The 144,179-nt window shown below is 35.5% G+C and overlaps 1 long non-coding RNA gene across 1 annotated transcript; it reads right to left on the bottom strand.

Moving 5' to 3' along the window:
* Nucleotides 1-92,412: 92,412 nt before the first annotated feature.
* LOC149201587 (uncharacterized) lies at nucleotides 92,413-94,535 on the bottom strand. The gene is made up of 2 exons (XR_016253449.1): nucleotides 94,370-94,535; nucleotides 92,413-93,209 (listed from the first exon to the last, which is right to left on the bottom strand). It is a non-coding gene; the product is annotated as an uncharacterized LOC149201587 (long non-coding RNA).
* Nucleotides 94,536-144,179: the final 49,644 nt, after the last annotated feature.

Genomic DNA, 144,179 nt, shown 5'->3' with positions numbered 1-144,179 from the left:
CGCAGATATTCATGAGATCTCGCCTATACCCATTAGTAGGTAGTTGGTGTACCCTTCGTTTTGTTATGAGCTCAACTCTTACAACCCTGCATTAGCTGCCGATTCACTTTGCAATCCGCCCCCTCCACCCCCCTTTGCATGAAAGGACAAGGATTCATATAAACCAGATTCCCCACATAGACCACTACTCTCCACCATGTCACTGCTGCTATGGTTGAATACGTGGTTGATTCAGTTGGGTATGGTTTCAATTGTTCCCTCCTCTAAACGAAATCTAGCTATTAGTTCCTCATTCAATTTTTACAAATAACAAGAATTAGTTTTTGAAACTAATTCGTAACCTTTTAAAAAATTACTATTTCATAAAAAATTTTACCTTTAAGTTATTTTAGAGATGTTACATACTCCCCTCCTTAACAAGAACACCATCCTCAGTGTTCATATCTCATTGGAACCTTAGATTTTACTCATGATATAACCATCTAACCACACAAAAAGTGATCCTTTCTCTTTAAAATCAAAGATTTCATTCCAAGAAATGACAATAATCAAAATATCCATAATCATTTATAACTGCAAAATATGCAAGTTCTAATTGCCACCACTTGGCCGTTATTCAAATTCAAAAACCAAACTCTATATCAACTTACCATTACTTACCATCTACTATTGAAAATCATGAGCACTTTCATGTAAGCATTTTAATAGTGGTTGGACAACCCATCAACCCCCCATGGTAAGTAATCCTGTAATGTTTAACAAACAAATTCAATCGCATTAGTCACAATATTCTGAGTCAAATGAAATACCTTTAACTATACATCAATCGTGCAATGTTAGATGCTATTTAATTCACAATACTTTTACAAGTACTTAAGAGCTCATCACTGCTCCACATGCACACTGAATTAGCTCTCACTAAAGACATCCACAAAGTACTTCTAAAAGTACCAAAAGAGCACCTAGCTCTCTAATCATCAAAATAATCAATCACTGCATCAAGTAAAAATTGTCTTAGCCCCTACTAAGACATTCACAATATTAATAATACGATAAAGGAATTTAAAATTTCCAATAACTCCTTATTGAGCACTAAGATCATTTCTTGTTAAATGTGCATAACATATTTTACACAACTATATATAGAATTTTTAACATAACATATAGCTAATTAGTTAATTTCTTTAGCTATGAGAACCAAAATAGGCTAAAGAATTCCCAACCCATGGGAACTGGTTTCCACAACCCAATCGAGTCATTTTCACATCCAGATAGTTTCTTTGATAGAGACCTTACCAGGTTCGACATGGAATTCCACTGGCCAACCAACTCAAGAATTCCAATGACCACCTAGGGTCCAATATAGGATTCCTCTTGGCAGCGTCCAGCCTATTCCTCTGACAGCGTCCCATCTATGAGGAATTTTCGGCCTCCTCCATAGGCTCCAAATCAATAGAATTGCCTCAGGCTTTCTACCCTCTTCACCATCTTGGCCAACTCTTTTCCCTTATTGATATAATTTATCTCTAGGGAGAGGAAATCCGGGAAGACAAGTACCATCAACCCCTCTGGGCAAGTAACTGCCATCAACCCAAGGCATTCTAGCCTTTCACAATTATCTGCAACTGTCTCGCACATTAAATTTCTCTTTTATCACTATTTGCCAAAGTAATTTACATAATGAATGATATGAACATTATCATTAACAAATTAAACATGCATGTACACCATCTTTAAAAAAAAAATAGCTTTTAAAGAATGGACAATTTTTTGCTTAGATTAAGATGATCTAAATGACTAATTATAATTAATCGAAACAACTTTAAAAAAATTACCGAATGGATAAATTTTGGCTGAGATTAAAATTATATAAATGGCCCATTATAATTAATAGAAACAAACTTAAAAAAACAAAATACTTCGGAGAAAAAATAAAGAATAATTCGTTTTGAAGAAATAGTAGTTATGCATTTATATTATTTTTTGAAATTTATATAAAAAATGCTAAAAAAATATTATTTTAAGAAATTTATACAAATTTTAATATTTTACATATAAAATAAACTATACTTTAATAAAATTAATACATTATAATTTTTATAAAAATATAATATAAAATTTAAAAATCTATTTATGCAAAAAAAAAACTTAAGATATGTGTTTTTAAACTACTCTTATTCTTTGTTATATAACTATAAAAATTTTGCTTAAATTTATTTTATATTAATAATTTTTTTATAAATTATTGATAAAAATTTGAAAACCTTATTTTATCATATTTTATGAACCTATATTTTTATATAGATATTTATTATGTGAGCTAATACTCTTATATATATATATATATATTAAGTAATTCTATATGGCAATCCATTCTTAAAAATAAATATGATTTTTTCATAGGTAGAAAAACCGATACCATTTATACAACATCTATCAAAAAATTCATAAACACTAAATTTATATTTTTAAAATGATATGAAAAAAAATATCTACAAAATAAAATAACTCAACCTAAATCAAAGCATAATTATTAATTACACCTCAATAACCCTGATGGGTGAGCAATAAATCGCCTTTTGTTGAGCAAGCAATAAATTCCCCTCAAACCCACTCATTTAAGGTAATTTAAAAAAGCTCATTTATATATGCATGAAACATCTCTCCATACACAAAAGAATTATCAATCCTTAAAAATTAATTTAATATGACAGATTATCATTCCTTGAAATTTAATTTATTATGATAGATTTAATGCATGTTAGATTTCAAAATCAATTTATCAAGTCAATATAGAAGATTCTTTGGTGTCAAAATCGATTTTATCACCAAACTAGAAAAATAACAAATGGAAATGACTTGTCTATAGATAGAATAAATAGCCCAAATCTTTACATTTAAAATGAAAAACTTCATAAAAAAAAATACCAACGATTTTTCTATGGATAGAATAACTAGCCTAGATCTTTATACACATAAAATGACATATTTCATTAAAAAGAAAATTTTAATAGAGATGAAAAAAGAAATTAAATTATCTAACAATGGGTTATATTAGAATATTAGAAGAAATTTTAAAGAGTATATATGGTTCAATAATTAGAGGTCGGCAATCTATGTGGCCACAAAAATAGATATATCATCCAATATTCCCATTATAGTTTCTTACAAACGAATCATGGTATAGAAACTTCTAATTCTAAGGCCACTTCCATGAATTATGTAATTTTTCTGATATGAATTTTCATTCATTATAAAAATTGCATTTCTAATGAATTATGTTCTTTTTTATGATATTTCATGAATTATAAGACTTTCCCATCCCCGAGGATTATTGGAAAAACCTATGTTTGGATGGGGGCATCCCAAGGACATCCAAAAACTCAACCTAAGAATTTTTATCTCTAGAAACTGAATGTGAGCATAGAAAAATTTCTCTCTGGAAGCTTGGTATCCGAAAAGAGGCAGACAAACACAGTGGCAAATCAAGATGGCAGAAATATTTTGACCATGCCTCACTGGGTTGAGTGGGATGTATTTAGAGAGAATATACAGGAAGTGTGGGAAGTTTTTGGTGTTAAGATAGATGGTTTTTATAGGATGAAAGTCCATGGAAGTAGGGTTCAATTAGTCCAACATTTGGGAAAGCAATGTTTGAATGGTCCTTTGATTTGGAACTCTGAACAAAGATGTTTTAAGAGCATATTAAATAGAGGAAGTGCACAAAATGATTTTTGAAAGTACTAAATCTTGTATAGTTTAATGGTAAATTTCAATGGTTAGGTCAGCTAACCTTCGTTTGGGTTCACTGAGCTATCATTGAACCATGGTATTTTTGGCAAAGTCTTGCCCATTTTGGTCCATGCTCAGAAGGTTCTTTCCACCATCATTTGTGGAGGCTATGTAAGCGACCCGTGCGGTTGACCAAACATGGGTTTCTTTATTTTTTATTTACCTAATTTTCTAGGAATGTCTGTTGTTTCTACCACCCAGGGAATCATGAATATGAAGGAACATTAATACTAAAAAAAGCTATTAAAAAGAAAAACTCTATAGAGCTAACAAAATTAACCAAGCATTAAAAAAATACTTATCACTCTAAAATATTTATAATTAAGTGAAAGAATTAAAAAACCACAATTACTTGAAATTAATCAAGAATTTAAAAAAATTACCTATTACTCTAAAATATTGATAATAAATTGTAAGAATCAACAAACCACAATCACGATCGCTTAGAAGATTGGATAACGTTCTTGAGATTTTTTTTGGGTAACAAGGAAATATCTAAAGAACATGTTAAAATAGCTTTTGCAATAACAACATTTCTTTTTTATCTTTTTAATTTTTCTTGATCGTTTTTCCAACCAAGGCTTCGAGGACTAGTAACTGAACCCACAAAGGACTTTCAAAGCATTTTTTGAACTAAGGCTTCTAGGACTAGTAACTCAACCAAAGTTCTTACATGGATTTGAGAGTGTTTTTCCAACCAAGGCTTCCACGAACTAATAACTCAACCCATAGCCAACGACAAATGAAAACCAACCAGAAAAAAAGTGAAACCCACAACACCATGGACATCTAGGATATGGCAAGGCTAGGCAAAACCACTGTCAATCTAGGCAATCCTCCATGTCAATGATGTATCATGACCAAGTAACCAAACACATATGCCAAACATGCCAAAAATAGTAAGGAAATCATACATGCAACTCAATATCTGCAAGTAAAACCTATTGTAGTTTCTGATCTCAATGTCCTCCAAGAGTTCCCCAAGAAAAACTCTAAGTGTCTAAGAGTATGAGAGAGAGAGAGAAAATGAGAGCTCCAAAACTGAACTGATCAAAATCCATGAGCTGATCCTCATAAGACTTTTTATTAATGAGGCCTCTATTTTCATCAAATTTTTATTATTTTCCTTCATTTTCCTCCTCACATGCAACCAATTACATGTCACCTCCCTTTTCTCCTATTTTCCACTATTTCCATAAATAAAATGTCAATTAATGCCACTTTGCCTTCCCAAAGGCATTGCCTTTGCCACTTTCCATAGCCATTAATAAACTGAATGAACACCCACTAGGATGTTTTTCCCAACATTCAACTCGGAATACATGTCCCATGACCAAGGTCTTATTTTACCTTTATTAAATTTTACATGGATTTTTTACTAGGGCTGTTATAATATTATTTTGGTGATTTTTGTTTTGATCAAAGGTTGTCAATTTGACAGATGAATTGGATCCAATAGAACACTATTGAACATAATGATACATTCAACTCATATTTTTTCCTTAGAATATCCACTGTTGGATGAGAAGTTGATTTGAGAATGATTTTATAGTTAATTTGTGTGTGTATCTTTGAGATTTTTCATGCATATATAGTACATGGTGCCTCACAAATATACTAACTTGGATTAACAATAAACATACCAAATTACTATTGTATAATTTTGCTGGAATTTTTTCCATCTATCACAATGTCCTAGCATACCACTGTCTCCACCTTGTTTGGCTTACCTCACATGCACTTTCACCATTTTCTTCACTTTCCTTCACCGCTTCTAGGATGAGCCTCAAAGGAAACCACTTCCATTGACGACATCACATATGATGTTGGAGCTTCATGGAATATAGGAGAGGAGTAATTTTCTGAAGAGATAGTTAGGGAGAAACCATCATGAGTGGAATTAGAAATAAAATATGCATTAATCACAACATCTCCGATTGAGACATTTATAACTGTGTTCACATTAGTACCATTAAATGCATTGCTTTCCTCAGTAGAGCCAAAATCCTAAGGTCCATAATGGACATTTCTAACATAGAACTCCTTCTGCACCTAAAAAGCCCAACCTTTATGAGGACCATGTCATAATCAATGAGCTCGAAATTTGAATCCTTCATCACCACATGCTACAATTTTTAGGGTAGGAAAAGGCATCCAGAAAATGAATGACACACCATCTCTATGTTTCACTAACCACCTACTCACATGAGAACTACCCCTAAAAAAGGCCTTCTTAAAAATAAGTGAGCTTAAACCATAGAAGGAAAACCAAAATTATGCTTGTATGGTCCTTTAATCATGTTATACGTATTAATCCATGATTAATTACATTTAATAAATTGTATTAATATAATATTTATTACTGTGTGGAGTGGTACTCTACAATCTATAATAGCCACAATGCTTTCAAAACCAGCATAGATCCATCTTAAGTACCGATCTAACATGAGCCGAGAGGGATAAAATTTCTACACATGCAAACTTCTTTAGAGTGAAAAATACAATGTGTAATTTTTCATTATTTAAATTGTATTTTTGAATAGGACCAAATAAACATTTTACAAAAAAAAATATTTTTTCATGATATATATATAATTCTTTTTAAATGATACAATGTATACATAATTGGCATTAAAATATTTTACATAACTTATACAAAGAGACATTTTATTAGCGCAAGTTAGTTAACATATATCTATTAAATCTCCTATTGAAATATTTTTGAAAAGTATAACATTTAAACATCTTACTCACATTATTTGAGCATATTTCATTATCACTATTATTATTATAGACCACATTACTTATTTTTTTCATGATATATATATATATATATATATATATATATATATATATATATATATATATATATATATATATATATATATATATATATATATTAAAGCATATTCAATGTGTACATAATTGACATTAAAATATTTTACATAACATATACAAAGAAACATTTTATCAGCAAAAATTAGTTAACATAGATCTATTAAATCTCCTATTAAAATATTTTTGAAAAGTATAACATTTAAAAATATTACTCACATTTTTTTATCATATTTTTTATTATTATTATTATAGACCAAATTATTTTTCTATTTAGAGCACGTGTCAATTCTATAGACGGACGAACAAACTTACACATCCCCTCATACTAGACTGTAGAATGAGCCTCTCGGCTCAATAACTTGAAATAGTATAAATTTAAGTTTTAAATAATAAAGTGCATTAAAAATTAAAAAATAAAAGTAAAATTAAAAAACTAAACATCTTAGCTTTAAATTTTTACTATTAGAATTGAAAAAAAAAGTTTATTATTATTATATGTCACTAATAACACAAACAATATTTACTTTAAAGAAAATATAAGCCTACTTTAAAAAAAAATATTGGATTTAACGCAAATATAAATTTAAAGGCAATATCTTAAGTGGTAGCTAGTAGGTTTAATTCCCCCTCCACCCAGTTCTATTCTTGCAAAGAAGTTTAAAACCATGGTAAGCCCAAAGGGGAAGTAATATTTAAAAATCAAGCATATAACAACCATATAAACAAGTATATTTACCCATAAAATACCAAGGAGAAAGAGCCCTTATTCATGATTGCATAGATCGACCAGGTATGAGACTTCCACGAACCACCCGACCATAGATTGGGCTGAACCAAATCTCTATTTCAGCAAATCACCCCCGTGCCATATTCCAAGCATGAATGTGGGATCTCATAAAACAAATCAATCAAAACCAAACTAGAGCTTCCATAGGCCAAACCACATAAATCCTCAACTAGTGAGACCACCTCACAATCATACATCACTCACCATCAATAGATTTTTCTCTACCCAAGTTTTCAAGGGCTCCAAAGCATGTCAACTTGGCTTCCAGGATTAGTAACTCAACCCACAGTTGTTGTTGAGCTTCCAGAGCATTTTTCCAACCAGGGCATCGAGAACTAGTAACTGAACACACCAAGGGCTTCCAAAGCATTTTTTGAACTAAGTTTCTAGGACTAGTAACTCAATCCAAGTTGTTACAGGGCTTCGAGAGTGTTTTTCAAACCAAGGCTTCCAGGAACTAATAACTCAACCCATAGCCAATGACAAATGAAAACCAACCAGAAAACAAAAGTGAAACCCACAACACCATGGCTATCTAGGATATGGCAAGGCTACGAAAAACCATTGTCAATCTAGGTAATCCTCCATGTCAATGACGGATCATGACCAAATAACCACACGCATATGCCATGCATGCCAAAACTAGTAAGGAAATCATATATGCAACTCAGTATCTACAAGCAAAACCTATTGTAGCTTCTGATCTCGATGTCCTCTTATGATTTCTTGCCTATCGTTTTCCTTCTTACTCCAATTCCAAAGTATGCCACACTCCCCCAAGAGTTCTCCAAGAAAAACTCTAAGTGTCTAAGAGTATGACACAGAGAGAGAAAACGAGAGCTCCAAAACTGAACTCATCAAAATCCATGAACTGATCCTCATAAGCCTTTTTATTAATGAGGCCTCTATTTTCGTCAATTTTTTATTATTTTCCTTCATTTTCCTCCTCACATGCAACCAATTACCTATCACCTTCCTTTTCTACTATTTTCCATTATTTCAGTAAATAAAATGCCAATTAATGCCACTTGGTCTTTCCAAAGGCATTGCCTTTGCCAATTTCCATAGCCATTAATAAACTGAATGAACACCCACTAGGATGTTTTGGCCAACATTCAACTTGGAATACATGTCCCATTACCAAGGTCTTATTTTACCTTTATTAAATTTGACATGGATTTTTTACCAGAGCTGTTACAATATTATTTTGGTAATTTTTGCTTTGATAAAGGTTGTCAAATGACAGATGAATTGGATCCAATAAAACACTATTGAACATAATGACACATTCAACTCATATTTTTCCTTATAATATCCACTATTGGATGAGAAGTTGATTTGAGAATGATTTTATAGTTAATTTGTGTGTGTATCTTTGAGATTTGTCATGCATATATAATACATGGTGCCTCAAAAATATACTAACTTGGAGTAACAATAAATGAAACAAAATACTATTGTATAACCTTTTTGAATTTTTTTTCTTCTATCATAATGTCCTGGCATACCACTGTATATATTGAAAATTTTATTAAAATTAAATTTATTTTATTAGAAAGAAAATCTCAACAAAATATTAAAATATATTAAATTTATACTAAAACAAAAACTAATTCAAATTAATAAATATGATAATTATTAATTAATTTTCCATAAACTTTGTCATTTTCCCATATTAGTTTTCATAACGTCAAATTGCATGACTTAGTAGGCCAGTAATTTAAAATCTCAACTCATTTCCTTTAAGCTCAGATGTCTGAATAATAAGTTGAGAAGATAATTAGTAAGCATGAACGCTTCACAGGTGAATTTCTTAGTATACAGGAACTTTATGAATCTCGAAAATTTAATAATAGGATCATTACTAAGAATAAATGTTTGATGGGTAAACTAAAGAAATATTTCCAATATATTGCAAGAATATCGTTAGTTAAAATAAAATAACATGACAGATTATAGGAGGATAAAATGTCAAAATCAATTGCATGGCTATGAAATGTTAATATACAATAAATTGTGCCAACTTGTAAACTTAAAAGGAAAATTTCATTAAAAAAACAAATTTCAACACACATGGAGAAAAGAAATTATCTTTTCTTTATGTTAATAGAAAAACTTCTTTGAATTATTTTTTTTGTTAGGCTGTGAATTTCCACTGGCTATCCTTAATATTTAGGATTAAATTAGCAGTACTTTAAGAAATTCATCTCTAAGATCAGTGTAAGCATCAATGTTGACATATGGAATAGAAAAACATGTAATCCTCATAACTCTTCTAAAACTTTTCTCATGTAATCTTGCATATTACCACATACATCAGTTAATTATCTAAAAAAACCTATATCCAGCATGATTCGCATCACTACAAAATAAAAGTTCATTTTTCACCAACGTGCATATATTCCTACTTACATCAAAATCTATGCAACAAATTATTTGAAACTACACATGGCAAGAGAATGGTTTATCTTACCATGAGCAACCTATCTCGTTGATATTTTCTGGTCATGCTATAATCATGCTTTTGAAACTCATCAATATACCAAAAAAACCGGAAAACAAAAAACGGTAAACAGAAAAACACAAAAATAAGTAATGGAACCATAGTTTTACAAACCAAAAGTAAGAAATCACAATACAGAAAAGAAGCCAGAAGAATGAAGAAGTATGAAAATAACAAATATTCATGGAAGCAAAAACGATAAAATTGTTGCAGCCAGACATGGTGCATGAAAATAAGGAAATCAATGTGATAAAGATCTATCGAAGCATGGTTTTAAATATAGAGGTGAATGACCGTTGGAGCATGGAAAGCTGCTTTTTTCTTTCTTGTAAAATCGAAATGGCAGGTAGATTTTTGCTTTCTTGTAAATCGAAATGGCAGATGACCTTTTGCGGTGAGATTTAAAAAGTCACACGCAGTGGGTGGGTGATGGTCAAGGGAACCATTTTCTCCACTACATCGCATCCCTATCGTGTCTCTTTTTAAAATAGATAATTGCCCATCGCATCACATCATTGTTAATAGATAATTGCCCATTTTAATTTAATTTGTTTTTTCACATTCTTCTTTATATTAATAAAATATATAGTAAATTTGGATAGTATTTTAGTTTTTCTCTTATAACATTATATTGTATTTTGGATAAAAGAATTATAGTTTAATTTTTATTATTCATCATATAATAACTACACTTGCAGTAAAGGGAAAAATTATTTTATTAATAAAAATACAAAAAATGGCAGAGTTTTCTTTCACATGATTTATTGACAAATTTTCATATTTTCCTTACATTTTCCCCAAAATATGATACAGTTTTTCAACAAATGAAACTCCTATGAGTACTTAATGGTGTCAGCATTGATCATGACTCCTTGTTCATATGAAAAAAAATAGAACTTACATGTATCCTTGTCAATTCCTCTCTTTGATAATAAATTTGTTGTCTAGTTCTACTCCCTATAAATTTGATTGAAATTGATATGATGAAAAGTGCTTATCAACGTCCTGATGTGCTTCATCAAGTTCTTTAGAATGGGTGGAATGAAACAATTGAAACCCTTCACTCAATCTATGATTCCCTTTGTGCCTCCATATACCTTAATGTGTTCCATGCCTAGCCATTTTGTTGCAATCAAGATTCCCCACAGGGTTATGATCTACGCTTTACTATTTGTATTCTATTCCCCTTCCCATCAAAAGTGGAAAAATAAATTTGGTTCAATGACAATAAAGGTGTCACACTCACATTTTCTCCTAGAGCACACACCATAAAAAAATCCTACTGGAAATACTTATCATATGTCTCTGAATTTGAAATCCTTGTATCTGTTGCTCTTCTTTGGTGGTCCTAATTTGTTGAAATATGAAATTGCCTTAATGACATCCTCCCAAACCACTGGTCTTTGATTTTCGAAAATGAGTGCATTGTGGTTGTGCCAAATGGACCATATTAAGTATAATGGGAGAACTTTGTAGAATTTATGGAATTTGAACTAGTAATGCAGGCAACAAATCAATGATTGACAATGACAAAGTGGTGAATTTTGAAATATTCCATAACCCCATCCCAAAGATCCCTTGCAAATGGACAATGGAGAAACAAATGAACATTGTCTTTTGTACATATTTTGAACAGAAGAAAAATTCTCAGATGCGAGTATCCTCATCACTGAACATTGTTCCATGTTAATATTTTGTCATGAATTGCCAACCAACTGAAACATTCAATTTTATTAGGCAGATTCCACTTCCATATGACCTAAACCCAGCATGACCTAAGCCCAGAATGGAAAATGGTTTCCCTTCTCTTTCCTATACAAAATGTAGTATATGTATTTGACCATCGGGAGACCTTGTTGAGAATTTCCCCCTATGTCATGTTGTTCCTGATCGTTCAGGGCGATACCTGCATTTCGGAGTTTTTATGTATATTTTTCCCATTCACAAATGTTTTCATTTGGCATCTGTAATTCCCCTACTCTCGACCATGCTTGATGGTGAATGTAATGAGAATTTTGTTGGAATATATGTTTAAGGAAGAGTATATGTTTTCCATGAAGGAAATTAAGGATATATATATATATTAAAGCATATTCAATGTGTACATAATTGACATTAAAATATTTTACATAACATATACAAAGAAACATTTTATCAGCAAAAATTAGTTAACATAGATCTATTAAATCTCCTATTGATATATTTTTGAAAAGTGTAATGTTTAAAAATCTTACTCACATTTTTTTAGCATATTTATAATTATTATTATTATCTACCACATTATTTTTCTATTTAGAGGAGGTGTCAATTCGATAGACGGACGAACAATCTTACACATCCCCTCATACTAGGCTGTAGAATGAGCCTCTTGGCTCAATAACTTGAAATAGTATAAATTTAAGTTTTAAATAATAAAGTGCATTAAAAAATAAAAAATAAAACTGAAATTAAAAAACAAAACATGTTAGCTTTAAATTTTTACTATTAGAATTGAAAAAAATATTATTATATGTCACTAATAACACTAACAATATTTACTTTAAAGAAAATATAAGTCTACTTTTAAAAAAAAAAATGGATTTCAAATATAAATTTAAAGGCAATATCTTAAGTGGTAGCTAGTAGGTTTAATTCCCCCTCCACCCAGTTCTATTCTTGCAAAGAAGTTTAAAACCATGGTAAGCCCAAAGGGGAAGTAATATTTAAAAATCAAGCATATAACAACCATATAAAAAAGTATATTTACCCATAAAATACCATGGAGAAAGAGCCCTTGTTCATGATTGCATAAGTCGACCAGGTATGAGACTTCCACAAACCACCCGACTACAGATTGGGCTGAACCAAATCTCTCTTTCAACCAATCACCCGCGTGCCATATTCCAAGCATGAATGTGAGATCTCATAAAAAAAATCAATCAAAACCAAACTAGAGCTTCCATAGGCCAAACAACATAAATCCTCAACTAGAGAGTCCACCTCACAATCATACATCACTCACCATCACTAGATTTTTCTCTACCCAAGTTGTCAAGGGCTCCAAAGCATGCCAACTTGGCTTCTAGGACTAGTAACTCAACCCATAGTTGTTGTTGAGCTTCTAGAGCGCTTTTCCAACCAGGGCATCGAGAACTAGTAACTGAACACACCAAGGGCTTCCAAAGCATTTTTTGAACTAAGTTTCTAGGACTAGTAACTCAATCCAAGTTGTTACAGGGCTTCGAGAGTGTTTTTCAAACCAAGGCTTCCAGGAACTAATAACTCAACCCATAGCCAACAACAAATGAAAACCAACCAGAAAACAAAAGTGAAACCCACAACACCATGGCTATCTAGGATATGGAAAGGCTAGGAAAAACCATTGTCAATCTAGGCAATCCTTCATGTCAATGATGGATCATGACCAAATAACCACACGCATATGCCATGCATGCCAAAACTAGTAAGGAAATCATATATGCAACTCAGTATCTACAAGAAAAACCTATTGTAGCTTCTGATCTCGATGTCCTCTTATGATTTCTTGCCTGTCGTTTTCCTTCTTACTCCAATTCCAAAGTATGCCACACTCCAAGAGTTCTCCAAGAAAAACTCTAAGTGTCTAAGAGTATGAGAGAGAGAGAGAAAATGAGAGCTTCAAAACTGAACTGATCAAAATCCATGAACTGATCCTCATAAGCCTTTTTATTAATGAGGCCTCTATTTTAGTCAATTTTTTATTATTTTCCTTCATTTTCCTCCTCACATGCAACCAATAACCTATCACCTCCATTTTCTGCTATTTTCCATTATTTTAATAAATAAAATTCCAATTAATGCCACTTTGTCTTTCCAAAGGCATTGCCTTTGCCAATTTCCATAGCCATTAATAAAATGAATGAACACCCACTAGGATGTTTTACCCACATTCAACTTGGAATACATGTCCCATGACCAAGGTCTTATTTTACCTTTATTAAATTTTACATGGATTTTTTACTAGGGCTGTTATAATATTATTTTGGTGATTTTTGTTTTGATCAAAGGTTGTCAATATGACAGATGAATTGGATCCAATAGAACACTATTGAACATAATGATACATTCAACTCATATTTTTTCCTTAGAATATCCACTATTGGATGAGAAGTTGATTTGAGAATGATTTTATAGTTAATTTGTGTGTGTATCTTTGAGATTTGTCATGCATATATAGTACATGGTGCCTCACAAATATACTAACTTGGATTAACAATAAACGTACCAAATTACTATTGTATAATTTTTCTGAATTTTTTTTCTTCTATCACAATGTCCTGGCATACCACTGTCTCCACCTTGTTTGGCTTACCTCACATGCACTTTTGCCATTTTCTTCACTTTCCTTCACCGCTTCTAGGATGAGCCTCAAAGGAAACCACTTCCTTTGATGACATCACATATGAGACTGGAGCTTCATGGAATATAGGAGAGGAATTGTTTGCCGAAGACATAGATAGGGAGAAACCATCATGAGTGGAATTAGAAATAAAATATGCATTAATCGCAACATCTCCGATTAAGAAATTTATAACTATGTTCACATTATGAGCATTAAATGCATTTCTTTCCTCAGTAGAGCCAAAATCCTAAGGTCCATAATGGAAATTTCTAACATAGAACTCCTCCTGCACCCAAAAAGACCAACCTTTATGAGGATGGTGTCATAATCAATGAGCTCGAAATTTGAATCCTTCATCACCACATGCTACGATTTTTAGGACAGGAAAAGGCATCCAGAAAATGAATGACACACCGTCTCTAAGTTTCACTAACCACCTACTCGCCTGAGAACTACCCCTGAAAAAAGCCTTCTTAAAAAGAAGCGAGCTTAAACCATAGAAGAAAAACCAAAATTATGCTCTTATGGTCCTTTAATCATGTTATATATATTAATGCATGATTAATTACATTTATAAAAATAAATTGTATTAATATAATATTTATTACTGTGTGGAGTGGTACTCTACAACTTATAATAGCAGCAATGTTGTTAAACCAACATAGATCCATCTTAAGTATGGATCTAACATGAGTCGAGAGGGATCAAATTTCTTCACAATACAATGTGTAATTTTTCATTGTTTAAATTGTATTTTTGAATAAGACCAAATATTTTTTTTTTTTTTTTATGATCTATATATATATATATATATATATATATATATATATATATATATATACAATGTGTGCATGATTGACATTAAAATATTTTACATAACATATACAAAGAGACACTTTATCAGCAACAATTAGTTAACATAGATCTAATTAAAGCAAATATAAATTTAAAGGCAATATCTTAAGTTATATAACTTCATTAAAAGCTATAATGAATGGACAATTTTTTGCTGAAATTAGGATCATATAAATGGTGAAGTATAATTAATCGAAACAACCTTAAAAAAAAAAATAGCTTTTAAAGAATGGACAATTTTTTGCTTAGATTAAGATGATCTAAATGGCTAATTATAATTAATTGAAACAACTTTAAAAAAATTACCGAATGGATAAATTTTGGCTGAGATTAAAATTATATAAATGGCCCATTATAATTAATAGAAACAAACTAAAAAACAAAAAAAGCAAAATCCTTCTGAGGAAAAAATAAAGAATAATTGGCTTTGAAAAATAGTAGTTATATTTACATTATTCTTATAAATTAATATAAAAAAATGCTAAACAAATATTATTTTAATAAATTTAGACAAATTTTAATAATTTACATATAAAATAAACTATATTTTAATAAAATTAATACTTTATATTTTTATAAAAATATAATATTAAATTTAAAAATCTACTTATGCAAAAAAAATAAGATATGTGTTTTTAAACTACTCTTATTCTTTGTTATATAACTATAAAAATCTTGCTTAAACTTATTTTATATTAATAAGAAATTTATAAATTATTGATAAAAATTAGAAAACTTTATTTTAACATATTTTATAAGCCAATATTTTTATATAAATTTTTATTCTGTGAGCTAATACTCTTATTTATATAGATTTTAAAGTAATTCTATATGGCAATCCATTCTTAAAGATAAATATTATTTTTTCATAGGTAGAAAAGCCAATACCATTTATACAGCATCTATAAAAAAATTCATAAACACTAAATTTATATTTTAAAAATGATATGAAAAAAAATATGTACAAAATAAAATAACTCAACCTAAATCAAAGCATAATTATTAATTACACCTCAGTAACCTGATGGGTTAGCAATAAATCACCTTTTGTCCAGCAAGCAATAAATTCCTTTCAAGCCCACTCATTTAAAGTAATTTAAAAAAACTCATTTATATATGCATGAAACATCTCTCCATACACAAAAGAATTGTCATTCCTTAAAATTTAATTTAATATGATAGATTATCATTGCTCGAAATTTAATTTATTATGACAGTTTTAATGGAGGTTAGATTTCAAAATCAATTTATCAAGACAATATAGAAGATTCTTTGGCATCAAAATCAATTTTATCACCAAACTAGAAAAATGGCAAATGGCAATGATTTGTCTATAGATAGAATAAATAGCTCGAATATTTACGTTTAAAATGAAAAACTTCATTAAAAACAAAATGGCAATGATTTGTCTATAGATAGAATAAATAGCCCAAATCTTTACACTTAAAATGACAGATTTCATTAAAAAGAGAATTTTAATAGAGATGAAAAAAGAAATTAGGTTATCTAACAACAGGTTATATTAGAATATTAGAAGAAAGTTTTATGAATATATACGGTTCAATCATGAGAGACTGACATTCTATCTGTCCACAAAAATAGATATATCTTCCAATATTCCCATTATAGTTTCTTACAAACCAGTCATGGTGTAGAAACTTCTAATTCTAAGGTAACTTCCATGAATTATGTAATTGTTCTAATATGAACTTTCATTCATTATAAAACTTCATTTCTAATTAATTATGTTCTTTTTTTTGAAGTTCCATGAATTATAAAACTTTCCATCCCCAAGGATTTCTAGGAAAACCTCTATTTGGAAAGGGGCATCCCAAGGATATGGGAAAAATCAACCTAAGAAATTTTATCTCTGGAAACTCAATGTGAGCATAGAAAAATTCTCTCTAGAAGCTTGGTGTTAGAAAAGAGGCAGACAAACACAGTGGAAAATCAAGATGGCAGAAATATTTTGACCATGCCTCACTAGGTTAAGTGGGATGTATTTAGAGAGAATATGCGGGAAGTGTGGGAAGTTTTCAGTGTTAAGATAAATGGTTTCTCCAGCATGAAAGTCCATGGAAGTAGGGTTCAGTCAGTCCAACGTTTGGGGAAGCAATGTTTGAATGGTCCTTTTATTTGGAACTCTCAATAGAGATGTCTTAAGAGCCTATTAAACAAAAGCAAAACATAAGACAATTTTTGAAACTACTAAATCCTGTATAGTTTAATGGTAAATTTCAATAGTTAGGTCAGCTAACCTTAGTTTGGGCTCACTAAGCTGTCACTAAACTATGGTATATTTAGCAATGTCTTCCTTCTTTTGGTTCATTCCACCATTATTTGGAGAGGATATGTAACTAGCCCTTGGGTTGACCAAGCATGGGTTTCTTTATTATTTATTTACCTAAATTTTTGGGAACGTGTGTTGTTTCTGGTCGACCAAGCATGGGTTTCTTTATTATTTATTTATCTAAATTTTTGGGAATGTGTGTTGTTTATACCACCGACAAAATCAGGAAAATAAGTAAGGAACATTAATATTAAAAAATTTATTACATACCGAGTGCTCATTGAGGTGTCACTGAACCATGGTATTTTTAGCAACGTCTTCCCCCTTTTGATCCATTCCACCATCATTTGGGGAGGCTATGTAACCAGCCCCTAGGGTCAACCAAACATGGGTTTCTTTATTATTTATTTACTTAAATTTTTGGGAATGTGTGTTCATTTCGGGACGCTATGTAACCAGCCCTGGACCAAGCATGGGTTTCTTTATTATTTATTTACCTAAATTTTTGAGAATGTGTGTTCATTTCGAGAGGCTATGTAACCAGCCCTTGGGGTCGACCAAGCATGGGTTTCTTTATTATTTATTTATCTAAATTTCTTGGAATGTGTGTTGTTTCTACCACCAAGGGAATTAGGAAAATGAGTAAGGAACATTAATACTAAAAAAAGCTATTAAAAAGAAAAACTCTATAGAGCTAACAAAATTAATGAAGCATTAAAAAAATACTTATCACTCTAAAATATTTATAATTAATTGAAAGAATTAAAAAACAACAACTACTCCAAATTGATTAAGAATTAAAAAAAATACCTCTTACTCTAAAATATTGATATTGAAAGAATTGAGAAACCACAATCACTATGGGTTAGAAGATTAGATAACTTTCTTGAGTTTTTTTTGGGTAAGAAGGAAATATATCTAATGAACATGTTAAAATAGCTATTGCAATAGCAACATTTTTATCTTTTTAGATTGCATTTTTTTCACACACTTGCCACGTTTTTAGATTGAAAGAAAATAAATAAATAAAATTGAATATATATATATATATATATATTCTAAATAATTTTTTTTATTGTATTATGGAAAAGTGTAAAGGTAAACAATATATGTGGAGCTATTTTTTCATTAATGGGTGGGTAGTATATTACAGGGGCCGCCCATTAATGAACCAATAGCTCCACATATATTGTTTTCCAAGTGCAAGCACCACTACACTATATTACAAAATTAATACAGAACTTACTATCTTGCATTCTCAGCAAATTTTATGTAACTTCTAATTTGACCAAATACATTATCAAATAGGGCCCCTCCCATTAATCAACCAATAGCTCCACATATATTGTTTTCTAAGTGCATATAAAATAAATCATATTTACTAATAATAATATGGAAATCATATTTATTTATAATATTACGTAAATCATATTTATTTATAATAATACGTAATATTTACTTATTATATTAATATTAAAAAATTTATAAATAAATATATAAAATTAAAGTAAATTAGTATGTTCAATTTATAGAAATTTGGTTTGGTGGATGGCGATTAAGTGCTCGGTACTTTTTGATATAAAATTACTAGTTCAATTCCCCGTCTTTACTTGTTATATTAATATTAAAAGTTTTATTATTAAATATATAAAATTAAATTAAATTAATATGTTAAGTTTATAGAATTTTGGTTTGGTGGATGGTGATTAACTGCTCTCTACTTTTTGATGTAAAGCTACTAGTTCAATTCCCTCTCTAAACAAAGTAATATATATTAGACGTGATGTAAAATATCTCAAAAAAAAGTTATTTTTTTCTTTAAAAAATTATACAAAATTTAAAACTCACATGGACTATTACATCACTATGATCTATATATCCATAGAAAAAACACAATATTAACTAAAAATAAAACAAAATAAAAATAATACATATATATAGATATATATTAAAATATTAAAATCCAATTTATTTATTAATATTAAAAAATTTCTAAATATTTTAGAGCCTAATTTTATTATATTTTTTCTGCACTTATTTTGTTTTGGATATGGATACTTAACTAGCTCTAATTACCCACCAATTTGGAAGAAAAATGTAGAATTGAAAGATAAATATGATTTTTTTTGGAAAACCAACCTATATTTTTACCATATATATCGAAAATTTTATTAAAATTAAATTTATTTTATTAGAAAGAAAATCTCAACAAAATATTAAAATATATTAAATTTATACTAAAACAAAAACTAATTCAAATTAATAAATGTGATAATTATTAATTAATTTTCCATAAACCTTGTCATGTTCCCATGTTAGTTTTCATAACCTCAAACTGCATCACTTAGTAGACCCAGTAATTTAAAATCTCAACTCATTTCCTTAAAGCGCAGATGCTTGAATAATAAGTTGAGAAGATAATTAGTAAGCATGAATGATTCACAGTGAATCTCTCAGTATACAGGAACTTTATGAATCCCTAAAATTTAATAATAGGATCATTACTAAGAATAAATGTTTGACGGGCAAATTAAAGAAATATTTCCAATGTATTGCAAGAATATCATTAGTTAAAATAACATGATAGATTATAGGAGGATAAAATGTCAAAATCAATTGCATGGCTATGAAATGTTTATATAGAATAAATTGTGCCAACTTGTAAACTTAAAAGGAAAATTTCATTAAAAAAACAAATTTCAACTGACATGGAGAAAAGAAATTATCTTTTATTTATGCTAATAGAAAAACTTCTTTGAATTATTTTCTTGTTAGGCTATGAATTTCCATTGGCTATCCTTAATATTTAGGATTAAATTAGCAGTACTTTAAGAAATTCATCTCTAAGATCAGTGTAAGCATCGATGTTGACATATGGAGTAGAAAAACATGTAATCCTCATAACTCTTCTAAAACTTTTCTCCTGTAATCTTGCACAGTACCACATACATCAGTTAATTATCTAAAAAAACCTATATCCAGCATGATTCGCATCACTACAAAATAAAAGTTCATTTTTCACCAACGTGCATATATTCCTACTTACATCAAAATCTATGCAACAAATTATTTGAAACTACACATGGCAAGAGAATGGTTTATCTTACCATGAGCAACCTATCTCGTTGATATTTTCTGGTCATGCTATAATCATGGCTTTGAAACTCATAAATATACCAAAAAAACTGGAAAACAAAAATTGGTACACTGAAAAACACAAAAATAAACAATGGAACCATAATTTTACAAACCAAAAGTAAGAAATCACAATACAGAAAAGAAGCCAAAAGAATGAAAACGAAAAAAAAAAATAACAAATATTCATGGAAGCAAAAACGATAAAATTGTTGCAGCCACACATGGTGCATGAAAATAAGGAAATCAATGTGATAAAGATCTATCGAAGCATGGTTTTAAATATAGAGGTGAATGACCGTTGGAGCATGGAAAGCTGCTTTTTTCTTTCTTGTAAAATCGAAATGGCAGGTAGATTTTTGCTTTCTTGTAAATCGAAATGGCAGATGACCTTTTGCGGTGAGATTTAAAATGTGACACGCAGTGGGTGGGTGATGGTCAAGGGAACCATTTTCTCCACTACATCGCATCCCTATCGTGTCTCTTTTTAAAATAGATAATTGCCCATCGCATCACATCATTGTTAATAGATAATTGCCCATTTTAATTTAATTTGTTTTTTCACATTCTTCTTTATATTAATAAAATATATAGTAAATTTGGATAGTATTTTAGTTTTTCTCTTATAACATTATATTGTATTTTGGATAAAAAAATTATATCACATATAGAGTTTAATTTTTATTATTCATCGTATAATCTACACTTGCAGTCAAGGAAAAAATTATTTTATTAATAAAAATATAAAAAATGGCAGAGTTTTCTTTCACATGATTTATTGACAAATTTTTTTATCTTGCTTACATTTTCCCCAAAATATGATACAGTTTTTCAAAAAATGAAACTCCTATGAGTACTTAATGGTGTCAGCATTGATCATGATTCCTTGTTCATATGCAGAAAAATAGAACTTACATGTATCCTTGTCAATTCCTCTTTGAAAATAAATTTGTTGTCTAGTTCTGCTCCTTATAAATTTGATAGAAATTGATATGATGAAAAGTGCTTATCAACATCCTGATGCACTTCATCAAGTTCTTTAGAATGGGTGGAATGAAACAATTGAAACCCTTCACTCAATCTATGATTCCCTTTGTGCCTCCATATACCTTAATGTGTTCCATGCCTAGCCATTTTGTTGCAATCAAGATTCCCCACAGGGTTATGATCTCTGCTTTATTGTTTGTACCCTATCCCCCTTCCCATCAAAAGTGGAAAAAGAAATTTGGTTCAATGACAATAAAGGCGTCACACTCACATTTTCTCATGGAGCATGCACCATCAAAAAATCCTACTAGAAATACTTATCATATGTCTCTGAATTTGAAATCCTTGTATCTATTGCTCTTCTTGGGTGGTCCTAATTCATTGAAATATGCACTTGCCTTAATGACATCCTCCCAAACCACTGGTCTTTGACTTTCAAAAATGAGTGCGTTGTGGTTGTGCCAAATGAACCATATTAAGTATAATGGGAGAAATTTGTAGCATTTATGGGATTTGAACTAGTAATGCAGGCAACAAATCAATGATTGATAATGACAAAGTGGTGAATTTTGAAATATTCCATGACCCCATCCCAAAGAGCCCTCACAAGTGGACAATGGAGAAACAAATGAACATTTTATTTTCTACATCTCTTGAATAGAGGAAAAATTCTCAGATGCAAGTATCCTCATCACTGAAGGTTGTTCCACGTTAATATTTTGTCATGAATTGCCAACCAACTGAAACATTCAATTTTATTAGGCAGATTCCACTTCCATATGACCTAAGCCTAGCATGGAAAATGGTTTCCCTTCTCTTTCCTATACAAAATGTAGTATATGTATTTGACCATCGGGAGACCTTCTTGAGAATTCCCCCCTATGTCATGTTGTTCCTAATCGTTCAGGGTGATACCTGCATTTCTAAGTTTTTATGTATATTTTTCCCATTCACAAATGTATTCATTTGGCATCTGTAATTCCCCTACTCTCGACCATGATTGATGGTGAATGTAATGAGCATCTTGTCAGAATATATGTTTAAGGAAGAGTATATTTTCCCATGAAGGAAATTAAGGATATGAATAGATAAAGAGTGGTTCCCCACCATACCTTTGATAACATCTAAGCCAATCTTGATCTTTGATCCATCCCCAACCTCCCATCGTACAAACCCCAAGAGCCACTATATAATTCTCATCATACTCTTATAGATGTACGATGCATTTGATTTCTTCTTTTCCCCATTGCTTACCCATGTAGTGAAAGTTTGTTCAAACATATACTTGTCCATTATAATATGAGACCATATACCAGTGTCGGACACAGAACTCCACATACTTTTAATGATAATGCCACATAGTAGGGTCAATGATTCCCCATCCACCTTCTTCAATTGGTCTAGCTATATGGGACCACTATACCAAATGATATTTCTGTGAGAGTTGTGGCCCTACCCAAAAAAAGCATCGCAACATTGTTTGAATCCTTTTAATTACTTCATGAGGTAGAAGGAATATGTTCATCCAGTATACCGTGATATTTTGAAGTATTGTTTTTAACATTGTCATTCTACCTCCCATAGTCAACTTTCTATGCTTCCACCAGTCTATCTTCTTATGGAACCTCTCAACCATCCAATCCCAATCCTTGTTACAGTATCCATTTGGCTTCAACTTGAATCCCAGGTATGTGATACATTTATCAATGTGACTATAACCTACACAAAAGAGCATGTTGGTGTCCTTTATCTTCGGCCCCACATTGACATTGTGTATCAGGATAGATTAGTGTCATTCATTCATAAACATGAAGCTTCTCCAAAGGTCTTTATGATGTTATTAATACATGTCCATTCAAAAATTGTAGCCTAACCTCCAAATAGTAGGTCATCGACAAACATTAAGTGAGTCACATCTATCTGTCTAGATACTCTTAACCCAACAATTAATCCTTGGATCCTAGCATTTGACATTTTTCTGCTCAAACTGTCAATCACCAAGAGAAAAATCATTTGTGACAGTGTGCAACCCTATCTCAGACCTCTGTTAGCAAAGAATAATTGGGAAGGAACCCTGTTTATGATGACAAAAAAATCAGACATGATGGAAGGATTGGGTAGGTCTATCAAGCATGCTAAAGAAATAGGTTAGATTAAAGGTCTCCTCTCTGATGATGGACAGGCCTTGACTCACCAACAATTTTTGGATGATACCATGTTGCAAGGAATACCCACAGTCAAAGAAGCTCTCGCATACAAACAAATCCTATGTGACTTTGCTATGGCTTCAGGTATGGAAGTTAATCTTTCCAAATCAATTTTTTTTTTCTTTAATACTAATATAGCCATTCAGAGGAATATTTCCAGAATTTTGGGTTTTCAAAGAGATATCCTTCCTTCAAAATATTTGGGAGTGCCGCTAACAGCTAAACCTTTGTACAAGAGCATTTGGGAGCCAGTGATTAATAAAATGTAGGACAAAATCAAGAAATGGAATATAAGATCTTTAAATTTGGCTAGAAGGTTGGTCGTCACTAAAGCTATTCTTCAAGCAATCCCAGTGTTCATGCTATCATCCATCCAACACCAAAAGGAGTCCTGCAACATTTTAGATCCATTCAAAGAGACTTTCTTTAGGGTAAGGGGGAGGAAAGAAATAAATGGGCCTTGGTGGCCTGGGATAGAATCATCAAACCTAAAAACTATGGGTGACTTGGACTGCATGATTCGGAGATACTTAGGAAGGTTTTAGGGGCAAAATTATGGTGGCGATGGGTCAAATATCCAAAGGCACAATGGGCTAGTATTTGAAAAGTAAAATATGCCAGCTCTTGGAAAAATAGTGATCACATAAGAATGTTTGGAAATATAAAAGGCTCTCATATCTAGAACAAGGCGTGGGAGAATAGAGAATTAATACAAAAAAATAGCATCTGGGAAATCAGAGAAGGAAATCTAGCCTTATTTTGGGAAGATAAATGGCAACAAGAACCTATACTATTAACAGAGGACTTTATGGAGCTCAAGAATGAGACAGATACTAAAGGATTAATCATGGTAAAAGATTTCTCGGATCAAACCAACAGTGCAGGAAAATGGAGAACCTAGAGGCACATGGATTATAGGGATGGCAGCCCTTTGAAAGAAAAGGAAAATGAGCTTAGGAATTTGGTGGAACAAAGGAGGATATTAGTTACAGGTGGGCATGACCAACTTATATGGGGCAACAACAATGAGGGTTCCTTTAATCTTAAGGAGGCAAAACACTTACTCCTTGAGCTAGACTCCCAGGTTCCAGACAGGATTTGGTTGAATCTATGGAGGAATCAAGGATGGATGAAGATCAAAATTTCCATGTGGCTGGTTTATCATAAGAAAATTTTGACCGGGGACAACATCAGGAAGAGGGGTGTTCTGGGGCCTTCCAGATGGCATCTATGTGGTGAACAAGACGAACTATGGAGCATCTTCTTAATAAATGCAGTTTCACCTCCTGGTTGTGGAACACATTTGCTGCTATTTTCCAACAGACAGACAAAGACCAAGGGTGTATTATAAACACCCTAACCAAGTGGAGAGGTAACTTTTCATATTACGAATTTCTAAACATTGCTTGGGCTCTTATGCCGGGCTTTATTATATGGAATGTCTGGAAAGAAAGAAGCAAAAGAATATTCAAGAATGAGAAAAGCCCCACCCATCGACTTTTTGAGCAGATCTTAAACCAGATTAAGGAAACGGTTGGCACCTCTATGTGGAACCCCCCTAAGAACCCTCCTTTAGCTACAGAATTGAGGATTCTTAGTCAGTCGGGCATGCAGCGCCTCATCCCTCAGTTCTTGGAAAGGAAGGTTGTGAAGATGGACACCGAACAGGATATCTAGCACCCTCACCCACAGGGGTTTTTGAAATTCAATATTGACAGGGCTTCAAAAGGCAACCCGAGAACTGTGGGATTTGGAGGGGTGTTAAGGGATGAAAATGGAAACATTCTTGTCATCTTTCATTGCCATTTAGGAAGGGCCACTAACAATATGGTGGAGCTCATGGCTGTGGAACAATGTCTTGATTTTATGAAGCAGGATAACCACCAAAATGTGGCTATTGAAGCTGACTCTGAGCTAACTGTTAACTCGGTCAAGAGAATCAGCTGTGGTACAACACCTGAAAATGTCTCTAAGCCCTGGAGGCTGATCCAGGTCTTTCAAAGGATTCAGATTCATCTCCAGAGCCTTCGCACATAAATTTTTAATCATGTGCAAAGATCGGCCAGTAAATTGGCGGATATTCTGGCTAATCAAGGAGTAATTTGTATTGAGGGTAAGGTCAAAATGGAGTGGCAAGATATGCCTCAGGGTAGATTAAAGGCGTATTGTGACGCCCAAGCTGGGGAAGATTGGAGGGTGGTTCAACTCAGAGCCATGGAGGTTGAATCCATATGACTAGGCTTCTTTTGGTTTTACGGCCTTTTTCTCAGTCTAGTCTCTGTGGAAGGTAGATCACTATCGGCATCGCCATCCCAAATATTTTTAGAAACAGATGCTCCACAGGGAAAATGCGCGAAGGAATTGAGTGAGCGGAGTGTTGGTGGAAGGATTGGCATGGGTGGATTAATGCGAGGGGCAAGATTCGGGGTTTTTTGGCAGTCGTAATACCTTGGATTCTCACGAAATGGACAGTATATTGTGCTCAGAGTGGTTTATGGTATATCACAAGTGTTCTAAGTGGGAAGTGATTTTGAAGTTTTTGGAGCGATCCCATTCAGCTAGTGACATGTGGCCAAGGAGAGGGACCAAATACTACCCTCATCGCGTGCTATTGTTCGGTCCACTTGACCCGTGTGATATGAGCCTTGACCGTTGGATTAATCAAGGTGGATCGACGGTTGGGAACGATTGTGCTTGTCGGTGGGTCTGGGGGTTAAGATCCGCACAGTTTGGTACCACGATTTCTTCCGATGCCATTGGATCTAGAAAGCAGATCGGACGGTTTAGATTAAAAAGGCAAGTCGGGATAAGTAATAGTTCCCAGGTGGGATTGATGTCGTGAGCACGATCAATAGGTGGACCCATTATCCTGTCTGAATAGGTTTCCTTTTCTCAATGGACCCATCAGTTAATGTTTTGAGGGTGCTTGGTGATAGCTAGATTTGATCTGCATCCATTGGTCTTTGATGGGAGGATCGAAAGGTCTTAATATTTTTTGTCTTTTGTAAGTCCTAAAGTTTTGTTGGTAGGGTTTGAAGTCTCAACGTGCAGTGTGCTGCCCAGGGGCCATAGTTCCTCGTGAGATTTGTACTTTATGTAATTTATTTTCATTATTAATGATATAGAAGGCTCGTCTCCTACTTCAGCCAAAAAAAAAGATGACAAAAAATCAGTGGTCTTGATGCAGGACATAATTTAGTAAATATTCGGTGTAGACATACCTTCTTCGATCAATACTAGTTTAAGAAGTTTCCAATCAATATAATCATATGCCTTGCTTAAATATACCTTGAGAAGGTATGAATTCTACTTTCGGGTTCTAATAGAGTGAAGAATCTCCTATGTAATACCTATGGAATCCTGAATCTGCCTAGCATCAATAAACCCAAACTGCTCTTCAGTGATATGATTAGACAATATCAGTTTGAGTCTACAAGTGATCAACTTAGATATAATTTTATATACATAGTTGCTCAGGGAAATCAGCCTGTAATCCACAAATGAATGGGTATTTTCCTTTTTAGGAATGAGAGCTATAAATGTGGCATTGCTAGCCCCTGGAATAAAACTTGTAATATGTGATTCCTCAGCTGTCACCAGAAGGTGTAACACCCCCTCCCAGGTCTACCCAAAGTAACCATGCCAACTGGGGTAAACATACCATAGAAATCCTAGGAGTTAAAAAATGTCTAATAATAAGAAAGAATCAATAAAATTGATTCAATTTTTTTGTAAATGTTAGTTTCATTTATTTTATTATTTATCTCAAAATTAATTACAATCAACTTTGGCCAATTCTCCCTATATGGGATGTTAGGAGGGAAGATGTCAAATCAATCATTGTGAGAGGTAACATAGTAAAAATATGACAATCCTTGGTAACACACATGTATTACATTCATGTATGTAGAGGAGGAGGTGATACAGGGGAGAATATCACTCTACACCAATGAGATTTTACATCCAAATGAAACCTAACTAGGTAGGGATGAAGCAAATACATTCAGATGAAATGTAGGGGTTATGGGAGATTATGGTTGTTTGCTTCCAAGCTAGTGCCATTATTATAGTCACCCCCACAATGCATAACATGGAATTCCTTATTGCAGTTTATCTCCATAACATGCACTAGAGGAACAAGGCAATTTTGAGGGGCTATGTGGAAGCAATAATTAAAGGGGCTAAGGGCTCAAAGGACATAAAAAACATAGGGAACCTGTCTTGGTCTTTGAATCAAAAGACTTAAGAAAGGATGAGGGGAAAGAGAAGCAAAGGTGGATCACCAAAAGGAAAATAATGAAAAGGTCAACCTCGACCTACTCAAATACAAAAGAAGGGGGAGGTTCCCAAGCTGCTTGTGGAAACAATTCACCCAAAATACTAACATGAGGGGTCATAATCATTCTGCGGATCATAAGGCTTTGTAGGTAGGTACAAGGCCACCATAGTTCAAAACTTGGAAATAGTGAAGGAATTGGCACCCATTGTCCCAGAAATAAGGTTATCATGGAGCATAACCACTAGATATTCACTTACGCTAGACCTTTACTAGAACAAAGAGGTATTGATAGATTTTTGTATGGGTTTGGTCTCAAAGCAAAACAACCCTCTCCTAAGCACTATCGTGAAAGAGCTACATCAACTCATTGACAGATATTAGTGCCAGAAAATTCCATCGAGGGTTTAGAGCAAGGACTTGAAGACTGTGAAGAACTAGGAGACAAAAGTGACACTGAAGATAAGGCACATGAAAGAATTCATAGTGATCCATCTCCCTTGCAGATGATGAAGATTAGCTCAAAGACTAGGTTCACTTCTAATTTTGAGGCTATAGTCTATATGTTTCTCTCTGAAATTATAATAACATAACATATGACCAGAGGCCAAGTTATCTCCATTACTCCAAAGATGTCTAGGATTTTATTTTTTATAGGCATATACCCAAACATATTCAATTCTAATATATGCTTTTGCTCAATTGACAGAATATTATCTAGGAATCAACTAGAAGATTTCTTGGTTGAATTCTCAGTGTGTGTATAATTTTTTTACTGTGCATATGAACAGATAATTTGTATCATACAAAACTAAAAAAACCATCAGCTTAATTAAATTTATCGATTCCTAGTACACCTGTGCTCTTATTGTCTGACAAAACTCATTGCAAAGTGTGAAATGTTCTGTAGTAATGTTTATGTGGTTGTCTAAGGACATTTCTTATGGACAAAGTTTTACTTTTCTCAAGGGAAATTTGGAAAGGCATTCCATTTCTTTTGTTGAAGTCTTACAAACAATTTGTATTATGTCAGATGTTCTGTAATGCATAAAATGTGTGGTTTTTTTTATTTGAGGACCTTTGTTTTACCATTTTTATCTCTATTTGGTTATTCAATGTTGTCCCCTTAATTGATTTTTTAATTAAACATTGATAAATTTGGGTCAGATTAAACAATATTTTGGTTGTTTATCATTATTTTAATTGATTTGTTAATTAAACATTGATAAATTTGGGCTAGATAAAACTATATTTAGCCTAGTATCACTATCGAGAGGAAGTAAAGAAAGGAAAGGGAAATCTCTAAATAAAGAAAGGAAAGGGAAAACTTCCACTGGATGCGCACCTTGCCCCGACCCTTGTTTCTTTAATTGGAATTTATATATTGTTTCCACTTTGAAAATACTCCTCCCTTATAATTATGTTTTTCAGTTATTTATAAAAATCGACTAGGTATGTGTAGGACATCACCCTCTACTTTCCTTCTGCAAGCTAGCCCAAAGAAAGAGAGATGTTAGTTAGTAGTCATAAATAATGAATATTTCCTGAGAATATCAAACTTTAATGGAATTCCCCATTATTTCATTCATTCAGGTGTTTTGGGTCTTACAGAGTGGAGTGAGAACTAAAAGAAAGTAGGAAAACTCTTATTGGGATGGATTGGGTGGGCATACTTTATTTATAGTATATACCAGTGTTCTTGTTGTGTATAACCTTGCCTTTGCCTTAGTTATCTCTACTGCTAAGCATAGATCTCTAGGAAAAATTCCTAGAAGGATAGCGAAGGATAAGTAAATCTTCTTTTTTTTGCTACATAAGCTTAATAAATGTCAACGGTTTCTTTTGCTACTCTTGATTATGCTACCGTGCACAAGAAATGAGGTTAAAAGTATTTACAGGAAAACATGGATACTAAGATTGATATAAATAGCATACAGGTATATTAACCAATTCTATAAAACCCTTAAAAAATATCAACTGTTTCTTTTGCTCTTGATTATGCTACCTGCATAGGAATTGAGTTTAAACTTATTTACAGAAAAACGTGGATAGCAAGATTGATATAAATAACATACAGGTATATTTTCCAACTCTTTAAAACCCTTATCTAAAAAATGGATTAAATATAATTGAAAATCAATTCTTATGTGTGTCTTATAATAGAATATAAATTGATATGGCACATAAATCCCTTCCCACACTTAACATATCCTCTACAATTTCCCAACCCTGAGGATTGTAGGGGAATGCCTTCCCACACTCAACATATCCCCTGCATGCTCTGATTGCTGAGGATTCCAGGGCAAAGCCTCTGTTTGGAAGATGGCATCCTAAGGACATGGGGAATCTTAACCTAAGAATTTTTATACCTCGAAACTGAATGTCGACGTTGAAAATTTTATCTATAGAAGCTCAATATTGGAAAAGGGGTGGGACACGTGGGAAGTTTTCAGTGTTAAGATAGACAATTTTGAAAGGAGGCTGCAGTAAAAACCATGCGGAAGTAAAGTTTAGTTGGTCAAACTTTTGGTAAAGCAGCACTTGAATTGCTCTTTGAATTGGAACACCAAACAAATATGTTTTAATAGTGTATTGAAGAGGGCCAGGCCAATAATTAGTATAAAAAAGGACAAATTTTGCAAAAATGATGAATTCTTATAGTTGAATGGTAAATTTCAATGGTTACATCCCCTAACCTCACCTGGGGCACATTGAACTATGTTGAACCATAGTATTTTGATAAAGACTTCATATTCTTTGGCCGACTTCATCTGTTTTGGCCAACGTAATCAAAGCTTGTTTTCCACCATCATCTGGTGATGCTATGGAGACAGTCTCTGCAACAAACGAGGGTGGATTCTCTTTATTATTCATTTATTTACCTACATTTCTAGGAATGCCTAGTGTTTCACATAACTTCAGGGAATGCATAGCCAACCATTAATAATAATAAAATGCTCTGCAAATTAGACAAACAAGAAGTTCACTAATTATGACATAACCTTTAATATATAAAAACATAACCATTAATGTTGTAGACTTCTTAATATTTACATCATTTATTTTTAGGTTGAGTTATATAACTTCATTAAAAGCTATAATGAATGGACAATTTTTTTTTCTGAAATTAGGATGATATAAATACAGAATTATAATTAATCAAAACAACCTTAAAGATACATAATAGCTTTTAAAGAATGGATAATTTTTTTCTTAGATTAGGATGATTATAATGGCTAATTATAATTAATCGAAACAACTTAAAAAAAATACCGAATGGATAAATTTTGGCTGAGATTAAAATGATATAAATGGCCCATTATAATTAATTGAAACAACCTTAAAAAACAAAATACTTTGGAGAAAAAAATAAGAATAATTGGTTTTGAAGAAATAGTAGCTATACATTTACATTATTTTTTGAAATTTATATAAGAAAATGGTAAACGAATATTATTTTAAGAGATTTATTCAAATTTTAATATTTTACATACAAAATAAAATATACTTTTATAAAATTAATACATTATAATTTTTATAAAAATATAATATAAAATTTAAAAAATATGTGTTTTTAAACTATTCTTATTCTTTGTTAAATAACTATAAAAAGATTTCTTAAAGTTATTTTATATTAATAATGTTTTTATACATTATTTAAAAAAAATTGAAAACCTTATTTTATCATATTCTATGAGCGAATATTTTTATATAGATTGTTATTCTATGAGCTAATACTCTTATTTATATAGAATTTTAAGTAATTCTAAATGGCAATCCATTCTTAAAGATAAATATGATTTTTTCATAGGTAGAAAAACCAATACCATTTATAGAGCATCTATCAAAAATTTCATAAACACTAAATTTATATTTTTAAAATGATATGAAAAAAATTATATGTACAAAATAAAATAACTCAACCTAAATCAAAGCATAATTATTAATTACACCTCAATAACCCTGATGGGTCAGCAATAAATCACCTTTTGTCGAGCAAGCAATAAATTCCTCTCAAGCCCAGTAATTTAAAGTAATTTAAACAAGCTCATTTATATATGCATGAAACATCTCTCCATACACAAAAGCATTATCATTCCTTAACATTTAATTTAATATGATAGATTATCATTCCATGAAATTTAATTTGTTATGACAGATTTAATCCAATCAATTTATCAAGTCAATATAAAAGATTCTTTGGCGTCAAAATCTTCAAAATCCATTTTATCACCAAACTAGAAAAATAGCAAATAGCAATGATCTTTACATTTAAAATGAAAGATTTCATTTTAAAACAAATGGCAATGATTTTTCTATAGATAAAATAAATAGCCCAGATTTTTTTCATTAAAAGAAAATGCCAATAATTTTTCTATAGATAGAATAAATAGCCCAAATCTTTACACTTAAAATGACATATTTCATTAAAAAGAAAATTTTAATAGAGATGAAAAAAGAAATTAGGTTATCTAACAACGAATTATATTAGTATAGTAGAAAAAGCTTTTATGAGTATATATGGTTCAAACATGAGACAATGACAATCTATCCATCCACAAAAATAGATATATCATCCAATATTCCCATTATAGTTGCTTACAAACCAGTCATGGTATAGAAACTTCTAACTGTAAGGTTATCTTTATGGTAACATAAAGTGAGAAGAAATGAAACTTCCATGAATTATGTAATTTTTCTGATATGAATTTTCATTCGTTATAAAACTTTCATTTCTACTTAATTATGTTATTTTTTCTGACATTTAATGAATTATAAAACTTTCTTATTCTCGAGGATTGCTGGGATAACCTCTCTTTGGAAGGGGGCATCCCAAGGATGTGGGCAAACTAAACCTAAGAATTTTTATCTCTGGAAACTCATGTCAAGATAGAAAAATTTCTCTCTAGAAGCTTAGTGTCCCAAAAGAGGCAGACAAACACAGTGGCAAATCAAGATGGCACAAACATTTTGACCATGCCTCACTGGATTGAGTGGGATGTATTTAGAGAGAATATACGGGAAGTGTGGGAAGTTTTAGGTTTTAAGGTAGATGGTTTTGATAGGATGCTACAGTAAAACTCCATGGAAGTAGGATTCAGTGAGTCCCACATCTGGGAAAGCAATGTTTGAATGGTCTTTTTATTTGGAACTCTGAACAAAGATGTTTTAAGAGAGTATTGAACAGAATGTCATCTAAAAATAAAAGAAAATAATAATAATACATATATATTTATTAAAAGATTTAAATCCAATTTATCTATTAATATTAAAAAATTTGTAAAATATTCTGGAAATATTTTAGAACCTAATTTTATTATTTTTTCCAAAGGAAAAAATCGAAATTTTTTATTAAGTAGATAAAAAATTTACATTGCACATGCAAAAGCATCACTGTTTGCTCAAAGAGACTGTCAAATACGGGTTCAAAAATAGCTGACTGCCGGTTTTATATGTCCCTGTTTTGGAAACTGTAGCTGTCTGCCTGTTTTATCTGTCCCTGAATTGGAAACTGTAGCTGTCAAAGGAAGAGAAGCTGACGTTGAGGTCTAAAGCCAAACTATGACAAAAGAAAAGCACATGCGGCTGTCCAAAACGGGTCTCCTCATGAGTGAGGAAAACAAACCGAGACTGATAAAAGAGTTAAAGAGCCATTTGTTTTGTGATATATATACACAGAAAAAAACGAGATAGCAGCAAAAAGAAACAAAAAACCCCTGCCATAAGTCAAGGCGGATGATAATATGGATGCTGATCTGATCTGCTAATTTGGCCCTGATCTTCTTCTTCTATTTGCCAACTGCCCAAAACCTGTTGAAGGCCGTCTTTTGATATAACCTAATTTTATTATATTTTATCAGCACGTATTTTTTCTGGATATGGAAACCTAACTAGCTCCAATTACCAGCCAATTCTTAAGAAAACATATTATTAAAAGATAAGTATGATTTTTTGGAAAATCAAACTATATTTTTACCATATATATCTAAAATATTATTAAAATTAAATTTCCTCTATTAAAAATTAAATATTAACAAAAATATTAAAATATGTTAAATTTATATTAAAACAAAAATTAAATCAAATAAATAAATGTGATAATTATTAATTAATTTTCCATAGACTTTATCATGCTCTGAGGTTAGTTTTCATAACCTCAAACTGCATGACTTAGTAGGCACAGTAATTTAAGATCTCAACTCATCTCCCTAAAGTGCAGATGCGTGAATAAGTTGAGAAGATAATTAGTAAGCAAGAATGTTTGACGGGTGAATTAAAGAAATATCTCCATTATGTTGCAAGAATAGCATTCTCTAAAATAACATGATAGATTTTAGGAGAATAAAATGTCAAAATCAATTGCATGCTATGAAATGTTTATATATAGAATAAATTGTGCCAACTTATAAACTTAAAAGGGAAATTTCATTAAAAAGCAAATTTCAACCCACAGAAACGAAATTAGGTTTTCTTTATTTTATTAGAAACACTTCCTTGAATTATGTTCTTGTTCAGCTATGAATTTCCATCGGTTATCTTTAATATTTATAATTAAATTAGCAGTACTTTAAGAAACTCACCTCTATAAGATACCCGTGTAGCCACCAGTTAGAAGATCAGTGTAAGTATCAATGTTGGCATATGGAATAAAAAACATCTCCAATCCTCATGACTCCTCACCTCTATAAAATACCCGTGTAGCCACCAGTTAGAAGATCAGTGTAAGTATCAATGTTGGCATATGGAATAAAAAACATCTCCAATCCTCATGACTCTTTGAAACTTTTCTCATGTATTCCTGCAGAGTACCACACATCAAGTAATTGTCGAACAAAACCTATATAATTCCAATGACTTTCAAATCCCACAATTCCCATCACTCCAAAATAAAATTTCATTTTTCACCAACCTGCATGTATTCCTACGTACATCAAAATCTATGCAACAAATTATTTGAAACTACACATAGCAAGAGAATGATTTATCTTACCGTGAACATCATGTCAATTTAGTAAAATCCCATTGATATTTTCTGATCATGCTATAATCACGTCTTTGAAACTCATCAATATAGCCCCAAAAAAAAGACTGGAAAACAAAAATCGGTGCAACGAGAAACACAGAAATAGACTATGGAACCATAATTTTACAAACCAAAACTAAGAGATCGCGTATTGTCGTGAAGCCCAAAAAATGAAAGAAAAAAAATGAAAATAACAAATATTCATTGAAGCAAAAAAATAAAATTGTTACAGCCAGGGATGGTGCATGAAAATAAAGAAATCAACGCGATAAAGATCTATCGAAGCATGGTTTTAAATATAGAGGTGAATGACCGTTGGAGCATCGAGAGGCTGCTTTTTGCTTTCTGGTAAAATCGAAATGGCAGGTGGCTTTTTGCTTTCTTTTAAATCGAAATGGTATGTGGCTTTTTGCAGTGAGTTTTAAAAAGTGACACGTAGAGGTGGAGCGGGGGTCTTCACACGAATGTTGTGCTGGGTTTGTTTTATTTAGTAGGTGATGGTGAAGGGAAGCCGTTTTCTCCAGTACATCGCATCCCCATCATTTGATTGAATGAAGGACATCATTATTAACATATACTTGCGGATGTGAATTTAATTTGTTTTTTCCTATTTTTTTTTATATTAATAAAATAGATAGTAAATTTGCATAGTATTTTAGTTTTGTATTTTTGATAAAAAAATTATAGTAAATATTTAGTTTAAATTTTACTATTCATTATATAGTTTCTCCATTTACAGTCAAGGAAAAAACTATTTTATTAATAAAAATATAAAAAAATAGTAGAGTTTTTTTCACATGATCTATTAATAATTTTTCTGATTTTCCTTACATTTTCTTCAAAATATGACACATTCTTCAAAAAATGAAACTCCCATGGGTATTTAATGGTGCTATCATTGATCATGACTCCAGGTATGTGATACCTTTATCAATGTGACTATAACCTACACCAAAGAACGTGTTGGAGTTCTTTATCGCCAGCTCCACATTGCCATTGTGTATCTGGATAGATTTAGCGCCATTCATACATAAACCTAAAGCTTCTCGAAAAGTCTTTATAATGTTATTAATACATGTCCATTCAGAAATGGTAGCCTAACCTCCAAATTGTAGGTCATCAACAAACATTAAGTGAGTCACATCTATCTATCTAGATACTCTTAACCCAACAATTAATCCTTGGATCCGACACTTTTCTACTCAAAATGTCAATCACCGAAAAAGCATGAGTGACAGTGTGAAGCCATGTCTCAGACCTCTGTGAGCAGAGAATAATTGGGAAGGAAGCCCGTTTATGATGACAGAAAAATTAGTGGTCTTGATGTAGGCCATAATCTAGAAAATATTCGGTGTAGACATACCTTCTTTGATCAATACTAGTTTAAGAAATTTCCAATCAATGTAATCGTATGCCTTGGTTAAATAACCTTAAGAAGGCATCAATTCTACTTTCAGGTTCTAATGGAGTGAAGAATCTCCTATGTAGTACCTATGGCATCCTGGATCTACCTACCCTCAATAAACCCAAATTGCTCTTCAGTGATATGCTTAGACCATATTGGTTTGAGTCTATGAGCGATCAACTTAGATATCATTTTATATACATAGTTGCGGAGGGAAATAAACATGTAATCCAAAAATGAATTGTGATTTTCCTTTTTAGGAATGAGAGCTATAAAAGTGACATTAATAGCTCCTAGAACAAAACCTGTAATATGTCATTCCTCAACTGCCGCCAAAAGGTGTAACACCCCCTCCCAAGTCTATCCAAACTAACCATGCCAATCGGAGTAAACATGAGGATAGATGCCACTATAATAAAATTCGACCTCCTATGCCACTTTAAGGAATTGGAGTCAATGAAACATCACATACAGTCATCCAACATGATCAGCAGACCCCTCAAGAGACAAGTTAGCCACTCAGACAACCTCTCCCTAGGTCCCATTGTTATTCTGCAGCTCTTAGGCCTCAATCACTCTGATGCTATGGGAAAGGGAGCAACCAACAACCCAAAGTTGCTCTCATAGGCCTACCTACCAGTGACTGTGGTCTAGAATTGCCAATTATGTGCCAGTGACTCCGAGATTTGAGCCACTTTTCTAGCCCAGAATCCTGGCCTCTACTCAGAACTTGTTGTAACTTTTAGAAATAATTAAAAACATGATAACCATGTTGATCAATCAAAAATCACCCTCAGAAATAGGTCTGGGCATCCCCAACTAGGACTGAAATTCTATCAAACACTTGGCATCAATGCAACTAACAGGTCTAGGATACAAGATGGATAATAAATGATTGAAACAACTTATGAAAAATCATCAGAAGGATCACCTCCTTCTCCATTGAACTACTAGATCATAAATTAAGTCTTACATCCATCCATTTAACAGTTACAAGTAAATGCATGAAATAACCATGAGATGAGCCAATCATTCAACCATGCTTATAACCAGCATAAAACCATACAAATATCATAGATATGACAACCATTAAATCCACATATGAATCAATGCAAAAGTAAGAAAACTTAGCTTTTATTAATCATAGGAAAATCCGACCAAGTTCGGGACTTCCACGTACCACCCCACCATAGACATGGCTGAACCAAGTCTCTCTTTTAGCTATTCACACCTATGCCATATTCCAAGCATGAATGTGGGATCTCATATAACAAATAATCCAAGAACAACCAAGGGAATACAGAGGTTAAACAACTTCCACCCTCACAAAACCGTGATTACACCAAAACCAATTCTCCAATCACAATAGAACAGAACTTGGAATGCCATCTGGAATTCGTCACTATCCTTGAGGAATTTTTCATCTCCTCGTATCTCGATGTTTACGCAATCCAAACCTAGATCACTATGCTCTAAACTGAGATTTCAACATTAGGCTTTATCGTGTATCCCACCAAAACTGGTTAAGTGATTCCTAGGCCTTTGGTAATGAACCTTGAGACCACCTCTGCCCTAGATTTTGAAATCCGTCCAACAACTCCAAAGCTCCAAAATCAAGTTAAACTTCCCAACATAACATGGCATCTAGAAAAAGGCTAGTCTTGGCTGAAATCCATTGTCATAACCTGGCAAAACCAGGCCACCAATAGTAACATAACCATACACCAACATGCAAAACCATGCATATCCAAACCATCTAGGGAATCATACATGAAAAATGTTACCTGTAAGTATTCTTGCTGAAGTTGCTTGATCCTACTTTCCTTCCCTTGTTCCTTGCTTGCTTTTCCTTTCCTTTCCTTTCCTTTTCTTGCCTTCCCTTTCCTTCTCTCCAAACTAGAGTGCTCCAAAAATATTCTAAGTGACCAAGAGAGTGTGAGAGAGAGAGAATAATGAGAGAGCTCCAAACTTGAACTTGAAAGAAGCCATGAACTAATCCTCAAAATCCTTTTTATGCATGAGGCTTATAATTTCTCCATTTTCCATTATTTCCCTTCAATTTCCTCCTCACATGCAACCTGTGGCCTATTGCCTTCCTTTTCTCCTAATTTCCTTTATTTTCGTAAATAAATGTGTCAAAAATGTATTTTTCCCTTTTAATGCCTTTTCCTTAGCCAAAACACACATCCAGTGATGCCCACTAGGATATATTTTCCCAACATTCAGCTTGGAATAAGTGCCCCTTAATCGTGGTCTCATTTTTCCTTTATTAACTTTTATTACATGAAATTTTCACCAAGGTTGTTACAAAACCCTCCCCCTTGGGGAACACCATCCTTGGTGTTAAACCACACCAAGACCTCAGAAAAACCGCAAAAAAGAAAACATACTACCTATGGATCTTTATAACTTAGCTCGTTGCAATATTTACAATGAAAGACCTCCTCAAAAGTGAAACATCATGATAACATGACAATATAATAACCATATCGCTTATTGGAGCTTTATAACTTAGCTCATTGAGGTATTTACATCCATATAAATACACATCTACAAACATCAAAACATTAACAAAACATATGCCAAACATAAACCAACAACAAACCAAAACTGCTTTTTCCTCAACCGACAAACAATGAAGGACAGAGGTCTTATTTTTTAGTAGCATCAGAAGTTTTCTAGCCTTGAAATTTGGTGGAGAGGTTAAGGCACATGAGTTGTAAAGAACCCAGAAACTGTTTGGTAAAATTTCACCCAGATTATATTTTATTAAAATAATTAATATTTTTTATGGTGTTCCTAATTCTAACCTTGTGGAAATTAAAATATTAATGGGTATTAAGTAAAATATGGGTGAGAATGATCTTGAAGGTGGATCAAGTCATGTTTTAATCATAGCCTTTGATTAGAGACTTAATCTTATCCATTGAAGACTCAACAGGAAAATTATAAAATGGAGGTTTGGGGTTCACTTGAAGATACACAGAGAGTTGATCAGTCAGTTCAATTTTCCTAGGGCAGGGTTTACTAAGGAATTCGAACCAGTGATCTAGAAGAGAGGATTGGAGGATCAGTGATTTCCAATTCTAGTGAATACGCAGAGAGGGATACTAGAGTTAGAGTTTTTCCAAGAAGCGATAGCCCAACAGCTGAAGGAGATTAACGAAGAGGGTCAGCATAGTAGCCAAAGGAAGTTGACATAAAAGTGTTGGGGATGAGTATATTTCAGTGTTGGAAATCATAGTAGATGATTCGCAGGAGAAATCTTGATTTCTCAGTGGCAGAAGCAGAAGCAGTCCTGGTTGACCCAGTCAGAGGGAGCCTCCATGCAGAAATCATGCAGAGCCTGCGTAGGCTCATGTAGGGACTATGCAATGGGCTGGGGACAGAGAAAATCTCCAGAATTAGTGTGATATAATTCTTGGTTACCTTCTCTGAGTGGATTGTTGTTTTTCTCTAGGGAATCCAAATTGTATTCAAATATTTAGTGCCAATAACAAGAATCCTCATATCTGTTGCACCAGCTTTCCCACATTGGATTTTTCCGGGGACGATTGTCCAAAAACAAGTGTGTTAATGTGATTGTTCATATGTTGATGTTTCTCTTTCCTCTTAATTTTCAGTTCTTAATTTGTGAAGTCTGCAACTGAATTTATTTTTGTATTTACTAAAGCTTTGTTGAATAACTTATTATAAATAAGTAGGAGAAATAAATCAATTATTGCAGCAAATTTTCACATGGTATCAGAGCAACGTCCAGGAAAGATGGAAGCAAAGAAAAAGGGCATGGAGAATAGTAGGGATCAAAATATTTCCAAATTAGCTTCCAGGCTAGAAGAAGAGTTTTCTGCTTATCAAGTTCTGCATTAGCTGAGGATTGGTACATCGATAGCAGGGCTTCAGCTCATATGACTAGAGAACAATAATATTTCTCGAGTTATCAGGAGGAAAAGATGAACTTCCAAATCACAATGGGTAACAAGACAAAATGCACCCCAGTAGGAAAAGGAACCGTTATATTCCAGATAGCAGCAGGAGATAGTCTTCGAGCCATGAATGTACTACATGTACCAGGTTGGGAATGAATTTTATTTTTGCCTCTCAATTACAATATAAGGGATATGATGTATACTTCGTTAATAATAGAATATATCTAAAGCATCAAAACTGGAAAAAGAGGGCCCAAATTGGAACACAAAGCAACATATTATACAAGTTGCAACTCGAGTCTCCTATGGCACTAATATGCAATAATGTTGGTAATATGGATCCTCAAAGAAACTATTACGTGGGTTCCAATACTTAGTACCAAGCATGATGATACATGGAGAGGTTGCATCCTAGGAAAGAATGTGAAAGCAGCATATTCCAGAAGAAACAAAAGAGTTAAGAGCATGTTGGGGTTAATACACTCATACATTTGTGGTCCAATGTCTACAAGGGCCATCAGTGGCAGTGAGTATTTTTTTACCTTCATAGATGACCTTTCTAGGAAATCTTGGATCTATTTTTTAAGAACCAAGGATGAAGTCTTTGATCGGTTTAAAAGGTTTAAGGCTCTAGTGGAAAAATCAACAGGAAGGAAGATTAAGATATTGCACTCAGACAATCGTGGAGAATACACAGATAAGGACTTCATTCATTTCTGTGCAAAAGATTGGATCCGAAAAGAATGGAAAACACCGTATAATCTAGAACATAATGGTGTCACAAAAAGGAAGAATATAACTATTGTTGGAGAAGCAAAGGCGATGCTATAAGATCATAATCTACCCAAGGTTTTATGGGAAAAATCATGCAAAATGGTTGTACACATTTAGAATAGGACTCCGCACAGGGATTTACGAACGAAGACGACAGAGGGAGTTTTCATGGGAAAGAAGCCAAAAGTAAGCCACCTCAAGATATTCAGAAGTGTAGCTTATTTCCATATTCCAAAAGAGAAGTGGAGCAAGTTAGAGGAGACTAACAAAGTTGGGTATCTATTAGGTTACAGCGAGACTTCAAAGGTGTATCCAATCTACATTCGGAGAAGCAGGAAGACCGTAGTAAGATGGGATGCAAAGTTCATGGAATATAGAGCCTTCAAGAAAGCTCATGAGATGACATTTGAAGAACAGGATGAGGATGCTCCTCTAGTCTAGCAACAGGGGTCAAATCTGGTAGGAAGACAAGGGTCTGGTTCAAGCACAGTAACCAGTACTAGGATCTCCTCAAGAAAAACAGCTCTAGAAGTGTCGCAGCAAGTACAATAACAGGAAGAGGAACAAATGGAACCTCCCACCACCAGTGGAAGAACTAGCCGAGAAGTACAACAGACCCTGAGGGACGTAGAGGAATTTGTTGGAGCTCTTATAGCTGAGAAAAGGCAGCGTAGGCAACCTAATAGGTACCAAGCACTGGTAGCTCAGGTCAAAGAACCCTCTAGTTTTCAAGAAGTCATACAACACCACATATGGGTGTATGTCATTGTACAAGAGTATGGTACTATCATTGTACCAAGACCAGAGAACAAATCAGTTGTAGGTTCGAGATGGATCTACAAGATCAAGTATGCTGCAAATGGCAGTGTAGAAAAGTACAAGACAAGGTTGGGTTTCTCACAAAAGGATATGCAAAAAAGGAAGCAATAGACTATGAGGAAACCTTTGTCCAAGTAGCTTGATATACCTCTATCAGATCCATTATATCCCTTGTAGCTCAAATGGGATGCGAGATTCACCAAATGGATGTTAAGGAAACGTTCTTGAATGGGGTCATAGAAGAAGACGTATGTTATGAAACTAGCTCAAGAAAAGATAGAAAAGATATATCAACACCTTAGAATTCAGCCTCTTCGAGGGGGCAACCTCCTTTACATTACATAAATGAACAATTATTAGATGATACAAATGAAAATACCTCCTTTCTATATATAAGAGTCTAAGGGGTTATAACATAATCAGAGCCGACATAACAATAATAATGTAAGGTCACAATAATAACAATAGTGGGCTTCTATGGGGCACAATAGTAACAATATGGGCACTACATGGGTACATCAATATAATAAGTGGGTTATACTAATAACAATAAGGGGTTACACTAGTAGTATAGGGGTCTAACATGCCCCTCTCCTTCAAAAAGCGTTGTCCTCAACGCTTGAGTAGTTCTTGATGATTATGTATAAAATTCTTGTCCTCCCATGTGGAATATTCAGCGGGTAATTTCTTCCACTTGATGAGATACTCTGAAATTGATTGATTTCATAGCTGTCAGGTTCTTGTTTCTGTGACTACTCTAGGTTCCAATATGATTTTTCCTTCCTCTTTAATTTCTGACAATATTGTTTGAATTGGGATCTCTTGCACTTTTGAATAAGTGGCCATACTTCTTCATCCTTCTTCCATCCATCCCTTGCTTCGTTTATCCAATCTGGTTGGATAATATAAATAACACAAAACAATGCTTCCAGATCCTCATCCTTGAAGAGTCTTCCCATTCGTTAAGGTCGCCATTTTTTAAGTGCATGTAGTATTGCCAACATTTCCTTCTCATAAATAGCTTGCTTGAGTTGTAGCAGTAAAAATACCCAGTCACCTACATCAAAACGTTTTTCACTATGATGTTGATCTACCTGTTGTTTCATTTGATTTTGCACCGAAGTGGCGTTATCCTTTAAAAGTTGGAGAACTTGTTATTGATGCTCGATGTGATCTTTCACTGCTTGAACCTTTTTCTTCTTGATATGTCCTTATATCTCTAGAGTTTGAGGAGTGGTAATTTCTTCCAATCCTTTACAAGATATGGTCAGATTCATTTCTTGATGCTCGATGTGATCTTTCACTTCTTGAACATTTTTCTTCTTTATATGTCCTTCTTTCTTGATAGTTTGAGGAGTGGTAATTTCGAACAATGAATTACAAGATATGGTTGGATTCATTTCTTCTTTCTCGATGTGATCTTTCACTTCTTGCACCTTATTCTTCTTGATATGTCCTTTTATCTTGAGAGTTTGAGGAGTGGTAATTCTTGCCAATGCTTTACAAGATATGGTCCGATTCATTTCTTCTTTCTTTGGGGTGGGGTCCTCGCATATATCTTCTTCTTTTGTTGTTTCTTGATCATTTTCCTCCTCCTCTTCATATTCTATGTAAAATAATTTCTACTCAGCACACTGATGACCTTTAGTGCATTTGCTATCACAATTGTAACAAAGCCCTTTTTCTCTTTTTTCTTCCAATTGTTGTGGTGTAACCCTTGTAGGATGTGGAAGGCTAGGAGAAACAACACTTCCATATTTATAGTTGTGAGGGGTACGCTTCCTGGTTTCCATAATTTTTCTTTCCACTATGTCACAAAGCCCTTTACCCCTTTCCAATTGTTGTGGTGTTGCTCTAAAGAAGGTGTTGCTCTTTGTATCCTCATAATGTGCTATCATTTCCTCCATGAAAATTGACCACGTAACAAGTTTTTTACGAGAACAAAGCCCTTTGTACTATAAAAATTGATCTGGTTCTAAATATGAAGATGCAATACATACCTTTTGTAACAGTTGTACACCATGTAGATCAAAATATTGCTCCATCTGAAGTATCCAATTTATCGGATCCTTGCCATCAAACTTCCTTATCTTGCTTTTTCTTGATTTTAGGACCTTGACCTTGAAACGACTGTAACTCTGTACTTTCGGATCTTTAAGTTCTAAAATTGTGACCTGTAGTAGCCCTCTACATCCTCTTTCCAAGGCCACTAGTCTGATCCAAATTGGGTTCTCCAAGAAAGAGCTATGCACAATCTCCCAAGATGACCTGATTATAGACTAGTTCAGTAGTGCAAACTTGTATGACGTGCAATGAGTCGGTGTTTCGACCTTTGGATCTGAAAAATGCATACAAGAAACTACAGTCTGTCCTCTTTATGTACCTTCTTACGAAATTCCAATCCGATCCCCATAGAGAAAGTTATGACGATTTTCCCCCGGTCACCTGTTTGGAATGTAATTCAGGAGTCTGATAAAAGACCAACTTCCTCAGATCATATCTCCGCAAATATAGCGCGAAAAGCTCTGAAGTTCAGACCCAAGGTTCCACACAATTTCTTCTCAAATGGGTTTTTCTGTGACTTTTGAAACGTCACAGAAAAAAGGTTATAGCAAAAATGCCACGATGACCTGTTTGGAGCAGCAAAACCCTAGAATCCAAAGCTCTGATACCAAATGTTATGAAACCAGCTCAAGAAAAGATAGAAAAGATATATCAACACCTCAGAATTCAGCCTCTTCAAGGGGGCATCTTCCTTTACATTACATAAATGAACAATTCTTAGATGATACAAATGAAAAGACCTCCTTTCTATATAAAGGAGTCTCAGGGGTCATAACATAATCAGATCCGACATAACAATAATAATGTAAGGGCACAATAATAACAATAGTGGGCTTCTATGGGGCACAACAGTAACAATATGGGCACTACATGGGTACATCAATATAATAAGTGGGTTATAATAATAACAATAAGGGGTTACACTAGTAGTATAGGGGCCTAACAACGTATATATCGAACAGCCAGAAGGTTTTGAAACACATGAAAAGAGAACTAATGTGTGTAGGTTGAAGAAAGCCTTGTATGGGTTGAAACAAGCACCCAAAGCTTTGTATGGTCGAATTGATAGCTACTTACAGTAGTTTGGATTCATCAAGAGCGATGTTGATCCCAATCTTTATTAGATGTTGGTAGAAGGTGAGTTGTTAATTCTGGTATTGTATGTGGATGATCTATTTTTGATGCGATCATCTAGACTCATAGAGGATTGTAAGAAGAACCTAGAAAATGAGTTTGATATGAAGGATTTGGGGCTAATTAACTATTTTCTGGGATTGGATGTTTGACATCAGGATGGTGAGATCTTCCTTGGCCAGGGAAGATATGCATCAGAAATTATGAAAAGATTCAGAGTGTAGGATGTTAACCTATGGCTATTCATATGATTACCAATTGGAAGAAAATATATGCTTTGGGAGACAAGGAAGTGGACCCTACCTTATATAGACAACTCATTGGGTCACTTATGTATCTGGTCAACACCAAGCCAGAGTTGTGTTATGATGTCAACACCAATAGTTAGTTCATAGTGGAACCAAAAAGGGCGTATTGGGTAGTAGCAAAGCACATTTTCAGATATGTGTGGGGAACAATCAATTTTAAATTAAGGTACATAAAGTGAAATGATATCAAATTGAGTGGATTCACTGTTGTAGATTGGGCAAGAAGTTAAGTAGATAGGAAAAGTACCACTGGGTATTGCTTGGGTATTGTATCTGGCATGACCTCTTGGTGTAGTAAGAGGAATAACTTTGTAGCTCTAAGCTCTGTTGAAGTTGAGTACATGGCAGAAGTGAAAGTAATTACATATCTAAAATATAAAACATATTATAAGTTCAAGGAATAGTTCACTTGTTAAATGGTAGGTCACAAGGATTAAATTGACGTTTTTGGGACCAGGCCTTAATTACTGTTCACTAGTGGAAAAAATAGATTTGAACTTCGAATCTCATGCTTTACACATTACTCATAACAAGTTTATCACTAATTGAGATACACCCCTTCGGGTAGTTTAAAATAATTTTTAATTTCACTCACTCTTACCCTTTTTTTTTAAGAAGAAAAAATGTTCCTTCTATTATGAAATAAAAGTACTACATATACTCAGTCCATAGATTCATTCATCTAGTCAAACGAAGTGTTGGATAAGAAAATTCTAGAGTGATATCAAATAAATAATCTTAACTATCCAACCAAAAAACTAAGATAATGTCTGAAATCATCACAAAGCCAAGCATAATCTGAGTACTGTGGAACAAAATTGCAGCAAAATGTAAATGCTAAAAGCCACAAAACATCAGAATAACTGTAGAAAAATATAGAGGCCCGTATTTGGGGAGACGAGATGTTCAGGGCAGGCAAAGCCAACCATCCTCCAGGATTTTGTTTTCAACCAAATATCTATATTGTATTTTACTAGAATTGCTACCTAGGCCAGCCTTGGAGAGGCTATCAGCCTTTTTATTACCTTCTTGATATATATGTGTGATTGTGTATGAGAGAAGCAAGCTTCGGATGTACTTGATCCTCCTAATCCACCATAGGAGGAGGGCGGGATAGAAATTAGTAGTCCCCATGATGTCGTCTATCAGTGCCTTTGAGTCACCATAGATATTCAAAGAGTTAATGTTCTTTTGGGTAGCAAACCAGAGAAACCTCCATAAAGCCATAGCCTCCGCCTTGGTATTGGATCTAGCGCATCCATGCCACCACAAGTGATATTCAGTAACCCAGTCAATGCATAACATCACATTGCACCCATAGTCTCCCAATTGGGCAACACCATCAAAGAAACTAGCAGAGGGCATATATGCCATGGGTCTCATCCTGTAGGATCGTTCAACAAATCTTTCAGTATCGGAGGAGATGGCCTTCATCCAAGTTAAAATTTTATGTATTATTCAGGAATAATCAGCTTTACATCCCTCAAATATGAACCCATTCCGAGCTCTCCAAATTTCCAAGATGATGAATAGAGGGAGGGTCCTATTATCCTTCTGACCTTTCACCCATTCTATCATGAACACTTCAAAGTTACACATCCTCCTGAAAGTGAACTGAGAAACATTAGCAAAAAATTTCCAAATGCAAATAGATAATGTACACCGAAAGAACAAATGTAGTGTTGTCTCAGAGTCTTCCATACAAAAAATACATATACCTAGCCCCATATGTCCCCTTTTTCCTAGATTATGCCAAGTGAGCATATTGTTTCTCTAAACCATCCAGGAAAATAGGATAATATTTGTGGGGATCTTCCATTTCCATATCTTGGAAAACCATGATCTCTCCAATGGGGTTTTATTTGAAGTCTTCAATCACTAGTATCTATCAACCACAATAGGAGCCCCTTTTTCTAGCCTCTCGAACCAGTGTAAACTGTCATGCCCGCAGTGAAAACAAGGCCCTGCATTGTTCAAATTATTGATGTATGTATTACATTCCATAGTGCAGCTACCCACCAGATGTAAATCAACAATATTTTTCCAAATTGGGAATCCTATCTCCCACCTTTGTATGGTTTGTGATAGGTAGAAATAACATCCACGATATATCATAGACAAATTATGCTCACCCAAACTATTTCCAGAGGCAACCCCCATAATTGGATCCAAGCATATCATGATTTTCTAGCCATTTCCAAAACACCAGACCATCCCAATGTGCCAACATTCCCAGATTTTTTGGAATGATCTCCACATCAACGATCCTTGGAAAAATGAATGTTGATGTCTCTATATACATGTTCCAAGTCATGAGCTTTCAATTAGTCATGTTTAAATATCTACTGCCAGATCCCACTACCCCACATTGCTCACCACAAAGATTTAATTAGCAGTGCCTTCCCAAATATCCACTGGTCAAGTAAACCCCATCCCTCCTAGTCCTTAGGAATCATCAGAGCACCCCATTTGCAAAGGTGGTATTTAAAACTTGAGATATTCCCATCTGAAAGGAACTGTGCAGTGATAGAATGGAGCCGGTTTTGAATGGAGACTGGGATGTGATATAAATGTACCTAGTAGATAGCAAGTTGTTGTAAGACAACAAGGTTGAGGATATATCTGCCTCCCAATGAGAGGAAGTGATTTTTCTAGGAGCACATTTTCTTATTATATTTTTCAACCAACCACATCCAATCCTTTGGACAATAGCAATCAGGATTGAGCCAAAATCCAAGTTAAGTGGAGCCCATTCGAATAGGAGCCTTCTAAACATCAAATAGTTCAGCAATAAATTCATTGTCTTTCATGTCCACATTAGAATGATATAAGTTGGATTTACTTCCATTTGTAATCAACCCTATTGCATCACTGAATCTGCCAAGTATCTGATAAAGGGAAATCCACTAGAATCTGGAAATAATAGCAAATTTCAAACCAATGTACCATCAGTGAAGCTGAAAGGAAACATTGACTGTGTAGCTAGGGGATCTTAATAATTTATTCTATGTCATCGTTAGGGAGGAAATGAAAATTGAACCAAAAATTCATTAGTAAACTCACCTTAGGCGAATAACCCAACCTTGTTGCCCAAGTTTTTTTCACCCAATATTAGATATCCTGCTCAGTCGGCTCAACAAATATCCACCTCCCCACCAGAGTTCGCTTTTGAAGGATAGTGGCTTGATGCCACAAAACATCATAGCCAAAACTCAATAGCTTAGTCTCATCACACAACTTAATGGGTCGAATGTATCATCACCTGGTCTTTCAGAGGGAAGGTGAACTCGATAGTGAAGAGAAAAGTGGAGACCCAAGAAGTGGCCCATCGTGTTTGTCTGCATGTACTTCTCAAGGCTAGTGACCCGACCCCACAAAATGTCATAGCCAAAACTCAACAGCTTAGTCTCATAACACAACTTAATGGGCCAAGTGTATCGTCGCATAGTCTTTGGGAGTGAAGGTGTAGTTGATAGTGAAGCGAAAAGTGGATACCTAGGAACTAGACTGTCCTGTTTGTCTGCATGTATCGAGTATTCCCCATGTAGTATGTCACCCATGCCCCGTAGGTGACCCTTTGACATGTCATTCACTCGTCAGGCATGAGGTTTCCCACCCCATGCATGCTCAACATCCAGCGTGGCCTAAATGAATGCCTCCTATGCCTCCACATTCGAGTCTAGGCAGGCAAGAAACCCATCGAGACGGAAGTCATCACCCATCCTACCCACCGCCACTGACGAGTATGAACACCTTGTCTAGTACAAAATAGGATAATGTGCACACACTAAATCCCGTTCAGGGGCAAAGGGAATTTCATGGGGGTGTAAAACGGGAATATAAACGGGTCAACAACATTAGGATATTATCCCAACATCAATGACACAAAATGCCACATACCGAAAATGGTAATAGTCGCCCCCCAGGACCTTACGAACCTATAACCACCCTGGTGTAAAGGCCAAGAATCGATACACCCACCCACTAAGAGAATGTGCCATAATCAATGATGACACCCAAATCCCAAAGACTCCATAAATGGCATAATCTCAACAAATATAGGAAGTACAAGGATCGAGGCTTGTAAAATATCCAAAAATGGAATTTGTTAGAACATCGATAGGATGATAATAAATGCACCTCAAGAGAGTAATCCTAGACACCCCCCCGGAAAAATCGATGACCAGAAAGTTCAAGCAGACAAATCGAGATATATCCCAGAAAACCAACAAAGCATTGAAAAATATGGATGTGACCAAGAGAGACCACACCACCCCAATAGCAGAGAGAGCCCTCGAAACTATCACACACGAGTTCGACACCCCAACCCCGACACCACCACCCGTGCCACTCTAGAAACATTGGGATTCAAATTCTATTTTATGGAAACTATGAAGATCTTAATTGGAAGATATTGAGTGTTTATAGTAATTAATTTGAAAGCCATAGATTATGTTTAATGGTTAGGATTTAGTTTGAATCTAATATTTATTTGTATGACCTACCATTATGGTGAACGCATGCACTAACCATGATGGACTCTATTTTAGATTGAAATCTAAAATCAAAATAGAGAAAGCATAAGAATGTTTGAGAATGGTGGTCGACTAGGGTTAATGTTAATGAAATTTAAATTCAAAATAGAGGAAAAAACATTTAATGATGGTGACTGAAAATATGTTGATGAAATTTTGAATTAAAACAAAAACAAAAGCATAAATAAACAGAAAAACGTCATAATGATGGTATTTGAAAAGCATTGCAAATGTGACAATCGATATCTAAAAAAAGAAAAAACAAGAGCATCCAGTGATGTTGACTCAAAAGAATCCATTAACTGAAGCATTTATGGACCAAAGAGTTTAATGATAAAAACATTATAAATGTAACTGTTGATAAAATATGAAGGCATCTAGTGATCACCACTGAAACCATTAACTGAAGCATTGATCGATAGTACTTCCAACTTTTTTAAACTTTAAAAACTAAAGAGAAAAATGACGAGAGAGATGGTAACTGAAAAGCACATACAAAGTGAACCGTTGAGAATATATATTAAACATAATGAATCGATGGTCAATATCAACCATTCATCCAACCCTAAATATAATAAAAATTTGAAATCAAAATAACACAAATGTTGAAGCCTCAAAGGGGTGGTGCCCAAAAACAGATAGATAAATAGAACTTTTTAGATAATATATGCTAAAAATGATGTTAATAGACCTAAAAAAAAAAAAAAAAACAAAAAAAAAAAAAAAAAAAAACTTTTGAGAATGATAACTAAGCAGTGATGTTAATCAAATTTAAAATAAAAATAGTAAAAACTATCATAAAATCATTTAACTTTCAATAAAATAAATCACCATAATAATATTTAAAAATAAAATAGTAAAAACTTGGAAACTTAAAAAAATTGTGCCAAAAAAATAAAAAAATATAATGAAATTAAAATAAAATATATAATGAAATATAAAATAAAAATAAAAATAGAAAAAACACAATATGATTTTGAGGTGACAGTGAATAAAATTTAAAATCAAAACATTAAAACATTGACTAAAAATCATTGATATTAATGAAATTTTAATTTAACTAAAACAATAACAATAAGTTAAGACAACTTACTAAATTAAAAAACTAAAACAATAATAATAAGTTAACACAATCTACTAAACTAAAAAACTAAAACAACAATAATAAGTTAAGACATGCTGCATACAAAAAAGCATTATAAATTTGACCGTTCAGAAGAAACAAGATCATGTAGTGATGTGATTCAAGAGTATCCACTCACTGAAGTATTGATGGAGAAAAGCGTTTAATGATTCTGACATAAAAGAAAAGCATTATAAACTCGACCATTCAGAGAAAACAAGATCATGTAGTGTTGGTGACTCAAGAGCATCCACTCACAGAACCATTGATGCAGAAAAGCGTTTAATGATTCTGACATAAAAGCTAACTGTTGATAAAAAATCAATCCATTAACTGAAGCATTGATGGACCGTTCTCTCGATTATCTTGAAATTTAACAAGAAAATAGAAAAATCACGAGATGGTGAATTAAAAGCATATACATAATGAAATGTTGAGAATATATAATCTCCTTAGATGTCGATGTGTGGTAGAGTAGAATGCTCAACTCTTAGAGAAAACAGCTTTAGTAGAAGAGTCCAAGCTAGGTTACGCTAGGTTGACCTAGGCTAGTCTAGGTTAGGTTAGCCTAGGCTAGGTTAACCTAGAATAGGTTACGCTAGGCTAGGATAGGATAGGCTAGCCTGTGGTAGTTTAGGTTAGTCTAGGCTTGGTCTGTCTAGGTTAGATTAAGCTATGATAGATTAGGCTAGGTTAGGCTAGTTTAGGATAGGCTATGTTAGGCTATGCTAGGTTAGGCTAGTTTACGATAGGCTAGGGTAGGCTAGGCTAGGCTAAGATAGCTTAAGCTAAGGTAAGCCATGCTATGTTAGTCTTCGCAAGGATAGGTTATGCTAGGCTAGGCTAGGTTAGGTTAAGCTAGGCTAGGCTAGGATAAACTAGGCTAAGCTAGGCTAAAATATGCTAGGTTAGGCTAGGCTAGGCTAGCCTAAGGTAGGATAGGTTAGTTTAGGCTAGGTTAGGCTAGGCTAGGCTAGGTTAGTCTAGGCTAGCTTAGGCAAGGCTCGGTTAGGCTAGTTTAGGATATGTTAGGTTGGGTTGGGCTACGCTAGGTTAGCTTGAGCTAAGTTAGGCTAGTCTATGTTAGTCCAGGCAAGGCTAAGTTAGGCTAAGCAAGGCCTTGGTAGGCTAGGCTAGGTAAGGGAAGGTTAGCCTAGTTTAGGCTAGGCTAGGCTAGGCTAGGTTAGGTTAGGTTAGGTTTGGCTAGCCTAGGCTATGTTAGGCTAGATTAGGTTATGTTAGGATAAGTTAGGTTAGGTAGGCTAGGTACATCTAGTAGGCTAGGAAGGCTAGGTAGATACACCAGGCTAGTAGGTTCGCTAGGCTAGGTAGGCTTGGTTACGTTAAGTTAGGTAGGCTCAACTAGGCTAGGATACGCTATGCTAGCCTAGCCTAGGCTAGGTTATCTTAGGCTATGTTAGGCTAGCCTAAGGTAGGCTTGGTTAGGTTAGGCTAGGCTAGGTTTTCCTAGGATAGGTTAGGGTAGGCTAGGCTACGCTAGGTTAGGTAAGGTTGGGCGAAGTTAGGTTAGGTTTCGCTAGTATATTTAAGGTCAGGCTAGGCTACACTAAGCTAGGTTACCCCATGCTAAGTAACACTAGGTTAGCCTAGGCAACACTAGTCTACCTTAAGCCAGGCTATTCAATCTTAGGCTAAGTAAGGCTAGGCTAGGCTAGGCTATGCTACGCTAGACTAGTCTAGGAAAGGTTAGGCTTGGTTACACTAGGCTAGGTTAGGTTATGTTAGGCTAGGCTATGTTGGGCTATGCTAGGTTCAGCTAGGCAAGGTTAGGCTAGTTTAGGTTAGTCTAGGTTAGGCTAGGTCAGGTTGGGCTAGACTATGTTATGTTGGGCTAGGTTAGGAGAGCCTAGGTTCAACTAGGCTAGGCTAGCTTAGTCTAGATTAGGCTAGGTTAGGTTAGGTTAGACTAGGCTAGGCAAGGTTAGGGTAGGCTAGGCTAGGGTAGGCCAAGTAGGGTAGTCTAGGTAAGGTATACTATGTTAGGATAGGCTAGGTAGGTTAGGCAAGCTAGTTAAATCAAGTAGGCCAGGTAGGCTAGGTTAGATTAGGCTAGGTTAGGTTAGGCTAGGTTAAGGGAGGTTAGGCAGGCTAGGCTATGCTAGGTTATAATAGGTTAGGGGAGGTTATGCTAACCTAGGCTAGGCTAGGTTAGGCTAGCCTAGTATAGGTTAGGTTAGGTTGTGTTAGGATAAGTTAGGTTAGTTAGGCTAGGTAGGTCCCATAAGCTAGGTAGGCCTGGTTAGGTTAGATTAGGTAGGTTAGGTAATTTAGTATACTAGGTTAGGTTAGGTTAGGATAGGTTAGGTTCAGTAGCCTAGGTAGGATAGGATAAGCTTGGATAGGTTAGGTTTGGCTAGGTTAGTTTAGACTAGGATAAACTAGGATGGACTAGGCTAATGTAGGTTAGGCTAGGCTAGGCTAGGTTAGGCTAGGTAAGGCTAAGCTAGGCTATGTTAGTTTAGGCTTGGTTTGGTTATGGCGGGCTATTTTATGTTAAGCTAGGTTGAGCTAGGCTGGGGTAGACTATGTCACGTTATGCTATGCCAGGCTAGGTAGGCTAGGTTCGTCCAGGTTGTGGTAAGATTAGCTAAGCTATGCTAGAGTAGGCTAGGCTACTCTAGGTTAATGTAGGATAGAATAATCTAGGTTAGGTTAGATAGATAAGGATAGGCTAGTTTAGAGTAGCTTATGTTAGGTTACGCTAAGAGAGGTTAGGCTAGGCTATGCTAGGCTAAGCCAGGCCATGCTAGGTTAGGCTAGGCTAGGTTAGGCAGGGCTCGGATAGGCTAGGCAATGCTAGACTAGGTTAGGAAAGGCTAGGATAGGCTAGCCCAAGGTAGGATAGGTTAGTATAGGCTAGGATAGGTTAGGCTAGGTTAGGTTAGGTTAGGTTAGGTTATGCTAGAGTAGATTAGGCTAGGGTAGATTAGGCTTGGTTAGGCTATGCTAGGTTAAGCTAGTTTAGGATAGGCTAGGTTAGGCTAGGTTAGGCTAGGTTAAGGGAGGCTAGGCTAGGCTAGGCTAGGCTAGGCAAGGCTAGGCTATGAAGGGCTAGGTAGGAAATTCTAGGCTTGGCAAGCCTAGGCTAGGCTAGGTTAAGATAGGTTAGGCTTGTCTAGTGTAAGTAAGGCTAGGCTAGGCTAGGTTAGGTTAGGTAGGCTAGGAAAGGCTATATTAGGCTAAGCTAGGCTAGGTTAGAGTATGTTAGGATAAGTTAGGTTAGGTATGCTAGGTAGGTCTGGTAGGTCCTGTAGGCTAAGTAGGGTAGGTAAGGATAGGCTAAGGCTAGGTTAGGCTAGGCTAGGTTAGGTTCGGCTAGGCTGAGTTAGGTTAGGCTAGGTAAGGGTATGCTAGGCTAGGCTAGGTCTGGTAGGTCCGTTAGCCTAGGCTAGTCTAGGTAGGCTAGGTAAGGTTAGGGTAAGACTAGGTTAGGTTAGGCTAGGTAAGGCTAGGCTAAGTTAAGTTAGCTTAGGCTACACTATTTTAGGTTAGGCTTGGCTATCCTAGGTTATGCTAGGCAAGGTGGCTACCCTAGGTTACCTTAGGCTAGGATAGGCTAGTTAAATCTAAGTGAGGCTAGGAAAGGCTATGCTAGGCTAGGCTAGCCTAGGTTTGGTTAGGCTCAGTTAGGCTAGGGTAGGTTATGTTAGGCTAGGTTAGGGTGGGCTTGGTTATGTTAAGTTAGGTAGGCTATGTTAGGGTTTGTTATGTTAGTCTAGGTTAGGCTTGGTAAGGTTAAGTTAGGTAGGCTAGGTAGGAAAGGTTAGGCCGATCTTAGTTATGTTAGGATAGGTTAGGCTTGGTTAGGTTAAGTTAGGTAGGCTAGGTAAGCTAGGTAGACGAGGTTAGGTTAGGTTAGGATAGGTTAGGTTAGGTAGCCTACGTAGGTTAGGCTAAGCAAGGCTAGGCTAGGATAGGATAGGTTAGGTTAGGCTAGGCTAAACTAGGATAGATTAGGCTAACGTAGGTTAGGCTAGGCTAGGCAAGGCTAGGTTAGGCTTGGCGAGGTTAGTTTGGGCTAGGTTATTTTAGGCTAGGCTTGGCTAGTTTAGGTTAAGCTAGGTTAAGCTAGGTTAGGCTAGTGTAGGCTATGCCATGCTACGTTACGCTATGCTATGCTAAGCTAGGTAGCATGTACTATGTTAGGATATGGTAATACTGCTTAAGCTATGCTAGGGTATGCTAGCGTAGGCTACATTAATGTAGGATAGACTAAGCTAGGATAGGTTTAGAAAGGTCAGGGTAGTCTAGTTTAGGGTAGGTTATGTTTGGCTAATCTAAGCTAGGTTTAGATAGGCTAGATTAGGTTAGGGTAGGCTAAGTTATGCTAGCCTAAACCTTGCAAGGCTAGTCAAGGCTAGGCTAAACCATGCTAACCTATGCTAGGCAAGGCTAGGTTAGGCTAGACTAGGTTAGGCTAGGTTAAGCTAGGCTAGGCAAAGCTACATGAGGCTAGGTAAGGCTAACCTAAGCTTGGTTAGGCTATGTTAGGCTAGGGTAGGCTAGGCTAGGATACGTTAGGCTATGTTAGCTTAAGCTATGCTAGATTGGGGTAGGTTAGGCTAGGTTAGTTTAGGTTAGTTTAGGCTAGGCTAGTTTGGGTAAGGCTAGGCTATGCTCCTTTATTCACTATAATTTATTTAAAAATTTTAATCCAATTTTATCCATTACCTTTATAAAAATATATATATGAATCCATTTATTTTTTGCAAATATAAAGTATGTATTGGGAATGCATCTTTCTTCTAATATGTTCTACCAATCTAACTCTTAGTTACATATAATCAGTTAATCCACACACATAATATTTTAAATACCTATCAATTTTTCCTTATACTAACACAAATTTCAAGTAAAATATGATAGAAAACCTTTCATCATTTATTTTCTTATCATTCTCTTATCTGATGAATGTTTGTAACAAATTTAGCCCCCTATTTCTATCATTCCATTCAATTGTTTAGTCATTAAAATTTTCCATATGTATCATTCTTTATAAACTAGTGATCTCTCTTGCATGGTTATATATGTTTTTTTCTTTTCTTTTTTATGAATCTAAGAAGTTCCATTATATCATAATATTACATCCGTTTATAAAATTTTCCAAAATTCTACCATCCTCACTCATACCATATTTGTTTTCCACTAGGTAATTACCAAAAAATATAGCCAATTTCCTTGGGAGGAACTAAGTCCTCGATTCCAAGTGTGTGGGCTAGATTGAGGTCTAGGGCCTCACCATGGCCTGAATCTCCCACAAGGTGTCTTTCCTGTTGACCCCTCTCTCGAATTCTACTTCTAGATCTACCTCGTTGATGAGCCATTGCACTCCAAACTATATGAAAATACTTCCTGCAAACCGAAAAACTATTTCCATAACAATAAACATCAATACACCCAGATAGAATACCCCCAGAACGCAAATATGTACCTCCTAGACATATACAGGGGGTGAGGGCTAACATTCACAAGCTGAGAGGTTAATCATGTCACCTCTCTCTATAGCAGCACACCCAACCCTCCATAAAACCACCAAAAACTTGTGGCCCTTCCAAGACAACGAGAACCCAATGTCGCTCGACCAACCTATGCATTCTAGTCCACCAACAAAATAAATTGGCCCCATCACTAGAAAATATACGCAGAAATAAACCAGAACCTTGTAAATAACCAAAATATCACTTAAGAAAATGAAAGAGCCAATTTCTATGGTTAATTAAGAATAAGGCCAAGACTGGCGAACTATGGTAGTTCCTAGTCCCCATAAAGACTAACATAGAGTTGATGACAACAATACATAAATAGTGAACTTAGCTTAGTGATGTATAAAGCAACGACATTCCCATCTATGCAAAAGTCACCCTAACACATTTCATTGTTTCTCTAGTGTGTATCAAGTGACCAGGAGCACTATTTTTTCTACCACCTAGTGTTGTAAATCCACAAGGAAATTTCTTGTAAAAGTGTTGAAGGGGTGCTTTTACTGGAAAATCTTGGAATCATCCTAGACTCACCTTGTACCAGGGAAACTTGACCATCATAAAACCTACTTGAAGCCATTACAGTAGGTAATATTTCCCATATTAATGCTTAGTTGATACCTAGTTCGAGCACGTAAAGCGATAGGCACCATGCTTGAACCAACATCTCTACTACCACCCCCATCATCATGTTGCAAGTAATAAAAATTCCTCTCGTTAATTAGCATAAATTTGCATTTTCTTGCATGGTGGAGAATGAGGAAAGTGTCATGTGAGCATATGGTGGAGATTCATAACACATTTGACATTTTTTTTGTTGGAGTTAATGCTTACATTCCATATTTAAGAAGTTGTTTTGTGATGGTTGAGAAATTCTCTCAACCTCTCTATCTAATTTAGGAATAAGTTGGATGTCAAAAACTCTATTTAAAAGAGTAATCTGAATGTAATCATGTGTGAGTGTGTTTACACATACACTAGTTGTGCATAATATGATTGTGTTTCTGTAATTGTGTATGATTTAACGATTTCTATCTTGGTATCAGAGCTAGTATGGACTTGAACCTGGTCTTCCTTATGAAATAGAGAAACTGATTATCAAATGCATGTACCCTAGGGCGAGAGGGGATGACAAGAACACGTCTGATCTCGAACAGTTTGTAGAAGGTCAAGACGGCTATTAGCGTAGCCGACTGCTGATCAAGGGTAACATTCGTCACCATTCCACTCAGGCCACGGATGCCATTCCGCTCAGGCTGGGATTTGCCATCGAGGAATGCAAGAAAAAGCCGTTCAATCCGTCAGTAGTTGATTTTGTTTGAAGCCCTCAACTTTCCGTCTCTTGACATACTCTCGTATGCTGTAATCGGGGAACCTGCTACCAGTGCGTAATAGCAAGCGAAAGAGGGATCGAACCTGTGGCATCAAGGGTGGGCGTCCAACCATCGTCGCTGTGTCTGATAGTTTTCCTGTCAAAAAAATGTTGCTTATTTAAACTGTTGATGAAGCTATGTGCCAATGTTGTCTTTCGACAGCCAATTCCAAACACCTAGTTATAATTGAATCCGATCGAAAGAGGTGAGGAACACACGGTTTTTTCCCAAGCCTGTAAGATCATTTTTTTTTCCGCAACAAGATTTTTCTCGCCATTTCAGAAAAAGGTATTTTATTTTGTCTTCTCTTTTATCATGGAGTTTATGGTGTTAGACAAATTAAGTGGTTTGAATTTTCCCTCATGGAAAGTAAAAATACAACTGCAATTAATGAATAAAAACTTGTGGGGAATAGGGAATGGTTCAGAAGCAACACCCACAGATGCCAAAGAATTACTTGAATGGAAAATTAGAGATGACAAAGCTAAGTCTATTATTGGACTTGCTTTTTTCGATTGACAATTACATCATGTAGATCTTACTAAAACATCAAAGGAAATATGGGAACATTTGGCTCAATTGTTTGGTGTAAAATCTACAAATGCAAAATTTTCCATAAAGCTGCAATCATTTAGTCTGAAAATGAATGAGGAGACATCCATGTCCAGTCATATAAATAATTTAATGTCTCTTTTAAGACGATTAAGTGAATCTGGGACTAAGGTGGAGGATGAAGATGCTAAATTTGTATTATTAAATAGTCTTCCTTCAAGTTATAGTAATGTTGTTTTCACTTTGAGTCAAATGTCTACACAAACATTGCAAGAGACAATTGCAACACTTCTAGGGGAGGAAAAGCAACTGAAACCAGAGGATGCCGAAGAGAACTCTCATGTAGAAAATTCCTTGTGGACAAAGTCAAGGATGAGAAAGAAAAATGCGAACAAAGGTGACATTAAATGCTACTATTGCAGGAAAATTGGGCATACAGCGTGGAATTGCAGAATTCACGCTAGTGATGTGTTAAAAGGGAAAGAATCAGCGAATATAACCACAGATGAATACCAATTGAATTTCAATGATCAATTCAATGAAGAGAGTGAACCTATTAAACTCTTTTAAAAATAGCCAGCAATTCAACTATGTGTTTGATGCCAGTACTTAAAGATCAAGTAGCAATAAGGCTCAATATGGATGGTTGTCCAGATAGTATGGCAGTTGCGGATCTAGGGAAGGATCCCTCATTAGTGGTAGACATGGAAGTGGTTTCCTAATGAGGTTATGCGACAGATTGGGATGCTGTCCAGTAATTGACTTTGGGAGGTCCTTGATTCGGGAGTTGAGGGAACTCAGGAATCCAACTTGCCAACTACACCTTTCCGAGGGTTATGAGGCAACTTGATGGAGCATCTACTGATAAGCTTGATTATTTTTTTATTTTCATGTAATGTAATCATTAAGGGGGGATGTTGGAGTTAATGCTTACATTCCATATTTAAGAAGTTGGTTTGTGATGGTTGAGAAATTCTCTCAACCTCTCTATCTAATTTAGGAATAAGTTGGATCTCAGAAACTCTATTTAAAAGAGTAATCTGAATGTAATTGTGTGTGAGTGTGTTTACACATACACCAGTTGTGCATAATATGATTGTGTTTCTATAATTGTGTATGATTTAACGATTTCTATCTTTTTTATCTACATCGTACTTATTGAATTTTCAGGCTTCCAACATAATCCTTTATTATGAAGGTATACTTTGGTAACTAATCATATGTGAATTTTTTTCTTTTAATATATTTGGATGAGAGTGGGATGCATTACATTTATACATTGCAAACAACATTGATTGGATGATGTTATGGATTGAACGATGGAAAAAATCAATTGATGGTAACTTATCATGGCATGGTGTGGTTACATTGGTCAATGAAGTTGAACGTGAGAGAGATACCAATAATACAAAGAGGAAAATTGATTTAGAAAATTGCTAAAAAGATTTAGAAAATTTATTTATATGTCGTGTATTTTTCTTAATTTGAATAATTTCTAGGTATAAATATTATTATCAATTGAGAATGCATTTTTTACATGTGACATTACACAATTGAAACACTACGAGGCTATGTGGTGTAATGGCCACAAATTTCACATCAAAAAGATGGATGAAAAGATGAAAACTTCTAATAGTAGGATTTTCAAAGTATTTCAAGTCATTAATGTTTCCTCTAGAAGTGACAGACATCCAAAAGTCTCTAAAAATTGATACAGGTATTTGGAAGATATAATTGAGTGTGACTTTAAATCCTTCAAAACAATTTTGTTGGATGTCAAATGGTAAAAGCTACAAATGAATGAATGTGATCTTGGCAGAACTGTTGTTGAACATGCTAATGGATTTACCATGGTTAATACAAGGAATATTGAGATTCCATGTGATTTTGGAAGCTCATATGGTGGCTTCAACTGACCCCCCCCCCGGCTCACATCACTCTCAATTCCCAAATACCTAATTTGTCTATTATAAATCAAAATGTAGGTGAAATCCTTAGAAATACATCACACAATTTTAGACAACAAGGGTACAGTTCATATTACAACATAAATGAAGATAAAATACAATTCCTTAGACATTCTATGTTATACAACATTTCTTTCTAGTGCGCCCTAGCAAAGACAATATAGCTCCTTCTAAATCCTAGCTAGAGCATTTACCATCTACAATTTTTGGCCAACAATATTGTAGGCTATCAAGGCATCTCACCAAGCTCTCCTAGATACATCAAAGGTTCCACTACAAGCTAGAATCACACCAACAATCTCACAGTTGGAATCTTTTCACTCATAAAAAAAGTCCTCAATGAGATTTATCTAAACTTGCATGACATAAGCTCCATTAGCATTAAGTGCTCCAGTTATTTTCTAAGGTTTCATCTCACAAGCCTTAGGTCATGCAACATGTTAATGCTTGTGCTGAGATACTTCTCTTAATTTTATCTCACACAAACCCTAGTTCCCAATAATCCACCCAAGCTTTAACCCTTGCATTACAAAAAAAAGGGCTACAATATGATTACATCAAGAAGATATGGATGATCTAGTGACTAAGTTGTGAGAATGAGGACACTCTCCCCCTTTATAAGATAGGTCAGTTAGGAAAATAATAAAAAATGGATCAAGTGCACATGAAAGAAAGGAAAGGGAAAACTTCCACTGGATGCACACCTCACCCCGACCCTTGTTTCTTAAATTGGAATTTAGAGATTGCTTCCACTTTGAAAATACTCCTCCATTATAATTATGTTTTTGGTTATTTATAAAAACCGAGTACGTATGTGTACGACATAACTCTCTACTTTCCTTTGCAAGCTAGCCCAAAGAAAGAGAGATGTTAGTTAGTAGTGATGAAGTGAACTATTTCTAACAAATTCTTTTATTTCATAAAAAATGAAGCTTTCTTGAGAAAATCAAACATTAATGGAAGTCCCCATTATTTCATTCATTTAGGTTTTGTGGGTCTTACAGAGTGGAGTGAGAACTAAAATAAAGTACAAAAAATCTTATTGGGATGGACTGGGTGGGCATAATTTATTTATTGTATATACCAGTGTTCTTGTTGTGTGTTCCCTTGCCTTTTCCTTGGTTATCTCTACTACTCGGCATAGATCTTTGGGAATAAGTCCTAAATGGATAGGGAACGATAAGTAAACCTTCTTTTTTTTTCTAGGTAAACATAATAAATATCAACGATTTCTTTTGCTACTCTTAATTATGCTACCGTACAGAGGAAATGAGGTTAAACTTATTTACAAGAAAACATGGATACTAAGATTGATATTAATAGCATACAGGTATATTCAACAATTCTATAAAACCCTTAATAAATAAATGGTTTGTCTTGTTGCTCTTAATTACGGTACCTACATAGGAATTGAGTTTAAACTTATTTAAGAAAAAAATCGATAGTAATATTGATATAAATAACATACAGGTATATTTTCCAATTCTTTAAAACCCCTATCTAAAACATGGATTAAATCTAATTGAAAATCAGTTGTTAAGTGTGTTTAATAACAGAATATCAATTGATATGGCACCTAAATCCCTTCCCATACTTAACATATCCTCTACAATTTCCCAACCCTGAGGATTGCAGGGGAATGCCTTGTCACACTTAGCATATCCCCTGCATGTTCCAATCGCTGAGGATTCTAGGGGAAAGCTTTCGTTTGGAGGATGGCATCCTAAGGACATGGGGAATATTAACCTAAGAATTTTTATACCTCAAAACTCAATGTTAACATTGAAAATTTTATCTCTAGAAGCTCAATATTCGAAACGGGGTGGATAAACATAGTGGCAAGTCAGGATGGGAACAACGTCATGACCATGCTCCACAAGGTTGAATGGGATGTATTTAGAGAAATTATATACGAAACGTGGGATTTTTTCAGTGTTAGGATAGAAAATTTTGATAGGACGTTGCAGTAAAAACCACACGGAATTAAAGTTCAGTTGGTTGAACATTTAGTAAAGTAGCACTTGAATGGCTATTTGATTTGGAACACCAAAAAAATATGTTTCAATAGCATATTGATGAGGGGCAGGCCAATAACTACCATAAAAAGGAAAAATTCTGCAAAATTTATAAATTCTTATAGTTGAATGGCAAATTTCAATGGTTGCGTCCCCTAACGTCACCTAGGGCTCACTAAGCTATCATTGAACCATAGTATTTCGACAAATCCTTCATCTGTTCTGGCCGGTGCAATCAAAATCTATTTTCCACCATCATCTACAGATGTTATGGAGACAACCTCTACAACTAAAGAGGGTGGGTTCTCTTTATTATTTATTTATTTACCTACATTCTGGGAATGCGTAGTGTTTCACATAACTTCAGGGAATGCATACCCCACCATTCATAATAATAAAATTCTCTACAAATTAGACAAACAAGAATTTCACTGATTATGACACAACCTTTAGTATATAAAAACATAACGATTAATGTTGTAGACTTCTTAATATTTACATCATTTATTTTTATGTTGAGTTATATAACTTCATTAAAAGCTATAATCAATGGACAATTTTTTTTTGAAATTAGGATGATATAAATGGCAAATTATAACTAGCATTTGCACCTAATGTTGCAAAGGAAACGCGTAAGGCATAGTGTGTGGAAGAATATTGAAATGTGAATAGGCTTATGCGGGCTTTTTGTGAAAGCAAGGGTCGATGATTTCGAATTTTAATTTGAGGAAGCCATGCTGAAAACTGTTGAAATGGAATGCAAGTAGCCATAAATATGCATTGAACATGTTTAGAGACCTTTGTTTGTAGTTGGTAAAAATTGTGGAGTTAAAGGTGAAGATAAATGAATGAATCCATGCGAACAACAACCTGGAAATCATATTGATTTGGAAAGGGCTATTTAAGAAATCATTATTGAAATGGGAAATTAAATTAGTATGAAGATATATTGAAAACATGTATTATATTAATTAAAATCAATTGATTTTGTCAACAGAATATGTTGAAACACATTGACAATGGACTGGTTGTGAGGACATAAACTATCAAAATGGTATTGATCTTGAAACATCCCTTTTTAAGTTTGAAATGGAAAACACAAATAGTTGTGAGGACATAAAATATCAAAATGGTATTTGATGATGAAACATCCTTTTTTAAGTGTGAAGTGGAAAATACAAATAGTGTATTGTAACATCCTTTTTAAAGTTTGAAATGAAAAACACAAATAGTTGTGATGACACAAACCATGAAAATGGTATTTGATCTTGAAACATCCTTTTTTAAGTTTGAAATGGAAAATACAAACAATGAATTGTAACAAAAGAGGTTCGAGAAGGAATATAATAGTGTAAAGTACATTGTTCTTGTCATTCCATATTTGAAGCTGTATGAAAACATGGTTGTTGTTGGGAAAAGTATCCAATACGGAATGACCCTATCCCACTCTAAGGGTGATAGTACCTCAGCAACAACTGAATGCAAAGCTCTTCAAGATTACTTCTTTATGAGATGAGAGAGAGAAGAGAAAGGGGATCCACTAACTGTTATCTTCCGCTAATGGTTGATCCAATCTTCCCTCTTCACTGCTTGCTCCTAACTCCTTGCTCTTTCACCAGCCCAGCTACACAAAGATCCTGTAAAAGCACAAGAAAAGGAAACTACAAGAAGCATACATCCATAATCGATTCAGGGATTAGCATAAATCAAATATACAAGCATCAATTCACCATTGAGACACATGCATATAGAAGAACCTCAAATACTTTATTAATGGAAGAAGTAAAGTTCTGAGAGTGTTACAACCATAATAGGCCCAATCCAGCAACACCTCCCAACAGAAAGAAATCTCCTCTTCACCTCCTTCAAGCAAATCACCCAATAGTTCTATACTCAAACCAACAGCACTTCCTTACTTGCACAAAATTCCAGCCTCCTTTAGACCTCATGAGAGAGCTCTATATATAGGAGTTTTGGAGAAAGGATGAGTCAGCTTGTAGCTGGCATGAAGCTGACTAGTGTCCTCTCCCACTTCAGTTATTCTTCAGTTCTTGAGTCCACTTGGAGGTTCTTTCTTCCACTTGGAGATCTAGACCCTCTTACTCATCACCAGTCGAATTCCCTAATCCAAGTGTCACTTTGGAAGCTTCCTGGGCTCTGACACCTTGAGAAATGAGTCTGCCACATGTCCAAACTCGTTCAGCGTAGGTAGCTAGTGTTGGAGTTGACATTCAGCGCAGGTAGCCAGTGTAGCAGTTGACATTCAGTGCAGGTAGCCAGTGTAGCAGTTGACATGATCCAGAATTAGCTTGTTTTTGAGTGTTTTCAGGTGGAGAACTGATATTTAGTGTTGTGGTTTGCTGACCTTGTTCCTCTAGGGGTAGGAACAACATGTTTAGGGACTTTGGATCCCTTAGATTATTGACATTTCATGCTTCATGCTGTAAGGCACAAAAATGTCTATAACAGTTGCCCCCTAAAGTATGAGGTCATTTATCGGGTGAAATGCTTTATCAGGAGGATCCGAAGTTCATTCAATCGCTGAGAGGTGCCCTGTAATAAATACAATACAATACATTATTTTTCATTATGCTTTCATGATCTAGCTGAGGCGGGTATTCCCATGCTCAGCTTTATAAATTCATTTTGGTACATATAACAGACGACTGTCTGATGGTAGACTGATAATTCTCTGCTAAAATTATCATCCTTTGAGTAGGATGATCATCTGCTGCAATAATGTACATATCAAATGTCTTTATATTTCCTGAATATATATCGCATCCCGGATGGATGAAACTAGATCCGGGGTCTTCAAACTCGTTCGATCTTCACTCTAAGTACAAGTCGATCCATGTGAGAATTGCGCTGAAGTCGAACATGGAAAGACATCGCTTGATTACCGGTCAATAGTGTAAACCGTTAACAAGCGCGAGAGGAATCATCGATAATGATAATGACCCTCAAGGTACTGCAGTACAATTCACGTGGTGTGAATAAACGACTTGGTGTCGAACACCACGCAAAATCTTCTGGTCGAAGGTCATTGATGTATACCTGTCGCCGGAAGTGAGAAACTTGCCATTGAGGCATGCAAGCTTCAAAGTACTGGGGGGGGTGTTCCTAGATCAACTTCTTGGATAATGAGCTGAAGTCGACAAGAAGCGATCTGTCAAAGGAGGGCCTTAATGAATCCCACATCAGTGACACGGAACGGAGCTAATGATTTTAGTGGAGGTGAAAACAATCTGTGAGATATGATTCAGGGTGGCGATCATGGGTGGATGAAGGATAATGTATGACAGTGGATGGGACACGGTTGACTCTTTCTGAACAACATCTCTTGAACATATAACGACACTGATGTGATGGATCGGTAGCATTACCCCAAATGTGGATGGTTTGGCGAAGACCATGGTGATGAGACCGGTGAATGAAACAACCCAACTCGATGTGATACGGAGGACAAAGTGTCATGTTCAAGAGCGACTTGCTACCATTAAAGCTTTGAGGTTCTCCCAATTTTTCCCCAGTCATTTCTGACCAGTACCTCTTTATTTTTGTCAAGCTTGAGGAGGATAACATATGTTTGTTCTATAACCTGCCCTTCGGGAAAGCCCATCGCTATGTTTTAACGAGCCTAGCGATAGGGAAACTCGTTCTCATCTAAAGACAAGTTTGTCGCTATTTAATTATTTTAACGGGTCTAGCAACAAAGACAACTCGGTCCTTTTCATTTTTAGAGAGTCTGAAAAGGTACAGAAAGTTAACTCCGAAATTCCTTTTTCGTCATCTAATCCCTTAAGTCCGAAAAAGTGTAAAACAATACAGAAGGGATGAGTTTTCGATAACTTTAACGAGCCAAATAAAACAAGCGCTCGACCTTTTTGTGTAATAATCCCTCAGGTCCAAAAAGATTAAAATCTAGAGGAGGGATAGCTCTTCCGGTCACTTTAACGAGCTGGAAGGCCAAAACTCGGCAAAATTTTCATATTTTACGAGTCAGTTGAAAAGAGCTCAAAGAAGACTCGTCTTTTGAGGAACGAGTGATAAACAGGGATAGCAGCAGATTCCAGGTACAGGTTGGAATTTTCCAATCACGGCAGTGTCACAAGGATGGCTAGGTGAAATCACTCTTCGCAGCTGTTCCTCAAAATGGGTAAACAATCATATGGAGGTGAACGATCGACCAAATGAAAGTGGAGGTGGCAGGTGAAAAAGACGACCAAGGCTTTTATGGTTGATCAGGTTACATACTTAATGGTTATTTACCAAGATGGGTTCATTTTTTAACGAGCTTGAATGCGCCAAAACACTGCTCAATCTTATGTTTATTTTTTAACGAGCATGAACTATGTGCTAAAACTGCTCGGTGATAAGTTTGCATGCCCGCAGCATAATAACGCAAATCGAGGTGCATGCCCCCAAGCTTTATTGCATTCAACTCGGTGGTTGGAATGAAGGTTTACCTTTGGAAAGGGGGTTTGTTTCATTTTTTAATGAGGTTGACACAAGATAAGAACCATCCTCTTAACTCTTCATTTTTTAACGAGGTTGACCTGAGATAGGAACTATCCTCGACTCTTCATTTTTTAACGAGGTTGACTTGAGATAGGAACTATCCTCGACTCCTTGTTTCATTTTTTAATGAGGTTGACACGAGATAGGAACCGTCCTCGAAGTCCAAATCCATTAGATATAGAAGGTTTCATATTCCACTGTGGCCATTTCCGCCAGATTACTTGGAGGCGGTAGGGCAAAAGTACCCATTAAGGCAAGGTCTTTTAGGAGACCTACTCCGATATTTTGGAGCGAATAATTGCTTCCATGGATCTTTGGAATGCTTCCTGTAACTTGTGAACTGTTGGGGAGAAAAGTTTATTGGTCGACGATTGTAATTCCTCCTTGGAAGGGAAATGCAATCTTCCTGAAGTAGGTTGACACAACCGCGGCCATGGCATAGATCCAGGGCCTTCCCAGTAGGATGTTGTAATCGAGGTTTCCATCAATTACTTCAACATCAATTCCTACTGTTTTGCCCCCCAGTTCAACTTTCAAGTTACTTAAAATCCCGTATGGAGTGTATGATCGTCCATCAAATGATTTTAACGTCGTTGACGATTTCGACAAGGGTGGTGAGCCTAAATCTTTCCAGCAACTCATCGACATAAGACATGTAGATGCCCCCTCATCAATAATTGTTCGATGAACAGTTTTGTTGAGGGATTTCACTTGAATAAGGAAAGCTAGTTGAGCTGGTAACTGAGGGTCATATCCTTTATGATCAAAGGCCACAAGATTGGAATCCATTGGGCCAATCCCACCTATTGCTGATAATAAAGCTTGCTCTTGGGAGGGGCAATTTTGCGGTACCTCAAGTGTCGACATAACGGACGGCGATTGGGCCAGGTCCTCTATCTGTGCTATTCTCACATAAGGATTAAATGTCGATTTGTGTACTGCTCCCTTTTGCGACTTTATTATTGGCTCAGGGACGATGGGTGGCACAACTTCGGTCAAAGTTGTTGTCAAACTACTAGGTTGTTCATTAGCCTTGTTGTTCGACAGCTTTGAATTCCTGTAATCCTTATTCCTCGTCAAAGCATTATTTTGCCGCTTTGAGGTAGACAACATAAGCACTTGGGATCGGGAAGCATTTTGATTAGCAACCAGATTTTGACCTGGATTAGGAAAAGGATCAGTCAATACTGCTGGGGTTTTTGAACTCTTAAAGAGTTTCTTAACTTCAGCTATATGTGGACAATCTTTCGTCCAATGATCCTCATCGCATATATGACACCCTGCTGGGGGTTTCCTTTTTCTCCCTTTCTTTTTCTTCTTGCCCCCTGGTTGCTTCAGTTGTTTGCCCTTGTCGGTCGACATGGCATTTACTTCTGAGGCAAGAAGTTCTTCATTTGCATTTTGACTATAAATTTTGTGCTTGCCAATCACGCCATCGCTGGCATGAGAGTCATTGTTTGATTTAGGAGGAGGAGGAATTGAAAATTCCGGTCTAGGAGCGTTGGGTATTTTGTCGTAGAGTGTGCCGGACTGAGTATAAACTAAGTCCAAATATTGTGCACGAGCGATAACTTGCTCTTCTATTACAACTCCCCCCTTGGCCACATCTTTCGTTATAGCAGGAAGTAACGACTTTATAAACCATTCAGCTAACAGCTGATCGGGAACATATGTTTTCACCATCCTACGACGACGACGCCACTCATGTATATGATCAGATATGTGGGTGGAAATCGTCTGTTTGAAGTTGGTAAGGAGTTCTGTTCCCGTTTCATACCTTATCGGTAATTGAAAATGGGTTAAAAAGGTTGTGGCTAAGGTACTGAAGTTGTCGAACGAAGCTCTAGGCAATTCAATGTACCATTTTGCCGCTGGACCTGTTAACGTCCTTTGAAAGAGGCGAAGTCTTATCGAATCATCATTCAGAGTGTTCGATGAACACCATAGATGGAATGTCATCACATGATTCGATGGATCTTCACCCGGATTTCCATTAAATTTAGGAATATCTGACGGAAGTTTATGCGGAATCGCTGGCCACCAAGAGGCATAAGCAATTGGATCATTCGTCAGCCGGTTTAGATCTGGTAATTCTAGAGTTGCTACAAAGGGCAACTGTTGGTTCAGGTTAGGCGAAGCATATCTAGGATAAGATGGTATCGTTTGAGCAATGGGTCTTTGCAGACCAGCATAATGCTGGCAACTTTGACAAGGTTGATGGGCATAACCATTATAGCATGGTTTCCCATTACTTACAAAGACTTGTTGCTCAGGTCCTTGATATGATTGTTGGAATGGCGGTTGTTGAGATTGAACCAGCTCTGGTTGTTGGACCATTTGCTGTTGACCAATACTGGATGATTGACCAAGATGAGGAGTCACAGTACTTGTTTGAGCCTGAGTCACTCCAGATAAGGAGGCACTACCCTGAGATTGTGATTGAGTCGTTGAGACAAGAGGCTGTTGTATTGCAACCTGAGAAACTTGGGGTTGACATACAACAGGTAGCGCTTGTGCTAGCGACGCATTCACCATAGCAGGTGTGGTGGGAATATTTGACACAGGGTGCACTGGTTGCATCGAATATACAACCCCTGGTTGTCGAGGCAGTATTGGTACCCAACCACTGGATGTAATTCCAGTTTGACCTGAACTTTGTTGTAAACTCCCATATGGTTGTTCTCTGGGAGGGAACAATGAAAGAGCATACTGCCCTCCATACGGTGGAAATCCAGTACTTAAAGGGTAAATTGGCCTTTGAAGACACATTGGATCAATTTGTTGAGTTTCAACATAAGAAATACCAGATGATAATCCGGATGAAGAAATAGGAACTAACCATGTCGTCGTCCCTGATGGGACTCCGGCTTGTTGTTGAGGACAATTTGCCGGGACAGATGGTATACCAGCGAACATCGTTGGAGTAGCAGCAGGAGGCTCTGCCGCTGCTATGTCGGATGACACAGTCCTGGATGTCGACGGTTGTTCAGACATATTGAGTCTATCCAATAGATCGCCTAGCGATTCTACAGGAACTTCACTGGTGATAGACTAACTTCGAAGATCAACTAGGGAAAGGTGATGATTATTCTATTTAAAATAAATTTTATAACGACGCTTTAGACACAACTTGCTTTTTCACTTTTTAAGAGTCGAGAAAAAGCTAAAGATGACTCTAGTCTCCTTCGATGTTTTAACGAGCCCGAAGTGACAAATGCTCGGTTGGACTTTTTCAATTATAGAGTTTGAAAAAGGCCAAAAGAAACTACTCTGGAGTTCTAGGCAGAGGGTGTGCCAAACTTTTCGCAAAACCACAGAATACGTTTTACGGTACGAGTGGTCGATCTTCGTGAATGCTGTGTTCAATGCATTGCGATCAGTAGGGCAGCCGACACGGCTTCCTATGGATAAAGGCTTTGTTCCTATAGGGGTCTCCCAATATATACGCGACGGTACGTGGGAGCACAAGTCTGTATTGATACTTATCGCTTCACCGTGGAGGAATCACCCAACCACTCAATGCTAAGATATCACGTTTAACGACGCCGGAACATGTCTCTAGCTTAGACCTCTATGTGTTTGCGTTATGTTTCAATGCGTTGTTATGTAAATTCAATTTATTTTAAGGTTGATCTTGTTTAGCAGTTTTCCTTTATGGATCACCACGAGATGTATATTAACACTCCTAAATGCACTCTAAGATGATAAGCAAGCTTTTCAATCTTTCAACTTTGAAAATCTTAACTACTGAGGGAAAAGAAAAACATCATCTTTTCACACAGATCATAGAGCACACACTAATGCACTTTTTCCTAAATCAACATGCAAACTATCGTAATGCACATGCACAATGCAAGTATTTCTTTTCTCTTTCTTAATGTTGGTGCAATACAAAAAGAAAGCTGTTGTATAACTTTGAATTCAATTTCAAGCAAAAGCAAACAAGCTTGTCCAAAATCAAAAGACACCTTAAGATTTACTTGTTTCGACACTAGAAATGTATGAATTCAAACCATATGACGAAAGCAAAAGATCAATCAACTATGAACAGCAAATAAACTAACTCTTAAGATCAAAACGACACTTTATCACAGGTCTAGATCTAAGAGGCCACAGCCAGACTAGTTCACTTTCGTTATGGGAAACTGCAAATGATACAAGAAATACACAAAGAACAAACACAGTTTCTTTATACAACCGAGGCGGAATAGTGGCAAGGAAAGTTGGTTTCAGATAGGTACATTGACTGGTAATAGGCTGCAAAAACAAGAGTGAAAACAGGGCAATAAACAGGAGGGAACCCCAGTAGCACTAGGCAAAACTGGTTCAGCGCAGGTAGTACACTGTCAGTTTGACATTCAGCGCAGGTAGCCTTCACGGGACCTGCGCTGAAATGCAGAATGCCTTCACAGCACCTGCACTGAAGATTCAAACTTTCGTTTTTCTCAGTTTCCGGGTCACAGATTGCTCAAAAATTCACAGTTTTTGGCCAAATCAGAAGCTATCAGTCAAGTACACACTAAGGGATGAAAAGGAGGATGAAAAGCTATCACTAAGAGCTATTTAGAGTCCTTGTGGATGAGCTCTTCAAATCATAAACTTACCCAGAAACTGAGCTAGAGTAGCTGCCCTCTACTTTGCATTTGAAAGATCCAAATGCAGTTCGATTCGGTACTCCCTTTGTTTATGAAATGAATAGCAAAAACACAAACAACCAACAAGATACGTTCCCCAGCGGAGTCGCCAATTTGTTGTTGGGAAAAGTATCCAATACGGAATGACCCTATCCCACTCTAAGGGTGATAGTACCTCAGCAACAACTGAATGCAAAGCTATTCAAGATTACTTCTTTATGAGATGAGAGAGAGAAGAGAAAGGGGATCCACTAACCGTTATCTTCCGCTAATGGTTGATCCAATCTTCCCTCTTCACTGCTTGCTCCTAGCTCCTTGCTCTTTCACCGACCCAGCTACACAAAGATCCTGTAAAAGCACAAGAAAAGGAAACTACAAGAAGCATACATCCATAATCGATTCAGGGATTAGCATAAATCAAATATACAAGCATCAATTCACCATTGAGACACATGCATATAGAAGAACCTCAAATACTTTATTAATGGAAGAAGTAAAGTTCTGAGAGTGTTACAACCATAATAGACCCAATCCAGCAACACCTCCCAGCAGAAAGAAATCTCCTCTTCACCTCCTTCAAGCAAATCACCCAATAGTTCTATACTCAAACCAACAGCACTTCCTTACTTGCACAAAATTCCAGCCTCCTTTAGACCTCATGAGAGAGCTCTATATATAGGAGTTTTGGAGAAAGGATGAGTCAACTTGTAGCTGGCATGAAGCTGACTAGTGTCCTCTCCCACTTCAGTTATTCTTCAGTTCTTGAGTCCACTTGGAGGTTCTTGCTTCCACTTGGAGATCTAGACCCTATTACTCATCACCAGTCGAATTCCCTGATCCAAGTGTCACTTTGGAAGCTTCCTGGGCTCTGACACCTTGAGAAATGAGTCTGCCACATGTCCAAACTCGTTCAGTGCAGGTAGCTAGTGGTGGAGTTGACATTCAGCGCAGGTAGCCAGTGTAGCAGTTGACATTCAGTGCAGGTAGACAGTGTAGCAGTTGACATGATCCAGAATTAGCTTTTTTTTTGAGTGTTTTCAGGTGGAGAACTGATATTTAGTGCTGTGGTTTGCTGACCTTGTTCCTCTAGGGGTAGGAACAACATGTTTAGGGACTTTGGATCCCTTAGATTATTGACATTTCATGCTTCATGCTGTAAGGCACAAAAATGTCTATAACAATGGTGGAGGTAGTGAAGACGTGAAGAAGCAGTAATGGACCTACAAAATGTATATTTTGTTAGAATTAGCAATATGTAAACCAGCTGCGGAAATTTATTAGTAGTACTTTGTAGGTGAGTTGTGTTAAAATGAATCTGGAATGAATGGAAATGAAGCTACCTTTGCTATGGGGATTTATATATTTTTAGTGGAAGATGCATGGTGAATAATGGCAGAACGAACACCTTTGGAGGTTAATGCGTAGCTGGAGATGCAGTTTTTTTGCTTGCCAGGCTACTTGTAGCTGTGAAGGTATGTTATTTCTGAGTCCATGTGGCCTGTTGCAAAAGAAAGAAAAGGTTAGCATGAGATGTATAGAATATAAAGACATTCTAATATTTTCTTATTTACTAATATTGATTAGAGTTGGTTGTTGTTGAAAGATATGAAAAGTATGTTATGAAATAGAATGAGGTAAATAAATGGAGGAAACCTTTTGTTGATGTCAAAGTATGGGTTGGAGTAGATTATCTGGAGGCGGCATTGAATGGAGAATGTCTTCTGCATGTTTTCTGCGAGCAATGCTTTTGTTGTCCTTGATTTTACTGTAACAATCGAAACTGAATGCGGGGTTAATCCGAAGATCTTGTAGAAAAGGCACTCTTGAAATAGCTGTGAATGTGAGACCTTGATGTTCTATTTTTGTAATGTCAATTGTTGCTTTTGGAAGTGTCATACCTTGAGATTTATGTATGGTTAAAGCCCAATCCATCTTCAGTGGAATTTGTACACGTCCATTTCTTTTTATTGCTGGAATAGGCAAGTGAGTGGGGTTTCTTTCATCCCAAGGAGGCCCAATGTATTTGGGAAAATATACGACAACAAATGTTCGAATTTGTGGTGGTGCAGTTGATTCTTTGTAAAAGATGGTTACAATTTCTCCGAGGGAACAATTAACAAGTCCGGCTGAAACCCAAAGGTTTGAAGTCAACATAACTTTTTCGCGATTGCATAGTAATACAATTAGCTCAAGTTTCTCGTCTTTAGAGGAAGTATTAGAATATGTGTTGTCATCTTTAGCAATGGATCTTGCGATAGGAGTGTTTAGAGATTTCATCATTTGCTTATTATGGACCATTGTTTGAGCTTTTTTTCTGAAATAGATGCATGGAATCCTCGAATGAACATATTTCTTCTTCTGATAAAAAGGAATCTGTGCGCGACATGAGTACGTTGTAGTTGTCGATTTTTGGATTTTAATCTCTAATGTTCTGGAGAATGTTCCTGAAAGTAACCTATGTGATGTCGTCGCCTTGTTGATGAAATATTGTGTCTAATGTGATGACTGTGGTGAAGGTGTTCCACAGTACACTTTCGTGGCTCGTCCCTGCATATAGAGGTATGTCTTTGATGGGTGGTAGCTGACCCAGATCACCAACCAATATTATGGAACAGCCATCAAAAGCAGTGTTTCTTTGGTGGGGAAATGCTTCCCGAAGACGTTCATCAATATGGATGAGAAGCTTTGGCCCAATGAAGCTCATTTCATCTATTAGTATGTATCTTATATGCCTGAGTTCTTCTTGGAATTTTGCAAGAGCATTACCTTCTAAGGGCATAAGATCCTTTAGAGGAAGGTGCAAAGCTGATCCAGGTGGATCTTGGTGGCCACCTGCCAAGTCCACCTGGAGCCCCACCATTGTTTCTCTCAGCATTTTCAGTTTCTTTAGTTATAGCACAACTTATTATTTTTAGCAGTTTTTCGGGTTCTGAACTTCCGGAGCCGTTTTGAGGCCCTAAATGACATTTTTTGGGAAATCTACCGCTACCAATTCTTTTGATAAAAATCATCTTTTTCGTCGTAGTCCTCGGAGAGATCTTTCCAACGGGCTATCATGCGCATCAAACGGAGATAATACGACCAATTCGTGACCCCGGGAAGTTGGCTGTCCAACTCACCCCAAAACGGGGCCCACAATTTGGTGTTTCATCTTCTAGGGTTAGGTTTTGGAAAGTGAAGGGTTTCCCATTGTTTCTCAATAATAAATAGGTCTTCGAGCCTCATTGTAAACATAGTTCGGAACAGTTCAGAGGCATGTAGCCGACACATCTCTTATCAGAGATAAGCTACCATCGCCCTAGCTGGGTTATTTCTATTTCTATTTGTAAGCATATTTTAGTATTTTCCATTAATGAAATGAAGTATTATTTCCGCTGCATATCTATCTTTATTGTTATCTCTATATTTTATTGTGTTCCTATTTAAATCCAGATCAGTGGTATCAGAGTGGTCTACTTTTTCTCTATTTTTCTTTGCATGTCCCCAACGAGGTCGGGATATAAGGAGTTAGGGCTTGAACTGGTCGAACCTTTGTGAGACCAGCCTTGCAGATCCCGACGGCCTCCTATGGTAGATGAGAAGAAAGATGAGGGGGTAGGAGATCCTATCAAAATCTTGCTCGAGGAAGCCCTTGAGGGACAACAGAATGCGATGATGGATAGTTTTGCCCAAATCCTTCAGCGGCTACCCAGAAGCGACGCATCAACTTCCAGCAGCTACTCTGGAAATGCCACGCCCTTTAAGGTACAAGTTAATTTTGAAATTCCCATATTTGAGGGTCAGATAGACGTAGATGCTGTAGATAAATGGTTAAATCTACTGGAGGGTTATTTTTCTGTTCATGAATTTTTAAGTCGGGAAAAGATTGTTTTTGCTCTTCTCAAAGCAGTCCCCTACGTCAAGGACTGGTGGGAAACCTACTGCGAGCAGAAGGATGAAAATACTAGCTCACTATTTTCAACTGCACCCACCTAAAATTCATTCTGGGATGCCATCAAGGAGCAGTATTACCCTGTCGGAAGCTATGAGGATGAATACATAAAATGGACCACGTTGCGGTAGGGAAGGGACCAAGATGTTCCGAAGTTCACCAATATTTTCCATACCCTTCGCACAAAGCTGGGTATCAAGGATACGAAGCAGCATTTGATACTCAAATACCGCGGCTGCCTGCACAAGTACATCTAGGAAGAAATACAATTCCTGAACATCTCCTCGCTCAGCACATCGTATCGATATGCTGTCAAGGTCGAGCAGAAGTTTAAACAAAAGAATCGAGACTTTGGATCTGTGAATCTTAAGCAAGGGAAAGGTGCCCCTAAAACATAGAACAAAGGACAAAGCCAAGGCGGGGAAACGCAAGACAACCCACCAAAGCTACAGGCAAATAATAGCACCACGAAGACGAAAAAGGACACGGGAAAATGGTGTGAGTTCCATAAGAGCTCCACTCACAACACCAGTGAGTGTCGAGCCAAGAAATCACTGGTGGCTGAACTAAAGGTTCCAGAATCAGATGCATGTTCCGACTCTGGGTCAGAACCTGACAAGGGGGATGACAAAGGGAAGTAGATCATTGATGTGGATCCCAATGCCATTGTTGCTACCGCAAAGATCCAGAAAAATGAACCCCAAGATCCAGAAGAGGAGGAGCATCTCTTCCACTCCCAGATGTGGGTAAATGGCTCCCCGCTACAGTTCATTGTCGATAACGGGAGCCAAAAGAACCTCATTTCGGCAGAGGTCATGAAGCGGTTGGGCTTGCCGACCAAAGCACATCCACAACCATACACCATCGGGTGGCTTCACCAAGGATGGGATCTTCGCGTGAGACAGCAGTGTCGCCTTCCATACAACATCAAGCCCTTCACGGATGAGGTATTGTGTGACATTGCTCCCCTTGAAGTTTGTGATATATTATTAGGAAAACCATACTTGTGGAAGTGACATGCTGTGTATGAATCAAGGCCCCGTGCTGTTATTGTTACATTGGGAAATAAGTTGTACAGGATACCAGAGGTAGCACCGCCTACCGCCATCTCTTTGATTACTACAAAACAATGCAGTAAGCTCATTTCCAAGACTGCGAAATTTGTTTTCCTGATGATACGCCCGCAAGGAAAGAATAAGACAGTAGCCATGGCCTCCAGACAAGACCCCTCCGCACGACAACTACAGAGGACATCTTCACCTCCCCTGCAGGGGTTCCTCTGCACTGTCAAGTCAAGCACTCCATCGATCTGACCCCAGGTGTGCCGCTACCCAATGGACCAATTTATCAGTGCTCCATTCTGGGGAACGATGAAATCAAGAGGCAGATTCAGGAGCTGTTGCAGAAAGGTCACATCCGTCCGAGTTCATCACCTTGTGGGAGCCCGATCGTGTTGGTACAGAGGAAGGATGGGACTTGGAGACTCTGTATTGACTATCGGGCGCTGAACAAGATCACTGTCCGTAATAGGTACCTGATCTTGCGGATTGATGATCTCTTGTACCAACTAAATGGGGCAAAATATTTCAGCAAGATCGATCTGAAGTCAAGATATCACCAGGTACCAATAAAACCCTCTGATGTGTGGAAGACTGCCTTCAAAGACAAGGAGGGCCTCTTCGAATGGTTGGTTACGCCTTTCGGATTGACGAATGCTCCTGCAACCTTCATGAGGCTAATGGATGACATCTTGCGACCATTCACCAACTCATTTGTAGTGGTATATTTGGATAACATTCTGATCTTCAGCCAGAGTTTGGAAGAGCACCTCCACCACATCCGACAGGTTCTTCAAACACTCCGGCAACACAAGCTATGTGCCAATTTGGAGAAATGCACTTTTGGCATGACCCAGGTTCAGTATCTGGGATACATTATTGATGAACAGGGGGTTCATGTTGATCCGGCCAAGATCCAAGCCATTCGGGATTGGCCATCTCCAACCACTCTGACAGAGCTCCGCAGCTTTCTAGGTCTTGCCAACTTCTACCGCAGATTCATGTTGGGGTTTTCTCATATCACTTGGCCCTTGAGTCAAGTCACTAAGGGAGGAGTGAAATCGAAATTCTTCTGGTCGCATCTCAGCAGAAGGCATTCAGAGAGTTGAAAGGTCGCCTCTGCACGACACCGGTGCTCGCGTTACCAGATTTACCACAACCATTTAAGGTCGAGACAGATGCCTCTGACTATGCTATTGGGGAAGTCCTTACTCAACACGGGCATCCAATGGCATATCACGGTGAAACACTTTCAGACACAGTCCAGAAGTATCCAACTTATGATAAAGAGATGTATTCCATTGTGCAGGCCTGCTGACAATGGAAGCATTACATTTTGGGGAAGGAAACGGTCATCCACATAGACCATCGACCCCTGCAGTTCATACAGACCCAAGGGAAATTGCAGAATGATCGCCATCATAAGTGCTCTACATATCTGGAACAGTTCCATTTGAATATCAAGTATAAGAAGGGCAGCACCAATAATATTGTAGATTGCCTTAGTCGACCACCAATCATTGCGTTAACCACCATGCTCAACTCTTGTGGGCACGAGACTTCTGATTGGCCACTTCTCTATGAAAGCGACCCAGAATTTGGCCACACATACCAGACACTCTTGGGGGGTCGGCATGTTCCAGATTTTCATCTCCAAGATGCCCTGTTATGCCACCTGGGTCACCTTTGTGTTCCTTCAAGCGAGCCTGCCAAGATGATTTGGGAAGCACACTACAGTCAGGCTGTTGGGAATTTTGCGGTCGAGAAAACGGTGGTAGTACTGCAAAAGTATTTCTATTGGCCAAATCTTTGACAAGATGTCGGGAAATACATCAGATCATGTATTTCCTATGCCATTACCAAACCAACCATCAAGAAGCAAGGTCTCTATACCCCGCTGCCTACCCCTAGTCGACCTTGGGAATCCATCTCCATGGATTACATGTCAGGCCTTCCTTCCACTAAGCATGGAAATGATTGTGTTTTTGTGGTCATCGACAGGTTCTCGAAGATGGCCATTATGGCAGCCTGCAAGAAGAATATCACAGCAGAAGCCACTGCTAAACTCTTCTTTGAATGAGTTTGGGTGAACTTTGGGATCCCACAGTCTATCATCTCACATCGGGACAGTCGGTTCCTCAGTACATTTTGGTCCAGTCTCTGGTCAATGTTGGACACCAAACTCACTAAGTCCACAGCCTTCCATCCTCAAACTGATGGCTAGACAGAGGTTGTCAATCAGATGATTGTACACATTCTGCGCATGTACAACTCAAAGCATCCACGCACATGGGATGAGGGCCTCCCCTATGTTCAGCACAGCTACAACCGAGCTCTTCATAGCTCGACGGGCCACAACCCTTTTTAGGTGGGCCTGGGATTTGAGCCACTATGCCCGATTGATGTGGCCATGCCACTTGCAGCTACTCACACAGGTTCAGCTCATGTCCAGTCCGAAACAGATAAGGCAACCAACTTCATTGAGCACATCCAACATATTTGCCAGCAGGTCCATGACATTCTGGAAAAATCAAATGCCAAGTACAAGCAGCGACATAATCAACATCGGGTGCCACACAAGTTTCAAGTGGGCGACAAAGTTTGGTTGCATTTGCAAAAGGAATGCCTTACTGGAACCTATCAGAAACTGAGACCACACTGATATGGTCCTTACACCATTATTAAGGCTATGGGAGACAATGCATTTGAGCTCAACATTCCCCCATTCCTTGGCCTACACCCAGTGTTCAATGTGGACCGCCTTCGGCCATACTTTCCACCATTTCTAGACACATTCGACATTGCAGAACATCGCACACCCACAGACTTAAATGCAGATTGCATGGAACAAGCTGCAACTGATCGGATCATGGACACACAGGTCAAGAACACTCGCCAACAGAATATCCAACTGTATCGAGTTGTCAAAGCAGGCCAACTCCTTCACCAGGGCAAGTGGTTCACCAGGGACTAAGTTCAGCAAAAGTTTCGTCATCTCATGGAGGAACTCAATGCAATGGGGACCATTGCTTCCTAAGGGGGGAGGAATGATCCAGGTGGATCTTGGTGGCCACCTGACAAGTCCACCTGGACCCCCACCATTGCTTCTCTCAGCATTTTCAGTTTCCTTAATTGTAGCACAACTTACTATTTTTAGCCGTTTTTCGGGCCCTGAACTTCCAGAGCTGTTTTGAGGCCCTAAACGACATTTTTTGGGAAATCTACCGCCAACAATTTTTCTGATAAAAATCGTCTTTTTCGTCGTAGTCCTCAGAGAGGTCTTTCCAATGGGCTATCATGCGCGTCAAACGGAGATAATATGACCAATTCGCGACCCCGGGAAGTTGGTTGTCCAACTCACCCCAAAACAGGGCCCACAATTTGGCGTTTCGTCTTCTACGGTTCGGTTTTGTAATGTGAATGGTTTTCCATTGTTTCTCAATAATAAATAGGCCTTCGAGCCTCATTGTAAACACAATTCACAATAGTTCAGAGGCATGTAGCCGACACATCTCTTCTCAGAGATAAGCTACCATCGCCCTAGCTGGGTTATTTCTATTTCTATTTGTAAGCATATTTCAGTATTTTCCATTAATTAAATGAAGTACTATTTCGACTGCATATCTGCCCTTATGGTTATCTCTATATTTTATTGCATTCCTATTTAGATCCGGATCAAAAGCAGAATGGATTGACGATGCTTGTATGTTGAAGGCAGCAACCCCTGTAGGGGCGAGGAGCATGAGCAGTGAAGGTTCCGAGCTTGCTAGGCATATGAGCATATCTTTGATGCAATTAATAAGGAGGGTTTTTCCCGTACCAGCAGTGCCTTGAATTATCCTTCTGAGAGCGGGTAAATAATCCTTCCTAGAAAAATGACTAGAAATAATATTTAGAGCTTTTCTTTGCATTGGAGATAATGTAGTAAGGGTCGCCAGGATATGTTGATGTGTTTGAAGAATGCGGTGGATGGAGTAGCTATTCTCAATGAATTGTATTGCATTATTTTGTAGATCCAATGGGATAGTGGTATGATTCCAGTTATGGGTGTCACCAAAGCCACGAAGACCAAGCATGTCAAGGTCATTTATGAGAAGCTCATTTGTAGGGTTTAATTGGGAAAGTAATTCCCATTCATTTATTTCCATGGTGTCTGTTGGATTGGTTTCATCTATAGTTGAGGTATCATTTGTGACAAATTCAATATCAGATAGTGTGCGGTGTTGATGCCAAGGATTGTAGAATGGACAAAATGTTTGCCAATTTGCAATGAATTCTGCAGCAGAATCTCCTATATCTTGTACGATATGGCAAAAAGGTTTGTATAGCATAAGTTCAACCCTGCAAAAGTTAGCGTAGCAAGGTTCTGTTGTGGATGGTATGGAGGAGTAACGTGGTATGACCCGAACAATTGCTTTTGTAGGCCTTTGTTTCCATTTGTTTGTTTTGCGACGAGGATCGTATGACCAGGATCTTGCCAATTCTATTATGGATGTGGCCTCTAGGGTAAAAGGGCGTTGGATATATGTATCTATTATGTGTGGGGATGTAGGGGAGGTGGTGTTCGTTTGTGGAAGGTGCATAAGAATGTTTTGGTTTACATTTAAAGAAATGAATGGTCGACTACATAATGTTAATGACAACTTTTGCAGCATATGGCAGGTTTCCTGTGCTCCAATGTCACGATCAACAAGGGTTTTTGCAAGAAATTTTCGAAATGTGGATGTTGTTGGGTCAACAGTGGGTGAAGCTAGGACAATTCTATGTAGCATGTGGTCGAAGCTTTCAGATTTTTTTCTGCTTTGGATGCATATTTGGCGATATATTTTTGTACAGTGTGTATGGAGAGTACTGGTTGGCAGTCAACAATTGCACGCCAAATAGATAGGATGGTAGGGTTATGGCTATTGAGTCGATCGTCATTGTGAGCAGGTGTGTATGCTTTTTAGCCATTGGAATCAATGAATAAGGCCGATTTTGGATGTAATTCCCACGATGCTTTATAAAGACATTGGAGTGTGGATCCATTTTTTCTTAGGCACGTGCTTTTTGAGCATTTTGTGTGACATTCAACACAATTGATGAGTTGTTCATAGTCACTGAAAGGATTGGTTCTGAAGATTTGCGGTGTGGACAATAGACAAGGGTCTTTGGGATTTGTCCAAGCATTTGGTTGGTTTGAAGTCGAAGGAGCACGAGGGTTCCAAGCGGAAATATATTTGTCGAAGAATTGCCTTGTAATATCAACTACTTTTCTATCTTCCCAGTTGAGGTTTTCCATATCAGGTGCATTTTCTATCCAAAGGAAACCATGGATGTGCACAGATCCCCTATGTTTCCATTCATACCTATCAAGTATGCGTTTTTGTAAGATAATTTTGCAATAGGTGAGGAATGTTGTTTAGAGTTCTTGTAGAAAAAAAAATGTGGTAGAATGCATACCTACCAGCAATCTTTTGTATTCAAGTGTTTCTCTAAGATAATCTCCTGAAATGCTGTGAATATATGGTGCATATATAGTGATGTTAAATGTGGGTTAGAGATAATTTTATCATTTCTCCACTTTTGTTGTTTTGCAATATCAGAAGGAATACATCTGAGCATGATTGCATGAAGATCGGGCCATTTTGTATCAGCGGCGGTCAATGTGAAGAAGAACGTCGAGCAAACGAGTTGAGATATCATGTCCCTTAGTTCATTTTTAGCCTTGTGCCAAAATGACCTTGTTCCAGGTAAAGAGCTACCGAATCGCATGACTTGCTCTGCCAACTGATCATCTGGAAATACTTCTAAGCGGATGTTCAGATCTTGATAGATATTGGAAAGTTATTTGTGATGTTCTTTTTCACAAAAATCGATGTTGTTGCTTGACTGTGATGCCACATCATGAGATTATATATGTAATAACAAAAGCACGAGTGCTTCCCAAATCTGTTATCGTAGCAACGTATGAGATGAAGTGCATATTCATGTAGTTGCACTGCTTTCATTCTTGGCTCATTCGACATTGTAGCTCCTATCAGGAAAAGGGCAAGGAAAGCCATATAGAGTAGACATTCTGTGTTGTATTCATTGACCGGTGATAAACCAATTGTTTGTCACTCAATTTTAGTATCAGATTGGTGGTTGTAAGCATGCAAATAAAGGTGGATTTCTTGGATTTTTGTATTTGTATCAGGTATGATGGGGACGAATGATGATGTTTGGTCTACAGATGGGTCTGTGAGATCTTCGGTGAGCTCATGGGGTGGTTCAAGTGGAAGGCGGACAATGGTTTCTGTAGTATTGGAATGGTGAAGGGAGGAGGAGACATTCGTGGGGATTGCTGGTAAGGATGCCAGTGCGTTGGTATCAATACAAACATTCTTATAGTATGGGTCATTCGCCAATTTGTATTCTAATGTAGCGAGGACGCGATGTCTACTGACAATGAAATCATAAGCCTTATGGTCATTACTATGATGCGTGACAATTAGGATGTCCAAGTGTTCAACACGTCGTGGCAACATGTTTGCAATTTTTTTAATGTCTTGAGGAAAACAAATTGTGTGGCCACTGTATTTATACTGGCCACCACGTGCATGTGTTACTTGAAGTATAGGGTTAACCCTAGCAATGAGCATTTCTTCTATCTGTGAAAGAGATGTAAGGGTAGCTGGTTGAGGACCAAGGTCCATGTTGTTTGATAATGAGAAGTGATGACCCTTTGTTTCAGAGATGCATCTAGAGCAGCAATACATGTGGTTGGAATTGCGGATATGTATTCCAAGATATGATTCAAGACAAATCGAGCATGGGCATTTAGGTGGAAGTTTATCAATCTTTGCATGAAAATCTCGATGTGCTTGATTAGTATACATGTTGTTGAAAGCATGTGCAAAGGAGGGGTTAGGGCAATGAGTAATGGATGTATTTGTTTGAGAGGTTTGCTGAGAAGATAAAGAGTCTGATAATTGCAAGGGAGGATTGTTTTTAGGGTGGTCCATTTCAGAAGAGGAAGGTTGGTTTTCCTTCTGTTTTTTGTGTTTTTGACATTCTTTGATGTCTTTTCTTGCTTGGTAAAGCTCACAACGTCGTGCATTTATTCGTTCTTTATTTGTTTCATAGTATCGTCGAGCACGTTCATTATTAGAAGAAGAAGACATTCGCAAAAGTTATGGTTCCTATAAGCAAGAGAGGGGAAAAGAAGAATTTTACTTGGAGACAACAACCATGCTACTGTATGAAAGCAAAAAAAGGGTAAAAAATGCAAGCGAAAGCAAAAGAAGGGAAAAAAATCCAAGTACCGAATAGTTTTATGTGAAATTTTTTGTTTGAGTAATGTTTTTGAAACAACATATTAGTATTTTTTATGTATACATGTAGGTAGTTTCATATGTAAAGCTGATAAAAGGAAAAAAATGTGAATTTGTCTACTCACACAATGCTAGGTACAATGGAGAACAAATACTCATTTCAATGGTATATAAGAAAATTTCATAAGGCATTCAACAATATATCTTGTAAAGTTGTATTTATAAAATTGGACAATAGGAATTTCCAACAAGCAAGGAATACATTTCGAAATATTTATCTACAATGTCGAGATGTTCTGGATTTCTCGAAGGATGTTGTTTCATTCTGTCGTGAAATGTGGCTTTTCTTCTTTTATGATAATGCATTTCAATCGTGGTACTTCTCTAAAAGTTTCAGTCTTCACCGATAGTGTGAAGATATGATCTATCCATAGAGCTCTAGAGACAATTTCCTTGATCAGGTCTGGATCTGAAGATAATAAATAGAAATCTTTGGCATTATTTCCAAGAATTGTAGATCCCACGTCTTCGAAAGCAACAGCTGAAGCCAATTCAACAGTGTGATCTTGTATGTCGATTTTCAATAAGTATCTGTAATCACAATCGCTTACTTTAGAGTTTCATTTTGGACAGAACCACATCCCTGTATTTTGTGGAATAAGTTTTTTCATGCATTTTTTCCCACCAACGATCGACGGGAGAGAAATGTAGTAAAAACAATCCATCACAATTTTTGTTATTGTGCCCTTTAATTGGAAAAATGTTGGTTTCTCTAAGGAATCCATACTGTAAATGTCAGCAATTGTTATTCTTTTTTTTTGGTGGCCAAAAGGAGATCTTGTTGTCAAAGATGTAGAAGCTGCAGTCGAACCTTCTTTTCTAAACCACGACTTTAGCGCACGGGCCTCTTCAATGTCAGGATCTACAAGAATAATGGATCTCGATGTAGTGCCGATATTTTTTCCATTAAATTCTCCAACACACCCAGTTTGATTGCAATGATGGGGCTATTTCCTGTAGCACATAGGGAGGAGATTTCCTGTGACACGTCATTAAAATTATCTCCCCAAAGGATTGCATCTATGTCATACCCTGACATGTCTCGAAGTTGTACTATTTGTTTATTGACTTCAGAGCCATATTTTCTATGTATAGTGCATACACTAGAAATGTCTGTCACAACACCAAGAATATCAATGATGGAGTTGACATTTGTTGTTCTGATATCATTAATTGACTTTATATTGAATCACACTGTTGGATTATTTTTTTTTTCGTTGGCAACATGTTCTATGGTAGATGTTGCATTCAACAAAATTTCCCAGTCATTGTTCAAGTGGTTGTATTGCCTATTAGCCATTTTTACATTCCCTTTAGAGACAATGTAGACATTTTCATTTAGGATTTTGTCGAAAAAGTAATCTGCGACATTGTTGAAACATGTAATATGTATTTCTCCACCCTCTGTATCGAATAGGTCAAAACCAAACACTTTACTGGGTCTGTATTGATTCTGAAACTGTCGAAGAGCTGTTTTCCTTTGGATGTATCCTTTTATGCATCAATTTGAGTGGTAAAGGTTTAATGATTTGATGGGAATTTGAACTGGAAAAACGGACGGAGTTGGAGTAGTTGGAAGAGGGAAGTGTCTTTTTGATAAAGGTTGTAGGTCCGATGAGGATGGAGTGTTTTCATCAAATGTGATGAGGATATTCATAGTTTTTGGATTGCCAATTAAGGGTGCAAATGAAGTAGATATTTCAAAGTATATTAGCTTTAATACGACAATTGAGAGTCATAGGAATAATTGTTAGAAGCGGTTGTGGTATAACTAAAAAATGTTAAATTTGAAATAAGAAATTTATAACAAACTTACGTTGATGGACCGATAGCTGAGGTAGTCCAACTTTTAACGTTTATAACGGAACCCTTTTGTAGCAAGCCTGTTGCTACGAGATCATTGAAATCTTTTGGAAGCATGATGTGTTTCTTATGTGTTCCATCTGAAATTGTAGTACGATATCGTGGAGTTGAATTTTTCATTGATTGTATTGGTTCAAGTTCAAAAATTTGTAGGTATGGTTGAATTTGAGCTGATCCAGATATCATTGAGGAAATTGCATTTTTCGTAATGTTTGTTGTCATTTTCTGGTGCAAAACAAAACACAAAATGTTGTTTTCTTCGCGTAAGATGTTTAAAATTCATTACATTCCTACAACATTACTTGAAAAAATATGAATTAAAGGGCAAAGGGAAAGAAGCATGTTCAATTTTTTTCTAAATGAGTGGGCATCCAAGCTTGTAAACATAATGAAGAAAGATATTTATTACAACTTTTATACGATCATTTTTTTAAGCATAGTTCCACCAAGCGAAGAGGAAGAAGGAGAGGGAGAAACAAATGAAGTAGAAGGTTTGGGGGTAACTCTAGTATCATATGGTTGCTAATTTGATTTCCCAAGAATCATGGTGTTTTGAATGACAGAGGTCGAGAAAAGCCATACCGGCAGGCGAATTGCAAGCCCTGGAACGGACAATGTAGCCATATGAGGTACACCAACATCTCCCCTAGAGGAAAAGGGAGTAGGATTCCCCCAAGGGGAAATCCTTGATTGGTGGACTCCATTTTCTCAACCTGAGACCAATGAGGGAGCAATGAAAACTCCTTGAACACTCAAATTGCAAAGACTCAACAAATTTGTGCATCTTGGAATTATTTCTATGACATAAATATTTCTCTATTTTTTTTGTTGCTTAAATTACATTTTTGAATGCATAAATATATTCAACACCCTGAAAAATCCTTGAACACTCAAATTGCAAAGACTCAACAAATTTGTGCATCTTGGAATTATTTCTATGACATAAATATTTCTCTATTTTGTCAACTGACAGTGTTGTTAGACATAGTTGTTTATTGTTATCATATGAATTTCAGAAAAGATGAGTCTAAATTACATTTTGGAATAAATAAATGGATCCAACAACATGAAAAATCTCTGGAACATTCAAATTGTACAGATTCAAAAATTCAAATCTACAATTCCAACAATTTTCTGAATAGATTTCCGCCAAAATCTAACTGGAAAATTCAAATCTACAATTCCAACAATTTTCTGAATGGATTTCCACCAAAATCTAACTGGAAATTATTCCAGTGAAAGTTCTAAAATTAGAACATTTAGAATACACTTTTAGGAAAGTTGAGATACATAAACTTGAGCACCTTATAGAAATAATATTATGGTTAATATGGAGATCATAAATCTCATTATGATTTGCTGGCTTTTGTACAGGCTTATCTTCAGAAAATAACTGAAGAAGAGGCCAGGAAATATTTTCATCAACTTATAGATGTTGTAGATTATTGTCATGGTAGAAATGTATACCATAGAGATCTCAAGGTATGCAGTTTGACTTTCAATATTTATGAAAATTTCTCTTTGTATATGAACCCAATGAGAGCTTATGTAATTTTAGTTGATAATGCTTTGTGCTAAGATACAATTTAATGTTAAATTGGTTTCGAATTTGGTGAGTAGCCTCAAAACCTACTCCTAGATGGTAAAGCCAATATGAAGGGGTCTGATTTTGAACTGAGTATCTTGCACCAGGTATTTTATTTGCATAATTCTTTTGTACCGACCATGAGTTCTTAAAGGTTTAACGTTTCAAAATCACAGTCACCTATATAAACTACTAGAAACCCTGTTCACCCACCTAAACTACCTGTAGCTAAAAAACAGAGAGAATAGTATGCTTATCACATGGGGCAAAACAGTGACCAGTTGATGTGCAACTCAAAACTTCAATTCAGATTTAGATAGAAAAATTCGGTCCAGGCATAAAAGCAACATCAGCAGGTCTCTGTTTATATTTTATGGAAGGGATGCCCTAGGCATTCATCCTATCATTACTCGTACTGGAGATTGCTTTGATTTCATTTCATTTCTGTCTGCTCAGTTCATAATGGATTCTGAGAGGTGTGGTTAGGAAAGGCATCAACTTAACATTTGATCACAAACCCATTTCCAAAATTCTGACAAGGAATTTTTAAAATTAATAATGTAATCATATCCCCTTTTCTTATTTCAACTGCTGTTAGATCCTAATGTTGTGTCTATACACACTTTGTGCAGACAAATCCTATACTTTCTACATATTGTGGCTCCCCAAATTATATTGCCCCTGAGGTATACAAATCAAACTCTTCATCTAGGATTTGTTAGAGATAGTATGGGAACTACACCACAGGTCTTTTTCCTTTATCAATCTAGCATATTGGTTATGGTTGGCAGGTAATTGTTAGTCAGAAGTATGATGGAAGGGCAGCAGACATTTGGTCTTGTGGGGTCATTCTCTTTGAACTTCTTGTAGGTTTCTGTCCCTTTGAAGGTTCTAATCAAATTGAACAATATCGTAAGGTATACTCAAAATGACTTTCAACTTTATGGTGAACCTCAAAAATTCTGTTGCAAAACTCTTGAGTGTGTCAAATAGAAAAAAATAGGGAACCCTGAAATTTCTGTTGCCCGTAAGGGGAAACTGGTAACAGTCCTGGCTCTCTGTCTCAGATATTGATGCACAGGAAAAATCAATCTTGTAATCTTGTTTTTAACTTAATCATATTTTACTTCACAACACTTTTTGGTTGCTGTCAGCTGATGGTAGAGTTTTTATTGGGTCATAGATTTGCAAAGCGGAGTTTTCCTTCCCTTCATGGTTCTCTCATGGGGTCAGGAATCTAATCACAAGGATTTTGGATCCAAGACCACAGAGCGTAAGTTATAAATTGTTTCTAAAACCACATTGCAATATCTGGATTGCAACTCGTTTGGATTTAATCCTGCATGAAATTTTGATATACTATTAGGCATCTTATTAGCTGTGAAAAGCTCCAGTGATCGACCAACATAAAGAAACCAAGACTAAGATCATCCTCAACAAGACTGTTCAAAACTGTACATAAAGAAACCAAGACTAAGATCATCCTGAGCAAGACTGTTCAAAACTGTACTTGGTTCACACTGATGGAATACTGTTCAAAATTGTACTTGGTTCACACTAATGGAAGGAAAGCTCTCTGTGCACCTGCATGTACTTAGAGAAATTGGACTACCACAACAATTCAAGAGGATATCTAAACTAACATGATGAATTCTCAAGGATATGGAGGATATTTTTGAATATGCATTTATTAGTACAAGTTGAAGATGCAACATGATGGGATGACTTAGCTTGATGGGATGACTTAGCTCCATTAGAATGAAGGCAGACCTACATGTACTTAGAGAAATTGGTATATGTAAGAATTACACAGTACTTATTTGAGTATGCATTCTTGGACCAATAAATCGTACAAATTGATAGAGCATACTGTGAGATATACCTGTCTAACAATATTGAAATGGTAATGTTATTCAACCCATAATCAACAGAGATGCTGTGACTGATAAACTAAAGTAAAGGGAGTAAATGAACCATGTTCATAGTGCCAATACACTGGTCTGAAGGTAAGTGAAGTATTAAAATACCTATCCTCTAGCCAGGGTAACCTGTTTAGGTAGATTGACCCTCTTTGAGAAGAAACCCCAATTTTGAAGAAATAGCTCCATTGCGGAAACTGGGAAGTCTCCGCTGTAGAAATTATATACAGCGAGAAAATGCAAATATCAATATTCGTCAAAACGATAAGAATGAAACCCATAACCCTGTTTATTTGTAGAATGAACTGTAAAGAGAGATATCAGCAATCTTATTCATTAACTGGAAATGAGTAAACCTGTGAAACACCAAGGAGATGTAACAACATGACTACCCCATTTCTTCCAGACATAATTTTTTTTTTTTTAAAACGATTAATACAATTGCTGAAAGGGCAAAAAGATGCTCTAGAAATTAATTAGGCATTGAACTGAATGAATATTATTACTATGCTGGGAGTGATCTTGAGGGACAGAAATAGTTTCCGCATACCTTTTGGTCGCTGAAATGCAACATTCATAACGAATACAGAGTATCATCAGCCTAAACCAAATTTGAATGTGTCAAACCATTTAAATTACATTGCAGAAAATAAATAGTCATAGTAGATCTTATACAGAGAGTTTGGACCTATTGGACCTACAGTATATGACACTGACATTGTTAGTGATGCCAGTATCAAAGAGAAATGAGGTGCTTTAATGCCCTGATGGGGAAGATGTCATTTCTTCATGTCTTTGTGTTCATAATGGTCCTATTCGTACAAAAACAAATAGGATATATATAAACCCTGGATCTATTAATTGTTGTTTAATTGCCTTTTTATCCCTGCATTCAGGTTTAAGTTAGATTTGTTCTGTTTAAGAAGTTGATCTTCTTGGTCTGCTGATCTTGACATTATAAAATTCCCTTTGCTGCAAGACTGAGAACTCCAGGAAGCTGTTCTGAGATTCATTTTTCAGAGTTGTATTCTTCCTATTACTTAAAAAATTAGATTACCTGTCTAACAGGATTGAAATGGTAATGTTATTCAACCCATAATCAATAGAGACAATGCGACTGATAAGCTAAAGTAAAGGGAGTAAATGAACCATGTTCATAGTGCAAATACACTAGTATTAGGGTAAGTGAGGTATTAAAATACCTATCCTCTAGCGAGGGTAACCTGTTTAGGTAGATTGACCATCTTGGGGAAGAAACCCCAATTTCAAAGAAAGAGCTCCATTGGGGAAACTGGGAAATCTCCGCTGTAGAAATTATATACAATGAGAAAATGCAAATAACAGTATTCGTTACGAACATTCCATTCAAAGATTTGTCCCCTGCTTGATATCAATCACAAAGTTGCAGCAAACAATAGATTTAACATAAGAAGTGAAGAAATATAAGAAGTTGATCTTCTTGGTCTCATAAGAAAATAATATATCTTTGTGCGAGTGTTAGCCTTGAGTTTAACAACTCCTCAGCCTGACTTTCAGTTTGATTTTATGGCTTCTTGTTTCATGAGTTTGACAACAATCTACAAAAATGTCAGACCCCTAAAACCCCTAAAGTCCAATATCTTCGAAAAATGTTTGCATCGAACGCTACTTTCATCACGTCTCTGAAAAAGGGCACCTTCTCTTCTGCACGCCAACCTTGAGAGAATGACAAAACCTTATATAGATCCTCTGCAAAACCTAGAGTTGAAGGTAAGTTACTTTTATTTTTAATATAACTAGTGCCCTGCGATTCTAAGACATAGTACAAACTCATAGAAGTTCAAACTTGAATTTGCAAGAAATATGAGTCGTTTTACAAATCCTTAAAAGTATTTGCTTATACCCTAATAGATTTAATCACCGATAGCGCCTGGAAATTCCAAAAAGAAGATTAAAGCATTTGGCAAGGTTTTTCCTTCTGCAACATGAGATCATGGAGTTTCTTAGTGTCAGATCATACTCAATATTATCACTGATAAGACGCAGAAGAATATGGACCTTCTGATACTCACTGCCACCGTTATTCACACTGATGGAATACTGTTCAAAACTGTACTTGGTTCACACTAATGGAAGGAAAGCTCTCTGTGCACCTGCATGTACTTAGAGAAATTGGACTACCACAGCAATTCAAGAGGATATCTAAACGAACATGATGAATTCTCAAGGATATGGAGGATATTTTTGAATATGCATTTATTAGGACAAGTTGAAGATGCAACATGATGGGATGACTTAGCTCGATGGGATGACTTAGCTCCATTAGAATGAAGGCAGACCTGCATGTACTTAGAGAAATTGGTATATGTAAGAATTACACAGTACTTATTTGAGTATGCATTCTTGGACAAGTAAATTGTACAAATTGATATAGCATACTGTGAGATATACCTGTCTAATAGGATTGAAATGGTAATGTTATTCAACCCATAATCAACAGAGACACTATGACTGATAAGCTAAAGTAAAGGGAGTAAATGAACCATGTTCATAGTGCCAATACACTGGTCTGAGGGTAAGTGAGGTATTAAAATACCTATCCTCCAGCCAGGGTAACCTGTTCAGGTAGATTAGAAATTATATACAGCGAGCAAATGCAAATAACAGTATTCGTCAAAACGATAAGAATGAAACCCATAACCCTGTTTATTTATAGAATGAACTGTAAAGAGAGATTTCAGCAATCTTATTCATTAACTGGAAATGAGTAAACCTGTGAAACACCGAGGAGATGTAACAACATGACTACCCCATTTCTTCCAGACATAAAAACATTTTTTTAAAAAGACTAATACAATTGCTGAAAGGGCGAAAAGATGCTCCAGAACTTAATTAGGCATTGAACTGAATGAATATTATTACTATGCTGGGAGTGATCTTGAGGGACAGAAATAATTTCCGCATACCTTTTGGTCGCTGAAATGCAACAGTCATAACGGATACAGAGTATCATCAGCCTAAACCAAATTTGAATGTGTCAAACCGTTTAAATTACATTGCAGAAAATAAATAGTCATAGTAGATCTTATACAGAGAATTTGGACCTATTGGACCTACAGAATATGACACTGACATTGTTAGTGATGCCAGTATCAAAGAGAAATGATTACGTTTCATGATTATTTAGCAAATGCAATGCTCTAAGCACGATAATGATGAACCCGTAACTACGAAACACACATCCAACCGAATTATCACACTTTCAGTTCTAACTCAACAACTGTGAGTTGGGTTACCTTAAACTTTCAGCAGGGCACAAGTCGTTGAAGCACTGAACCGCTTGCTGGGTTGTTTTGGTGGATCTCGTTCTAAGCAAGGATACCCTTATTGACTGCCTTTAACTATCAGCAATCATGAGAATCAGGGCATCTATGTTCATATTAGATCAACCAAAACAAAGCACCAAGCGGTTGAGCGCTTCATAGACACATGATTCACTGGAGATCTGGCAAGCGCGATTCTTGTGTACCCAACTGTTCTTTTTCTTAATGTTGATCTGCAGTTGAAGCCAAAGATTGAGCTGATGAAAACATCCAGCTGGGCCTTACTGGAACGAACTTGGCATATGTATGGAAGGCATCTAGATTGCTTAACATCAGTCTACAAAAATGTCAGAACACTAAAACCCCTAAAGTCCAATATCCTCGAAACATGTTTGCATTGAACACTAGTTTCATCACGTCTCTGAAAAAGGGCACCTTCTCTTCCGCATGCCAACCTTGAGAGAATGACGAAACCTTATATAGATCCTCTGCAAAACCCAGAGTTGAAGGTAAGTTACTTTTATTTTTCATATAACCAATGCCTCGCAATTCTAAGACATAGTACAAACTCATAGAAGTTCAAACTTGAGTTTGTAAGAAATATGGGTCGTTTTACAAATCCTTAAAAGTATTTGCTTATACCCTAATAGATTTAATCACTGATAGCGCCTGGAAATTCCAAAAAGAAGATTAAAGCATTTGGCAAGGTTTTTCCTTTTGGAACATGAGATCATGGAGCTTCTTAGTGTCAAATCATACTCAATATTATCACTGATAAGATGCAGAAGAATATGGACCTTCTGATACTCACTGCCACCGTTATTCACTTACAGCTAAGAAGCTAGGATCAAGCTTCGCCACAGTATTTAATTTTCTAAGTACAATGCCACTTTACAACCCTATTCCTAATCCGGTTCATGTGATCAAATTAGATGAGCAGAGGATCCTTGACATGTATGTGAAGAACCGTCCTTATGCCACGAGATTATTGGAAATTTACAGTGTCAAGTCTGCTGATCTTGACATTATAAAATGCCCTTTGCTGCAAGACTCAGAACTCCAGGAAGCTGTTCTGAGATTCATTTTTTCAGAGTTGTATTCGTCCTATTACTTAAAAAGATTAGATTACCTGTCTAACAGGATTGAAATGGTAATGTTATTCAACCCATAATCAACAGAGACACTGTGACTGATAAGCTAAAGTAAAGGGAGTAAATGAACCATGTTCATAGTGCCAATACACTGGTCTGAGGGTAAGTGAGGTATTAAAATACCTATCCTCCAGCCAGGGTAACCTGTTCAGGTAGATTGACCCTCTTGGGGAAGAAACCCCAATTTCAAAGAAAGAGCTCCATTGGGGAAACTGGGAAATCTCCGCTGTAGAAATTATATACAACGAGAAAATGCAAATAACAGTATTCGTCAAAACGATAAGAATGAAACCCATAACCCTGTTCATTTATAGAATGAACTGTAAAGAGAGATTTCAACAATCTTATTCATTAACTAGAAATGAGTAAACCTGTGAAACACCGATGTATACTGTGAAGTCTATGCGAATAATCTTGGAGGAATAAGTCTATGGGAAAGCCCTAAGATACATGACTAAGTTTCATAAACAAAACGTTAACAGAAAACAAAGAATTACCTGTCCTTGTCTGGAGCTGGTTACCCTTGTGTGGAGCTAGTTACTTCCGGAGGAAAATCAGTGCCTATATAAAGTTCTGGTAGGAAGTAGAGCGGTCGTCATGTAGGGAAGAAACAAAGACAATATGTGCCTATATAAAGCTCTGGTAGGAAGCAGAACGCTACGTGAGCTACGTGGTCATCATGCAGGGAAGAAACAAAGACACGTTTCGTGTGGCCCGATGGAAAAAAGACATTTTAAATTAAAAAAACATATTAAATCAACGGCAGAAAACACCCCAATCGTCTAACACAGAATCAATGGCTCAGGATTGCACATGTCACATTTTAGGGATGTCTTTCTCAGAGGAAACGCCTTACAATGTAATTAATCGAAACAACCTTAAAAAAACATAATAGCTTTTAATGAATGGATTATTAAAAAATATTTAAAAATATTACCGAATGGATAAATTTTTGCTGAGATTAAAATGATATAAATGGCCCATTATAATTAATTGAAACGACCTTAAAAAAACATAATACTTTGGAGAAAAAAAATAAAGAATAATTGGTTTTGAAGCAATAGTAGCTATAAATTTACATTATTTTTTGAAATTTATATTAAAAAAATGGTAAACAAATATTATTTTAAGAAATTTATACTAATTTTATATTTTACATATAAAATAAACTATAATTTTATAAAATTAATAGATTATAATTTTTATAAATATAATATAAAATTTAAAAATCTATTGTTGAAAAAAATATAAACTATGCTTATTCTTTGTTATATAACTATAAAAATTTTGCTGAAATTTATTTTATATTAGTAATTTTTGTAAATTTATTTATAAAATTTTGAAAACCTTATTTTATCGTATTTTATGAGCTAATATTTTTATATAGATTTTTATTCTATGAACTAATACTAGTATGTAGATTTTTAAGTAACTCTATATGGCAATCCATTATTAAACATCAATATGCTTTTCTCATAGGTACAAAAACCAATACCATACAAAAAAATATATGTACAAAATAAAATAACTCAACCTAAATCAAAGCATAATTATTAATTACACTTCAATAACCCTGATGGGTGAGTAATAAATCACCTTTTGTCGAGCAAGAAATATATTCCTCTCAAGCCCATTGATTTAAAGTAATTTTAAAAAGCTAATTTATATATGCATGAAACATCTCTCCATACACAAAAGCATTATCATTCCTTAAAATTTAATTTAATATGATAGATTATCATTCCTTGAAATTTAATTTGTTATGACAAATTTAATGCACGTTAAATTTGAAAATCAATTTATCAAGTCAATATAGAAGACTCTTTGGTGTCAAAATATTCAAAATGGATTTTATCACCAAAATAGAAAAATATCAAATGGAAATTATTAGGTTAAATTTGAAAATCAATTTATCAAGTCAATATAGAAGATTCTTTGGTGTCAAATCTTCAAAATCGATTTTATCACCAAACTAGAAAAATAGCAAATGGAAATGATTTGTTTATAAATAGAATAAATAGCTCGGATATTTACACTTAAAATGGACGATTTCATTAAAAAGAAAATGGCAATGATTTGTCTATAAAGGAATAAATAGCTCATATCCTTTTAACAGAGATGAAAAAGAAATTAATTGTTGATTAAAAACTGTTGAGGTAGTTGAAACAAGAGAAAACCTAACTACCTACATGAGACAGTTGAGACCCTAGAGGAAAAGGGGAATGCTAAGTCTGGTTAGGATCAGATGGAAAAAGGATGATGAGATATGTCTGGTAGAGACCAGATAGCCAGTGCCTGGAAGTGAAAGTCCACTTGAATCCGCTACGTCTGGTTAGGACCAGATAGCGTGACTCTGGTATAACCAGGGAGTTTGCAGTCAGTAAAAGATCTGCAAGAGTGCTTGGGGGTGGAAGATCGAGGAGGATCTTCCTATGGTCGGGAGGTTGACAAGTGCTACAAACACGTTTGCTGTTAATCAGGTACGATTTGCTAACAGCATTTAAGAATTTCTTTAAAACCTGTGTAATTCTTCTAAGGTCATTTGATATGCAAGTAAAGGCGATGAAGAAATATTTAAACAATCTTAAAAGAAAGAATCTAATCTCTGCGTTAATAGTGCAAACATGTCGATTAAAGATCTCTGTAACATAAGTATAGAAGAATACAAAACAGGAAAGTATTACTGTATTATCATGTTCTATAATTTCCAGATGAGATAGAACAAGAAATCAGCACTGTGCGTAAACGACCTGTGAATATATGTAAAGTATTACTGTGAAACCATCTTCTATAATTCTAGATGAAATAGAGCAATAATAATATCATTGTGCGTGAGTGATATGTAAATGCATGTATAAAACCGAGAACAATAGTGAACATCCATATCTCATATCAATATAAAGAAAGAACATTCGACCATTAACGGAGCAGAGCGAATAACTCGCAGTAGAAAATCATTTACATTGTAAGTTTTCCAGTTTTAAATGTATAAACATATACAGAAAGAAAAACAAGACAGTCGGCCAGATATGCCCAAGCCCCGAAGAATGGAGGAAGGGCCGAGGCCGACATGCATGCACAGTAGCTATTAACAGATGCCCCGGCTCTTACAGGAAGCGCCGAGAACGGGCTATAATATTGATAGCTGGCGGGGTTAACTGATAGAACACATTTACATAGAAAGATTAACCGTGGAAAGACAAGTATACATAAACTTTTGGAAATGAAATGAACAGAGACAAGCGTTCAAAAAACTTATATTCATATTAACAGTTGCAGAGAGGGCAGCAAGCCCGATAGACAACGTTTATATAGCATTGGAACCAAATGAAGTTTAAGTTAAGCTTAAAACCGAGAACGGAGTCATTTAAACAAACATTAATTAATCTGAGGAAACTTGTCCAATACATCAACAACATATCACTATGAGGTATCAAGTGAATAATACAGGGCATTCCGCGCCTCTTAATGGAGGTTTCCGCCTGAGGGCTGGCGGGGAGACCCAACATTTAAATAAAACAACTGAATCCGAAGGTAAGTATGGGTTTTCCCATGGGAGTAACCCGGTGTATGGCGGAAGAGTCCGTAGCTTGAGCAGACCAACATCCTGTTTCAGACGGTCAGTGGCTCAGCCGCTACCATAGAAACGCCAACAAGCCACGACTCTGATATATAACAATTAAACAACAAAAAAACCCTTACCTGGACGGGTTGGCAGAAAGTCGGAAGGGTCTTCCACGGCTGCGGAAGCAACAACCGGCCTTGCCGCTGGATTAACAGCCGGATTTGCCTCCTGCAAAAATCACATAAACTGGGACACATTAAAACAGTATCATCATAACTATAAACTCGTAAAAAAAAAAACTAAGAAGAGACTGTAAACAAGGCTGGCAGAATCATAACAGAGAAACTAAAATGTTAAGCTCGAAAAACCTGTGAGAGCATGAGTATTGAAACAGAAGAGCGGAGAGCTTGAACCAAGATTATGCCGATACCTGTTCCGGAGCTGGAGGGCGAATTCGTTCTGCAAAACACCCGATTGCTTGGAGGTGAGCAACTCTGTGTGAGTCTGGGCGCCATGGAACTATGAGTGACAGAGGCGCTCGGCAGTAAAAAGAGTAACAAAACTGAGCAGTGACCTCGCAGGAGATATTTAAAGTACTCACCATCCTAAGGTTCGATCGCAGCCCTCGATTTGGGCGGGCTCTCTCCCACCGTTCGATCGCCAAGGTATGAACCAGGAATAGGCGGTGAGTTGGTAAGTTCGAGACCGCCAGACTGTGCAGTGTACCGAGCACGCGGAGATCACATGGCAAGCTGGAGGCCGGCCGTTCATCAAGCCAGATGGACGACGCCACGCAGGCCAGCTGGTGAGGCAGCAGAGCCGGACGGGACTTGCGGCTTCGGCCTACCTCGGTGAAGCAACCAGCACACATATAGTCGGAAACTGCCATAATCATTTAAGACTGAAATGCCACCTAAAACCCTTACGTACTTACCATTTATTTCCGAGATTTGTATAAGTCAATTTTGAAATAAACGCCTATGAACCATGGCAGGAATAAGGTTAGAACCATAATCTTATGTGGCTTGTCTGAGCGGATTAATGAACCAATCGTAACATAGAAACAAATAAATATATATAAAGTTTCCACGTAGAAATGTTGCAAATGATGAGGTTACAATATGAGTATAATATGCAGATCTAACGAATGTTTATTTATTCATATGCTCATATATTTGTACGATGGTTTTGTTTGAAGGAAAAAAAAAAAAAAAAATTACATGTGTATTGGTATGTGACAAGTGGTATCAGAGCCCAGGTTACAACTCTGGACCTCGGGCTAATTTTAATAGAGACAGTAATGTAAAGTAGCCTCCTAACAAGCCAGTAAGGAGTATATCGAGATATAGAAAAATTACATCTGTTAAAGTGAGTTAATTCTGTTCAGGTGACAGCAAAATGAGGAGAACCAGTAGCGCTCCTCACGGAAGTTTGAATCGACCAGATCATGTTGCCCACCCTCAGGGAAATCCTGAGATATGGGTACAACTGGGGGAGGAAGGTCGCAACACTGATTTGGCAATATTAAAGACAGTCCAGGAGCTGAAGGACGAAATGGCTCGTTTGCGTGAGGACAACGCAAGATTAAACATGGAGCAAGAGAGGATTCTGAAAAGTTTATCCGATAAGCAGCAACATCAACAAAGGTCTCATCCTAGACCTGAACAGACCCGAGTATCAGATGAACAAAGCTATCACACTGAACAGGAGGAAGCAGAGGAAAGGGCGGAAGCACGAGGAGAAAAGTCTGTTAACGCTTCTGAATATCAAACTCCAAAGAAACCACAGATAGAACTACAAGGGGAGTTCCGGAAGATTAAACCACCTCATTTCGATGGGGAATCAGAAGAAGCTGCAGAGGCCTGGTTAATCAACATGAATAAGTATTTTCAAGTCTACGAGTATGATCACCATCTTAAGGCACGATTGGCCATCTTCCAGCTACAGGCCAAGGCTACATTATGGTGGGAAGAAGTCAAGATGGTGTGGGGAGTGAGTGAGCAAGATGTGACTTGGGAGACTTTTCAAAGATATTTCAAAGAAAAGTACCTGACGGAACGTTTCTATGATGAGAAAGCACGAGAGTTTCATGATCTGCGGCTGGGACAGCAGACCATAGATGAGTTCATAACTAAATTCACATCTCTGCTTCGCTATGTACCATATATTAGGGAGGAAAAAGCTAAGGTGCAGCGGTTTGTTAGTAGCCTACCTCAGGCTATGCGAGAAAGAATCGAATTTGATAATCCGAAAACAATGGACGAAGCAATTCGGAAGGCTAGAATATGTTATCAGCAGAACAAACAGAAAGGAGAAAATTCTGGAAGACGCTGGACAGATAAAAAGGGCAGTAGGGTGACCATAGGAGTTAAGGGAACTCGCAGCAATCTTCACAAGGGATTCTCGAAAGGGAACAACAATAGAAATCCATCCAGAAATCAGATCAGATTTAAGCCACCTGCTGAATCTAAATACAGTGAACAGCTGGTTAGAGCTGATAATGAGGGCACAGTTAGGCCACCAGTTCAGTGCTGGGGTTGTGGCGGACCTCATTATATTAAAAATTGCCCTCACCGGAAGGAAAGCGATCAGGTGTCTCAGGTTTACGAAGCTTCCACAGTGGGAGACGTGGCTCGGTCCATACCCAGAATAAATGCCGCACTCGAGGATCGACAAGCAGATTACCAGCCAACGATGATAGAATTTGAAGGTAAGATCCTTGATCGAACTGTTTCCATTTTAGTAGACCCAGGAGCTACTTTAAGCTACGTAAGTCCCAAAGTTGTGGAAAGATGTAGTTTGCAAACTGTTAAGTTTAAGAATCCCTGGTTGGTACAGCTTGCCACTGGGGCCAAAAGACGGGTGCTGGCTAAGGTCAGCAACTGTCCATTAAAGTTAGCCGGTCAGACAATAATAACAGAATTGAATGTACTCCCTCTTGGTTCATATGATGTGCTAATAGGAATGGATTGGCTGGAAAAGCGGTGGTCTGTAATAAACTGCAAGACAAAAACAATCTCTTATCGAGATGAACTGGGAAAAGAAAAAGAAATTCAAGGTATCCAAAAACCAGTCCAGGTCCGACCAATCACGGCTTCACAGCTGGTTAAAAGTGTCAGGAAGAAATGTCAAATATATGCAGTACAAGTGGGGTATGCTAGATCTGAAGACAAAATTACGACCGTGGAAAGTATACCAGTTGTGCGAGATTTTGCAGATGTGTTTCCAGAAGAAATACCAGGGCTGCCACCCAAAAGAGATTTGGATTTCACCATAGAATTGATACCCGGTGCAGCCCCAGTATCCCGAGCACCATACCGGATGAGTGTGCCGGAATTAACTGAGTTAAAGATGCAGCTGCAAGAATTATTGGACAAAAAGTATATTCGTCCCAGCGTATCCCCTTGGGGAGCCCCTGTGTTGTTTGTTAGGAAAAAAGATGGAACTCTCCGTATGTGCATAGATTACAGACAGCTGAATAAATTGACAGTTAAAAACAAATATCCACTACCCCGCATTGATGAACTGTTTGATCAGGTGAAGGGGGCGACAATCTTCTCAAAGATCGACTTGAGGTCGGGCTATCATCAGGTCAGAATTAAGGATGAGGACATAGCCAAAACAACTTTTCGAACTCGTTATGGGCACTATGAGTTCGTGGTACTGCCATTTGGGTTGACCAATGCACCTGCAACATTTATGTGCTTGATGAACAAGGTATTTCATCAGTACCTAGACAAATTCGTGTTAATCTTTATTGATGATATACTTATATACTCCCGGAATATTAAAGAGCATGAGGAGCATCTCAGAGTAGTGTTGCAAACACTACGGGAGCATCAGCTATATGGTAAATTTAGCAAATGTGAATTTTATAAAGAACAGATCCAGTATTTGGGACATATCATTACAAAAGAAGGCATAGCTGTGGACCCCGAAAAGATCAAAACTATAATGGAATGGCCGATACCCAAGGACGTGGCAGATATCAGATCTTTTATGGGGCTGGCTGGATATTACCGGCGGTTTGTGGAAGGCTTTTCCAGGGTTGCATATCCCATCACCTCTTTGCAAAAGAAGGGAAAGATATTCAAGTGGACAGCAGATTGTCAACGAAGCTTTGAACAGCTCAAAAACTTACTCACCACTGCACCTGTGCTGAGTATTGCAGACCCAGAAAAGGAATATGTTGTTTGCACAGATGCAAGCAAAGAAGGTGTAGGAGGGGTGCTAATGCAAGAGGGGAAAGTGATTGCATACGAATCCAGAAAATTGAAGGAGCATGAGCAGAAGTATTCTGCCTATGATCTGGAATTAACTGCAGTGATTCATGCGTTGAAGATGTGGCGCCATTACTTGTTGGGAAGAAAATTCTTGCTAATGACCGATCACCACAGTTTAACTAGCTACTTTAGTCAACCAACCTTAAACGCTAGGCAAGCAAGGTGGGTGGACTTTTTGGGGAATTTCGATTTTGAAATTAAGCACCTGAAAGGAAAGGAGAACCGGGTAGCTGATGCACTGAGTCGAAAAGTGCAATGTATTTATGAAATTGGTATTAGTGAAGGACGGTCCACCCTTGACAAAGAAATTAAAGAGGCCGCTGCACAAGATCGAATTTACTTACAAAAGAAACAGCTGGTGCAGAATTTAAATACTCACATAATACAACAAGGGTACAATTTGAATGCAGCTGGAATTCTGTGTTACCATAACAGAATTTACGTACCCAATCAGAGCAGTATCAAGGAAAAGATTCTGGATGAATATCACAAAAGCCCTTATGCGGGACATCCGGGCTATCAAAAATTAATTACTTCGCTTCGGAAGGAGTATCATTGGCCGGGCATGAAAAGGGACGTGGTAGAATATCTGGCGTGATGCTTAGAATGTCAACAGGTTAAGGCTGAACATCAACACCCTGCGGATTTACTACAGCTTTTACCCATACCCGAATATAACTGGGAGACTATTACCATGGACTTTATTACGGGGTTGCCAAAGTCCAAAAAGAACAATGACTCTATAATGGTTGTGGTAGACAAGCTCAGCAAATCAGCGCACTTCATACCGGTTCAATCTACATATCGTGCAGCTCAAATCGCAAATGTTTTCATGCAGAACGTATTCAAACTCCACGGGCTGCCAAAAACTATAGTATCCGACCGCGATGTCAAATTCACATCGGTCTTTTGGAAGACCTTGTTTGAAGGTCTGGGAACTCAATTGAATTTCAGCACCGCCTATCATCCGCAAACTGATGGGCAGACTGAACGGGTGAATCAGGTAGTGGAGGACATGCTGAGGACATATGTGATGCAACAACCTACCCGATGGGAGGAGTACTTACACCTTGTGGAATTTGCCTATAACAATGGATATCATGCATCCTTGCGGATGAGTCCATTCGAGGCACTTTACGGCCGGAAGTGCTGTACGCCATCCAGTTGGAGTGGACCAGAAGATAAACTCATGCTGGGCCCAGAAATGTTGGAAGAGATGGAAGCCATGGTCAAGAGAGTCCGAGCTAATTTAAAAACAGCTCAGGACAGGCAAAAAAATTTTGCAGATCGGAAAAGAACCTTTAAAGAATATGAGGTGGGCGAGCATGTATATGTCAGAATCCGAGCAAGGAGAAGTACTCTCCAATGGAATACTTGTGCCAAACTGGCACCTCGCTTTTGTGGGCCCTTCCAGATTTTAGCACGAGTGGGTCCGGTAGCTTATCAGCTAGCCCTACCCAGCCATATCCGGGTCCATAATGTTTTCCATGTATCTGTTTTAAAGAAATATGTTTATGACCCTAGACACATAATAAGTTGGCAGGACATTCAGGTAAGAAGATGCTGTGAAAATAAACATAAAATAAAAATGAAATGTTGGAAAACAGCTAACCTGAATATTATGTGTTTCAGGTGGAACCGGAAGGAGAGTTCCTGGTCGAGCCAGTGAACATATTAGATCGGAGAAGAGTCGAGCTGCGGAAAAGGGTCATCTACCAGGTTAAAGTGCAGTGGCAGCACTTTGGCCTGGAGGAGGCCACCTGGGAGGATGAGCAGAGTATGAAAGAAGCTTACCCCGGATTGTTTCTGGGTGAACCGCAACATCGGGACGATGTTGAGCTTTAGGAGGGGGAGATGTAATGCTCCTAGCGAAGCGGTAATATTAAGTAAAACAGTAATTTAATTGTGAACCAAAAACCCTGTTGGGTAAATTATAATAACTTTGTTGTTATTACTATTAATTACTATGATAATTGATTGTGCTATCACTGTTTAATTAAGTATGTGATTAATTGTTGATTAAAAACTGTTGAGGTAGTTGAAACAAGAGAAAACCTAACTACCTCCATGAGACAGTTGAGACCCCAGAGGAAAAGGGGAATGCCAAGTCTGGTTAGGATCAGATGGCAAAAGGATGATGAGCTATGTCTGGTAGAGACCAGATAGCCAGTGCCTGGAAGTGAAAGTCTTCCTGAATCCGCTACGTCTGGTTAGGACCAGATAGCGTGACTCTGGTATAACCAGGGAGTTTGCAGTCAGTAAAAGATCTGCAAGAGTGCTTGGGGGTGGAAGATCGAGGAGGATCTTCCTACGGTCGGGAGGTTGACAAGTGCTACAAACAGGTTTGCTGTTGATCAGGTACGGTTTGCTAACAACATTTAAGAATTTCTTTAAAACCTGTGTAATTCTTCTAAGGTCATTTGATATGCAAGTAAAGGCGATGAAGAAATATTTAAACAATCTTAAAAGAAAGAACCTAATCTCTCTGTTAACAGTGCAAACATGTCGATTAAAGACCTCTGTAACATAAGTATAGAAGAATATAAAACAGGAAAGTATTACTGTGTTATCATATTCTATAATTTCCAGATGAGATAGAACAAGAAACTAGCACTGTGCGTAAACGACCTGTGAATATATGTAAAGTATTACTGTGAAACCATCTTCTATAATTCTAGATGAAATAGAGCAATAACAATATCATTGTGCGTGTGTGATATGTAAATGCATGTATAAAACCGAGAACAATAGTGAACATCCATATCTCATATCAGTATAAAGAAAAAACATTCGACCATTGATGGAGCAGAGCGAATAACTCGCAGTAGAAAATCATTTACATTGTAAGTTTCCAGTTTTAAATGTATAAACATATACAAAAAGAAAAACAAGACAGTCGGCCAGATATGCCCAAGCCCCGAAGAATGCAGGAAGGGCCGAGGCCGACATGCATACACAGTAGCTGTTAACAGATGCCCCGGCTCTTACAGGAAGCGCCGAGAACGGGCTATAATATTGATAGCCGGCGGGGTTAACTGATAGAACACATTTACATAGAAAGATTAACCGCGGAAAGACAAGTATACATTAACTTTTGGAAATGAAATGAACAGAGACAAGCATTCAAAAAACTTATATTCATATTAACAGTTGCAGAGAGGGCAGCAAGCCCGGTAGACAACGTTTATACAGCATCGGAACCAAATGAAGTTTAAGTTAAGCTTAAAACCGAGAACGGAGTCATTTAAACAAACATTGATTAATCTGAGGAAACTTGTCCAATACATCAACAACAGATCACTATGAGGTATCAAGTGAATAATTCAGGGCATTCCGCGCCTCTTAATGGAGGTTTCCGCCTGAGGGCTGGCAGGGAGACCCAACATTTAAATACAACAACTGAATCCGAAGATAACTATGGGTTTTTCCATGGGGGTAACCCGGTGTATGGCAGAAGAGTTCGTAGCTTGAGCAGACCAACATCCTGTTCCAGACGGTCAGTGGCTCAGCCGCTACCATAGAAACACCAACAAGCCACAACTCTGATATATATAACAATTAAACAACAAAAAAAACCCTTGCCTGGATGGGTTGGCAGAAATTAGGAAGGGTCTTCCACGGCTGTGGAAGCAACATCCGACCTTGTCGCTGGATTAATAGCCGGATTTGCCTTCTGCAAAAATCACATAAACTGGGACACATTAAACAGTATCATCATAAGTATAAACTCGTAAAATAAAAAACTAAGAAGAGACTGTAAATAAGGCTGGCAGAATCATAATAGAGAAACTAAAAATGTTAAGCTCGAAAAACCTGTGAGAGCATGAGTATTGAAACAGAAGAGCGGAGAGCTTGAACCAAGATTATGCTGATACCTGTTCCGGAGCTGGAGGGCGAATTCATTCTGCAAAACACACGATTGCTTGGATGTGGGCAACTCTGTGTGAGTCTGGGCGCCATGGAACTATGAGTAATCGAGGTGCTCGGCTGTAAAAAGAGTAACAAAACTGAGCAGTGACCTCGCAGGAGATATTTAAAGTACTCACCATCCTAAGGTTCGATCGCAGCCCTCGATTTGGGCGGGCTCTCTCCCACCGTTCGATCGCCAAGGTATGAACCGGGAATAGGCGGTGCGTTGGTAAGTTCGAGACCGCCGGACTGTACAGTGTACCCAGCACGCGGAGATCACATGGCAAGCTGGAGGCCGGCCGTTCATCAAGCCAGATGGACGACGCCACGCAGGCCAGCTGGTGAGGCAGCAGAGCTGGACGGGACTTGCGGCTTCGACCTACCTCGGTGAAGCAACCAGCACGCATATAGTCGGAAACTGCCATAATCATTTAAGACTGAAATGCCACCTAAAACCCTTACGTACTTACCATTTATTTCCGAGATTTATATAAGTCAATTTTGAAATAAACGCCTATGAACCATGGCAGGAATAAGGTTAGAACCATAATCTTATGTGGCTTGTCTGAGCGGATTAATGAACCAATCATAACATAGAAACAGATAAATATATATAAAGTTTCCACGTAGAAATGTTGCAAATGATGAGGTTACAATATGAGTATAATATGCAGATCTAACGAATGTTTATTTATTCATATGCTCATATATTTGTACGATGGTTTTGTTTTAAGGAAAAAAAATAAATTACATGTGTATTGGTATGTGACATGCTGTAAACAACCCATCCAGCTATTGAGGTTGAATTTTCTTGAACTATTGTTTCTCCTCACTTCAGCTGTTGCATACTCGATTGATGATTTATACTAATAAACTATTTTAAAAAAATCTTTGCAAAGAACACAAATGAGTAGGTGCACTAATTATAACATAACCTTTAAAAGAATGCTTTGCAAAGCAGACAAGTGAGTAGGTTCACTAAACATAATTTTTAATATAAAAGGAACGTAACTATGACAGGATGAAGTTGTTTCTCCTCACTTCTGTTGTTGCATACTCAATCGAGGATTTATACTAATAAAATATTTTAAAAAATGCTTTGAAAAGCACACAAACAAGTAGGTGCACTAATTATAACATAACCTTTAAAAGAATGCTTTGCAAAGCAGACAAGCGAGTAGGTTCACTAAACATAATTTTTAATATACGGAACATAACTATGACAGGATGGTTTTAGATTTGCATCATTTATTTTTCTTTGGAGTTACATAACCTTTTTTTAAGACGTATAATGTAAATAGACAAAATTTCCCTTGGATAATATAAATGATGGATTATAATTCATTAAAAAAATAAAAAATTCCCAATAGTCAAATAAATAAATTAATAGAAAGAATCAAGAAACTTCAATACTCCATGTATATTTAGCAACATCATTTTTACAAATCTATTCAAAATTTTATGAGCAAGTACTCTCTATTTTCCTAACAATTCTTATATTATTAAATTTATGTAAAAATTAAAACTTTATTTTCCAAACAAATAATATGTTAAAAACATTATCTAAAATTTCATATTCTATTTTCTAAATAAACATTATATTAGTCATGTTTAAGTAATTGTAATTTATTTCTCAAAAATAATATTAATGTTGTGTGTGTTCTTTCATGCTTGAGAAACCATCGCCTAATACCAGCCTTGGACCACACCAACCCTAAGTTGAGGTTTGATCTTAGATAGCTTTGCTAACTAGCCCCATTCTCGCCTAGTTGTACTAGCGATAGCAACCTCAACTACTTGTGCTAGTGAGACTTGACTAATGTTAATTTTTTTTATATATAAAATAAACCATATTTAAATATTAAAAAAATGTAAAAGAATATTTAAAATTAAAATTAATATATTAAAATGCCTACATATAATATCAATGTAAACCAATTTTATATGTAAAATTAAAATTAATATATTAAAAATGTTTAAATATAATATAATATAAAAAACATTAAACACCATAGTAGCATCTCTGAGACATCGATTTGAGGCTTTTGGAAGAAGCAATTTTAGAAAAAGGAAGTGGAAAAGGCACACGCAAGGGATTCAGGGGATAGGCAAAAGATAGTTCTATTAACCCAAATATGTGTAAAATTTATTAAAATGGATATGTATAAATTTAAAAACAATATATTAAAAACATTATTTTAAAAAAATTGTGAATTTAAATCTTTACGTAAAAAGTTAAAAAATCATATAAAATTAAAAATAATATATTTTATTTTTATAAAAAGTTTAGTAAAAAAAAAAAAATATAGTAAAAAAGTTATAAAATTAATAAAAAATTCAAAAATTACTCATAAAAAATTATTACAATAAGATTTTTGGAGCTACTCTTACTCACTTTTAAATAGCTCTGAATTGTTTTGTGATGAACAAAATATAATGTTAACTTATAAAATTGATATTAAAAGAAATTTGAATTAATATATTAAAATCTTTACATAAATATTAATATATAAAATTAAAATTAATATATTAAATATTTATTTGAAAAATTATATAAAATTAAATTTAAAATCTCATTCATAAGAATCACTACTATATGTGTCTAATGTACCTTTACCCACTTTCAATTAACTATAAATTGTTTCCCAACTGAGAATAAATAATTTTAAGCTATAAAATTGATATCAAAATTTATAAAAAGTAAATTAAATTATTTTGGAATAGATAGATTGACCAGAAACCATATTAATATATAAAATTAATATTATATTCTATGAACCACAATTTTGAAAATTCCAGCCATTAATTCCAAAAAAATATAGGAGAGGTTGCTATTTTTCTTTCTTGTAAATTGAAATGGATGTTTGCTTTTTTCTTTCTTGCAATGCCTCTCATAGTGGTAGGTGCGCTTGAGTCGAATGTTGTGTTGGCTTTTTCCTCCACATCATTATCATCTCATTTTGAATGAATGATTAGTATCATTTCCAATACGTGCTTACCCGGAATCAAAATTGAATGTGTGTTTTTATTTTTTATGAACTTAAATTTGTGAAAGTGATTTTAATTTCATGAATGAATGGTCAGTATCGTTGCCCATACGTACCGTATTTGAATTTAATTATGATGATATAAGGAGGAATCAAAATTGAATCTGCGTATTTTTTTAATGAATTTAAATTTGTGAAAGTGATTTTAAGCTGAAAGAAATATTTTATTTTATTTTTTGAATTTATTTTTTATTTATTAAAGATACCAATATTGTATAATTTTGAAAAGGTTTTACTTTCAATAATTTATTATATTTAAATTTGAAAAAATTATTAGATTTTAAATTTTTTGAGGTTGAAACATCATTATAATTTGAATATTAAATCAAGATGAATGTGAATGGATGTTTTGGAATAAAATAGTTTGTATTTTTACTTACTCTTATTTATGTTTTAATGCAATATACCTTTTATAATATTAAATAGTTTACTTTCACAAAAATATTATCATTAGGTTGGTTTGTCCACTATTTTAGGTTCTATTTAACTAATGTTTTCTTTTAATGTAATATACCTTTTATAATATTAAATAGTTTACTTTCACAAAATATTATCATTAGGTTGGTTTGTCAACTATTTTAGGTTCTATTTAACTAATGTTTTCTAAGAAGCTTGGAAAATGTATCTTTCTAAATTTTCTTTGAATCCAATCTCTCCATAATGCCATTTTATTTGTTGCTTCCATTTTTTCTTTGGAAAACACTAAAACAATTAGTGATGGGTTATGTGTAAATTATAATGGGATAAAAAACTTACAAGTGCGGTGAGTTGTAAATATGTTACTTTATAATAGTTTTCAAGAGCAAAGAATAGACATTAAGTGAACTTAAGGAAATGAGGCCATATTTCTTTATTAATGTTTTTATGTTTTATCTCTCTAATTATATATAACCACTTAGTTCATAGTGTTTTTTTTTTGCATGGTCATGTTATGTGTCTTATTAATATTAATGATGATGTGGTTATAATGTTGGAGTTGAATATGTTTATCATTTGAGTATACTGGATGTTGGTCTTCAAACACTTGGTGTATAATTCATGCCACCCTCAGTATTGTAACACATGTTTAATGGTAACGACATATAATTAATAATTTGAATGTAAATATCTGAACAACCTATATATCTTCTACACATTTGCAAGATCGTTGTAAAGATAATTCATCATTTTATGTTGTCTAAAAAATAAGCGTGTTAATGATTTTATTTGGGATAAAGTAATTTGTTAACCTTGGCAAAATTTTCCAATTTGAATGTTCTTAATTATGTTTGGGTATGAACCTACACATGATGAACCTTTTAAACATCACAAAACCTAAAATTAGGATTACAACATTGAGAACTATGATTTTGTTCATTCATTTTCTAAGTCATTAAACCCTCATGTAACATACCCAATCACTTATAATTGCTACATAAAAATAATTTTTACCAATACAACTGTCTTAGGACCGCATATAAGATTTTTACCCTTGATCAATGTATTAATTATTGTGTAACTAACAACTTTCATTTATTTATTCCATGATCAAATCAATTAAGGTGACATATCATGATGGAACATATATAACTACTGAGTAATTAGACAAGCCTGACATGTACATATGTCCATGGGTTTTTTCTTTATTAATGGTTGATATATATATATATATATATATATATATATATATATATATATATATATAGTGTGCTAGGACATTTTTGTAAGTGCTGCTATAATTACTTACCATCACCATTAATTACCTATACATATATATTTAACTAGTAACCATTCTAGGCACATATTGACATCAACATTCCTGGGTTACCATACACATTGATATGTAATCTATGTTTAATGTTCTTATGACATTTGTGAACATCGTATGAAGGTTTTCACTCCATACCATAATAAATTGTTGTTGTACAGAAACTTTACTAGTTATAATGCAATGTTATGGCTTAAATTATAACCCTCTTATGAAGTTAAATATAATGCACCTACTAGTTGTAGAAGCCACTAGATTTTTCCTCTCTTTGGAGTTGCCAATAATAGGTTTTCACGGGTCCATTATATTTATAAATTTCTATGTATCATATAGGATTGATGACTAACTAGGCTTCATTCAGGCGTTGATCGACCTTAGGGGAAGAAAGCAGAATCTCCCTTGGATTATAAGGGGGTATTTTAATATGCTCGCCACATTGGCATAGAATAAGGGTGGTTTGAGACGAATAGATAGAGACTCTAAGACATCTAAGAGTTTCATTGAGGAGGAAATTTTGACAAATATGGAGACAAGTAATGTAATTTTTACCTGGAGTAATAAATGAGGAGGGGAGCATCAAGTAGCCTCTAGATTAGACAAAATCCTAATTTTTGAGGATATTCTACTACAAGGGTTTCACATAGAGGAAACTATTCTCCATTGTAGGGGGTCTGATCATTGAATGGTGGTGTTAACAGTTGAAATGTTAGGAAATCCTAAAAATATACCATTCAAATTCAAGGCCTTCTGGATAAATAACCCGTTCTTCATGGAGGACATAAAGAAATGGTGGTAGGATCCTCTCCCAATCTGGGGCACCAAGATGTTTAAAATGAAGGTTAGGCTGCTATATATGAAAACCCAACTAAGGAATTGGAATAAAACATAGTTCAGTAATATCTTCCAAGAAAAAAAGGAATTGGAGTTTAAGATGGAAGCACTACAGAAATCGTTGATGGAAGAGGGGTATACAAAGGTGAGAAGGATGGAGGAATTGGATTTGTCAAATAAATGGGAGGAAGATTGCTTACGAGAGGAGATATTATGGAAACATAAATTGACAATCTCATGGCTCCAGGAAGTAGAAAAGAATACCAAATTCTTTCACAGGTATACACTCGATCACAAAAACTCAAATAGAATTCTCAGAATTAGAGATGTATCTAGATAATATTAAGAAGCTCACTAGGACATCGAGGAGGTGTTGCTGCAACACTTCTAGAAGATAACAGAGGAGCCCTTGATTGATAGATCAAAATCTATCAAAAAGATTGTTAGTCATATTCCAAGACTGATTACAAAGGAGCATAATCGAAATCTATATAAACCTATCTCCATGGAGGAAGTTTCTTAGGATGTCCAAGAGATGCCTAATGGTAAGGTACCTAGCCAAAATGGCTTTACCACTGATTTTTTAAAATCCTTTTGGGAAGTGGTCAAATAATTTGTTTTTGAAGTTGTGGCAGACTATTGTGACTCAACCATTATCCTTAAATCTCTGAGTTCCACGTTTATCACTCTAATCCTGAAGGAGGAAAAATCTAGTACTCCAGATAAGTTACGACCGATAGACCTATCTAATGTTGTATATAATATTATATCAAAAGTTGTAGCCAACCACATTAAAATGGTTCTTCCTATCATGATCTCAAAAGAATAGTCTTGCTATATTCAAGGTAGGAAAATATTGGATAATCTTATCCATATCCATGAGATAGCCCATTCACTTCAAATTATGGGCAAGGAAGGAATGGTAATACAACTAGACCTATCTAAGGCATATGATAAGATCAGTTGGGAGTATATGGAAGCAATTTTAAATTCCTTTGGTTTTTATAATTGGTGGATCATTTCAATCATGTACTTGGTCACCTCCCCTAGCTTTTCAATTTTAGTAAATGGAGCTCCTGCTAAACCCTTTCTTCCTTCTTGAGGAAGTCGTTAAGGGGACCATGTGTCCCATCTTTTATTTCTTATAATAATGGAAGGTCTAGGGAGAGCGATGAAGGTCGTTGCCAGGGAAGGGGATATCAAGGGACTATAACCGCATGAAGGGTACCTAGCAAAAAAGAATCAATAGTTTCTAAATGATACCATGTTACATGGTATTCCTATAGTGAAGGAGGCCAAACATTCAAGATTATCCTAGGCACTTTTGATGAAGCCTAGATAAACCAGACTAAATTCATTATTTTCTTTTTTAATATGCATATTCCTATACAGAGGAATTTTACAACCATCTTAGGGTTCCAAAGGAAGAGTCTTCCTTCAAAATATATGGGAATCCCTCTCACAATCAGGACTTGGAAGAAATCCAATTGGGAGAATATTGTGTCAAATCTGGAAGATAGAGTTAAATGTTGGACCTATAGAGCATTAAACTTAGTTGGAAGGCTAGTTTTGACTAAAAGGTACTGCAAGTGATTCCAAGTTATATGTTATCAATACTTCTGGCTCCCAAAGGAGTTTTGCAAAACATAAGGGTGATCCAAAAGAATTTCTTAATGAGAGGAGACAAATACAAGAGGAAATGGTTGTTAGTAGCCTGGGACAAGGTATGCAAACAAAAAAATTTAGGTGGCTTAGGTTTATAGGACCCGAAGATTGTCAAGAGGGCATGTGGAGCTAAAATTTGGTGGCACTAGTTAAAGGAAGGTTCACCACCTTGGGCCCTGCTATGGAAGGTGAAATACACACAAAGTTGGCACTCGAAAGACCTTGCCCATATGTCAGGAATAATTAAAGAATTGGTGATTTAGAATTTGGCTTGGAGAAACGTGGAAATCATACAAGAACATTGTTTTTAGGAGATTAGAAATGGAATATCAATGTTATTCTAAGAGGATGCCTAGCAACAACAACCAAGGCTAAGTAAGGAAGAGTGGCACCCAAATTCAAATGGAAAATGAGGGCTAACACAGGTTTTTTTTAGGATAATCACGTACATACGTGGATCCATATTTCTAGGGTCACATATATATTATGTGAAATAATTTCAGTATGTGCATATATATACATGAGTGTTATGTATGGTAAGCACATACATATGTGGGTTTGCTTCAGGGAAGTCTTGTAAACATTCTAGGGTTTTGTAATACGACCTAATGATGATTTATTTGATAAGTTATGTTTTGATTGTTGTTGTTTGTCGATGATGTCTCTATTATAGTGACTTGTATCTAACAATATTGACCAGGGTTAAATGATGAATGGCATATGAATTGGTAATGATGTTATAGTATATTGATCTATTTTTTTTATTGGTTCAAGTGTTATGTGACTCCTCAAATGATATAAGTATAGTTTAGTGATTGATGATTCAATGCTCAGTATTCTGAGATCTGTATGTAGATGTGACACAGAGAATGCCTGTATATACGAGAGCCTTATTCAGTAAAGATGTGTACATAATTAGATATTTGTTATTTCTGGTTATGTTCTACATTTAGTGATTTGATGCTTAATATTTCAGTTGATTTACAATGTGAAAGTGTGTCAGATTCAGTGCTTCATTTTTTTGGGTTTATGGTTGATATGCGTCCAATTTTAAAGGTGATATACAAGTTGTGTTATGATTGTTTGACACATGAATCCATTCTGAAATATTGTGAATGTTGGAAATAAAATTGAGAGGGGGGGTGAATCAGTATTATCAGGTCAATTATTTTTTCGTTCCACAACCAGATTTGTATATGCTACTTCAGCTATGGGAAACTGCGTATATACGCTACTTTGTCTAAAGCAACCAGCGTATATTAGAAAACTTAAGATTCATTAAATGTTGATCTTTAATCAGTGCATCAGGAGTTCATTAATCATAATAACAGTAAACAAGGGCAATAAAACAAAACAGATCATCACACACATGGACACAAGATATAAGGTGGAAACCCAATATGGGTGAAAACCACTTGCTGCAATTCGTCTCTATCTTCTTTTAATAAGAAACTTCTTTTTACGATATATTTGTGCTAGTGCAGTCTTATACTAGTACGCAGGCTGCTACCTGTTGAAGGCTACAACCTTCTCTCGTTCTCCAGCTTCTCCTGGAAGGGAGCTACAACCCCCTGAGCTCTTATATTATCTGAGGTACTAGTATACAGGTGTTGACCTACATAAGGCTAGAACTTTCTCTTTTCTTTCAGGGACCACGTTTCATAAATTTTCAGACTAGATCCATCAATAAAATTAATCAAACATCAAATATATCTACATCAACCAATCTCCTTTTCTTCAATCAAAACTAAATCAAACAATTACTTCTTTGAATGTTGTAACCAGAATACATTATCAGTAACCAGAAATCAATCTTGAACCTAGAACATTGCAACAATAAATAGAAGTAGCTAAAACATATTTCATGAGATGTACGCTACTTCAATATGTAGAAACCTGCATGAATACGTTGCTATATTAAGGCCAACCAGCGTATATGTTGTTTTCACTTACTGATCCAGTGTGTATACGTGCCTCTGATGTGCCGAACCTTCATACAGATCTACAAAAGATAGTTTACCCTTTTTACTTATTCAGACATTAGTTATACCTAGATTCTCAGATTTATAGATCAAATCATGGGCCAAATATAACAGATCAAAGTCACACAAAGATACTACTATTCAAGCCTTAAGATCTTGACCCATCAATATAACTTATCCATCTTTTAGCGCTTAGGCTCCTCCTTGGTTCAGATCCAGCAATGCACCATAACCCAATTCTAGATCTTTCTCTTCATAAGATATTCAATGCTTGAGTGAATTCCCTTGCCAAATGATCTTCTTCCTTTTTATAGTTTTAGGCCTTACTCAATACCACGGTCCAAAACCATAAAGAATCAATACCATGGACCCAATACCTGGGTTCAACACTTCGGACGAGATACCATGGTCCGAAACCATAGGACCAAATACCAAGGACTCAATACCATGGACCAAAAATAAGGTTTCCCACATGTACATGCTTTTCCTTACATGAAAGTGCATGCATACGTATACACACCTTTTGAACGTCTATCCCGCGTGTATACGCGACTTGGTTAAGAGGAACCTACGTATATATCTTTTTCCTTCATTCTGAGAGCTTGAATTGTGATCTGTCATCTGAGTGAGTTGCCATCAAGGAAAACACCTGTGTCATAGTGCCAAACCTGTGTCGTAATGCCAACAATCTCCCCCTTTGGATTTGATGGCAACCCCAAGTTCCTCAAATTCATTCTCCCCCTTTTCATCAAGGGAAAAGGGTTATGATCCCCCTGAGTACATGCTGAAATCTCTGCTCTATTGTGTTGTCCATGCTCCACCTGACAATAGGAAAGGTCTACAAAAAGATATTCTACAAGAAGAAACATGACCTTCCTATCACCAAATACTCATACATACAACCATTTCCCAACCAAGTGGGGATATACCAATATTGACTCATCCTCCCAACCAAGTGGGGATACACCAAAAATTTACACATGATAAAACAAGAACATTACATCATCCATCCCAGGCATAGTGGGGAAACCAAGATAGGTCGTTTCATGACCTTGATAATAAAGGAAATACATGACATAGAGACTAAATATTTAAGACAAGACTATGATAGTCATCAGCAACTATCATCAGTAGCATCTGTCAATCATCATTCAGACCAGCAACTATGTTCTCCCTCTACACCTGTTCCACTTGAAACCAAAACAACTGTGAAATTGAACCAAGATCTTCTAAGATAATGCCAACAATGCATTATTAGAAGAATATATGCTCCCCCTGAACCTGTACCAGATGGTCTCTATCAGACCCATAACAACGTCTTTTCATCCTGAGCCTGGCCCACTGTTGTCTTCAAACCAACATATACGTGACTGTATCCACATAAACCGGCGTATGTACGTGGATCCTCCTCATGAAACTCACGTACAACCACTTTTCTCTGAGACAAACAAGTTTCAACAGCAGGATGATGCATCAAATACTCCTAGCTTATGTCTGAGGTATTCAAATGTCTCCCTGGGTAGTTGTTTAATGAGTATATCGGCAACCTGTTCCTTGGAGGGAACATACTCCAATTTGACCTTTTGCTCAAGAACTTGTTCTCAAAGAAAATGATATTTGATAGGTATGTTCTTGGTCTTTGAATGCATGACTGAATTTTTTGAAATACTGATTGTACTTGTATTATCACATAAAATGGAGATAGGTGGAGTATAAGTGATTTGAAAATCTTGTAAAATTTGCATCATCCAAAGAAGTTGTGCGAAGCAAGATGCAGCAGCCACATATTCTGCTTTTGTTGTAGATAAAGCAATTAAACTTTGTTTCTTGATGAACCAAGATACTAATCTGGAACCCATAAAGAATGCACCACCACTAGTGCTTTTTCTTTCATCCACACTTCTTTCCCAATCTGCATATGTATATGCATGAAGTGTGAGATCTTTATCTCTAGGATACCATAAGCCATAGTTTTGTGTTCCTTGAAGATATTTGAAAATTCTTTTAACTACCTCAAGGTGTGCTTCTTTTGGATTGGCCTGGAATCTTCCAACTATTCCCACTGCATGCATGATTTCTAGTTCGGTACCTATTAGATAGAGCAGACTACCAATCATGGATCTATAGGTTGGTTGATGTACTTCTGCTGAATCGTCATTTGCGCTGAGGCTTCATCCTGTTACCATAGGGGTACATACTGGTTTCGAATCTTCCATGCCATATTTTTTTAAGATATCCTTGAGGTACTTGGTTTGTGATAAAAATATATCGTCTTTATTTTGGTGGACTTGTAAACCAACAAAATATGTCAGCTCACCAAGCAAGGAATTTCAAATTCTTTCTGCATCACCAAAGCAAATTTTTGACTCATGGCTTCTTCATTGCTACCAAAGATGATATCATCAACATATATGACAAGTATTAACAATTTATCATTATCAATTTTTATATATAGAATGCTATATGTTGATCCTTTCTGTTATCACTGAGAACTGCAGTCACATGTATATAAGTTGTGTCCAAAATTTCATTGTTAAAAATGGATGTCAAATGGTTGTTATCCTATATTTACTACTTAGGGGTCATGTTTTTCAATGATATCAATGAGAATCATTTTCAAAACCGTTAGTCATCCTCCATCATGATTGATTAAGATATGTTTTATCTCGTATGTGTCATTTGTCCTTTTCGCAGTTTCGTAGCGCAGTTTGATTGGCTGTTTTTGAAGCGCAATAATGTTTTAGCCTTTTCGTAGCGCCAGCCATTTCGTAGAACATGTCGCTAAGTTATAACTGTCTGCGCTACGAAATCGCGGATTCAGGGATTTTGCAGCGCAGATCTTCGAAATGTCATGTCCGGGGATGAGTCATTGTGTCCGGTCGGTTGTTGTCAGTTAGTGTACCTTCCAAGCACTTACGAGCCATCATTCCACCAATAGGTTCACAGTCATGCACATTAAGTTCATTCAAATGTTTTTGTCATGCATAATTGTGTCATGATGTTTTGTTAGTATTACATGAAGTGGCCAACTTATATGTTAAGATATTTGAATTGAAAAGAGCGCGAGTTTCTTCTTCAAGAGAGCTGCATTGCAAGCGAGCCTGCGTTCTAAAATTTGAATTTGCTTTTCGAAGTTGAGACTGCCAGTGTTTCTCTGTGCAAAAGTTTTCAAAGCGTAATGGAGAAGAAGGAGCACCGGTCTGGAAGGTGTCAAAGGGCAGAGCCCGAAGGATTGGACCTGACATTGAGGGATGAAGGTGTTAAAAAGGCCTTCAAAGACGCTGGTTGCTGGAGTTTCTGTGAAAAGCTAAAGGGAGGACACACTCAGGTAACAAAAGAATTTGCCTTGAATTTTACAGGCTTAAGTTCCAAGGTATCTATGTTAGAATTCCCAGTATCTCCAGAGGCTATTGCTAGGGTAACTGAGATTCCTAGAGGAGGGCAGGAGTGGTTCAAAAATTTCAAATTTGATATGAGTCCCTGTAAAGTATTCTTGAAGGAAGCCTATGTGAATGAAGATTTAACCAAGGCTGTACCTAGAAGTTATGTTAAGGAGATTTATGCTATGCTTCTTACTTGTATTCAAAAATATTTAACTTGTGAGGGCAGATATAACAAAGTTTATTCCTATCATTTCAAATTGTTGCTTCATTTCACGGGTAAAGCATCTATAGACCTCCCATTTTACTTGTTTCGAAGCCTCAGCAAGATGTGTGACAAAATCCAATTGAGGAAGGATGATTGTGAGACATCATTGTTTCATCATGGCCTAGTTAAATTGTTAGTGCTGGATGGTTTGCAGAAGATTGGTAGGGATTGGAGTTCTTTCATCTATATGGCCGGTTTCCAGAGTAAGACAGGCCTCACCCCACAGCCACTTAGAGAAAAAGAAGAATCAGTGGAGGAACCTACTATTGCTGAGCTTAGAAAGGAGGCTAGGGGGAAAAAGAAGGTTAAATCTCAGTTGAACAAACCAGTCAAGCCCTTGGTTATTAAAGAACCACCTCAGCCACCTCAGTCATCATCAAAGGAGAAGGTCAAGCAAAAGAAAGATGTACAAGGATCAACTGGATCCGAAAAAGCATCAAGAGTTAAAACACGAGGTCAATTAAGCAAGGAGAAAGGTAAATCAGTAGTTGTGGAGGAAAGTCCAATTTCAAAGGCCAGCCTAAGTGATCTACTTGAGGCTATTGAATTTGAGTAGGAAGAACTAGTGCATCTTGAACCCATGCATATTGATTTGACCCAATCTTCTCCTGAGAGCACTAAGAAATCAAAAGCCTCAAAGAGATTAAGGTTTGATGAGCCTAGTGAGGAGTTTATGTTCAAGCCAAGAAGGTTAGTTACAAGGAAACAAATTAAAGAGGCTGAGAAAGCACATAAAGGAGAAGAAGCTGTAAAGGAGAAAGTGCATAAAGGAAAGAAAGCTGTAAAGTCACCCAGAGCAGAGGTAATTGAAGTATTGACCAAAATGGTGGAGGCAGTCAAACATAAAGACAAGAACATAAAGGTTATCATCACCCAAGGAGGAAATGTGATTGCCATAAAGAATCAAGCGGGAGCAGCCAAAGAGGACATTGTAAAAAAAAAGAATGTGATTAAGGAGCGTGCAGTCAGGTATGCCAATTATAGAAAAGCTGTGTTAAAGGGTAGCAGAAGCCTAGGGAGTCATGAAGATTCAGTGGCTGATGTATATACTTGGACGGTTCCAGCCCTCAAACAAGCTAAACATATCAGGAAAATGAACATGACCCTGAGAGCTGAAAACAAAGCTTTGAAGAAGGAGATTGTAAATTTGAAGACACAGCTAGGTCAACTAGCTCACTGATTTAAGGAAAAGGTGATATTCTTAGTTTTGGTCAATTTTGTTTAAGTTCCACTATTTTGAAGTCATCTAAGTCTTTGACACCTGTAGAGGAGGTTTGAAAAGTCATAAGTTCAAACAAAAGATGCTTTAGTGAAGATGTACTCTGTTTTAGCAAAAACAACAGTTTCGTAGCGCGCTACGAAACTGCTGTAGGTGCTGCTTTATTAGAAAATCAAAGAGTTTAATGATGAGGTCAGCAAATTTTTGAAGGAAAAGCCTCAAGGACATAAGGAAAACTATAAAAGACTCTCCTAGCTATTCAGAGGATGACAGATGTACATTTTGGAAAAGGTGAAATATTTTGTTTTTTGCTAAAGTTTCGTTAAAGGTACTTTATGACCGAATTGTTACGGTTCTGGTGAAGGTTACCGGAGGTGTTTGTTTGTACACCTGTTCAGTTCATAAGGCTTCCATCTCATTGGAGAGTATGGTGATATGCGTTGTTTGTGAAGAATTAAAGAGCTGGGAACATGTTCTTTAAGTAGTGAAGAATGATGGGAGACAAGGACCGTGGAAACAGGGCACTTATCTTAATTGATTAATGAGCCATCTACGCAGCCAGTATCCAAAGCCAGCTCATTCAGTGTATTCTCCTCCAACATATCTCGGCCAAAACAGAAAATATACAGGTGTCAAGGATCAAAAAGTCATCATGCTACGAGGAGGACAGATTTGAGTTTTGAATTAATTAGGATCTTTTGTAATTACAGTTCAGCACTTATGTAATTAATGAAATAGTTAAACAGCAGATAGGAGTAGTTAATAGTAGCCTTCGAGCTCGCTCTAGGTGGTTAATAGTGTATTCCTATATATGGATCAGACTTGGATGTAATTGGGGTTGGAGATTTTGATAAAGAACAAGTCTATTTTGGTTTATGTAAAAAAGCAGATTTCAGTAATACAAACAACTGTTGTTTCTTCTCAAGATTCTCAATAGACCTTATTGTTCAAATGTATGGTGGTTTATTCTCTTAATGTTCTTTTACAGTCTTGTTACAGCATAATCACTCAGAATTCATGTTTCATGCTCTGACTTCCTGTATGCTTTGCAAGCTGTGTTTTATGTAAAGTATGTTTGAACATCTGATGTAAAGAGCCTTGATTTCCATGAAAGGATAGTGTTTTTGTTTGCTGAGATGTGTGAGACTCCATAAGCCCAATGGGGATTAATTTGATATTTGTCCAACCAGCTTATTTTCATGTGTTTTTTGAAGAGTTAGCCATCTTTCCTTGTCAGTAGTCCATATTAATAATCTGTGAGAGAGCCCTCTTTGACTAAGGAGGCTAAGCCTTAGTCTAAAGCCTGGTCTGAAACAGTTACATAAAATCTTACTGATTGGCAGCCCTCAGTACCTGATTTTGTGATAACACTTTCGAAAAACCTTGTTGATGGAGGTATTTTCCGGACGATAATACCAAGCCCTTGGAGCCGATTTAAGACCATAGAGTGCCTTCTTAAGTCTATATACAAGTTTTGGATCATTTCCAAGGATGAATCCATCTGGTTGCTCAATATACACTTCTTCTTCCAAGTCTCCATTTAGAAAGGAAGATTTCACAGCCATTTGAAATACTTTGAACTTCTGAAAGCTAGAAAGAGCAATGAACATTCTTATGGCTTCAAGACTAGCAACTGGTGCAAAATTTTCTTCAAAGTCTATACCTTCTTGTTCAGCATACCCTTTACAAACAAGTTTGGCCTTGTTTCTAATAACATCTCCATTTTCATTTAACTTGTTTTTGAATATCCATTTTGTCCCTATGACATTCTTATCATTTGGTCTAGGAACCAACTCCCAAGAGTTATTCCTTTCAATCTACACAAGTTCTTCATTCATGGCCTTGACCCAGCATTCATCTTTGCATGCTTCACTTACATTTCGTGGTTCAGTGGAGGATACCAATGCTAGATAGCTTGAAGCTTCTGAAATAGTTCTTCTTGTTTGTACGCCTACCTTTTTCTGCCCCAAAATTTGAGTTTCTGGATGATTCTTCTGAACGTACCTAGATGGAGTCTTTTCTTCTACCCTTATCTATTCTTCTGGTGCCTCATAGGTTTCTTCTTCATCACAAGTATGATTTGAAGTTGAAGGATAGTCCTCATCATCTTCAAAATCTTCAGATTTTACTTACCTACAAATATTTCCTTCTTCATCAACCACTACATCAATACTTTCAACAATTTTTCCAAGTCTTTTATTGTAACACTTATATCCTTTGTTGTGGGGAGAGTAACCAAGGAGAATGCCTTCATCTGCTCTAGGTTCAAACTTGCCAAGGTTTTCATCAGTCCTTTCGATGTAACATTTTCTTCCAAAAATTTTGAAGTATTTTACTGTAGGATTCTTACCATACCAAAGTTCATGAGCAGTCTGAGTGCTATTTACCTGGACGTTTGTCTTGTTGAGAATAGTAATGACAGCAAATGGAGCTTCACCCCAAAAGGTTGCAGGAGTTCCAGATTCATCAAGCATAGCACAAGCCATTTTTTGCACTGTTCTGTTCATCCTTTCTTCTACTCCATTTTTCTGAGGAGTCCTTGCCATAGAGAATTCCCTTCTTATTCCATGTTCTTCACAAAAATTGAGGAATTCATCTAAGGTAAATTCCCCTCCTCGATCAGACCTGAGGCATTTGATTCTGCGATCTGATTCGTTTTCAACCAAGGCTTTGAATGTTTTGAACTTTTCGAAAGCTTTGTCTTTATGCTTCAGGAGTCCTATCCAACACATCCTAAAAAATTCGTCAATGAACAATATGAGGTATTCTTCTCCTCGAGGTTACCTTTTCCTAGATGGACCAGATACATCTGTATGGACAAGTTCAAGTGGCTTACTTGTTGATCCTTCCTTCTCAGAGAAATTAGTTCTGGTTTGCTTACCAAACTGACATGATTTGCATATAGTATTTTCTGGAATTCTGATGTCAGGGAGATCACGAACTACCTGATATTTTCATGCTTTCCTTATCTGAGAGAAGCTTAGATGCCCCAATCTTCTGTGCCATATCCAATGTTCATCATTCTTGCTTAGATAGCATTGTTGTTGTCCTCCCTTGAGTATGTATAAATTATTTGGAGTTCTTATACCTTTGATCAATGTTTCTCCCGTATCAAGCTCGCGAAAAATACATCCATTTGATCAAAATATTACCTCATTTCCTTGATCACACATTTCACTGACACGCAATAGATTATGTTTTAAGCCATCAACATACATAACATTTCTAGCTTTGAACTTTTCTTTCAAAATTCCATAACCTTTACCTTTTATGAATGTATGGGTGTCATTTCCAAATGAGACCTTACTTTCCTTTTCAAAGGCACTATATGACTGAAGTTTTTCTTTATCACCTGTCATATCTTTTGAGCAACCACTGTCGATGTACCACTGATTTTCCTATCCTTCTGCATATAAGGCTATACCACATCATTCTAGTTGCAATTATTTCTTCCTCCATGTTTTGGGACACAATGAATCTTGCTCCTTTTGAGTTGTTTGCCGAAACTTACTCCTGCATTCAAAATCTTCATGACCGAAGTTGTTTCAAATAGAACATTCTATTTCATTTTCAAGAGCAAAAAAGTTATTGTAGGTTCTTTTCATGATTCCAGACACACTCCTTTGATTTTGTGCTTCTCTGGTCATGATGGTCTTGTAGGAAACACATTGAGTTGCTTTGTGCCCAAGGTTATGACAAGAGAAACATTGGCCACTGAAGAAATTCATGCGATTATCAAACCTTCCATCCAGGTGATTGTAATTTCCATAGCCATTCGTTTTTGAGGCAAATTGAGAATGATTTACCTACGGTTGGTTGTAGCTTCTATTCATCCTTGAAGTATATTTTCCTCAATGTACTTGGTGATCTCTGTTCATCCTTGAGGTAGATTGACCCTGATTTACCTGGTGATCTACTTTATCCCTTTGCTGTCGATTCTCAACTTGTTCACTTCTTCTTGCTGCATCAAGATAACTTTTGGAGGTGGATGGCTTCTGTGCTTGAGGTGCTTCTTCAGTATATCCAAGACTTGTCTTGATTAGTGGAGAACGCTGCACTTTGATAATCTCATCTAAAGTTTCAGATCCTTTAGCAAATCTAATATTAAGAGCTTTTGTTTTCTTAATATCTTTTCTAAGTCCCACAATTTCACATTCTAACTTTTCATTGTGTTTTTCCCTTTCAGCAAGTTGGAATTTCAGAGTATCTATGATCATACTCTTTTCTTCTGAACAGATTTTAAGTTTAGAAATTTATTCATAGAGCTTATTTTCATCTATAGCATCCAAGAAATCATCATCTTCAAAAGCCATAAAAATTCTATAATCATTACATTGTTCATCTTCATCACTAATTGAAAATCCATCACTGTCTTCATGTGTATAATAGCTCTTCTTACTTACATTATGTTTTTTGTTCCATCTAACTTGTTCCTTACCTCTATCAAGCTTATCTTTATGAGGACACTTGGCTACATAGTGACCGACTCTTCCACAAGCAAAGCATTTGAAAGGTAGCTTACTTCTAAATCTTCTAGAACCCCATTGAAGGTTCTTGACAAAGTTTGATTCTTCCTCTCCTTCTGACATATGTCCTGACTCATTGTAATCTCCTTTTCCTGAAGCTTTGAATGCAGCTTCTCTCCTGTCTGATGGCCCCCCTTTTCTCATTTCAAAAGCAGTTAAGATTTCGTATAGCTATGACATGGTAATGCTCTGTAGATTCTCCTTTTCTTCTATGGCAGAAAATTTGATTCAAACTTAGAAGACAAAGATCTTAGAACCTTTTCAACCAAGGTAACTTATTTTATTTATTCACCCAAGTTTTTCATACAATTAACAATCTCATCTATACGTAAGAAATAATTAGCCACACACTCATCATTGTGCATTCTAAGATTTTCATATTTAATTCTGAGAGTTTGTAGTTTTGCACATTTTATTTGATCATCGCCTTCATAGCTCAGAACAATCTTGTCCCATATTTCTTTTGTAGTTTTGAGTTGCATAACCTTGAAGAATTCTGATTGAGATAAGATTGCTAATAGAGTATTGATAGCCTTTGCATTTGTTTCATACTACTTCTTACCAACCGTATCTGTAGGAGTTGTTGATGGAAATTTGTATCCTATTTCCACGATATCCCAAACTTTTGTATGAAGATATTGAATATAGGCTGTGATTCTTACCTTCCAATAGACGAAGTTGCTTCCATCAAAGACTGGTGGCCTGATAGATGCTTCCTTTTCATAGTTTCTCATGATGATAGATCTTCCTTCAAGCGATCAAACTTGTTTGAAGGACATGCTCTGATACCAATTGTTGGAAATAATACTGAGAGAGGGGGTGAATCACTATTATCAGGTCAATTATTCTTTCATTTCACAATCATATTTGTATACACTACTTCAGCTATGCGAAACTGCGTATATACGCTATTGTTTCTAAAGAAACCAACGTATATCAGAAAACTTAAGATTCATTAAATGTTGATCTTTAATCAGTGCATCAGGACTTCATTAATCATAAGAACAGTAACTAGCTGCAGTAAAACAGAACAGATCATCACACACATGGACACGAGATATAAGGTGGAAACCCAATGTGGGTGAAAGCCACCTGCTATAATTTGTCTCTATCTTCTTTTAACAAGAAACTTCTTTTTACAATATCTTTGTACTGCTAGAGTCTTATACCAGTACGCAGGCTGCTACCTGCAGAAGGCTACAACCTTCTCTCGTTCTCCAGCTTCTCCTAGAAGGGAGCTACAACCCCCTTAGCTCTTGTGCTAGTATGTAGGTGCTGACCTACAGAAGGCTACAACCTTCTCTTTTTTTTTCAGGGACCACATTTCATAAATTTTCAGACTGGATCCGTCAATAACATTAATCTAACATCAAATATATTTGCATCAACTAATCTCCTTTTCTTCAATCAAAACTAAATAAAACAATTACTTCTCTAATTGTTGTAACCAGAGTACATTAAGAGTAACCAAAAACCAATCTTGAACTCAGAACACTACAGCAATAAATAGAAGCAGCTAAAACATATTTCATGAGACGTATGCTACTTCAATATGTAGAAACCTGCATGCATACGCTGCTGTATTAAGTCCAACCAGCATATACGTTGTTTTTACTTACTGATCCAGTGTGTATACGTGCCTCTAATGTGCTGAACATGCGTACAGATCTATAAAAGATAATTTACCCTTTTTACTTATTCAAACATTAGTTATACCCAGATTCTCAGATTTATAGATCAAATCATGCGCCAAATATAACAGATCAAAGTCACACAAAGATACTACTATTCAAGCCTTAAGATATTGACCCACCAATAGAACTTATCCATCTTTTATCGCTCAGGTTCCTCCTTGGCTCAGATCCACCAATGCACCATAACCCAATTCTAGATCTTGCTCTTCATAAGATATTCAATGCTTTAGTGAATGCACTTGCCAAATGATCTCCTTCCATTTTTATAGTCTTAGGCCTTACTCAATACCACGGTCCAAAACCATAAAGAATCAATACCATGGACCCAATACCTGGGTTCAACACTTTGGATGAGATACCATGGTCCAAAACCATAGGTCCAAATACCAAGGACTCAATACCACAGGCCAAAAATAAGTTTTCCCACATGTACATGCTTTTCCTTGCATGAAAGTGTGTGCATACATATACGCACCTTTTGAATGTCTATCCCACATGTATACGCAACTTGGTTAAGAGGAACCTACGTATATATCTTTTTCCTTCATTCTGAGTCCCTGAATTGTGATTTGTCATTTGAGTGAGTTGCCATCAAGTACAACACCTGTGTCATAGCACCAAACCTATGTCATAATGCCAAAAATGAAAAGTGGTTCACAAGGAGATGAGGGTAGTAGCCTTTAGAAAGGGGGTAGCAACTCCTTTCAGTAGGAGCCGGTAAATGAGTTCAAGGGGGTTGTAACTCCCTTCCAGTGGTTGTTGGAGAATGAGAGAGATTTTATTTCTTTGTAGGTGGGTGCCTGCATACTGACAAGAGTCTGCATGAGTACAAATGTCCACTGATTAAGGATAATCATATAATATAATTCATAAAATTTTAGTAAACTATATATACGTTGGTTTCCTTCTCTGCAGTAGCATATATTTTGTAGATATAAAATTAACAGTTTGAATTTGAAATATTGATTCACCTCCCACAGCCTCCCCCCAGTATTTTTCCCAACAAGATACGACATCGAAACTAACCAAAATGTTATTTTCTTCAAGGCATATAATAACCAACATATAACCAATATAAATATCAAGCATATAATAACCATATAAACAAGTATATTTACCCATAAAATACCAAGGAGAAAGATCCCTTATTCATGATTGCATAGGTCGACCAGGTATGAGACTTCCACGAACCACCCAACCATAGATTGGGCTGAACCAAATCTCTCTTTCAGCCAATCACCCCCTATGCCATATTCCAAGCATGAGTGTGGGATCTCATAAAACAAATCAACCAAAACCAAACTAGAGCTTCCATAGGCTAAAACACATAAATCCTCAACTAGTGAGTGCACCTCATGATCATACATCACTCACTATCACTAGATTGGTCTCTACCCAAGTTGTCAAGGTCTTCAAAGCATTTGTCCCAATTAGGGATTTCAGGACTCGTAACTCAACACACAGTTGTTGCCGAGCTTCTAGAGTGTTTTTCCATCCAGGGCTTTGAGGACTAGTAACTAAACCCACCAAGGGTTTCTAGAGCGTTTTTTGACTAAGGCTTCTAGGACTAGTAACTTAACCCAAGTTGTTACAGGGATTTGAGAGTGTTTGTCCAACCAAGGCTTCCAAGAACTAATAACTCAACCCATAGCCAATGACAAATGAAAATCAACCAGAAAACAAAAGTGAAACCCACAACACCATGGCTATCTAGGATATTGCAAGGCTAGGCAAAACCACTGTCAATCTAGGCAATCCTCCATGTCAATGATGGATCATGACCAAATAACAACACACATATTCCATGCATTTTAGAACTAGTAAGGAAATCATGCAACTCAGTATCTAGAAGCAAAACCTATTGTAGTCACTGATCTCGATGTCCTCCAAGAGTTCTCCAAGAAAAACTCTAAGTGTCTAAGAGTATGAGAGGGAGAGAGAAAATGAGAGCTCCAAAACCGAACTAATAAAAATCCATGAGCTCATCCTTATAAGCCTTTTTATTAATGAGGCCTCTATTTTCATCAAATATTTATTATTTTCCTCCATTTTCCTCCTCACATGCAACCAATTACCTATCACCTCCCTTTTCTCCTATTTTCCATTATTTCCATAAATAAAATGCCAATTAATGCCACTTTGCCTTCCCAAAGGCATTTCTCTTGCCAATTTCCATAGTCATTAATAAACTGAATGAACACCCACTAGGATGTTTTGCCCAACATTCAACTTGGAATACATGTCCCATGACCAAGTTCTTATTTTACCTTTATGAAATTTTACATGGATTTTTTACCACGGCTGTTATAATATTATTTTGGTGATTTTTGTTTTGATCAAAGGTTGTCAATTTTAAAGATGAATTGGATCCAATAGAACATTATTGAACATAATGATACATTCAACTCATATTTTTTCCTTAGAATATCCACTGTTGGATGAGAAGTTGATTTGAGAATGATTTTATAGTTAATTTGTGTGTGTATCTTTGAGATTTGTCATGCATATATAGTACATGGTGCCTCACAAATATACTAACTTGGATTAACAATAAACGTACCAAATTACTATTGTATAACTTTGCTGGAATTTTTTTCATCTATCACAATGTCCTGGCATACCACTGTCTCCACCTTCTTTGGCTTACCTCACATGCACTTTCGTCATTTTCTTCACTTTCCTTCACTGCTTCTAGGATGAGCCTCAAAGGAAACCACTTCCTTTGACGACATCACATATGAGACTAGAGCTTCATGGGATATAGGAGAAGAGTCATTTGCCAAAGAGGTAGTTAGGGAGAAACTATCATGAGTGGAATTAGAAATAAAACATGGATTAATCGCAACATATCCGATCGAGACATTTATAATTGTGTTCACATTAGGACCATTAAATGCATTTCTTTCCTCAGTAGAGCCAAAATCCTAAGGTCCATAATGGAAATTTCTAACATAGAACTCCTCCTGCACTCGAAAAGCCCAACCTTTATGAGGACCATGTCATAATCAATGAGCTCGAAATTTGAATCCTTCATCACCACATGCTACGATTTTTAGAGTAGGAAAAGGCATCCAGAAAATGAATGACACACCATCTCTATGTTTCACTAACCACCTACACGCGTGAGAACTACCCCTGAAAAAATCCTTCTTAAAAAGAAGCGAGCTTAAACCATAGAAGAAAAACCAAAATTATGCTCTTATTGTCCTTTAATCATGTTATATATATTAATGCATGATTAATTACATTTATAAAAATAAATTGTATTAATATAATATTTATTATTGTGTGGAGTGGTACTCTACAACTTATAATAGCAGCAATGTTGTTAAACCAGCATAGATCCATCTTAAGTACGGATCTAACATGAGTCGAGAGGGATCAAATTTCTTCACATGCAAACTTCTTTAGAGTGAAAAATACAATGTGTAATTTTTCATTGTTTAAATTGTATTTTTGAATAGGACCAAATAAACATTTTAACAAAAAAAACTTATTTTTAGTGACATATATATATAATTTTTTTTAAATGATATACAATGTATACATAATTGGCATTAAAATATTTTACATAATGTATACAAAGAGACATTTTATTAGAAATATTTTTGAAAAGTATAACGTTTAAACATCTTACTCACATTATTTTAGCATATTTGATTATTGCTATTACTATTATAGACCACATTAATTATTTTTTCATTATATATATATATATATATATATATATATATATATATATATATAAATGATATACAATGTGTACATAATTGATATTAAAATATTATTACATAACATATACATTTTATGAGCAAAAATTAGATAACATAGATCTATTAAATCTCCTATTGAAATATTTTTGAAAAGTATAATGTTTAAAAAATCTTACTCACATTTTTTTAGCATATTTTATATTATTATTATAGACCACATTATTTTTCTATTTAGGGCACGTGTCAATTCTACAGACGGATGAACAAACTTACACATCCCCTCACACTGGGTTGTAGAAAGAGAATCTTGGCTCAGTAACTTGAAATAGTATAAATTTAAGTTTTAAATAATAAAGTGCATTAAAAAATAAAAAATAAAATTCAAGTGAAATTAAAAACAAAACATGTTAGCTTTAAATTTTTATTGTTAGAATTGAAAAAAAATATTATTATATGTCACTAATGACACTAACAATATTTACTTTAAAGAAAATATAAGTCTACTTTAACATGAAAAAAATGAATTTGGATTTAAAGCAAATATAAATTTAAAGGAAATATCTTAAATGGTAGCTAGTAGGTTTAATTCTCCCTCCACCCAGTTCTATTCTTGCAAAGAAGTTGAAAATCATGATAAGCCCAAAGGGGAAGTAGTATTTAAAAATCTTGATATTGAAATTATGAAAACTCTTGTACTTCGATCTTAATGCTTTGTAGTTTATAATAAGAAAAATAATGAATATTTATCTATGCTCATAATTTAGTATTAAAATTTAAAAATAAAATAAAAAGTTAATTAGTTGGTATTGAACAAAAAAAAATTCAAAACCATGTAGAAATTTCCATTATTTTCCAAAAGAAATTGTGGCTTCATGAGACTACATCTTTTTTTAATAATATTGAAAAATAAATATTTATTTTTTAAAATGAAATATTATAATTTGGATGGTTTAATAATAAGGTTAAATTTTATTAAAAATAGTTCATTAGACTACATCTTTTTTAATAATATTGAAAAATAAATATTTGTTTTTGAAAATGAAATATTATAATTTGCATTGTTCAATAATAAGATTGAATATTATTAAAAATAGATGTTTGTTTTTATAAATTAATCATTGCAACTTGTGTTTCTCAAAAAGATAATTGTTATAATTTGTTTTAACAAAGACTAATAATTATTATTAAACTCTTAAATAAAATATTGATTTTGGAAAGTTAAAAATAAATATTTTTATTTTATAAAGTAAAATAGAAAATTGTATAATATATTAATAAAATTATATTTATTAATATTTTTAATTTATTTAAAAATATAATATAATTTTAATTATGTATTATATTATTAAATTTAATATTTAAAATATATTTTTTTAATGAAAAATTCTTTATTTATGATTTTAATTATTATATTGTAGTTAATATGAAAAATATTGATGATAATTTCTTTAAAAAATATTTATTTAAACCATCTTGTATAATCAATTATTATTTAATGTATATCTTTAATGTCATCCACTTTTCAATCTTGCAATCTATTTGTTATGACTTTTTAGTGTTTTTCTCCCTGTTTTAAACTTCTAAATTTTCCTTTGGTGCTTTTAATTAATTTTTGTGGAATTTTGAGGTATTGTTTTTGTTATTAATAGATTTTTTTAAATCTTCAGAATTTTGTTGTTTTGAATTTATATATTTCCTTTTTAATACATGATAAGTCATAATTTCACTATTTAATTTTACTTAATTAAAATGTTAAACATTACATTACAATATTCTCAGTCTAATTAAAATTTAATTTATATTGTAATATTACATTGTTTTTTTTAAATAGTATAAAATACATTTTGTTTTTTTTAAATAATATAAAATACAATTTTTTATAACATTAATTAATATTCATCACTATGGCCTTTTTGTAAGTCTTACTTATTTTTTTTTAAATTATATTCTAAATCAATATTTCTATAATATTTTTTGAAGTGTTAGGTAAATGGTACCAAAAGTGATTTTTTGAATTCAAACATTTTTCCATTTACTTGATTTAGAAAACATAAATAATATATTACAATTGATGAAAGTGCCCCAATTTTCATGAAAAGTGATAATATGACATGCTTCTTATATATTATTTAATAGGTTTGTAATTTTGAATAATGTGACTAGATTTTTAACAAATTTAATTAAAAAATATGCAAAAACTAGTAACAAGCAAACTCCGACAATAATTTCATTTCAATGGGCACAAACGGAAAACGATGTCTCTCTGAATGTCATTGAAATAGAGGAATAAATAACTATCGTGAAAGACGATAAAGACCAACATGTTAATCTGGTTAAAATATATTAAAAAAATAACATAATGCGGAATTCCATATCAGAGTGGATATAATTCATGCATTTGTGACGTTTATATATATATATATATATATATATAATTTTATTTTTTCAATATAATACTTTTTATGGTATTGGGACAAATTGTAAAGATAATTGGAGTATATTATCACACAGGGCGTCTGCCCATTAATCAACCAATAGCTCCACATATATTGTTTGCCAAGTGCTAACATCACTGCACTATATTACAAAATTTATATAAAACTTAATATCTTGAGTTCTGGACAAATCTTATGTAACTTTTAATTTGACCAAATAGATTATCAAATAAGGCATGCCCATTAATCAACCAATAGTTCCACATATATTGTTTGCGAAGTGCATATAAAATAAATCATATTTACTAATAATAATATGTAAATCATATTTATTTTAATAATAGATAGTATTTACTTATTATATTAATATTAATATATATATATATATATATATATATATATATATATAAATCAAATTAGTATGTTGAGTTTATATAGTTTTGGTTTGGTAGATGATGACTAAGTGAGATATACTTTTTGATGTAAAGTTACTAGTTCAATTCCCTCTCTAAACAAAGTAATGTATATATTAGACATGATGTAATATGTCCCAAAAAAAATTAATATATCAAAATTTTTACTAAAAAATTATAATATATATTACTTTTTTTTTTTTGAATTTATACAAAATTTAAAACTCATACACATTATTACATCACTATGATTCATTTATCATAGAAAAAGCACAACACAATGTCAACTGAAAAACAAAACAAAATAAAAATTATATAGATATATATATCCAATTTATTTATTAATATTAAAAAAAATTTAAAATATTCGGGCAATATTTGAGAACGTGATTTTATTATATCTTATAAGCACTTATTTTGTTTTGGATATGGATACTTAACTAGTTCCAATTACAAAACAATTCTTAAAAAAATGTAAGATTGAAGGATAAGTATGATTTTTTTGGAAAACCAACCTATATTTTTACCATATATCAAAAATATTATTAAATTTAAATTTCCTTTATTGAAAAATAAATATCGACAAAATATTAAAATATATTAAATTTATATTAAAACAAAAACTAAATTAAGTAAATAAATGTGATTATTATTAATTCCTAAGTTAGTTTTCATAGCCTCAAACTGCATGACTTAGTAGGCTCAGTAATTTAAAATCTCAACTCATCTCCCTAAAGAGCATGCATGACTTAGTAGGCTCAGTAATTTAAAATCTCAACTCATCTCCCTAAAGAGCATGCGTGAATGAGTTGAGAAGATAATAAGTAAGCATGAATGTTTGACAGGTGAATTAAAGAAATATCTCGGGTATATTGCAAGAATAGCATTAGTTAAAATAACATTACATATTTTAGGAGGATAAAATGTCAAAATCAATTATATATAGAATGTTTATATAATGAATAAATCGTGCTAACTCATAAAATTAAAAAGACAATTTCATTAAAAAGGAAATTTCAACAGAAATTAGGTTTTCTTTAGGCTAATAGAAAGACTTCCTTGAATTATGTTTTTGTTAAGCTATGAATTTCCACTTGTTATCTTTAATATTTAGGATTAAATTAGCAGTATTTTAAGGAACTCGCCTCTATAAGATACCCATGCGGCGAAGAGTTTGAAAATCAGTGTAAACATCAATGTTGGCATATGGAGTAGAAAAACATCTTCAATCCTCGTAACTCCAAAAACTTTTCTCAAGTAATCCTGCATAGTACCACACACATCAGTTAATTGTCGAATAAAACCTATATAATTTCAATGACTTTGAAATTCCAGCATGATTCCCATCACTACAAAATATAAAGTTCATTTTTCACCAACTTGCATGTCCTCTTAAGGCAAGAGAATGATTTATCTTACCGTGAACATCATGTCAATTTAGTAAAATCCCATTGATATTTTCTGATCATCTTATAATCATGCTTTTGAAACTCATCAATATACTAAAAAAACTGGAATACAAAATTGATAAATGGAAAAACACAAAAATAGACATTGGAACCATAATTTTACAAAGAAAAACTAAGAGATCGCATATTGTAAGAAAAATACAGAAAAGAAGCCAAAAGAATAAAAAAAAAATAACAAATATTCATGGAAGCAAAAAAATAGATAAAGATCTATCGAGAGGCTGCTTTTTGCTTTCTGGTAAAATCGAAATGGCAGGTGGCTTTCTTTCTTGTAAATGGAAATGGCGGGTGGCTTTTTGCGGTAAGTTTTTTTGGCAGGTGGCTTTTTGCGGTGAGTTTTAAAAAGTGACACGTAGAGGTGGAGCGTGGCCTTGACTCGAATGTTGCGCTGGGTTTTGTTTTATTTAGTGGGTGATCGCGAAGGGAAACCGTTTGCTCCGCTACATCGCATCCCTATTGCATCCCTATCATCATTGGATTGACTGAAGGCATCATTGTTAATAGATACTCGACGATGTGAATTTAATTGGTTTTTTCATATTTTTCTTTATATTAATAAAATATATAGTAAACGATATAAAATAGATCTTTTGATTGATTGAAGGGCATCATTGTTAATAGATATTCGACGATGTTAATTTAATTGGTTTTTTCAGATTTTTCTTTATATTAATAAAATAGATAGTAAATAATATAAAATAGATCCTTTGATTGACTGAAGGGCATCATTGTTAATAGATATTCGACGATGTGAATTTAATTGGTTTTTTCAGATTTTCCTTTATATTAATAAAATAGATAGTAAATAATATAAAATAGATCTTTTGATTGACTGAAGGCATCATTGTTAATAGATACTCGACGATGTGAATTTAATTGGTTTTTTCATATTTTTCTTTATATTAATAAAATATATAGTAAACGATATAAAATAGATAGTAAATTTGCATAGTATTTTAGTTTTGGTATTATAACATTATATTGTATTTTAGATAAAAAAAGTATAGAAAAAATTAAGAAAACAATTATTTTATTAACAAAAATATAAAAAAATAACAGAGTGTTTTTTCATATGATTTATTTACAAATTTTCATATTTTTTTTACATTTTTTTCAAAATATGATAGTTCTTCAAAAAATAATCTTCTATGAGTACTTAATGGTGTTAGTGTTGATCATGATTCTTTGTTCATATGCAGAGAAGTAAAACTTACATATATCTTTGTCAATTCTTCTCTTTGATAATAAATTTGTTGTTTAGTTATTCTCCCTATAAATGTGATCGAAATTGATATAATGAAAGGTAATTATAAACATCCTCATGTGCTTCATCAAGTTCTTTAGAATGGGTAGATTGAAACTATTGAAACCCTTCACTCAATCTATGATTCCCTTTGCATCTCCATATACCTTAATGTTTTCCATTCCTAGCCATTTTGTTGAAATCAAGATTCCCTGCAGGGTTATGACCTCTGCTTTATTGTTTGTGCCCTATCCCCCTTCCCATCAAAAGTGGAAAAAAAAATTCTGATTCAATGGCAATAAAGGCTTAGCACCCACATTTTCTCATGGAGCATGTACCATCAAAAAATCCTACTGAAAATACTTATCATATGTCTCTAAGTTTGAAAACCTTGTATCTGTTGCTCTTCATGGGTGGTCCTAATTCATTGAAAGATGTAATTGCTTTAATGGCATCCTCAGAAACCACCAGTCCTTTATGTTTAAAAACGAGTGCCTTTTGGTTGTGCCAAATGGACAATATTAAGTATAACGGGACAAATTTGTAGCGTTTATGGGATTTGAACAAGTAATGCAAGGAGCAAATGAATGATTGACAATGACAAAGTGGTGCAAAAATGAAATATTCCATGACCCCATCCCAAAGAGCCCTCGTAAATGGATAATGGAGAAACAAATGAACATTGTCTTTTGTACATCTCTTGAACAGAAGAAAAATGCCTAGACCTGAGTATCCTTGTCATTGAAGGTTGTTCCACGTTAATATTCTATCATGAATTGACAACCAACTGAAACATTTAATTTTATTAGGTATATTCTACTTCCATATGACCTCAGACTAGCTTGAAAAATGTTTTCTCTTCTCTTTCCTAGGAAGACTATAGTATATGTATTTGACCATCTAGAGACCCTTCTTGAGAATTCCCCCTATGTCATGTTGTCCTCCTGATCATTCTGGGTGATAGTTTTGATTTATAGTTTTCCCATTCACAAATAAACGTATTCGTTTGACATTTGTAATTCCCCTGCTCTCGTCCATGCTTGATGGTCAATGCAATGAACATTTTGTTGGAATATATGTTTAAGGAAGAGTATATCTTTTCCATGAAGGAAACTAAGGATATGAATACATAATGAGTGGTTCCCCACCATTCCTTTGATAACATCTAAACCAATCTTGATCTTTGATCCATCCCCAACCTCCCATCGTACAAACCCTAGGAGCCATTATATAATTATCATCATACTCTTCCAGATGTATGATGCATTTGATTTCTTCTTTGCCCCAATACTTACCCATGTCTCTTCTCCATCACTTTTCCAAATCTATTAATCTCTTTAGTGATCTCCATTGCATTCTATTACATTACAATTTTGCAAAAAGAATTGTAGTGTACATTAGCTAAATTCTCATAACAAACTTAAAAAAGAACCGTATGGAAGAGCACAAGACCATTGTTACATGTAGTCAAAAACATATTAAACTTTCTTTTATTAAGATTTTTTAAAATTTATTTTATTAATTATAGAAATAATAGTTTTATAAACTTTATTTAAAATTTATTGTGGTTTTAATATTTGTCTTTGTAATTAAAAATACATTAATATTAATAATAGTATAAAATATATATTTTTAATACTAAACTAAATTTTATAAAATCCTTATAAAGTTTGAAAAATGAATACTGATCATCTTTAATAAATAAAATGATATTTATATATTCAATAAAAAAAGATGAACCCACCAAGGTTAATTGTGAATGTTCCGTAATAATTAAATTAAAACATAATAGAACTTTAATTATTCACAAGTTCAAGTCATATAATATAATATTCACAAATTCAAGTCATATAATATAATAAAAAATATTCATGATTTTGGGCAAACTATAAATAATTTTGTAAATATTTATGAATGGTTAAAAATGTGATTTCATTTATATAGTTTTTCTTTTTGTGATAGTTTAAATTAATTAATTTAATTTTTCTAAAATTTAATTTTTATTACGCTGATCTTCCAAGATCTTCCCGTCATTACGCTGATAGACGAGGTTTCTCCGTGGTTAAGTGAATTTTCTCACTGGATCTGAGGGTAATCCCCGTCGAATATGCCGGGTTTCTTCCGGTTATGCGAGTTATTCCCGATCGCTGCCAGTTATTTCCACTGATACGAATTGTGCGAGTTATCCACCCACCCGCTTGGGTTTGGTTTGGTTCCGCGCAGAGCCGGAAAAGACCTCATAAATAAATTTTAAAAAACCTCGAAAATATCAATTTTTAATTATTGTTTTTGCTCATATTAATAAATAAATTGTATCTGCTGATGCATAAATAGTAATATCATAATAGATAAATAATTTTTTTAAGTATTTTTTTGCTAAGTTGTACATAGTCCTTTGCCTAGGATTAGTTCAAAAAACTTGTGAGGACCAAACCTCCCCACCTAACCTCTACCGATAGACATACTTATACTATTTTTAAATTATTCTTTTCCTCATGTTTCTTTTTTTAAACATCTTAAATAAATAATAATACCATTTATTTAATTATCTTTTTTGTCATATTTCTTTTTAAAAACATGATAAATAGATACTAATGCTATTTCTTTAAATATGGTTGGTATCATGTCTCTAAATAAGCATACCATTACTTTCACACACCAACCAAGGCCACCTAAAAAATGTTAGGTTGGAACTTGATAATGGCAACACAAAGTTCAATGCACTCACATGTCTCAAACCTCGCCATGGCTTTATCTACAACTTTAAAATCATCTACAAATACATCATACCTTACCTCAATATTATGGTGTAGGGAGAGGTAATTTGAAAATATGCAAGAAATTACAAACTTTTCCATATTGAGCTTCAACAAACTATCCACTGTGCATATCATTGACACGCAAGGCAAGACAGAATGTAGTGCAAGACAACTCCTTGATGGCCTTTTAGCTTTGCCTTTGGTTGAAAACTTCTTGCATATATGTAATTTAACTTCATTCTCCCCAAGTTTTGGATTTTTCTTGTCCCTTTGATATGCATTCAATTTATGATTAAACCAAACATTGAATTTGTAAATTCTTCACTTATTTTTGAGTTTGTTCATCCCTTAGTTGTGCATCTAATTTCTAATTAAGTTGAACACCAAATTTGTAGATCACGACAAATGTAATCTAACCTATCCTCTACAATGTGCAATTGACATGGACATTTGTAAGGGTGAGGTTTCTAGAAGGGAGAAGGAGAAATATGATAACAAAATTCAAACGGGAAAATGACAAGGGGAATGACAAAAGATCAATAATGTTTATTAAGACAACTAAAATTCATTGCTAGTTAGTAGATGCATAATAATGATCGTTGAATATGCATGTGCCAAGAGCATCGTCGTGGGGAACATACATTGACCAATTAGGTTTAGTAAAAGCATATAAGTAAGATATTACAAAAGGGTGAAAGAAGTATGGTTGCGCAATATTTTGATAAGGTCAAGTATGATTTTAAGGTGTATACATTTATGAAGTGTAATCTATAAGAAAATCGCACTACAATAGAGAAATAATATCATGGGGGTGTCTATGACATAAAGGTAAAACTCTTTATTGCCTTTAACTTCACATTTATGAGAAACAAATAAGGATTACCCTCCTTCATGCAATCATCCCTAATAATAAGGTTGAAGGTGAGGAGTGATTGGAAGAACCATCATTTTGTCCAAGAAAATTGGCACAAAGATATTAGTGGAGCTATTAATGTAGAAATGTCATGAAACTTCAATAATGAATCCATGTCTATAATGTACAATTGAAGTGAAACATTTGACAGCTGAAAGACTGAATTGAATATATGTAGAAAGTGAGGTGAATAGACCATGAAAATCATCAAACTGTTGTTTCCCACCTCGACAACTATACATATATTACATAAAGAAACAAAATTGGTTGACCCAAATCATTTATCTCAGCACGAATTTGAATCTCATAAGAGGAATCTATAAAAAATACCATTAAACAGAAAAAACATTGCTGCCACAGTAACACCCCAGTCACTAAGAATATGTTGTGAGACATTCATCCTTAAATAATTACAAATATAATGTACATTGCTATAGGGAATATGAAAGATTCTCAATTCTGCGTAAAACTCAATGCCTGCAAAATACCAAATAATGGTACACGATGGTAACAAAGCAATCGAAACTGGTAATCTTGTCTAAATTCTAAATAAAACATTAGGGCTTTTGTGTCGAATACAAAATTAAAATTCCATAAATTCAAGCAGATCGGTACAAAAGAAAACCTGGGTCACTCAGGGTAATTTGGTGGGACTGAATAAGAAGGAATTTATTGTAAGACAAGCAAGAAATTGGTTGTGCTCAATATGATGCTAAGTACAATGTTAAATCTAGTACTCAAATTTGAAAAGTACTTATAGAAGCAAGAAGCAACAAAAGAATTATAACCTAAATAATGAGATAGAAATTGCAATGAGACCTTAACTGTAGAGATAAAGACCCGTTACATGCTTGAAGTATGGAAGAAACCCCCAACTCTTTTCTAAGACTCTGCATCTAGAGAGGGGCGCAACATAACAAAATTGTAGCTTAGAAAAACAAAACAAAAAAGGGTTAGAATTCATAGGAACTAATAAAATCCAATACACGATTGTATTTGATAATTCAAAGGCATTGAGAAGATGCCTCGAATATTTTATAATCGGTATCAAACCGAGCCTAATGACATCTGCTACGTATTTCACCAGGTGATTGTTAACCAAGGTACTCATATAATCTAACAAAGATGTAAGAGAAATCATATAACAAGGATATTCTCTTCCCAACATCTGTTGCGGTGAGTATGACGAACTCTGGGAATTGAAATGAAGGAAGCTATGAACCAAGCAAAAAAACGGATTACCTAATAAATCAAAAAGGAAAATATGAGAAAAAAAATGTATAAGAACTCCTTAAATTATCCAAAATGAAATTCTAGGCAGAATCTTGTCTTGGATTACCTGAGTCTGGTGGCCATTTCATTGAAAAATAAATACTCTTGTGTACACCTGCAATAAGGAAAATCCATTCCCCGGATGTGGGTGTCTGAGGTTGCCTTCAATGCGATGGGACTGGAGTGGGCGGAGTAGAGACGCCACCTGCCAGCCTTGTACAACGGACCTGAAGCCATGTGGAGGGAGGATCACATGCAGGTGGGTTTAACAAGGTGTAAGGGAATGTTTGCGGGTAACATTAATATGTCATCCATCTCTGCACGTGTAGGCTGGTATCGGCTCTCGGCTCACATGAATTCCATAGTTATGGCGGGAGGGTCTCGAGGCAGGGGAAAATGCTTATTAACCAGAATTCGCCATGGGTATACTACGATGTTCCTTGTGTTGTGTTGGATGGGCTCGAGCTCAGCTAGCTCGAAGCATCCGTGTTGGTTGGGCTGTTGCTCTACTTCTCTGTCTCCCGGTGCTACTTTGGGCTCCCGTCCGCTAGCCTGTGTGTTTGGACTGAGATATACCTCTCCGGTGGTCTATTCTGTAATCCATTATGGTGTTGTCTCAGCTGTCATGCCTCGGCTCCGCCAAAGAATGCTCAGCCGCAGAGGCACCGCTCGGGGCGCTCCTTCACGCGCTTCTTCCGGTGATGCTACCTTGAGTCAGCACCAATGCTCTCGTAGCAGAAGAGGGAGCATTCTGAGGCCCAGCCAATTTCTTGAACCCAGCTCCGCAGGTTCCTCGTCGTCACCCTCCTTCGGCTTAGCAATCTTTACTTTCAATTGTTCCCTTAACCATCCTCGGATCATTGCCCATGTTTCAGTGCTCTTTCTAGAGGAAGCCCAAGAAGAGGGTGAATACAGTGTTCTTCGGGAGGACCAAGGAATAGTTTTGATGCCAATTGCAGGCTCCTCGTGAGACATGGAACCGCTGGCCAGCATCGTCAATGACACAATGATGGCACTTGCCCAAGCCTAGGACCTGGCTAACGGTGGATGGTGTAAGATCGTGGAGGAGATTTCAGAAGTCTAATCAAGCTTTGTAGCTTCTTAACAGGTCATGCGGCCCAGTAGCGAGGGATTTTTTGTCAAAACTGTCAATTTTTTGTATCTGCTATTGTGTTGAGGTCAATCCTTTGTTTCTGCTATTTCTATTCCTCTAGATCCCCTGCACAGGACTTCAAAACTTGGTCTTTTCCAACATCTTTGCTCTGGACACTTTCTGTTACATGCAGCCTTCCTTTTTGGCCAGCTGGTTCATTTTGCTTGTCATGTTGTAATTTTACACTTTTAATGTGAATAGTAGAATAGTCTTATTTAGAAAAAAAATAAAGAAAATCCATTCTGAGCTTGGTTGTTGAGAACCAACAAGTAAGGAAGAAAAAACAATATAATAGTGTATAGTTACCTGTTGACATGAAGACATGTCGAAAACCGATACCATGGTCACTCCATTGCAAAGTATCACATAGACCGGTGATGGAAGCGAAGTACATTAATACCATAGATAAGAACCTTTGGAGATTACCAGCTGAAAAATAGTAGTAGAGAGAAAGAAGGACCATGAAGGATAAAACCCTAGCCTGGAGGTTGTAGATGAAAACCTTCAACGAAGAAACGAATAGAATGAGCATTGAAGTCGAGGAGAGGTCAGGTATCCTGCCGACCATATAATTAGGCAATACAATCCAGTGATGTGGATGGGCTGTCCCAAGATACAGCTAGTGTTTATTTGAGAATTTCACATTTAACTTTGGAAGAGGATTATAATTTAAGCCATAAAATTGCATTATAACTTGTAAAGGTTTGGCAGATCAACAAGTATTTATGGTATGGAGTCAGAAACCTTCATACAATGTTCACAAATGTCATCAAAAAATTAAACATAGATTACATATCAATATGTATGGTAACCCAGGAATGTTGATGTCAATATGTGGCTAGAATGGTTACTAGCTAGATATATATGTATAGGTAATTAATGGTGATGGGAAGTAATTATAGCAGTGCTTACAAATATGTCCTAGCACACTATATATATATATATATTCGATCAACAAAGGAAATAACCATTATTAAAGAAAAACCCCATGGACATATGTACATGTCAGGCTGGTGTAATAACTTAGTAGTTATATAATTTCCATCATGATATGTCACGTTATTTGATTTGATCATGGAATAAATAAATGAAATTTGTTAGTTGCACAATAATCAATACATTGATCAAGGGTAAAATTCTTATATGCAGTCCTAAGACAATTGTATAGGTAAAAATTCTTTTTATGTAGCAATATAGGTGATTGGGTATGTTACAAGAGGGTTTAATGACTTAGAAAATGAATGAACAAATTCAATGTTAGAAGAAGGTTTTGTGATGTTTAAAATGTTGATCATGTGTAGGTTCATACCCAAACTTAACTAAGAACATACAAATTGGAATATTTTTTCAAGGTTAATAAATCACTTTATCCCAAATAAAATCATTAACACACTTATTTTTTAGACAACACAAAATGATGAATTATCTTTACAACGAGCTTCCAAATGTGTAAAAGATATATAGGTTGTTAAGAAATTTATATTCAAGTTATTAATTATATGTCGTTAACATTAAGTATGTGTTACAATAATGAGGGTGGCATGAATTATACAGTGAGTGTTTGAAAGACCAACACCCAATATGCTCAAATCATAAACACATATTCAACCACATCATCATTAATAATAATAAGACACATAACATGACCAGTTAAAAAAAAACACTATGAACTAAGAGGTTATATATAATTAGAGAGATAAAACATAAAAACATAAATAAATAAATATGGCCTCATTTCCTTAAGTTCACTTGATGTCTATTCTTTTCTCTTGAAAACTATCATAAAGTAACATATTTACAACAGTGATAAGTTTTTTATCCCATTATAATTTACACATAACCCATCACTAATTGTTTTGGTGTTTTCCAAAGAAACAAATGGAAACAACAAATAAATTGACATTATGGAGAGAGTATATTCAAAACAAATTTAGAAAGATAAATTTTACAAGCTTATTAGAAAACTTTAGGTAAATAGAAACTAAAATGGTGGAAAAACCAACCTAATAATAAGATTTTGTGAAATAAACTATTTAATATTATAAAAAGTATATTACATTAAAACATAAATAAGAGTAACTAAAAATACAAATGATTTTATTCTAAAACATTCATATGTTTCAACTTCAAAAACTTTAGAATCTAATAGTTTATTTCAAACTTAAATTTAATAAATTATTGAAATTAAAGCCTTTTCAAATTATACAATATTTGTACCTTTAATAAATAAAAAATAAATTCAAAAAACAAAATAAATTCTTTAAAAATAAAATCATTCTTCGAAACTAAAATCACTTTCATGGATTGAAATTCATAAAAAAAAATACACACATTCAATTTTGGTTCCTCTTAATATCATTATAATTAAATTAAAATAGGGTAAGAAATATTGGCAATGATACTAATCATTCATTCAAAATGAGATGATGATAATGCGGAATAAAACAATGATCTAACAAAAACCAACATAACATTCGACTCAATCACATGTATCACGATGGGGCATATTAAAATGCACCGCTCCATTTCAATTTCCAAGAAAGCAAAAAGCAACCATCCATTTCAATTTACAACAAGAGGGGTTGCAGTGCAGCTAGTCCCTACCCTATGTGGATGTTCAAACAATACTGAGCAATGTTTAACCTACTCTAATTGGGAAGCAAAAGATTGATTTTGCCTTATTGAAGCTTGAAGGCCATGTTCTGCAATGGTGGGAACGTTGCTACCCCAGATTTGGGTGCAAGAAAAATGTCACAAGGGACATAAAAGATGTCATATTTAGCAAGCAAAGAATTTGCTATTCTATGGGATCAAATGATAC

This window comes from Pinus tabuliformis, chromosome 2_1, assembly GCF_031772625.1.
Source record: "Pinus tabuliformis cultivar Carrire ecotype Pingquan chromosome 2_1, CPIR1, whole genome shotgun sequence".
Classification (NCBI taxonomy): Eukaryota; Viridiplantae; Streptophyta; class Pinopsida; order Pinales; family Pinaceae; genus Pinus; species Pinus tabuliformis.
This window is presented reverse-complemented; position numbering and strand designations above follow the sequence as displayed.